The sequence below is a fragment of the Acanthopagrus latus genome, chromosome 8 (genome assembly GCF_904848185.1).
Source record: "Acanthopagrus latus isolate v.2019 chromosome 8, fAcaLat1.1, whole genome shotgun sequence".
Lineage (NCBI taxonomy): Eukaryota > Metazoa > Chordata > Actinopteri > Spariformes > Sparidae > Acanthopagrus > Acanthopagrus latus.
In genome coordinates this window covers 5,120,447-5,245,595 of record NC_051046.1, presented here as the reverse complement: position 1 = coordinate 5,245,595, position 125,149 = coordinate 5,120,447, and the positions used below count along the sequence as shown (strand labels likewise).

Below are 125,149 nucleotides of genomic sequence, written 5' to 3'. Positions count from 1 at the left end.
CGCAGAGCGAGACCTGGCATTGCAGAAAGAATGCCTGGCATTCCTCGTTCATCATGTTGATTGGAGAGATCAATTCACATTTGTGCTTTCCTTGGCTTCCCCCCCGCAGGCATATTTCAGGGCTGTGCTGTGTGGCAAGCCGTCAAGTTTACCCGTCTGCCTTAATGCAGACACTGAAATCTCCCGGTCAGTGGTGCTAACACACGGAGGCTGTTATTATTGCAGCTAAAATTTTTTAGAAACCATAAAAAATAGAGGGACATTATCAGAGCCTGAGCGAGTCCAAAACCTGAGCCGCAGTACCTGTCAGACCTTGCAGAGGGCAGTGTAGCTCTATGAAACAACCCCGGCACCACCAATGGGGAGAAAAGATTGGTTTCTCTGAATTCTATCCCTCATTAGGTTCCATGCAGTGCCTGAATTACTTGCTGCATCTATCCATTAAAGTCCCTCTTTCTGTATACTGCTCACATTAAACACAGGTACGCTGCCTCGCCGGGATGAATGCTGGGTGAAGTCTGACCTCATTTCCAGTTCCATTTTGCCATGCCTCAATTTTGCAGAGGTATCCCGTGTGTGATTGAAATGCCATATCCATACAATCCCAAAAAGTTCTTGTCTAACAAAACAACAGCAACCAAAAAAAGAAAAAAAAACAAACAATAAGAACCTGACAGACTGGACGGGGCATTCTTTGTATGCTTTTGTTGGCTCTATTTGTGTTCACATCACATTGTTGGGACCGCGGGCACATTCAGCACAACGCTGGCAAATCGGGGCGATGCATTCGGAATCCAAATCTCCAGATATTCGCCTGCTAATGTTATGACAGCTTGTTAACTTATTCATTCTGCGGAAGGGCTATGGAAGCTGACAGAGCGAGCTCAAGTTCATGTCTCCAGGCTCTACCCTTGTCCACTTGGCTCCCTGCTTTGTCAAGGAGATTTAATTTGTCATGAAGAGCAATCATCTGTGGGGTGAAAGTGCAACAAGTGCACTGACCTTTTTCGCTGGCCTTTGCCACCGAGCTGTCTTTAACCTCTGACCTCGCGCTCAACCCCTGTGTGATGGTCCCACTCCGTCGGATGAGCAACTTCTTTATTTGAATGTCATTTCTCTTTCGTAAACAGACAAATCTCATCTTACAAGTCCTGGCCATATACGGCACCACAAGCCTCTCCATGCATTTGGGCGTCTTCTGTCTCCCTCTCGTTGAATGCTTCAGATAACAGCTGGGCTCCTCCATAAAGTAAACTCCAGCTGATGCATTGAGATTTTAATTGTAGCGAGTTATTTAGCTGGCAGTCCTCCTTCAGGAGAGGGAACAAAAGGCCTGCCTGTCGTCCCTCTTTGCCTCCCTCGCAGTTGATAATCAATTGAGGGACAGCGCTGCCAGCTATTGACTGAGGAGAGATGAATGACACTGCTCCCAGAGGGTCCATTTGAATTTTGACAGGCAGGATTCAGAAGTCCTAGCCCTCCTTTGATGGTGCCAGGAAGAAGGCTTTTCACTGCCACACTCAAGGTAATACCAAGTGCTGATACAGGGCTCTGAGAGGGCTGAAATACATTAAGCTGCAGACTGCTGGAGATCATGTGCAGGCAGTTTCAATCACTGCATGCTACATTCATCGAATGCGACTTCTGCGGCCGTATTGTATCCTTTCTACAAGGGAGCTGGATCGATTATGAATTGAACTCGCAGTCGCGCATGGAACGAACGTCAAAACAGGGAGAAGTGACTCTCACCTGGCCACCGGTGGGATGCAAACACATCCCCCCATGCAGCTGTCATTCTGTCCTCTCTCCCGCGTGCATGTGCTCCAACCTCTCCTCTCATGTGACAATGCGAGTCAGCTTCAAACGTCTTCTGCCTTCAACACACACACACACAAGCCTTTTTCTCTCCTTTCTAATGCAGCTCGACCTTCGCCAAAATCAGGATGAAAGCTTTATAAAGCGCATGTTTCTGCATAGGCCGCGCAACGTTTGTCTTAATAAACGGCGCCGACTGGAGTCACGCGTTTGCATATCGGCTTCAATCGGCAGCCCCCGCTCCCCTGTGTGCCTGATGTTCTGTGTTGGCTCTCAAGTGAGGATCTTGTTAATGCTGCAGCAAGCTGGAGACTGGCAGATACACCTGCTTGTCATGGATGATCACCCTATTCTGGGCAAACAAACTAAGCTGCCTGTAGACCCAGTAGTCAAGCAATATTACATATTAATAAGACTCTACAGCATGGAATCCTAGTTGGGATTAAAATTATTTTTTTTCCCCTCACTAAGTACACAGCAGGAGACTGTCTGTCAAGTTCAAATCACAGACTTAAAAATATTGCTGGTATATACCTACTTATCCCTGCCTCTGCAGCTTAATCTTCTTTATCTTTCAGTGGCTGTTATGTTCTTTGTACTGTATATTACATTTAATGACATGTGAGTGTTGCTGGAGTATGTTGATGTTGAGCAATTCAGCAGAATTATCACCTTTCTTTTCACATCAGGCAGGTGTGGAGGTGTGGCCTAACATTTGCTCTACTTTAAGCTCTGTGTTAGTCTCCACCAACTCCAGAGGGAAACATCTGTCTCTTTAGCCGCTATTCACTAGCTAAACGCTAACGTGTAGATTCAACTGAAACAGTAGAATTACGTCCCATACGATGATTTAAATGTTTATAATAAGCTCTGTAGAGACTGTAGAGGGCAGCTGCAGAGCGACGTGATAATTATCTGTGGACACGTTTCACATTATAAGTAGTCATTTCCATATCCATTGTTGATACAAAAGAAACATGATTTGCAGCATGGAGGTTAGGAGAAGATTGTGGTCATGGCAAGTCAATTGTATTTGTGAAGTAAGGTCAGGACACCACTCGATAGCCACGCCGTGAAGCTAACATTACTCTAAATGGGAACGTAATTTACAAAATAATCAACATGCTGAATTGAAAAATGTTTAAGACCATTAACTTATTAGGAAACTGTTTCCTGCGAAAAAAAAAAATCAAGTGAGAAGAAGGGTCATTTTGTCATAATCATACGCATAATTCGACTTACTTTAAATCAGTGGAGTCGCCTCCTTCTGGCGGTTAGAGAGAATGCAGGCGTTTCCACGATGGCTTCACTTTTCAGACCCAGAGGCTTTAAGATTGTGTTAACATTATCAAGTTCATATTTCTGCAAACCACTGGACTGCACACATTAACAAGTTACATGTTTAATATAGACTTTTTAACAATACGTATCATATCATGCTCACGTGATATGTTTGTGACCAGACTTTCAGATTAGGAGGTGGGATGGGGATTTTCACATTGGAAGGGTGACACTATTGGATGCTTTAAGATGACCTCAGGACAATACTCAGCCATGTTAATAACAGGAAGTCAGGGCATCTGTTGTCATGTTTACACGTGGAAACAAGGTGTGCAAAATCTAAACGTCAGGCATACAGAACTATTAACTTACTTTACTAACTTACTGACTTACTTACTAACTTCACTAACTAACTTACTCACTAACTTAACCTTAATTACTTCTAAATTCTGCGAATGTACCAATGGAAAACAATATGTCCGAGCTCAGAGGTTTCTGGGTCACCTTCACTGAACTACACCAAGTTGAAAGCAACACATCCTCCCATCGGAGATCCTGCTGATCCTAATGGGACGTCTGCACCCAAGAGATGATCCCGAAGAAAACACGCTGGAGTTTAATTACCGGGGGAGTCGATGAACAAATTTAATTAAGCATAAACAACAAGCAGCCGCACTGTTGTCCTCTTCGCCCCACATCTGATATGGACTTGGCAAAAGAAACACTTACTGTTTTGCGGGGTAACCCTTAAATCACTCGCTATTTGCCAGATGGCTGCAGCCACCTACGAGAAGTAATTAGTTTAAATACTCCTCTTAGTTAAAATGGATTCCTGTTGTTTCAGTGTGGCGCCCTACCCTCCTGGAGAGAAGTAACGTTTAACATCTTGAGTCCAAGTGCGCTATACCAAGAGCATCCGACCCTGAAAGGAATGCACGTCTTTCAGAAACCGCTTCACTTGAATGCCTCACGCTGGGTTTGTATCTATCTGTTATTGAGTGTAAATAGAAAGCAGGAGGAGGAGGAGGAGGCGTGAAGAGAAAGCATGAGAAAGAAGTCAGACTTAAGCCATCAGACAGATGTGTATGTCCTTCCAACGTATCTGTAGACGGGGTCAATGTCAAAAAGGACACTCTGTTCCACACACAATGACCGAGCGCGTCTTCACAATGAGGAGGGGGTTACATTCAGCGCCGTCGTGACACAAAGACGTGCACTGCTGAAAATGAATGAGAGAACCTTTATACTCAGCTTTTCAACCTCACCATGGGAATCATGTTCAGAGGCCTTAAAGATGACACACACACACACACACACACACACACACACACACACACACACACACACACACTTTCTGTCATGACTCCTGTTTGTGTTGTACCTTGTTTCTCGTTTCTGGTTTTTGGGTTTTGATTCATGTCTTTTTTTTGTCTTGTGTTCTGTGTTTTGTTTTTCCATGTCTTGTGTCTCATGTCTTGATTTTTCCATGCCCTCATGTGTCCTTTAAGTTCTCCTGTGTTCTCCCCTCTGGCTCCCTCTGTCTGTTGTCTTGTTCCCTCCTGGTCTGTTCCTCTGTGCTCCTCCCCCTCGTTATCTCACCTGGCTTCCTTCCTCCTCTCTCCTCACCTGTTCCTCGTCATGTCATTAGTGTCTGAGTATTTAGTCTCTGGTTTCCCCTCACTCCTTGTCCAGTCATTGTATTCTGTTTGCTGTTTTCTGTTAGCTGTTCCTTGCTCCATGTTCCATGCTCCTGTCCATGTCCATGTTCCTGCCCTGGTTTGGTATGTTTTGGTTTCAAGATTTTCATGTTTGATTTGTACTTTGCCTTTTTCTTTTGCACTTTGACGAACTGCTTTATGTTGCTACTTTGTTTGGATGTTCACACACACACACACACACACTTTCTCTCTCTTAGGCTAAATCAAATAAACACCTGAGATGGTGTGTACCTGACAAGGATTTCTCTTTCTCATGTTTAAAATCTGATCATCCAGCCATCCCTCTGTTGGCTGCTTCACCAGTAACATGACACTAGTTTCTTGACAAGGAAGGGGAAACAAAAAAAACTAATACTAACACAATCCCAGAAAGGTGATCAAATTTCTCCTTTCCGAACTGCAGGTTCTTTATCTTTGACAGCTATCAAGTGTCTGCACCTTGCTCTCTCGACTTGAGAACGTAATTTATGGATTAATGATTAACATTCATGATTTGTGATTTATCGGCTGATTGATTGGGGTGAAAAATCCACCATTTAGTGTTAGAAAGAGCAGAGGAAGGCAGGCGAGGAAGATCACAGCGACGGCATGAAGTTCAAGATGATTTCAGCGTACACTGATTAGATGTATGAAAGCTGTACGTTCTGTCAAAATAGACAAAAGTAGAGATGATACGGTCTTTATTAGACAGTAAACATTTACACACTGGTTTAATTTTTTTGTTTTAAGAAAATGTTTGGTTTAATAAAAAAGATTTCAACATCAATAGTCTTTTATCCATTTCCTCCCGCCCTCCAAAAACACTGAAATAACATCTGATGTTTAACCCACAACACACACAGAGGGAGGCGATGTTAGCCGAGATGCCTCGAGGAGGAAGGATGACTTACCGTCAGCCGACAACAGGGCTGTGAGGTAGAGGAGAAGAAGGACGTGATGGCCTGAGAAAATGGCTGGTATCGACCCTAATGTGTGATATATATGGTGCTGATCAAACAACTGGATGAGGTGGTGGGATGAATAAGTTTTTGCTTTTCTTGTTTTTTTTTGTAGTTCTTTAAGGGCCTGAAGGCGCGAGCCAGGCTGATCTGAAGCCAAGTGTGGTGTTAAAACCCAGCTGTGTTGAGTCTGAGTGTCTGTACTCCAGTCAGTGATAACAGTTTGTCATTTACTTAATGCCGGTGTGGGAGTGGCACACACACACACACACACACACACTTTGCCTGGGTAATAGTGCTTATCCAGCATATGTAATTGCGAGCTTCAACCAAATTTCTCCAGGTGATCGTAATTGGTTTTGTCACTTGTGAGCGATAGCTGACTAATGCTCTCCCGTCAGCGCTGACAGTGTCACTCTTACCTGCTCCGAGACGCGTTGCTGTGCTTAGCATCGCACAAACAACACTCAGAAGGCAAAGATACCAAAGCTAAAGGTCTCCCATGTATTTTCAAAGGAAACAATATCTTAGTATGCATATTTTTCCCTGAAGCGATGTGTGTCCTCTGCTTGTTGTTTTTGTGACAGTTTGTGAAAATGTGAGAGGCGTAATCATGCTGCAGTGTGCTATTTTTTTTCAAGGTTGAGTGAGTAAGAATTCAGTGCTGCTGCCAGACACTTTAGTTCCAAATCCCCAAAACTCAGTCAAACTAAACCATTTTGGATATACAAGGTCTACACTCCTTTTTACAGCCAATGCACTGTCCTTGCTTTTATCTCCAATGCAAGAGGCAAATAGCCATTAATCATAGCCCAGAGTATCTTCCTGCATTGCATTATACTGAATTTGCTGCAGGGAGCATGCATGCATGAAATAGCTTTTAAGCTCACAGTATGTCATGTTACAGTGTGTCGGGTGAACACATGTTGAAACGTAGATTTAGACACGCAGGCAGACGGACTAATTGACGTGAAAAAGCGAAAAACATTATGTACTACAGTATATCCAAGGAATCAAAACAAATGGCAACAAATCCAAAGAGCCAGAAATAAAGATATGAGGGTATGTTGAACACAGGAATGGTCGCAGCAGTCCATTACTGCACACAGCCCAAGACGCTAATTTTTGTCATGATCCATTTCAAGGGAAATAATTACGCAGCTAATGCAATTTAATCTCTGCCCTTGCGTCCTCCACTGAGAAGGAGGCACATGCCAGCCAACACGAAGTTGGAGCTCTTGCCTCATTACATGCAAAGCGCGTCACTTTAATTGGGTTAGAGGAACAGGAACAGGGAGCTGAACCTCGAAGCAAAGAATTTGGAGACTATTTTGTATCCGAAGCAGCCGGGCTCACTGGTGGATTACCTTTTAAAGAAGAAAATATGTTGTTCTGAGCTCCTGAGCTGTGGTGAGCACCCTTCACTGTCATGGTCCCATGAGGATGAACCCAAATGACTTCTTTGATGCCTGACTTTTTGCTGCAGCCCCTACAAGGTTTGCATGTTTGGCACTGTAAGATGGATTGGTACAAATATCCATGGGCAGCCCATTCTTCCCCCCCCAACATGTCAAATACAGTAGCTTGATCAGTGGCCCAGTACTTCAAACTTTAACTCTGTGGGTCCCCCCTCGAGCCTCATTTCTAGAGACACCCCTCGAGTGTTATAACAAATGCCGGACTTCTACCTTGACAACCTCAGTTCAAGGCCACTGTGTAAAAAAAAAAAAGTAAAAGCTGACTTGTTCTTAGCTTGCATGCATTTCTTTAAAGGTGAGCTATGTAAGAATTTTGGTTGAAATACAAAAGTTATCAACAGAACGTGAAGAACAGTTTGATGTTATGATGTATGATTTTGTTACAGGGACCCTCTGATGTCAGCATCACTAGCTACATGGCTAACTGAGCTAACTAGCTAACGGCAGCTACAGTTAACAGCAGTTACTCTGGTAGGTGGCCAGTTTTTAAACCCAAAACGTGATTTTTCACAACCATAAAACAACGTCGACCCTGACGTTGCATATTTAATGTTGCTTACTTGATCGCAGTGTTAAACTGATGCCACAGGGGTAAGTAAAGTTTTGTAGTTTGAAGCTTTGAGCCACCGAGCTTCTGTTGTTGACAAATTGAGAGTTAGAACTTGTCATTCACAGTTCCCAGATGGTGTATTATGAAGAATTTAAGGAGTCATTACTACCACCATGAGCTTCAGTTTTCCGGTTTTGAGCCAAACGTCTCCAACCGACAACTAGTGAATTATTTTACTTAAGTCATAGTTAGTCAAAGTAAAGATATAATATCCAAATATTACTTTGGTATTTATTTGTTTTTTTTTTACTTTGGTAAGTATTTAATATTAAATGCATGTAAGTATCAAAAGTAATAGATGTAACGTAGGTATGTATATATTCAGGTGCAATTTTCAGCATTTTTCTGATCGTGCTGTTTTTTCATCTGACTGCCAACAAAGTGAATCCATTTAAAAAATTAAAGTTATCAAATAAATGCAGTGGAGTAAAAAGTAAAGTATTTGTCTCCAAAATGTATAAAATATGGAAAAAATCAAGTAGAAGTGCCTTAAAACTGTATCTAAATATAATATTTACTACTACTTAGTTCCGTCACCTTTTTATCGTTGGGTCAAAGATTTTCATGGTCCATTTCTTTGGAGAGCTAACGACAGTCCCCTCAGCTCCAGTTGTACAATGTGTTTGGTACCTAATTGCAGATGCTAAACTGAGCTGAGCACTGTTTAACATCTCTCTGGTGGACATTGGTATTTTAATTTTGCCGTAGTGAGCATGTTAGCGTGCTGCTGATGAGATACTAACAGTGTTTACGCAGAGTCAAAAACTTCACAGTTTTAGATTTGAGCCTCCCGTTGCCGAAGCACACTCTGTGCTGATCTTCACTTCCCGACTCTAATGTTTGGGTATGATTCACTCGTCTCTTTGAAATGTATTTACTTCAAGGCTCGGTCTGTTTATCCATCCCTTCATACTCACTGCCATTTATCCATTTCAGCCTCTGATCAAAAGTGCTTCCTTTTTTGGCTCTAATATCACCCTCTAACCCCGCCATGGAAAATGAATACCATTATGCATCTTTGGAATATCATGGGTAATTGCTTTTTGAAAGCTGCCCCTATTTTCTTTCTGTTGTTGATAAACATGTAATGGGCTTATTTTTTTTTTTTTTTATAATCACGTGCCCTAAGCTGGGTGACCTTCGTCTGTAGCTTTGCATAGCTGACTACAGAGGGCAGCGAGATCCCTGTGGACCCCCCTTTAGGCCTTGAGAGTACCAGCTGCAAAGAGCTCCACCAAATCAGGCTTAGCAGGAAACAGAGCTGTGCAGATGGAGCAGATGTATCAGTTTGTGGCATTGTCTGCTCTGCCGTTTTGCATTCGTGCATATATGTACCAAGAAGATGGTGGTTAGGTTGGATAGGAGCAGCTAGCGTTGCCGGGTTGCTAATGTGATTCCCATCCCTATTTGCTACTTCTGCACGTTCATTACAACCGCAATTATACCGTTGGTGTGTATAGGAAGCATGGGTAAATGAATTAGGTGGGAGCATGCTTTTTTCGAGTGGGAGTGGATGCGGGAAAGAGGAGCAGTTGCTAAACCTTTTAATGAGGGAGAAATTTCGCTGAAGACAAGGCTCCGTTAATGGAATTTGAACTTGATTATAGGATAGCAGACACACATTCAGTCGAGTCCTTGTCCTCTGAATCCCCGGTCTATTTACAGTATTTATAATTAAGGCATTGGCAGTGTTACCGCTGCCATCTGTAGAAGCTCCAGTTTCATTATCTGACATACCGAATGATACTAATACTTTAAACTGTAGCACAGGCAATTTGTTCGGCAGAGGACACAATGCAGGAGCTGTTCAGGACGGCTCGCTATGCACCTGTTGAGCCTGAAAGTGGAGAGCTTTAAAAAGTTAAAGGGAGAAATAAAGATAGACAGAGATAGCAGGGGGGAGAGAGAGAGAGAGAGAGAGAGAGGGGCTTTTTGATTAAAATGATCTCAACTGGGAGAGGAGGCTCTTATGTGGAAGTTAATCAGCCACATGGGTGGGAGGAAAAGCAATTAATGACCTTTTTTGTTTTGAAGCTAAAAGTTAAAGCGAGGTTAAAAGTTAGCGCGTTATCGGAGTTAATTTATTTTGTCGATGGAGAGGCTCTGTGCTTTTTATTTCAGCCGAGCGGACTCATCAGTCAACGATTGCATTTCGGCCATATGGAGCATTTTTAAACGAAATGCCTTGGTTTTGCTTTACTGAGCACATACAGTTTGTTCTGATAACAGATGTACTATTAAACGAAACCTCGCTAAACAAATAACTGCATCACCATAAACTGTCACCACTGCTTTATAGAAGAGTTTGAGATTGTGTTCGGGTTTATCTCAGTGTTGTACTCCGGTATCGTACAGAACTTCTGGAGAGTTTCTTGCTCTCTCGCTGGCTGTGATGAGCTCCTCCCAACACACTGCGAGAGAGAGAGAGACAAGAGACCAATCGACTGACCATCATCTGTGGCGAAAATGCATTCTGAAGTTCAGTCAAAGTCATTTTAAAGCCGCAACAGTCTGATTTACCCAAATCGAGTAGGTATTTTGTTATGTTACGGCCATTAAAGTATGAAATTCCCTCTCTGTGCTTCCACAGACAGTGTTTCTTTTGCTGAACCGCAGCAGAACTGCAAACTTGATTTTTCTTTTCTTTTCTTTTCTTTTTTTTTTTTTTTGCTGCAACACAGCACCAGACACAAGGGAGTCACTTTGTGTTGAAAAGTACACACACACACACACACACACACACACACACACACACACACACACACACACACACACAAATGCCTATAAGATTGATGTTGCTTGAATGTTAATAAGATTTAACAATTTCATAGTTTCTTATGAGCAGCGACAGAACCTAGAACACACTGGTTCTGGGTCAGGTCTGGAATAAGACCGTTCACTGTAAATGGCTACAAGCGTGGAGGTTTAGTCCTGCTTCTTCTTTCCTTTTTTTATTGATTTAATTAAACACAAAGCCGAGGTTCAGGAATCCCACTGAACACATTTAAACAGTTGCTTCATCCTCTTATCCACATTAATGAGGTTTTGCTTTTATGAGTTCTCTGAAAGCCCGTGGCTGCAGACGGAGAAACAGACCAAGTGATACTCCCGACTATTTAATATAATCTCTATTGCATGTTTGCACGATTTGTAAGTGTGCATTTATCAAAGGTTATTTTAAGGTTTTTAAGGTTTTTTTTCCTGTGACCAGTGTAGCAAGATACATTTTGGAGAAAAGGGGGGGCGAGTAAAATCCTATTAGCAGAATTAATTGTGAGTTTTTCTGTAGGAGGACGACCAAGCGCCTGACAATAACTCTGTGTGTGTGAGTTGAGTAGAGAGGGGGAGAGAGAGAGGTGATGGTGTGAATGCTGACTGCTGTCGTATTGTAAGTGTCAATTTCCATGTTTTCCCGCAGCTGGTTCCCTTCCAGCAGAGCTATAGTGTCTCTGTCAGGATGAAATGGACTGTCACAAGCTGTTCACTGAGTCCTCACAGGTTAATTTGGGTCCAGCACAATGTCTGGGGCCATCGTACATGAGGATGCACACACTCATAAGGATGCTCCAATAAGAGGGGGGAGGGGGGATTGCATATTTCCCATTTCAGCATGTACAGGTGGATGAACACACCACTTTTTTTTTTCCCCATGCATTCGTAATAGAGTGCGCTAAAGAGGTGCCGCTGTATCACTTAGATATCCCTGAATGTGCCAGGAGTTATTGTGCAAGCACGGTGTTCATTTGTGTATTGATTTATTTCCATAACAAGCGTCTTATCTACATTAATTTCCCACCGCTGTCAATGAACAGGAACGTTTGCTTTAGCATGCGCTGTAACAGCCTCCGGAATGTGTGTGATTAATGCACGCCACTTAGCTCGGGCGCATCTACACTCGCTAGGCATGTTTTTTTTTTTTTTTTTTTGAGAGGTACAATCATGTCATTCACATTCACGTCTGCCTATATGAACACCCGCCATAATAATAATAATAATAGGTGCTTTGGGACCGCAGCGATCCATTTGAGCCTGGGTTGAAAGGTTCCATAATAAATACAGACCTGGGAAAGTTGGCAGTCTAACAAACTGGGTGTGGCGGCGGCGGCGGCGGCGGCGGCGGTGGCGGTGCAGCAGACAACGGGGGAGGAAAGAAGCACTTTTCCTACAGTGTGAGTTTGATGGCATGCATCATTGAAGATGACAAAATGTAAAAATTGTTTAGAGGACCTCATTAAATATGTATGAAACTGGGTTTTTCAAGGAGGACATAGACAGGGAAATCCATCATCTCATTGTGAAATGCAGAAATACTATTAAAGTATGAATATTTAGTATCATTTTTGCCTTGCCACTGTGCCGAGTGCTACAGACAAGAGAACACTGAAAGCATGGTTTTAATATTACATGTGACTTTCGAGCGATGTTATTTTTCTTCCTTTTGGTTTTGAATACATTAATTATGAGCGTCACAGCCTGATCTGAGGCGTCGCACTGGAGGCAGTGTCTCGTGGTGCCAAATGGCTTCTAGATTAATAGATTGTCATAATACCTTCAGTCGTGGTGCGAACACTTGAAGATACTGTGTGAGAACTCGTCAACAAACACGAGCAAATTGACATTGGAACAGAGTGGGAACAATAGTGTTTACAAGTGCTCAATTAGAGAGATTAGTCAACCTCTCCAAGGTCACCAAAACAAAGGCACGTTCGTGTAGAATAATCCCTCTAAGTCAACTATTAATTACTTCATGAATGTCTGAGGACCAAAGGGCATTGTCATGGGCCAGCGCTCATGGAAATGTCTAAAGGGTTCCTGCAAAAATTTACCAAACCTGACTCTCTGATCCTTCATAAGTCAAGACTCTGAAACCACATCCTGTTGCACCACATCATCGTTTCCTCTGCCTCCTAATTAAGACGATTTTCTCCTCATTTATTTGTCAATAAAACTGTAGAATGGTGTTCTTTACCAATCAAAGCTGCACTACAATCGCTCACGTCCGGCCTTGCAGTCACTTCTTTACAGCAGCAAGTATACATCACCTGGCTCAGTGATGCCGTGGTGGAGCGCAGCTATACTACCTCTCTGTTGTGAGCCTGCCAGCACGCTGTGTTGCTGTGAGTGGGGAGCCCACACCGCTGCGCAGCCTGGCTGTCTTTGGGTTATGTGAGCAGGTATGGGGGCGTATTTACAGAGAAGAGAGAGAAAATGAGAGATAGGAGCCACAGCCAGAGAGCTGTCCCTGAGTGATGCTGCTCTGCTCCCAGCAGCACCCTGTCAACTCCAAATGAGAAATTTCAGACATCCAGTGAGGTAGCTCTTGAAAGTGGAAATGTTTTCCCACCACTGCTGTGTCCTTTTTTTTTTTTTTTTGGACAATAACTTTAAAAGTTAGTTGGCTGACCTTCAAAGCCGAGGAGAGATAATGGATTCCATTCATCTCAAGGCATGTGTTAAGTTGATTGGTAGATGAAACAGTGTGAAAATGCATGCTGTTTCAAGATGAAATAGGCCAAGTTGGCAACCTGTCGTTTGACTTATGTGCTTTTCGCTTTGAACTGTGGCCCGTTTTCTCTTTTAAGGTTTAATAACTAACATTTGCTAATGTGTGAAGATACATGTGGGTACATCATGGATCATGGTTCAGGCGCGTGTGAGTTAATGATGTGATCACAGAGAATACCAAAGCCTCTCTGTTGATGATGTTGATTTTGTCAAAGCAGACCTCAAAGCTGGACCATGTTCACGTTGTACTGTATGTCTGTGTGAGTATCCCCTTCCAGACCGGCCACAGCGGCTGCTGCTGCCCGCCCTGTTTACACGGAGTCAGCCTTTGATAATTATCAGTAATAACAATGACGTGATTTTCCTTTAACTCTGATGAAAAAAAGTGTGAAAGCGGTAGATGGAGAGAGGAAGAGAAGGTAAAGAAAGAAACTGCTTTTCACCCGTTGTGTGCATCCTCATCATGTCTGTGACGTTAAAACTGTTGTGAAACACTGGTATGATGTCGATATGATGACGGTTTCAGGCGTATTTTTGCAGAGAATTGCACGTGTGTTGCAGTACAAGTAGGTGAGACTCTGAATCTCTAGATGATGCACCGCTGCAGCCGTGTAAGAAGACTCACGCAGCCGGTGTGGCCAGCCTATTAGTCATGGTTCACTGTCAAAGGGCTCCACAACATACGTTACACGATCGAAAGACATTAGAAATGCAATGATAAAAAGGAGAACAGCCCCCAAACCTCAGAAGAAAGTATTACAGAGAGAACGTGAAAAGCATTTGGAGTCACTGAAAATGAAATATTTGGAGAATGATCACTGAGCACGTGCAGACAAAGATTTAGGCCAACGTAATTTAACAAAAATGCACAAAATAACTGTCATCTTCAAGATCGTCCAGCCTGAGACAAGCATGGAAGAGTTGAATTAAAATAAGTAAGTAAGGGACCCAGAGAATCACTCAGACTGGCACCACCAGGATGAACAGGTGCACATGGAGCAGGAAAATGGACCACCGAAGATAAATTCCCATTAGCAAGACCAGGAACAGCGAAAAATAATTAGTCCAGCGTTGCACCACGATGCTGAGTCACTCCTGGTAATTGCACAAATCGTGGGTAGCCGAAAAAGGTAGTAAAAAAAACATGATTTTTCTCCACCGGATGTTGTCTTAGAGTGGTGGGAGACTGAAAGCTGAAGCTTCTGGAGTTTAGAAGCATCATGACACAGTTTTTGGACTTTCAGTATTAGAATCTGGGGCATTATGAGGTTCATTTTATATTTGTATCAGCCTATTTGAGACCAAAGTCACTGAAGAAGTTTTGCCCTTGACACTTCAACTCCCAATACACACAAACTGCAGCTTTATAGTCATTTAGTCTAATATGTTTTCAAAATGTTTGAATATCTAAAAAAAGGAAATTCAAGGCTTTCCCCCCAAAAAAACACACACAAAATAAATTCCCAGTGACTGTGTGGACTTCTGTCCAAAACCATCTGCCAGAATAATTGCTGGCAATGTACATTTATACAAAATGTGCAGAAACTTTACATTTCATAGCAGCTTTATGCTGGTTACGGTTCTGTTTTTCTATATTTTATGCTGATTAGGTTGAAGCACAAAATCTACTCAGGTAGGTCGAGGAAAAGATCAAGTTTTATCTTAGAATATATATTTTCTAACCACAAACGCATCTGGAGACAAACGTTTAAAGACAGTCTCCTCTGTACCTCCACCACCAAATGTAACAGTCATGACGAGAATATTTAATGTGAGTTTGATGACACCTTTTCATAGAAATGTCAAATTGGCTACGTACCAATCATACATATTAACATAAACAAATCACTGTTTTGCAGAAGCTGCCAACATCTTACCCTGGCGGCTGGGCTGCACTGCTCCTAAAGAATACTCTGTCTGCTGTACACGCCTTTGCTACTAAATGCCTCTTTGATTTGCAGCTAGAGAAGCCACACTTAAACCACACCGTAATGTAATTAAAATGATCTGTTACTCCTACTTCATCTTGGCTGCATTTCCCTGCAACGATCGTTTTTAGAGATTAGAGTCTACATTACATAAGAGTTCCCTCACTTCATCACATATAAACAATCCAGTGATTAAGAGGAGAGCCCGCTTGTTGTTAGTATGTCTTCTCTCTCTGGTTGGTTTGTGCAGTGGATGTTCTGAACTGCTCAGCAGACCATCCTCCCTGAACGGGGCTCAGCTGTCCAAATGATCGGTGACCATTAAAACAAAAACACTGACTGAAGTCCTGACTTGGCTTTTTTCAAGTCAGATGGTCTTTCATGCCTCTGGCTTGCTGTTGAGACAGGTGTTGGATATGGAAATGATTCAGCCAGGTGCTGTATTGTGGATGCTTTGAACTCCAGAATGTATTGAGTGTGGTGTCCAGTAGGTCAGGACCGGACTGTGAGCGGGTATACACTCCGACTACCAACATCTGCAGTTGCCAGCTGCCAACCATCGCCCGGCACTCTAACATTCATGGTGCAGGCTCTCAGCTGAGTGCAAAGGAGGGCAGGCTGCATGTATTGCAAACTAATTGCCTCTCTAATACATATTTGAAAATGGTAAATGTGACATTATGTTCAAGCTATTTGTCAGAGCTCTGGCAAACATACCACGCATGCTGTGCTTGTCAGGGTTCGAACATGTTACACTGCTGACAAATTAGAGAAATTGTCATGAGAATGATGCTTCCATGGTGAGAGCGAAAACTGTATTTTAATACATTAATCTACAGAAGATATCTTCTGTACTGAGAGGTGCCTTATTAAACAATAAGAGACACACATTTACAACTGTCAGGCTCAGCAAACTCACAAAATTCACCACTTTGCAGATAACACAGTCAGGATAACATCTTAGATTAAACAATGAAGAACAAAGAGTAACACAAATGACAGATATCGGTTCATCATGTTGTGGCGTTAGTCAAATCATGTACCTCTTTAGAGAATGAATGCATGATCTCTTTAACCCCGTGGTACGACCAGGTCCTAGGGGAAATGTTGGCACAACATGTAAATTACAATTACAGTTAAATCTCTTCCCATCTCCCAAGCACCACAGCTGCAAAGTCTTTTAAATGTTTTTATTTGAAGAATTTATTCGAGAAACACATCGCAGTCGGCCTTGAGAGTGGAGAGGCAGGAGGAAGGAACCGGGAGGAGCTGGCCTTTCAACTTCCTGGCTTGGAGGCAGGAACCAATCAGCTCCCTGGCCAACCTTCACTCATTCAGCCAATTAACCAATCACACACACTTACAATCTCAGGTAACACAGAGGGACATGAAAACACATACAGTAGAATTGTTTGTACGACCTCTGGGGTCGTAACACCCCGTTAGATTTTAACTTAATTATGGAGAATGAATGAGAATAATTGTGTGATGGCCCTCAAGTTGTCACAGACAAACTAAACTAAATAACTGAGAGACCCTTAATTATCTCACACAATGTTTCATCGTTGTTTGGCAAAGACACAACGCCGCAATCACTGGTAAAACTGAATGTGCCGGGCTCGTTATGCAGACACGGAAAAATTAACATGCCGCCTTCCAATTAGAGTGAGAAATTTGATAAAAGGACTTCTTCTGGCAACGAGTTAATTAGTTGATCTTTCTCAGGAGACCTCGCACCCCTGGGTGAAATTACCATGTACCATTAATTTACATTATGATTGAGATTAAATACATATTTCATAAAAAAAGAACCCACAATACAGTGGATGCACTTTCAAAAACTAATATTCCAGCATGCATAACTAACGTTGTTCGTTTTGAAGGGCGGGAATGAACAAACTCAGACCGTAAGCTCCTGTGTGTTTACCATGGCTTTGTGCAATGTCTGCATTCATCTACCTTGTGCTGTGTGTGCAAACAATGGAGAGCCTGGGAAGGATTTCATATGCTATTGAAAAGATACCTGGGGAGGCGTGCTATTGTAGGACTTTAGTAACTCTAGCTGGGCAATTCTCCACCTCGGTATGCTCTAAAATGAGATCAATAGCATTTAAACCCACGACTGCTGGGATTGGAGGACTCTCGGAGTGAAATGTCATGCATCTATAGTCCCTTTTATTAAATTCTGCATTAATGGATGGTGTTCGACCAGCGTTTATTTATTTATTTTTTTTTCCATATGGCCGGGCTATTGTCTGAGCTGCAATCACAGCTACACGTCTTTAAAATTCACGTGGCCAAACCAGCTGCAATGGATTTTGTTCGCCACAGAAACACACACAGAAAAAAAATCAGAAAGAATTGATGGTGATAAATAACATACAGCTACTAAATAAAAAGGGCCGACTGTACTCAAAGCATGTGAAATGCCTGTTTTGAAGACCACCTATTGTTTTAAATGGATGAATGCGCAAAATCATTTTAAGGCGTACATCCACCAAGTTTTGATTTGGACCCTCGAGGAGACCCAGCAACAAGACATGGCTCATGGATTTGTATAGGGCTCTATGGGCCGGCTTGGAGGGACCTAAAAGGAATATCAAAGTAAGGAGTTAAAAATAGATACATTTAGAAAATTATTGAGACTGTTTTGAATGGAGTTTTGTCCCAAAGTGTGCATTTTTAAGGCGGAAAGTGGAGATTAACCTGCTGCTCTGATGTTTTTTATAAACGCTGTACAAAAGTGTGGCTGGTGTTAAACTGGTGTTTTTGCCAATTATAGAAAAGTGGAATCATTTTCACTCTTCAGACAAAAGACAGACAAAAATCTGTAGACAATATGCTGAGTTATGACATTTGATTTAACTCTGCTTGTAGCTGCATATTTAGTTATATATAACATGCAAAGATAATACGTGGATCTGGGAGGCTCTGACCCTTTGGATGAAGTTCTTTTTTTTTTTCTTTAAATATAGATGCTTCCATAACCCACAGTGTTAAAAATAGAAGTTGAGAACTGAATTTGCCGAATTAATAAATGGTAAGGCTCTTGGCCAGGTCAGCTGTCGACCTCCAGACGATGCAGCTTATTCCACAATTCCCTGAACTCCTAATTATCCCTTAACATGGATCTACATTTTATTAGTTTCAACTTGGTATTGTGGTGGTCAGTAATTTGTTTTGAGGTTTTTATGATATGAAACACAATCATTACAACTAAACATTTCACAGATAGCTTAGATGTAGTTCTGTAGCTGTTTCCTTTCCAGCAAGGCGTCCAGAGACCCGAGGTTTCTGCTCATTGCAGGCATCGGTTCGGGCAGTTCTCTGTTGAGGCAGGCAGGTTGTTTGTGGCAAATTGATTATTGACAAGGCAACTCTAAAACACAGTTGAAAACTTTCACACGGAGTACCTGATACCAAACTGAAACCTTTTGAAAAGATCGCGAGCCTTCTGGGCTGAGCTGGCTCTCTAGCCAGGGCTGTGAATTCGCATTTCTTGACTTCAATAAAATATGAAAAGCACAACTCTTATTGTGATATTTTAATAATTCAGTGAACTGTCGCGGGGAAAGCAAAGTTATGGAGGTAGTGGGAAATGGACCACTGTGTAGTGAGTCCAGCTTCCATGCAGGGGATGAGAGTGTATGTTCTCTTGCAGAGCCTTTATAAAGGAAAAAAGAAAAGAAAAATGATAATCACAATCTTCCCCTGACTCTGATTGATTCACTATTCCCGCCCAGTGTTGTACGCGTTCACACAAGAGCTAGCTAAAAGTTCAGTTCACAATTTTGAATCCATGTTTCTTTCTTTCTTTTTAGAATCCAAGATCACAGAAGAAGCTCATAGTTACAGTGTCAATCTGTTACCACTCGACCTTGTTATCTGGTGTCAATAGTGTCGTTTGCTGTAATCAAAATATGCTGTTTACAGTATTTAATATCTCTGCATTATAGACTGTCTACTTTGCTCCCGTCACAATTCCAACAGCCGCTAGAGGCTTTTAAGTGCACTTGCTGAAACAACGCTGTTTGAAGGACAGTCTCCCTTTATCATAGCTTAGCCCCAACCACATGGCAGACATGGGTGGAAAGCAAAACACGTTTTAAAAGTTGGCATCCAGACGAAGAAGCGCCTCGACCCCATCAAATCATTTGTGCTTGTGGCGGCCTCATCCCTCTTGATAGTTTGAAGGAGGAGGGCTGCCCACAGACTTGCCCTTTTGAAGACCTCTTCTTATTATTTTCAACTGCAAGACCACACAGACAACACCTTTGAAGGGAATAAGTGTTTTTTTTTTGTCCCTGGAAACCTTTTGGAAAGGATGATGAATTTTTATAAGCAAAAAAACCCAAAAAACAATTCAGTGAACATTTAGAAAGCCTCAGAGCAACAACGCTGCTTTTAGGAGACAATCGTGCATCCAGTATTCACACTGGACACATAATCTTGACCTTTTAAGAGATCACACCTCAGAGAACACAAATAAACCACACACTGAAACAGGCTTTTTTTTTCTTCTTTTTTTTCTCTTTTCGCTTTTTAATAGTTGACTGGTAAGTTGACTGACTGAAATGCGGAACACTGAGTCAAATATCCAATCCAATAAGGGGACACATAGCTGATTATTGGGTTGATTAACACATCTTTTAATCTTGTAATGACTGAGAAATCTGCATGAATGAGGCCTCGCTTGAAATGTCGCTCCTTTTCTTTGTGCTGGTTGTTTCGTTATAGTTGGTCTTAGTACAATTATTTTGTGCATACAGAAGTGGAACTACTTCATTTGAGATGGGATTTGTAAAGGCGGCAAGCTAGCTACTTAGTCTGACAGGTTAACACAAAAAACTCACAAAAAACACATTTCATCACACCTGTTCTGCTTACTAAACACAAACATACCACCACAGGCCGTCTGAATTGAAACGTTTCCGCCACATCAACTCATCGTAAAACATACCACATTCAAACTTGACATACAAAAAATAAAACTCATCAAAACAGTCTTGGTTTGTCTTTCTAAAGTCACTGTTTCTGTCCTGTCATGTTCGTTTCCGTCTTGTATCGCCCCGCTTGTCATTTCTTCTCATCCTGATGGGAGTAAGTAGGAGCTGTAAATCGCCTCCATACTGCAGCCTGTCTTCTAACCAGCATCCATCGATGCTCAGACTCACTGGGAGGCCGGTGGCTTAAGTTCTGGTGGCTGCGATGACTCCGCCGTCATCCCAGGTCGCAGTGCAGGCAGATTCCTGTCATCTAATAGGTCCACTTAGCTCCATGGCTGACTGAGACACTTGCTAACAGCAGCTAGTTGTCACGCTGGAGCAGAGAAGGTGGACTGATGACTCAACACTGACCAAACTGCTGGACTTAAATACAAACTTAACTACTGAACGGAAGAGGTGAGGGTAGAGAAACAATGGGAACAGGACCGGCCTAACAAAGCTAATGCAGGGCAGGTGTGGAGGGAAAAGTAAGCTGGGAAGCAGCACAGGAACACAAGGGAAATGGAGCAGAAGACACCAGAAAACACATAAAACACAAATAAAAGGAATGAGGAATGGCAGCACCATGTAACTAGCTGCTATAGCCAAAAGATTCCTTCAGTGAATGGTAGCAATTTCAGTAAAATGAGAAGTAGTTACGCTGCCTCTATAGATTTGAAGCTACCTTCAACTTGTGGTCGAGTCATACAAATTACACCTTTAAAGTGAAATCACAACACAGAAAACTATTTCAGTTCGGTCTTAAGAGAGTCGCATAGATCCGTCAATACTACATGCAAAACACTGATTTGTTTTCATGAGGCGGTGCAGGGGGGGGGAAAAAAAATTCATCTGTCCAATTACATCCTGTAGGTGAAACCGTCATCATCACTGACACGAGCCCTGATGGTAGCCATGATAGGCAGCCGAGGTTATTTCCTCACTTGGCAAAAAAGTTTCGCTCTCTTCTAGACTTTATGCTTTCATCAATACTCGTAATGTTATGCAATGCAGAATTCACCCATCCAGTAATCTCACACGCCCTCAGGCAGTTTGAGCTATTTACCTTGAGGACATCTATTAGAATGAGCTTATCCTTATCCAGTAAACCAGCTTTTTGCTGTGAGCAAATTGCAATGCTGTGATTGGACGCTTGATTATTTTTCTTTTTGGCTTTAATGGTGAATCCACGTTCCAGAAAGCTCCCTTGCATCTTGGAATGTAGACTGAAAAAAGAAGATGCACACATCATGTCACACATCATATTGCAGACTGTATTTCAACTTGTGTTTTTTTTTTTTTGTTTTGATACTGACAGTTTCTTCCATACAACAGATGAGAAAGAGAGAAAGGATTGAATGGGTAAATTATTGCCATGGCGACTTGCCAACTGTCAAGTGGTTATGCAACAAACCTTTAACAAACTATTGGGGGGATTCATCTTTTCGGTATATGCAACCCAGAATACTCGAATTAACGAAGATATTGTGCTATTTAAGCAGCCCAAAAAAGAAAGAAAAAAAAAAAAAATCCCATGGACCATTTTTATGAACTCCTCGTGTTCATGCTGTATATGAAGGTCTAGTTACTGGACACATACCAGTGTGCCTCATTAACCTTAAGCTCCTCATGTGAAACATCCCTCCCTCATGCACACACACAAATGTGCACACCTCTTGTAAATTTCTGGGATAGTAAAAAGGGAATGAGAGCAAAGAGCAAAGGAGAGGGAGTAAAAGAAGACTGAGTAGGCTATTACAGAGGAAAGAGTATATCCCCCGGAGGAGGCACGGGCTGAGATGGCGTAAATGAGGGAAGCGTGGCGGCCATTCCTGTAGCCTCATTACAGTAATGGAGACCCATCCGTTCTGTCAAGGCCTCCAGAAAATCTTCTGTGACACGACTGCCTTCCTTTTTTGTGCTTTTCCACATCAACAGGACAGAGGAGTGGGAGAAAGATAAAGCAGAAGGCGCTTGCTGCTGGGTTTCATGTTGCATGAGAAGATTTGTGCATTTGGAAGTCTATTAAGGTCTTGATTACGGCGTCGTATTCCCCCACCAGAGTCTGTAATGTTGTGTTTTGGTTGACTTTGTGGCCTTGGTGGGAGAACTGCGATACCGGTAGAGATGGGTCTCTGTGGTACGGAGGCTGGGGCAGAACCTACACAGGAGGAGGAGGAGGAGGAGGAGGAGCAATTTGTAGGGAGGTGTATGGATACCTGCGTGTATGTGTGTGTGTGTATACATATACATATACATATATACATACATATATATATATATATATCTCAAGTATGTAGACATGTGAAGTTATTAGCAATCGTATCGACACTGATAAGTGACCTGTTCAGGTGTTGAGCCTCACAACACGTCCTTACTGTTATGAGCATTTCCCAGCCACATTTGTTATGACAACAAAAAAAAAGAACAAGCAATATTTTTGACATCATGTTAGAACATCTCCAGCTGTGTTTGTGTCTACCAAAGCAGGTCTTTTAAGATCTTTTCCTGACCCTAACCAAGTGTTTTTTTCTTGCCTAAACCTAACCAGACCATAAACACAGCATTGTTGCAACACAGAATTAAAAACTGAACCAAAAGAAATGGAATGTTGCAAGGTTAAGGTCTATCATTTATTCTGGCTATTACATTAATATCTTCACAACAAAGAGAAAGAAGAGATTTATATGAATGGCAAAAATGAGCCTTAACAGCCCACTGGGTGATAATAAATATACCAATAAAACTTATAGTAACATCGAACAAAATCTGGTTTCTGAACACAATGTACAGCCAAAGATCGCCTGCAATACAATGAAGAAAAAGCCTGAACTTGATTATTAGGAGCCAAGATCAGATGTTAGAGTATAAGGAGCTCCAGATTCCAGTGATCTAACAATTTACATGTCGATGCTCAGATGTTACTGTGGATATGTGGTCTGTCTTATTTCTCTCTCTCTCTCTCTCTGTACATATGCAGAGGCCATCACTCATAAATACATACAGACAAGCCCTTTAATAAGCTGTTTGTATGTGAATCACTTAATAGTAACATCAGAAGAACCACAGTGTCACTAAATCACATTTCTGAGGCTGTTCAACAAGGTCAGAGTGGTGATCTTTATGCATGGCCGCTACACACGGCTGCGGCTATTTATAGCATGTAACAGTGTAATTCATTTATTCATTAATTAATTGCACGTGCACCTGCAAACTATCAGCAGCAATTAAACTGTATCTCAATCATCATCATCAAAAGTAATCAGTATTGATTTAGGTTTACAGAAAACGATCAATTGAAAACCACGAACGGGAAAATGCACATGAAAAGGTCCAGATAGAATAATCATAAAATATTTGAGTACGAAACAGGCTGCAACAACAATTCAATCTTTCATAAATATCTGTTCAAGCATGGTAAATTGCATGTTTTTCTCCATATGCATCCGTTCTACATTCGGCCACTGCGCTCTTGGTTGAAGTCTGACCGGTAAGAATCCAGAAACTCACCTGGTGTGGTGTCGAGGCCGAGCACCTTTTGCAACAAGGTGGTTCGGAATGCTTCGGCTGAGCGGCATCTGTATTGTCAGGCAGCATCCCGTGTCTTTCTCAAGGCTTGTAAACAAATGATTGCTGTGCTGTCTGGATAACTTTTCATCGTTCCCTCACAACCAAGGACAAGTTGTACAGGCCTCAGGGGGCGTGCATATCACCAGTGCACATAAGACCCAGAAGCTACCTGCAAAAAAAGTTGTTTCCTGCAGCAAAGAGAGAGAGAGAGAGAGAGAGAAAAAAAACAGAAAAAGAAAAGGAGTGCGATCTTCAGAAGACCATGGATCGCACTTATTCAGTTTCTTTGATGATAAATGCAGCTTTCAACACTCAGTTCCTTGAGTGCCACAGCTTGTGTTACCTTGTAGATTTCTCACAAAATTAGCCATGAATATAAGACCAATATTCATTCATTCTGCTGCTTACTTATCTATCCGAGTGCCACTGGGGATGTTCTGTTTCATTTCTGGACAAAGCAAGGACACCAACTCCCACTGAAGTTCCCTCTGTTTTTTTTGTTTTTTTTAGGTCTGTCTAATAAATCCGAAGCCTTTAATTCTACTTTTTCACCACGGACCGATGTATTTATAAATAACACATTATATCACTGCAGAGAAAACGTAAAGCTTGCAGGCTGATTGCGTCCCCTCCCAGCCAGTCCTCAGTTCTCCACCCAACACCTCTCCCCGATTCCTCCACGCTTGCCGTAACCATTTCCATACTGTGTTCACATTCCTTACAGCGTGGCATTATCATCAATAGTCATTTAGGAGAGGGCTGCTTTCCACACCAACGGATGCAATGAAGATTCATAGCCACCATTTCAAAAGAGTTGGGGGTGGGGGGGGGGATATACAGAATGAGAGAGAGATGGAAATTGTGCACATACACCACTGGCTTTTGGGTTACTACTGTTTGGCCTTGCATGTCCAGTGAGGTGGATGGGAAAGGCAATGGATGACAAATGCTCAGAACTGTAAATGAGTATCTAGTAATCTTTGGAAGACAGGAAGCAGCGAGCGAATAGCAAGGCTGTGCTGTAAATTCCAATGTGTCCCGTGAACAGCGATGTGAGCTACACCCCGCTGCCCTTGTGCTGTCCAATTTAGAACTTCATGTACACAGTTTTACAATAATTACGTCGGCAGATTTACCGCTTTAAATTCATGATAGTCTTTTAAAACAATTCGGCGAAAGGTGATTTACATGGCTCGAATAAAAAACGCCGGCGCCGCACTTTATTAGCTGTGGCCTTTATTACACGGAATTCAACTCTGTCCTTGTCTAACTTTTTAATGTTTGATTTGTAATAAAAAAAAACAGTAACTTGCAAAAGGAATCTTAAACACGTTGCATGGCTACAAAAGTGACATGATGCTATTTCAGCGCCATGTAACGATGCAACAAGAGCTGAAGCTAAACCCTACCAGTCCCTGGCTGAACTTCAGCCGCCTCACAAGTTGATATGAAGGTTTACGGGACAATTAAATTAAGGTCGTAGCATTGTTTTTATATTGGTGCTAGGCCAGACCGGTTCACCTTAGCCCTACACCACCGTAGGCATGAGTCGTAAAACCAGAACAGTTTTGCACTTCTGGTTCCCTCGCCTCTAAGTCGATGGGTTTTCAGGTAAATACATGCAAACCCCCACACATGAATTATAAAGTGTTTACATGTCTCGAATGGCGGCTGCTTACAAGCAAACATATGGTGGTGGCTGCTAACTGAGACCACAGAGAGGTCAGTGGGGACTTTGAAAGTCACCATGCCAACACAGAGACTCATCTACCCACAAGTCAGTCTCCACTGGCCCGTCTTACTTTCAAACTATTTCAATTCTAACTTTACAACAAGGTTATAGATCAATTCAAAGTAAAGTGTAAAAACCATATTATCATAAACTTTGCTTGTTTGCCACAGAGCTTATTTTCTGCACCAGGGTGATACTAACTTTGGGTTAGCTCCCAAAAAAGAGTCATCCCTGCAGCACTCGGAAAAGACTGTTTTCTCTCACTAACACTGCTCAAATGTTTACTATGAAATAGTTTAGTTTTTTATTTTTGATTGTTTGATTTTTATGTTTTGTATCGTTATCGTATGATACGTATAACTGAGTGGTGGTTGAAAGAATCTGGTTTGGTGTGCTGGCCAGAAATTCAGTTTCTATGTCACTCCTGATCGGGGCTTTTTAACATCTCATCACTTGCAGAATAATGTTGTTAGCGAGTTATATATGCTAACTCTTGGCCCAGGAAGGAATGCCATATTACTACTTTGCACCTCAGCTAGGCATGCTAATATTAGCAGCTTTCATTTGACAAAAAACACATTTGTTTCACTTGTGCTTCTGTATTCAGGGTTTTGGAGAGGTGATGGAATAGACTCTCTACCAAACATCCCACCTTCATGACATTTTTAACAGTTGCTCACCTGTGATTGAAAGCGTTTAGAGAACGGTCAGTTGCCTGTACAATAGAAATTTGGTACGGACCACGACATCTCTGCTTGCTAGTTTGTACAAATCATTTCTCAGACCTAAAAATCCAATATTTAATTCCTGACCCTAACCCTTAATTTTACACCTGCCACACTAATTGATAACATTTGCAACACCTGGAGGCTGCTGAATGTCGGAGGTGACGGTGCCTTTTTATCTTACCGGCAAGTTTAACATTTTAAAAATATTTCCGACCGGACCGTGCTCTTTGCAAAATGTCATATAAGTTTATGGGCAGATTAGTGTCGGGGTGCCCCGTGTGTGGGAGGAAGAGAACGCGAGAGACAGACCGACTGAAGCACACATCTACACTCGGATAAATAAAAGAGAGACTGTGTGAGTTTTATTATCGTGCGCACATGAGTGTTTGGGGAAATGAATTATGCCCAGCTTTCAACAGATGTTTTACGGCGTGGTGCTGCGTGAGTGCGCTGGACTGAGAAGCGCTTTATCATTCCGTATTTTCCATAAATGCAAATATGAGGCCCAAAAACTTCTTTTCACTTCATGCCATCCTTTTGAGGAAACTCCATTAGGGCCTGGAGGGGTTCGGGGGGAGAAGATGGAGTGACGGAGACCTCCAAGAACAAAAAAAAACTGTTGAAACCCTTTCATACTGGTGAGTCCAGTGTGAGCAGATCGACTGGTTTGAAAGGGTGGTTACGTCTTCTCCACTTTGTAAATGGACACGGCCGAAGGATACATTTGCAGGCTGCCTGATGCTTCCTGCCTCGAGAAGCAAAAAAAAGAGAAAAGAAGAGAAGAGTGAATAATCAAATGCTAAAGAGGTAATTTACTCGGGTAATGACCTTTCTCTGGTGCTGATGATTAAGGATGAGGCATGGTGATAGGCCCTGATAAGGGAAATGTGAGCCTGATTCTATGACTATGCATATCAAGAGAGAAGCACGACCACCTCCACCATCACCACGGTTTGAGAGCAGAGGGCTGGTGCTAGATGTCCCCCTCACATTCTCTCCCTTCAGCGCTAATTTATGGTCATTTTTTGGCGCGGCTGGCTTAGCATGCAGATGTAAAGATCCCCCGTAACAAGCCTGCTCCAGCCCTCTAATAAATCTATTAGCGAGCTGAACACTGTATAATGGCTTCAATTGGTGCTTTGGCTCTATGAGGTGTTGCATATCAAAGTGTTAGCTGCGGAAAATAAACCGACAGCTGACTTCCAGCCGCGACAGAGGTGGATGAAGCGTTGTACAATGTCCCCGCAATCATGTATTTAATCCGTCTGACAGGAATGGCACACCTTTGTGGGCAGCTGTGTCAATGGCCATTCAGTGTTACAATTCAAAAGCGGTCTTAATGGATTCATAAGAGTGGCCTTTTGTAATGTATGGATGTCAGAACAGATCATAGAACAATGTGAGTTTTATGTTTGGAAATGGGAGATGTGGTGTTGCAACACTGGTGGACTTTTATGGTTGCAGGGGTGCGAAGAAACACAGCAAAAGAGACCTACTGATGCCTCTGTGTGAGATAAGTCATGATAAAATGCCCTCTAGGAGGCCACAATGTGGTGAGGTGGCCTCTCTTCAGTATAAATATATGACAACCCTCTGCACGCTGGTGCCCCACCACATACAGCTGGTGCCCTTTTATAATTTCCACCCCTGCTCCTCAAACATCCCGAGTCCACCACCGTGTTGCAACACTTCCATCTGGACCAACACAGCATCCTGCTCATCTGTACAGTGCTGATACCATTCACCGCTCCACTGAGGGACTGGCAGGCTTCAACCTTTGACCGACCTGATTTGATTTTGTCAAATGTGTTCCCTCGGCCCCGCCGAGACCAGGCCAGCTGCTCGTCTCCTCCCCTACCTCTGCTCATCATGTCTGAGTCAGTGAATAAGAGACGGAGAATGGGGGAGACCGGCGTGAGAATAAAGGGAGTCGGGGGGGTTGGTGGTTGAGTAGACCGAATCTAGTCTATCACAGTGGCCCCATCTGAGAGAGATGGTTTTATCATCCCTGGCATCTCTGCGTGTGGCTGCAAATCTGGTGTAACTTTCCCAGCTTCTCCCCCTGCGCTCCCACTCATTCTCTATCACTTTGTTTTCTCTGTCTCTCCCCTCTGCTGGTGCCTGTTCTGCCAAGTCCTTGGGCAGTTTGGCTGGAATATCAATGAATCAGTCTCTATTAAGCGCTCATATATATGAAGCTGTAAGCGAAGCGAAACCACGGCGCTTGATGAGACTGATGTGGGTGAGCAGCGGCGCCTCTGGTAAGGCGCTCGCCTCTCTCCGGTTGAGATCAGCATGAGCCACTCTGGAGAGTTGGTGCTCCGACTTCATTTAGCACCGTGCAATAATTAAGAACAGCAAATTCTCAGCATGGTTCAGGTTTTTTTTTTTTTTTTACAGGAGAGATAGCCAAAGGAAAATGGATGTGATGAAGAGGAAATGGTGGTTCTCTCCAGGTGGGGGGCAAAGAAAGGAAGTGAGAGAGGGAGAGGAAGAAAGGCCGAGGGGAAAGGAGGTGGATGGGAGGCGGGTTGGGAGTCAGTGAAGTCCAGCAACACAGCCTGTGGGACTGGAACACCTCTGCGCAGCATCACATCCCATTTCACACTGAATTCTTCTCGCCGAATCGCTGAAACCTCTCGAGGCTGCCGTATATAAAACAGACATTCAGTATGATGTGTACTCATGCTGCCGGGGGGGGAAAACACCTCAAAGATTTCGAGAATAAAGTTTTAATATTTTGAGAAAAAGGTAATAAAACTTTTAAAATAAAGGCTCCTTTTTTTTCATTAAAGACACCATAATGTGAGTTATTCATGACATAATAACGGCAGTAAAATACCAAAAAGTATTGAATATTTCAAGAGCGACTTATAGTCCATGTGAGACTTGTGGGTGTATATAAATAAATAAGTAAGAGCAGCCTGTCAGTGAACACAGGCATAAGGAAATTTGCAGTCATACTTTATTAAGCTTTGGTTGCCCCGAGCAACAACAGTATATGATCTGACGTTAAAATAATTGGGCTTCGGAATTCCAAACAGTTGCATCCACCGCGGACTGATTCATCTGAATTATATCAATCGAGGATGAGTGGCTTGATATCTGCTTTGGACCGGCATGAGGTCGTTTGCTGTACTATCTGTCATAATAAATCAAACTAATGACGTGATTTCTGAGTGGCAGAACTGAGCTCACTGTAAACACGGTTTTCTCCAGACAGCTGTGTCAGAAAAAGTCCAGGGAGCAAGTTAATGGCAACAAAAAAAAGTGGCGGCCTATGAGTGGCGGCCTAAAAGTCAGAGAAGTGAGTGTGTCACTGGTGAAGTCAGAAGTGATACTGAGGTGCTGTTGAGCAAGGCCCTCAACCCATACTGCGGCATTGTGCGATGGTGTGATGTGATCAAAGTGTCACAGTGTGTTAGACCATTAATTAAACTTATGCTGGAATATCCCTTTAAGAGCTAACTACAAACAAAACTCTTCCTGTATGTATATTTTGGATTTGGTCACTCGATAAATTCATTATCGAACAAAACTCCACTGCTATGCCTCTAGAAAATGTGTGCCTTTCTAGGAAACACAGGTCTGTGTTATTTGTTAATTTTTCCTAACCATAGCAACATAGGAGCAGTGCATGCTGGGAGACAGACAGGAAGTAAATTCACCATGCGGCCATCAGCTACAGTTGTGTGAGCACAGTCATCAGTTCTTTAGCTAGCAGGCTTTTCTTGCTCTCACTTTGCTAAGGCAACGTCTGTGAGTATTATTCATCCAGTTACACAAACTTATGAAGCATTTCGAGTGTGAATATGTGATTATTGAGACTGCTGAGATGCTAATTGTGTTGCAAAGCTAAGCTAGCTCTATATTTTGCTGCCGCTAGGATAGCTAAGCTATGCTATGTACCAGATACCTGTGATGTTTGGTTTGTTTAATAACGCACACAGTTTGTTGAATTGTGTTCATAGTTTCATAAGATCCCAGTAAGCTTCATGGAAGGGTTTTTGGGAGTGTTTAAACTGAAATGGAAACTTAGCCCATGGATGTGTTTTTATGACAAGTCAGCACGTGTTTCACTCATTCCAGCACAGAAAGCACGAGTTGTAGAAATCACTGGAACTGAAGACTGCTGTGATAGACATGTTCCTTCCAGGTGGATGTAAACATTTGACTTTTGAGCTGCTAAGAAGGTGATAAAAGTAAAAAGAACTCAGTGTTGCCCCCGTGACTGAGAGTCGACAACATGGGAACACGGCGACCTCACTCGAAGTTGTCGTTTGTCCTTGAAGAACGCTGCTTTGCTTCAGTGAGTTAAGTCTTGTGCTAACTCGCTGGTGAATGAATGTCAAGGCGAAGGTACAACAGGTCCTCTTGTGCTCGTCACGTTGTGGCATCTGCTAGTTCATCTGCTGCAGCTCCTCCCACCGGCTGCATTTAGTTCGTATTAACTGCGAAGTCGTGTCTTGTAGCGTCCAATCTCATTTCATTTGTTGCGCAAATTAGCATCCACGGTCTCAGGACATGTCACTATTTTCATTAAGGCAGGAGCAGAGGCCAATGTGGTCCATAACAATGTGATAGAGGAGCATTTTGTTGTATTTTGGCCTATTGAACCCTTTTGTAGTACACTCATGTGCCAGAGGGAGTCACACCCGAGGCTCATTTTAACATTATCTACTACACTCGCGATATCCTTTTCATATTAGCCATGTTCACTTATTGTTTGTCTTCCGGATTCCTGACATAAGATGCGAATAATCCATTTTTAAAGAAATATAACTATGTTTTTCATTTCACTGCATGAAGTATGTGATGCGTGTATTCACAAGCAAGAAGCTCTCAGGCTGTCAGCCCGCAGAATTAACGCCGAAGGTATTAATAGACAAAGTTAGAGCACGTTTAAAGGAACATTTTTATTAATCTGCATAAGACTTACTGTGTGAGGATTCAAGGCTGCTCATACGGCCTCTAAATCTCTTGGCGGCGATGAGGGCGGGTGGCTGGAGGATCACAGATTTATCGATTGGCTGCTGTAGAGATGCACCTTCCCATATCCATATAAGCTATAATATTATTGAGAGCCATTAATCATCCTGACAGGAGCAAATTGCAGCTGGGCATCCTTTACTTACAACTGAAAAAGAGAAAGAAATAGCTTGGGCGGGGGTCTGAGGGGACTATTGCGTGCGTCCGAACATCCGAACGTGCAGCCGGGGCTTCACGTGGCAGCACGATCCTGTATCTGAAGTGACACAGGGTCTATCAGCTCTCTTTGATATCACGGTGCTTCAAATTTTAATCTGAACACCTCCTCCCTCATCTCCACCGCTGTCAGCTGTTTGTTGATGTGATCAAACATAATTTATAATAAATAAATGCCTGTCATCATTTATTTGCCTGGAATAATCCGGGTGTTTATTTTGGGAAAAAAAAACCCATCGCTTTGCAACTCTTTTAAGAAATGATATTAAGACAAAACTTTGGAGCATATTTATGCACGGCGCTGTGCGGCAACATCTTTTGAGGTGTTGTCAGTATTGCTAAGCTTAAAAAACTCTTAACTTTCTTTTTCCTCTCTCCCCTCTCTGTAGTACACACAGCGGATGATTTGTGTTGTTTTGCCAGCAGCACACTCTGCTCCAGATTTGTGTTTTTTTTGTTTTTTTTTCTTGTGCCTGCGCCGTGATAGAAACTACAGTGCATTACACCGATTCTTTTGTTGTACATTAAATTGAATTTTTTTCCCCACTTGTTTCAATTGACTCTTCTGACATTTAACATTTGTTTTTGATCTTGCGGCAGACTCTCGCACTTCCCGCTCGGTGATTTCTCCGAGAGATATGGATCACGGAATGTGTCTCGTCAGCGTTTTTGGGCGCGTCCTCCCCCCTTGTTCTTCAAACCAGTTTACCCAAATGCTAGTTATTGAAGGCCCTATTCGTCATTCCTGTATCTCTTCCCCTGTCTTCGGGAGGTACTGTCCAGCGTGTGATAATTTTATGCAGGGTAAACACAGAGTTTGGGCTATATATGTGAGGAAATTGGTGTGAAATCAACATATCTGCGAACACGACTCCCCCAGAGCCTTTCTGTGATCAATTATTTATGTACTGTGCAGAGCCAAGAAACTATATTTAAAGATCAACTTCTTTGCAATTCCAGTTATTTTATCTTTAAAAGGAAATGGTGTGTATTGAGTATTTATGTTGATGCTCGGGATGAATGTCAAACTAGAGATGAAAAGTGTATATATGAAAAAAGGAAAAAGAAGCCTGAGAGAGTTGTTGGGATGTGAGTTAATGTGGTGCCGTGCTGACGGAGCATGTTGAGTGTGTGCTCCTGCTGCTGAACTCCTCTCCTGCCTCCTGTCATTCAGCTGCTGCCGTTGGACCTCAGTAATCTAAAGGGATCCATCCGCGGCTCTGGAAGCCAATCAAGGATCTCCATAACTCGATTAGAGCAACCTTGCAACCAGTAGTAATAAATTAAAGAAAGTGCAGATGCAGCACTTCGTGCTACGTGTATACTGTATATGAAACTGATAAACAGCCTACAGCAGAAGATATAGAGCCATTTGGCTTGAGTTTGGGCTTTCTGTGGTGATTTTGAAGGCCTTTCTTTGAGGTTAACGACTTCCATGACTTAAAACTGCATTGATGGATTGGCTCTGTTAGCAATCCAGGGAATGTATGTAAAATCCTCCTGGACAGCTTCTCCCAGTCCAGCCCAAAGTTAATTCAAAACTGTTGTTGAAAGTTGAAGTACAGGCATTAGTGTGGGCTGTCAATGAATATTCTAAATTTGAATATATGTTAGAATATTTTTAAAAACGGAGATTCGATTGTGAAAATGAATACTCGACTGTGGAAATGTACACATCAGCGGCCGCTTCGCGAGTGGACACACAAAGTGACGGCTCAGGGACAAGTCACAGGAGTCGCACAGCATCACTCACTGCTGAAAGTCAGACGTGACAAAAAACGTGGCAGATGCTGATGGCAGAGATTAAAAAAAAAACTAAATGGCAGAAAGTTCAGAGCCCAACTCGGCAGCAGAGAGAGCGGTTTAGACTGAACCTGAAAAGCCCTGTTTGGAAATATTTCGGATTTTGGTCAGTAGACGGCAAAAATGCGGAGCCTTGAGATAAAGCTGTATGGAAGCTGTATAAGCTCCAGTTAGCTTACCGTTCCACCACTAGCAACATGAGGGCACATCTCGAAAAAGTGCACCGACTTTTTGCATATAAAATAATCAGCTGAGTTGGAAACACAGCCTATTCAGACCAACACCCATTAAACAAACAAACAAAAGGTGTATAAGATCAAATTCAGGGCTTTAAAAACTGATTTTATCATATATTTATCTGACTTTATACTACTGGATTTGGAAGCTCATTGGCTACATGACTTATCAATCGTCTGGAGGCTGGTGTGTACGTGACTCAGGAGAGAGGAAGGAAGAAGAGACAGAGTGGGTCAGCTGTCTGCACAATCACCCTCTATGGCAGGCACAGAGGCTCAAATGAGCTGTAGTAGTTTAGTTTTAGACATGTTAGTGGGTGAGTCTGGAAAACTTCACACTTGCCAGTTTGTTTGCCGATTGTACCTCACTAATTCATCTTGTAGTCATTTGCATGAATAGTGTCAGGGGAATCGAAGCTTCCTCACAGCGTAGGCCGCACAGCTTAACATTAAACACTTGAGATGTCTGTTCGAATGTGTACGAGAAACATGAATTCATGGCGATACAAAGGATTCTGTCATTGTTTCTTCTGGAGTGTACAGAATATTTTGATAATACATAACACCCCGCCTACACTGAACCACCTGCTCTTGTGTTGTCGGCGTAATCCTCGGGCTCTTCCTCTTATTTCTCCCATTTGTCTAATATTTTAAAACTAATCACGGGCGGCTCTGGTGCCATGTTTCTTAATTCATTCGCTGGACTTGTGCTTGCTGGCAAAATTCAGTAATGGCGTACTTTCCACAGCCTGCTGAAAACTTCTCCATTTGATCTTATGTAAGCCTGCAGAGTGTGTGTGTGTGTGTGTGTGTGTGTGTTTTATATGACAGCATGATAGACAACACAGGCAAACTGAAAAGACAGAATAAGACAGGTGTGTGTGTGTGTGTGTGTGTGTGTCACTCAGAAGATAAAAATAATGTGCAAATCGCAGAAGAAAATGCTTGAAGGATATTACTCCTCTCTGTGGATAAACCAGTTGCACTCTTGAACTACACGTCATGCAGTATGTGTCGTGAACACTGGGGGATATATGATGTAATATATTAAAAGACTAGAGCCCCACAAAGTGACATACATGTCTGATGTGAAGTTGGAGGGAAAAAAAACAATACAGAAGTGCAAAAGATACAGTATATTTGCTTTCCTAGAGATGGCTGCCAGAGTAAAGTACTCAGGGTTTTAATTGAAATTCCCTGCCAGCTATATCCAAATACGAACGTGGCACACTAGCATAGTGACCAATATAAACCTGGTAAACATCTCATAGTGTTGCCCCTTGTGAGAATGATGGCATGCTGATGAAAGCATTTAACTCCAGGTGGAAAAAGGAGAAGATAGTGAGCTGCTCTCAGCAGAACAACATAACTATAAACGCCAGAAGAGTTCCCGCAATAACTACAGAATCACAGGTGGAAAAAAAAGAAAACTGACTGGATGTTATGTTGTTGTTGTTTCAAGGCCCAACTTCCTGTCTGCTGCTGAATTCGGCTGAATTGACGCGGCATGCTCTGGCACCCAGTAGAAATCGAAGCCTTGAGTATCTGCAATTGAAGTGTCCAGGCGTCGGAGCTGCTATGGAGTAGATACGTGACGGAAAGGAGCCAGTGGAAATACCTGGAAGCTTCGCTGTCGTGGTGAAGATGGACCTGGTAGAATTTGAGGGTAAGTCTGCAGATGTGGTGGCAGCTAGAGGCTGTATCTGGAAACAGCTACACTCTAGCATTAGAAAATCTGAAATTTTAAACTCTTATCACTGAAATATCCACTATTGCTCATGCTCTAGGCTATAAAAACACATTTTGAATGTTGTTTTTGCAAAGCCAACCAATATACTTTTATTTTAAACTGGGAATGGACAGCTTCTCAACTTTCCTCCCTCCTACAGTAACATTTCCCCATCTTATGACTTATGGATGTTAGCAACATGGATACCAGTGTTGCCAGATCTCGCGAGAGAAACAAGCAAGTGAGTCTATGACAACGGCCCAAAACAAGCGACTTCTCTGGTCGTGGTAAAAAATAGAAAAATAAAAAAGAGATTACACTTTGGATTCAGGGTGATATTTATGTGTGTGTGCAGTTATGTATTGCGTTGTATCATTGCATTTATTGTTGTTTTTAAATGGTATGATCCTTTTTTGTTTTAGTTCCAGAACATAAGAAAAAATAAAAATATGATGTACAATACAACAGGAAGAGGAACACTTTTACAACAAGCCCAAAAAACCCACAACCCGCGACTACCAATATTTATAAGCAACTTTACAGAAAAAACAAGCCCGGGTCGCTTATAACAAGTGGAATTGGCAACTGTGATGGCAAACAAACCAAACTCAATGTGACCAACAAACCCTGATCTCAGTGCTATGAAAAGCAGAGTAAAACATCCACTTGTTTTAATAAGCAGGCAGGTTTTGTTACTTCCTCATCATCTAGTTGAAAGAATGTTGGTTTTCAATCATTTCAAACGCCACTGATGAGAGGAAACGGATTTTGACACCAGAGCTCTCCATCATCTGTTCACTCTTGTTACACCTCAGTTTCGCTCTTGTCTGATTTTCTTCTTTCTTCATTCCATATTTATTTCAGCTCTTCCACTGAGCAGTACCTGAGGATAGTGATCTGGGAAAACAATGCGTCGACCTGGCGATTGCTGTCTCGCATTCTTTGTGCTGTAATACAACCTCAGTATACAGTTTGTTATTTTTATTAGATCTACCTGTAATGAAAATGTATTTTCCAGAGCATGAAGCCATTTGTAAACGCAATTGGAGACATTTATCCTTGATTAGGGGCCAGCTGACTTCCCACAATTATCGGGGCCTTAAGAAAAATAGCACGTGTCCACAGGGACATTGACATCCATTACAGGAAATTATGAGCCAGTGGGGAGTTTGAGGACGTTAGCGCCTGGCTGCTTGTTTCCTCCACATAAGACCTCACATTTGCATTTCTATCCCATTTAAATAATTGCATTTCCTTACACTCACACTGAAGTTTTGTTTTTTTTATTTGATAGCTTTAGATTAGCCTCAATCGGAAAAAGATAATTATTCCCTTTGGTTAGGTACCTCATTTGGGCTCTCTGCTGTGATAAGATTTGTTTAAGGGTTTTTTTTTTCCTCTCCTCCTTCCCGTGACCCTAATGCACTGCCTTTCATCCTCCATTTTCCTCTCGTTCTCTGTCTACAGTTTTTTTTTCTTTTTTTTACCTTGAGTGTGGTACCTGCCCATCTCAGCCTGAAGGAGAGACGAGACTGAGAACGACGAAGTGAGAGTGGGGGAAAAAAAAAAAAAAAGAAAGAAAAGAAGAAAGATAGGCAGAGGTGGTGTCAGCAGAGAGACGGCGCTGACACTCTACGGGAAGAGTGAATAATTGAAACAGCCTCCAAAGGAAAGTGTCTAGATTTGATGGTTGGGCTGTCAGCATACAGTGAAGTAGGGACACGATGCCAAGCAACTTTACAAGCTGTTGAGGGGGTCCCTCTTCAATGAGATGGTAATAACCAGTCCTCCTAAGCCCCCCGCTCGCAAAGATAGTTTGGAGGAGAATGTCTTTGTTCCGGAGGCTTTTATTAAACTACACAGGGCTCTGTCACCGTGATGGGCCCGTGATTAAAGGATGCGCAACAACCCCGCACCTCAACTTCTGACAGTTTCTTACAGCTGAGCGGGGAGAGGTCTGGCTGGTATTTGTTTGTGCTTCGGTACAGTAGTGCGGTGTACTGTATATATTCACAGTGGTTCATGTAAGTAATAAATCAAAAAGCACAGTGGTAAACTGCATCTGGTGGCTTCAGGGTGTCGGCAGCAACGACATGTTGAGAAGTGTCGAGGGGATTCTATCCTATGTTTGAGGAGAACGCACTTTGTTTGATGTTGAAATATTGAAAGAGATTTGTAGTTTTTGGCCAATATACGCCATTTTTTGCTATAGTATTGTGAAAGTGCAGTTTGATCATAATAAAAAGATTGTTTGTCAGCAGTGAGGTCTTGTATGAGGCATATTTTGTCTTTTGAGAGAATACGTTGTGTGTCGCTAACAGAGAAAAGGATGTTCAGCTGCTTAGCTCTGCTGGAAACATTACTATACAGTATTATGTATTATCACTGAACAATGCAGTGACCTGTCATGATAATTGAGAAACAGTCACGTATTTGTTTTAATGTTCACAGTTTTCCCACAAAAATACGAGGTAAACCTGTTGAACACATCTTACGGTTCACTGCATCTGTGTTAAAGTTTTGTTTGTTTGTCGAGAAAACATTTCCTGGATGGATGATTGAGTATAAGATTAACTGAAATAACACTGGTCCAGTCTGAAACCAGTGCTGGTTACCAGATATTTGGGGTGCCATCAAGTCCCAACCGAGGAGGAACATTCAGACAGTTTCACTCATCATTTTGAAAAACTGGCTGGATGGATAATGCTGTAAGCTGTGCGTTATTAGAAAAGAAGCTTTGTTCAATCTCTGTTTTTGTTTGAAGCTATTGTCGCCAGATTCTGTACCAAACTAGTCTCTTTGTGCCAAAAACTGAAGTTTCTCTGTGTTGCTTAGCTTGATAAATTTCTGTGCTAACAGATTTTGAACTCATCCTTAACAGAACAGAACCATAGTTTAGGTGAAGTCGAACAAATAGCAGAGCCACTTCATCAACTCGATGAGATCCACTGTCACTGGAACCACCTCGTTGAGGTCGTATGCCTCTGCACACCAGTCAAGTTGTTATTCCTTACACATGAGTCTAATAGGATAAAATGGCCACCAAATTCTAATCATGTCATCTTTGAGTCATGGTGGACATTTGCAACAAATCTGAAGAAACACCTTAAATTCCTTCTTGAGATATTGAGCACATACAACCTGTAAACACGATGCGTCCGGCCTCCGTCTGTGGTCGGCACAGAGTCATAAAAATCTGTTTTCAGTTAGTGGTAATAAGTCCTCAGGACTGTAAATGGTTAAATACCTTCATTACATTACCTGGTGCTTTAAGAGAGCTTTACTAGATTTTTTGCAGCTCATTAACCCAATCACAGACCGACAGGCCCACGCACTGACGACAGTGAGCTACAACACGAGGTGCTGTCCTGAGTATTGGGAGCAATTCGGAGTTCTGGGCCCAAGCACACTTGGACGTGTGGACAAGAAGGGGGCGGGTAGGAACCACCAACTATGTGACCAGTGGACGACTTGATCTCCCTCCTGAGGCGACTGTGGTTTTTACTGTGATTATTAAAAGGCTTTTGTCGTCTGATTAATGCAGTCTTTAAAGATACGCTGTAGGTGAACAGCAAAGTGACTAAAGTACAGGATGTATATCATGTAGTAAAGCTGATATTGTCCTCTTGTACTCGTTGCAGTAACATAACCAGTATTGTAGAATGACATTACATAACATGGAGCCCATGGAGAAATGTTACACCTCCCCAAACTTGACACTCCCTGCGCAGAATATCCTGGACAGCCCTCTGCTTGCAGTTATATTTATTTGTCTCAGGTCAGCTCAGTGGTTTGTCGCTGGTGGTTAGAGTTGACGAGGTCCCGCTGCCACCAGGTAGCCGTGTGTGTGTGTGTGTGTGTGTGTGTGTGTGTGTGTGTGTGTCACAAGAAGCAGAGGTCATCTGGAGCTCAGGACTTCAGGAGTGCAGAATCGGCTGAAGGGAAGGAATTCTCTCTCAGCATGGCACCACATTAACCTCACATCCTTCAAACATTAACATCCACCCGTAATGTTCTCCCTTCCTTTCGTCAAGACCTTTTAAGCAATTTAGCCTTTAATCATCTACACTGCTGTACAAAAATGATGGATCCCCACGGGCAGATCAAGCTGAGCAGAGACAGAGAGAGAGTGAGAGAGAACATATTCCTCAGCAGTTTGATAACAAAAAAGGCTGGAGCGTGTTTAAATCCGTCTATTATTAGGACTAATTTAGGTTGTTAAAACAGATTGCTGTTGTCGAGAGGTTTCACCTTTGCATTCAGATGAGTACATCGTAGCATCACACACACACACGCGCAAACTTGCTGTAATTAGATAAAACTGTACACGAGCCAGACTTTCATGTTGGCCCAATTTGAGTCGAAAATTGGTATTTATTGTTGTCAGGAATCATGTTTCATGTGCGGTACACCAAACAATGCTCGCCTTCTTTTAATCAAAACCACACACTGAGAATTATAAAGTATAAAGTATAGAACATGGAGACGTTCTCAGTAGCATGGAAACTACAATACAAACTGTACAATGCCTCACAATACGGGAGCGACGGCTCAGCTGCCAGTTTCTAATAAACACATCTTTTCATCATGGAGGCTATAAAGTTCAGCTTTTGTTGAAAATGTTTTTCGGGAGCTTTTCACCTTTAAAAAGCAGAATGAGGAGGATTTTCCTAAAAATCCTGGTGTCTGAATCTTTAGAGCCGTGTCCCTTGATATGTATTTTTATTTGGCTGTTTTAGGACATTTGTGTTTGTCATTATATCGACTACCTCTTGAAAACCGAATGATGTTCCTTGAGAGGTAATGAATGGACTAGCTACTGTATTGCTATAAGAAAAACACAGCAGATGCTTTGAGCTCAATGCTAATGCTAATGATCATCATGCTTACAACCCAAAATGTTAATGCCAGCGTGCGTACGTTGAGCAGGTACATTATCATTCATCTTATCATCTTAGGTTAGCGAGACAGCATAGTGCAACTAACACAGGTATTACAAACACATCTTCCTCATCTCGTCATAGCCTTTCGTGTGAGACTGTGGAAAAGTACCTTGATCGTCATGTGGTTAATGTTGTGAAATGATTGCAATTATGTTTGGTTTAGGACACAAAATGACTTGGTTTGATTAAGGTTAGGGTTAAGATAAGCATGTTGAGGTAAGGGTTACTGATCTATGTTAAATAAGTTAAAATAAGTCAATGCCTGCTTTTGGTTTCACACAGGTAAAACACAGGTCAAAGTGGGTGAGAGGTGTGTTTGAGCCACCCATCTGCCCCAATCCTCTCAGACATGTGTTGCTCTTTAATCCACAGTCCAGCAGCATTAAACAACTTACACAAAATCGACCACAGGCAGAGGAGACGGGGAAGGTCTCATTTTTCATGTCACGTTACAATGTGCTCATATATGGTAAACAAAAAGTGATCAATACATTTAAACATGGAGCACCTTTTATAAAAAATAAAGAGGATCGACGATTACATTTGTGTTTCTCACAACAATCCGCTCAAAGAGTGTAGCTGAAGTTCAGAATAACTCCAGACAATTTATTACATAATCACGTTGGTTTGTATTATTTCATTAACGTCGAAATGGATTGAATCGGGAATCTGGATGGACTCAATCTATACGATGGTACCCACTACATGTTTCTATGTTTCTGCCCCGCCGTGGTTGGTTGGTACATGATGTTTCTTGTCAAGATGAACCCTTCAAGTGCTCCGGTGGGTTCTGCCCTTCTCTTTTTGTAAGTGGTAGATCACAGAGGGCGCATCCTCTACACCGGTGTGCTCGAGTGCTTGTGCGAAGTCTGCTCAGGTAATTACAGCATCTGTTAAGAGCTTTGCTGATTGTTTTTCATCTCCACATGGTCACCACTCCAGAAAACCAATTACCTAAGGGAATACTAAATCACCAAGAACGATTTGTTATTCTATCGTGAAAAGCAATAGGGGAGGGAAAAAAGAAAAAAAAAAGAGTGGGAATGTGTTCCGATTTGTTCACATGCAGGTAAAACACAGTAACAGAGAATAACACAAGGAAGAGCTGGACGCAACCAGAAGCGAAAGGAGGAGCTAATTTTTTTTTTTTTAAACAAGAATACATAAAACTATTAGGACAAAAAGAAGCAAAGCTGATCAAAACCACAATTGGACTCTGTCAGGTGGCAATGAATCACCAAGAACCGGCTACATCACACACACACTCAGAGTTGTTTCTTCTTCTGCTCCTTCCTCTTCAAAGGACATGACTCACATTTTGGGCAATCAGTGCTGAGCTGTTTTATTCATAGTACTATTAGATGAGGCAACGCAACTGGAAAATAACCCAAAGTAGGCCATGCTAGTAGACCCAGTTTCTTTTGAAAAAACACACACATGCTACTGCTATTTCCAGGCTGAGGCCTGCGTGTGCACGGTTGACTCAGATGCATGAAAAGTACAGTTATGCGTCACTTGGAGCCGCGTGGTTGCTCGCGTTGAGCAGATGCCTGTGTTGCTGGATGCTCCGGGCTGTTGTCCTCCTCTAAAGTGTCTTCCAAATGTCAGCGTTGCACGGATTCATTGCTTCAGTAAATGCGACTTGGTTGAAAACCGGATTGTTTAGATGGATAAATGGTGCGATTCACATTAACTTTTGATTAATTGTTCTCATTTATTGTGCCGACAGAACGCCGCACCTCCTCCCCTGACCTCAATCTTCGACGTCCTTTGTAACCACTGTGATGACTTTGAGTTCTATTTTCTCCTCTCTGGCTCTTCTCTTTTGCTCCTACTTCAGTGCTTTTGCGAAAAACCTATAAGCCGATTTAAGTTTCCGTTTAAAAAAAAAAAAAAAAAAACACACATTCACAATGAGAGAAGTGAAAAGCTTTATTCTCCTGGAACTGCGCCGGATTGCCTTTTATAGCAGCGCCTGAACTCTTTTTATTTCGGCAGTCCTTTAAACTACCGTGTCTAATTGCGATGGCATTTTTAATTAAAAGTCAAGGATATGTGGTTGTTTGTGAAGGGAGACTAATCTGCTCTTGCCTCCACCTCTCCCAGTGCTAGATATCTTCCATCTATCTGCCTAATGAGAAAATAGAGGAGCCGGTGCAGGACTTGTTGATATTTGCCTTTTTGCCGGGTAGACTTCTGTGAATTTACGATTAGCGACCGAGCCTCAGAGCATGCCACGCTGTAGCTCAGAGACCTTATGGATTACTAAAGATAACAATGAGCATTTTTTTTCCCCTCAGGCTTCCAATGTATAAAGTAACTGGATCCTGTAAGTGTGGCTGCATGCGCAACTCAGTATTGTATACATCTTTTAGAGTAGAGCTTTAATTTATTTGTTCTAGTTTGTTTGTAGTGATATTTTGCAGAAACAGGAGTTTGATTTATATGTTGCAAACAGTAAAAGCAGCGCATGTATGAATCACTTTTTATTTACACGTTTCTCTTTTACTCATCTGCTGCCAGGTGAGTAGCCTTTTCTGGAGCAGGAGGGTGGCATTGTGAATAGGGAGACAATTATTCAAACAGAGGACAAAGGTTCAAGCCCTTCTGCTGGCAAGCATCCGTCTTACTGAAGCGGCCGTGAGTAAAAAAAAAAGAAAAAAAAAAGGCGAATCTCTGCCAGTTTGTACCTGAGTTTCAGCTCTGACCTCCCTGCGAGAGGACAAGCAGAGTACAGGCACAATGATCAATGAAAGATCCGATTATTATTTAATTTCTGCTATTGGAAGTCAAGATTTGTCACCTTGAGTTTGTGTTTGCTTTTTTTTTTTTTTAAATCCTTGTGGGATTTTCATAATGTCACCTGAACAAAACTTTGATTTATCTCCCTCTGAGCATTTCACGGTTTAAAGCGGAAATAAATTCAGTTTAAAAAAAAAATTGTCTGAGCGAGTGCAGAGGCCAAAAATGTATGAATGCCTTTGAAAAAAGGAAACAACAACAATGCGTGTCGACTGAAGGCCATTACAGAATATGCAAAGGGAACCACATACCAGTGGAAAATGAATTCTGAAACTTCTTTAAGTGCGCTCTAAATATTTATGAAACCTGGGATATACTTCTGCGCAAAGAAGTGGCCGTACTTTGCAATGAAAAACTCAGAACTTGTAGACAGATCAGATCATTGAATGTGAAAACATCGTGTTTGTCATGCAGTGGTCAAGTTTTTGGGATGTTCATCTTCCAGAACATTTCATCTCTCAGACTAGTGAGGAGAAAAAGTCCAAAATACACATTTTAGTGTTTTTATTTTCACTTCTTTTCACTTTTCACTGTTCTGGGAGTTCAGCCTAATTTTCACATTTAAAACATTTAAGTTTCATGGTCATGTTGATTCATTAGAATCATCATCATCACCATTATTTGTGTAAGAATGGGATTTTAAAATAAATTCTTTCAGGGTCGTTTTCCCCAAAATTTTTCTCTCCATTTTGGTTGCAGTAACACCAAAGTCTTAATTTTTTAAAACTATGTTTTGGAGGTTTTTCACAGGGTGTGGGTAAAATCATGAATCATTCATAGCCTGATTAATAAAACATTTAATTCCCAAAAACATAGTGAAATCTAATTTGTTTTTAAATGGCCATATTTCTGATTTATGGAATGATAAGATAAATACAGTATTCCCTCTTTGAAATCCTTTGATGTCAATGAGATTAAACAAGAATGACTATTTGCGTGATGTTTTAGCCAACATTTAAATCTGTTCTTTTGCATATTGAAACATCAGAAAACAAAACAAAAACAAACAATTTACATAACAAATCAATTTGGGAAGTTTCCAGCTGATACTGATCTGTGAGCTGTTGGTTTAAACTGTTCAAATAGGTTCTACGGACATTTAAGCATAAAGCAAACACACACACACACTTAAACTGTGAATGTTTTAAAGCAAGAGCAAACATAATTTCTGAATCATGTGTGACTGCGACTGTTTGTCACCATGACTGGGGTGGTATCAGAGGTCCATGCTGCCCCCCCCTCGCCTCCACATTAAAAGGCCTCGACGGGGATGCGGGGCCACAGCTGGGACTCAGCAGAGAGGAGAGATTAACATTGTGCTCCACCATTCTGCTCCATGGAGAGGGCCCTGTGCCAGACCTTACAGCTGAGGAGGCATAGCCATGCCTGTGGGCCAGCTAACCCCAGAGGTGGCCCACAACCGCAGCAAAAATCCAATTGATTCCAGCTCGTGCAGCCAACAGCCAGAGACAGACCCCAGTGAGCTCCACAATGGCAGCCTTCTTGACACCTAAGGGATAATGTCACCTGAAATTCTGCGGAGCACGGAGGAGACAGCGGGTTCAGAAAAAAAAAACTCTACGAAAAGTGATGTTTTTTTTTTCTTGGTACACTATTTCAAGAACCACTGACGTGTTCATGATGGACAATTCACAGCACGAGCGTCCGTTTCCAAGTAGGAGGCTGTGATCTAGATGGAATCAAGGACAGTGGATTCCCTCGTCACACAACACAGAGCCTCACCGATCACATGTAACATTATCCGGAACAGAATGCAATATCTCTGACATACAAAAAAAAAATGCCAGTGCCAGGGGAGAACTGTAAACTGGAATTATGTGTAGTGAAGAGGAGGAAGGCTGGCGGAGAGCGACTACTGTGGCTATTCATCAGCTACAGTAGCAGCAGCTCCAGGGATGTAGCGCCACGGTTGCCCATCAGCCAGCTGTTGAGCTATAAAAGGCAGCAGGCATCATACACATAAATTCTCTGTTCCAACGCCACAGTTACACAGCACCAAGATGTCTGTTCGGAACGGACGTGTGGGGTTTGCATCACAGAACATACAGAAGTGAATAAGGCATAATTATAAAGTGTTTGCATGTAACTTCCACCGCCAATTTTCCCATATGGTATCCAAGAAGCCTTCATCCTGTTGATCTGCCAACGGGTGTTATGAAGTGACAAACATGGGCATATTTTTGGTGTAGAAACATATTACATGTATACATTTTCTAGTTGTGTTTTAATTAAAAAAAAAAAAGTGTCTAAAAAATATACTTCAAAATTGATGTCATTAAGTTAAATTTTAAGGCACTAAAAACCAAAAAACATTCCAAATTTACTGTATTTCAGGTATTATTTGATTGTACATACTAAATTGCAAAACTCGTAGTAGTTTAGTGTACCTTTAGAAAGTATAGTCATTAATGTGGTACTGGCAGTAAAAAGCTTTGTGGTCACTCAACTGGGCGGAAGGATAAACACAATTTCCCTGAACTAGAATGAAATGGGGCAGCAGAGAAATCTCAGTAGGGGCCTGAACAGACTAGAGTTTCTGGCTGGTACCTCTGTCAGGATGAGGTCTGCAGTATGGCAGATTCAGGATGCCGTTCCCCACCTGTCTTAAGCCTTCATGAAAGGGCATCGCCACACCCTGAGTGGCTGTGAGGAGAATGCCCCAAGCTGCCTCCACTCATTAATCAGGAGACACCCTCCTCACAGGTGATCTGAGTCCACTGCAATTCAGGCCAAAACACACACAAGAGAACTAAATAACATCTAGAGTGTAAATATAAGAGAAGTAGTGTCTTTAGGACTTACTGTGGACACCACACAAAAAATATAAATATCATAGAAAGTAGGAAAGCTACAAATCAAGTGAAAGATGATCTGATGATTCAGGTTTCTTTCCTCCAGTGAACGTCTGCGCCCACTGAGAGAACATACGTAAGTGGAAGTTTCATTTCAGTTTCTGACAGATGGCTGAACACACGCAGCGAGATAAAAACAAACTGGAGCTTATACAGCTTATACATTTGATGATTTTAATTACCAGAAGTAGCCCTGCAAAGTGCCTTCATATGTCTGCATCATCGCCACTCAAGGCATTATCCATGATGGAGAGACGTAATCTTTAAATTAATCTGTAAAGATGTGGGCATCATGCTGTATAGGGGGGAGGTTTAAATGTATATCATTAAAATTGTTCCTGCTTCGAAATATGGCTACGGAGCTTTACTACACCCAGCCTGGCTCTTTCTCCCTCCCTCCTCATGTTATGTTCGCCTCATAAGTTTATTCTATTGATGAATAAAAGCACAATTTTGCAACATCATCACTATTAGCCTGTGCTTGCACATAACAATAAAAATATAGAAAATACTCAGCTCTCTGAAGGCATTACATGGGAAAGAAAATGTTCAAATACTTAATGAGACACTCAAACCATTTGCTGGTTCCAGTTCGAAACTGTAAAGATCTGCAGTTTTCTTTGATTGCACTGAAAACTAATTACTCTTTGGGTTTTGGACTGTTGTCACCTCAGATTCTGGCAACTGGTGATGGTGACTGTGCTGTTCCCACTACGTGTTCTATACGTCCAGTATGTTGAAGTAGATAAACAGCCAGCCAAACTCGGGTTTCACGAGCCAAGGAAGCGAGCGCCTTGCTCCTTTATTTACAGTTTCCATTTATGACAGGTGAAAGACTTTGAGTAAAACTGTTATGAAACAAAAAGTGAGAAAATATCTCTTATTAGCATAAAACTGTTACTGAGTGGCTAAAACACAGGTGATAAGTGCTAATGTTAGCCATTAAGATAACAACAGGCGCTTATGTCATATGCAAATATGAAAGGTAAACATGCTAATGTGGTAACCAAAGGATTGAAATGCAATTGGCGTGCTAACACAGTCAAACAATAGGCTAAAACTCTTCTAGATTAGCATTAATGCTAACAAAGTCAGTTAGCTACTATCAAAATAGATATGCAAAAAATGAACTCTGTACAGAAAATACATCTAAGACACTTAAACTTGTGCTTTAAGGTGCTGACAACCAAAACTTACAGCCGTTGCTTTCGAAGGTGGTTAGGGTTGAAGTTGAAGACACACAGAAAACCTTCATCATGTTCGTCAGAGCTTTACTTGTCTACAACAACTCATCTCTATCCCATAATGCATAATGTATTTCTTACAAACCTTCAAAATAAGAGTACATCATGAAATAATGCAAAGCAGTGTAATATTATCACTTTTTTTGCTGTAAATAGTATTTTTTAATATTACATGAATTATAAACGCCCTTTTTTTAAAGAACTAAATTAAAGGGCAAACAACTTTTAGCAGAGGGCAGAATAGTGACATTTCTCTCATTTCTAAGGCTTTAAAGACTGTAAGCTTACATGAAAGGATACTTTGCAGATAAATTCATGAATAATGAATTGCAAACGTGAAAGCATGTGTAGTTTATTGGAGCACATTCACTGGAGTCATTCTGGAGAATCAACATGGTGTTTGGCAGCTGAAGACTAAAAGGAGGCTGCTGCAGTTACCTGGGAAAAAAAGAAATTCTCCTGTGGTTAAGTGGTCATGTAGTTCAGGCTTCGCTTTGAGAGCAGTGAAGTCTTAGAAGGTCTTGGGTGATGTCTCAGACTCTGACATCAAAGATGAAGGTGACCGTGGACCAGTGGGACGGGCTAACAGCTTGTTTGATGGTCAAACAGTAAATAAACCTGCCCAATATTATGACATGTAAGACTAGCTCCTGTCTCAAAAAAACAGTGAGGCAGGAAAATTGTCTTTTTTTTTCATTGCACACATGACAAAAAATTCATTTTCCAAGTTAAACGCACAGCCTTAGGTTAAGAACAGGACTTGTGCGGTGGGGATTATTTGGTTCATCAAGTCAGAAAATGGTGGACGTTTCCAGCCAAAGCCCCTCAAGTGGCAGAGGCCACATCCAAAACTGGTTATGTTCTCTCTTTGACCTTCATGACTTTAATTTGGCTCCATTACGTACACCGTGCCATCACAGCTGTGTGTGTGTGTGTGTGTGTGTGTGTGTGTGTGTGTGTGTGTGTGTGTGTGTGTGTGTGTGTGTGTGTGTGTGTGTGTGTGTGTGTGTGTGTGTGTGTGTGTGTGTGTGTGTGTGTGTGTGTGTGTGTGTGTGTGTTCTGTCTGGCACATGCTCCACCCCGTACAAATCAGCGGCAGTGTTACAGAGCACTGAGTGTGCGTTTGTGTGTGTGAGTGTCTTTGCCTGTAGGGGGTGTAGGGTACGATTCGGGGGTTGGGAGCGACATAGGGCAGCAGAGGCTGTCCTTGCCTGGACCTCCATCAGCCTATGGACGGTTGTTGCATTGAGCGAGCGGGAGGCGGGTGGTGTAAATTCTCCCGGCTCTTCCAGGCATCTGAGTCCACTCGCTGGGCCTCTTTGGCAAAGAGAGAGGGACCAGGTGTCGGCTCTCGTACAAAGGGCTTTGATGCCAGAGTGCAGCGAGATGTCTGATTTGGAAAGAACCCCTTCTGCATGACTGTGTGTGTGTGTGTATGCGTGTGTGTGTGTGTGCGTGTGTGTGTGTGCGTGCGTGCTCTTCAAGCAGCTCCTAATGTTCAAGCGCAACTTAAGTCGTTTAGTAACATCTTGTCAAGGCCGTCTTAAAGATGTTAATCTAATTGGTCTGGAGATTTATCTGACACATCGCATCGTGTCAAAAAGGGCCACTTTAATACACTTAAATCAGCTGATAATATTCATGATCTGATTCACTGAACGAAGAAGGTGTCCTCTGAGCCTTTTTTGAAAATGTATTAACAGACCTTACTCTGTTGGGGGAAAGAAGGAGAGCCGGACTCACTGGGGGATTCCTGGTGCCGTCAGACTTTATAACACTAACTCCATAACACTCAGGTAATGCGCTTTGAATTAGTATTACTGTTAAAACTGCACCTTATCCTCTCTCAAAATATGGTCTTACCTTTCCTCTTCTACCTCAGTATTTTATTTTATTCTATTTTACTGTACTACCTCTTATTTTATTTTATAGCTACTTAAGCTTTTATAGTATATAGTATTTTATTGTCTCTATATTTGCCCTTGCATTTTGATTGTACTTGTATTTGAAGACATTTTTTCCGAATGGATGCGTTCACTGTGTGCTAACCATACTACAGGTGTACCACCGGTCAAATGTGGCTGATCTTTATTATATAGTTATACAATGACTCTTGAATTTGAAGGTCTAATGGGATGGAAATTATTTTATAATGTCTGCCTCGGCAGCATAAATTCATATGGTTAACTGACAAGTGGAGGGCCAAGTGGGTATGACAGCGTTTGGCTGGCTTATGACCATATTTATCTCCACTCCTATCAATTTTGTCAAAGCGTCAATAATGGTCCATTCATCATGGTGCATTTGAATGTCTTCAAGGTGATCTGTTGCAGTCGACTAAATATATTTCAGAAGGTTGTGGTTTCTGCTTATTCCACTGGGTAAAAAATAAATCCTTCTCCGTGTTGGCTCACTGAAGGAAGCAACATTTTTTTTTTTTTTATCATGCAAAGGCCAAGGGCCATTAAGGATGTGTGCACTTAGTAGTACATCAAACCTCAGATAGCAGTGTTTGACGGGCACTTCCTCATTGCCCCTAACATGGACGACAGACTCACTCCCTAGAAAGCGAGTGAACGCCTCGCATGTCAATGAGGCCGTTTCTGTCACAGGTCAACACGATGCTGCTGAGTTCGTAATGAGGAGAAAGGTGCATCCCTTATTTGGGAATTTTGGATTGTGCTGTCAGCACCTAGGCCACCTCGCCCTTGAAAGAGGGCCTCTCATTATGGATAGTCAGGATGCAGGAGAAACACATTGAAAATTAAATATGCTTATTAAAGGTGATGGATAAATGGATTATGTTTTAATTGGTCTGTTATTATGAGTGGTTGATTGGATTGTCCTTCGCAGGCTATTGATCTTGGGGCTGAGGTTGATTAAGAAGAAGTCAGAGGGATGAGTGAACTGCAATGTGCAGGGAGAATATATATTATATCTCCAGGACAAAGTGCCCTGAAGATCAGATGGGGATAAGCATCTAAGTCGTTCTTCTAAAGTAAAGAGGGCACTTCAGTGTCAAAAACAAAAGTACTCTTTCAGAAAACAACTTCTTCCAGAGGTGTCAGTATTCTTGCTTTACTATGTGGTAATTAAATTAAGGCTGCACTAAATAACAATTCAGCGTTTACATCATGATGTGCACCACGTGCAAACGTCACATTGCAGGATGTGCAATGTCAAGCAAGGCAAACTCACTCAAACATGTCACGCGACAATGTTTTGCTGCCTAATACAAAAGGGAAACTGCAACAGTTTGACACGCTGTAATTTAGTCTGATTGAGGGATTCTTGGACCGGCTGGCTACATGCAGGCCCCTGTAGTCGTCTGCCGTAAACTGAAAATGGCTGAAATTGAATGTTTGCTAAATATTCCGTGTTTGCGATTGGTCATATACTGCAAAAAAACTCCCATTTGAAATAGGCTCATGGCTACATTTCGAAAACTTAGGCTGACTTTTTCGAGTTAACAACCAGCTTCGTGTGACCGCTTAGCATGATCGTCAGGGTTAGTGAAGCCAGATAACGCAAACATATCCAGGGTGTGTTAACTCGCTTCGTGGGCCTCGTACAGGCCTCAGGGCAGGTAGCAAACTTTTTGACTGTGGATGCAGAGCGTGCGTATCACCCGCCCGTGAAAATGCACGCGACGTGGCCACTGTCACAGATAACGTTGCCTGGAAGGAAAACGAGGCAGGAGTTCACTTACGCAAGGTGGATCCTGTTATCAGTTGCGCCTCATCCAGGTGAAAAAAAAGTTACCTTCATCATCTTCTTCGTCTGTCCCTTAGTGTAACACACATACTGGGTTTAAGAGTGTTGCCGTCCTCAGACGTGTTGAGGTCGGTTAATCATCCTCCACATCATATTTGACGATTTCTGTGGTTCTTCCAGTGTGCTTCCTCTCCACACCTGCACTGCATCACCCCAGTGTTCTTCCCAGCCCCCCTCTTGCTTCCCTGACTCATTATCTCCACCAGTGGTTCCACCTGCACCCCATCCCCTCATTAAGTTCAGTTTGTATTTAAGTCCAGTCTGTTGTTCAAGTCTTTGTCCAGTCATCTGCTCTCTTTGCCTCTTCCTGGTGTATATTTTGAAGAAATCTTATTGATTTGCCTGCCCGATTTGATCCGTGCTTGACAGAAATACAGTAATTCATACGGCACATATACAGAATTGAAAAAGCAATCTGTCAGGTAACTGCTGACGACAGCCATCAGATAAATGTAGAAAATTAGTACTTTGACCTACTTACTTTAACCGCAACTATAAAGACAAACAATCTAGTACTGATACGATCCGATCTTTTATCTCTCCACCAATAAAGAATAAACTGTATCACACACCGGACGAGTTGGTACACACGGCTCGGAAGGCAAAGGTGACATCTCACTATGACTTGAGGGTAAAGGTGTCTCTATACACATTGCCAGCATGACTCACATTTCCTGCCTCCCTGAGCACAGTCTGTCGAGGTCACACACCCGCAGAAAAAAAACCCCATTGAAACAAACCCAACAATGATGACCCGTGTGATGCTGAAACCCACGCAGACAACAGGAACTTTGGCCTTTACCTCAGCTTTTGTGGTCTGTGTGTCATATTTCCTGACAAAACAGACCCTTAGATGTATGGGAATGTTTTGACCTGCGCTTTATATCAAACACACATGTTGCTCTACCGCGAAAACTCACCGTTTCTCCGTCTTTGTTTGTTCACACTGAACCACTGCGGATCCAAAAGAGGCAAAATCATGATGTTGAGATCTGTGTTTGACCTGGTGTCCACCTGTTAATCTAAACATGTATCTGCAGATCTTTTTATAATCATATGGTATAATGTGTAGTTACTTTTACTTTATAATGTATTATTGATACATTGATTGACTACCAGAGCCACAGCGAAACTGTTCCGCCTCTGCAGTGCATGATTCCCACACTGAAAGGTGTTAACAACACACAAACCACCCCTACAAATCATCACACTTATTGGAACTTTCATCCATAAATGACATTGTTAAGCTGTTGCAGAAAAACAACAGCATCTCTATAGGTCAGAGGATAATAGTCCAGACTGTTGAATTAAATTATTTATTGGACGTTTGAACTGTTGTTTCAACGCATTGGTTCCATTTCTACCACTTTATAAAGCAATAAAACACTCCATGCAGACTGTATCGGTTGTGCTGACGATGCCTTTTAGTTATCCTCAAATCACCCTCAAACAGACACAATCTCAGTGTTGCTGCCAAAATGCAGGCGGCAGGATACATGTAGCTTAACCTAAAAACAGAAATATCCACTTCAAATTCCCAAACTGCTCGTCTCTTCAACAGAGCTCTGGGCTGCAGGTAGAGCTCTTGTCATGCTAAAAGGCATTTTACACCAGCTCAACTGAGATGAGAGCACCGAGTCAGGTTTACTCAATGATGCATGTTTATTAGATCTGGATTTTAGGGAGAGATCCTGGCCCGGCCTGGCCTGAAGGCACAGTATCTGGGCTGAACCGAGCATATTTTGATGGATCAGTATTGGTTTAAAGAAAGCAGATCAAGATCCTGTCCTTCCTTTTCATTGAATGTTGTTGTGTTTTACCAGGCAAGGCCTTAAAATAACAGCTTCAACATTATTTTGATTGTGCAGTGTCCTGTAATAGGATGAATGGTGTCTCGGTCTCAGCCACTCCACCCCATCACTTCTATCTGTGTTATGTAACTTCCGTGAGAGGGTAGGGTCACAGTGTTGCATACATAATTTAACATAATGATTTGTCTTTTGTGCTTAGTGCCTATATTATGGCTGACAAATTGTTACAGACCTGGAGATTGTGTTAACAACTGTCGAGGGCGCCAAATAAAAAGCAGTTAAAGCAGCACAATATTAAATATCACAGGACCAAGACTTGAACCCTGTGGAACTCCATATAATGTCTTGTACTCTTTAGACACTACTTGCCTCTCCTGTTATTGATTCATTGTGCTTCAGTCCAATTTACTGAATCGATCCGACAGTATTTTGTGACCCACACTCATGTCAAGAGGAAGAACTATGTCTAATAACTTCTGGCAGAACGTGCAAACTTTAATAAGAGCCGCTGGGATCAGAGGGAAGATGTCATGGGGAGATTGAGATCTGTTGTTACTCGTAACACAGGTAATCTGTGTAGTCCTTGATTAAGAATTGTTTCACAGCGTTATTCACAGAAGCTAAACATGAAAAAGGAGTCAGTAGCATTTATAATGACTGCAGGGAGGAGGTATTTGACTTCCACTTTATGTGTAAGTTGTGTGTGTCCGACTTGCTGAGTGACCAAGTTTCAATTCCCTGAGTGACTTTCATCGCTCTAGGCTGTCTCTTCAATGTGAAAAAATTATTAATGGGAGTAGACTGCCAAATCTCCTTTAAAAAAAAACAAAAAAACAACAACCCAGCAATAACAAAGTGAGCTGTGGGCAGCAAACATCGCACAGCAGTTCCTGGAATTGTTTGCTCTGTTTGCACATGACTTGAAATTTTACCAGACACTTTCTCAAAGGAACAGGTTTACAGCAATGTTCTTGCCAAGGTGAAGGACACACACAAAGAACGTGGAAGCAGAGTGAGATGACGGAACGGGGGAGGATGGAGAGCATGGAGGAGGCCATAAAACAAATCTTGCTCATTACATTGTTGCTTCCCCTCACTATAAACACAGGATTGCCATTGAGGGAACTCTTATAATTTTATTTGAGGAAGAAGAACAGCATTGGATGGGGGGAATAAAGCAGCGGAAATAGTTAAAAGCGCCCTTATCGCCCCTGTTTTCTCCGAGCCACATGGGGAAAGGCGGCACTAAATGTCACCACAGAGAAGTTCACTTTGAATTGTATGTGTGAGTCTGCTTATTAATCAGTTTATTGGTTCTGCATTTCACATCAATTTGCAAGCTAACTTTTCTGTAAAACAAGCAATTCTCAGGGTGTAGGTAGAGTGACATCAAAGTTGAGACCAAAAGTGAAGTGATTGTAAAGAAAAATCCGACTTGCTCTTTCTCTGTATATTTTTCAGCTGCAATGGCGACATGATAATAACAAATTCTGAACTGTGTCCATGTACACGACTGAAAAAAGCTTGCACTACCATCATCTCTGCTGTTGACAAGGGGCCACGGTTCTCGACTTCGATTCAGCTGTGGCCTCTGAATTAATCATCTGAGGTCCTAAAGTGGGTTTACTCTGGGCCACAGTAGTAAGTTGGCTCGAGGCTCACCTTCAGAACTGACTGTTCTAGTTGAGCAGAATTGAGACAATGGCAGTTAATCTACAACAGAGGTTCTATTTTTGTAACTTGTGGAAAATAGCTTGTGACAATTTTGGTTTTCATTTGGTCAAATATGATATGCACCACACATACGATCATGTGTCCCTCCAGTATGAATTCTACCCGGATCGCCATTCACGCTGTTTCCCCTCTCGCACTTGGCTCACTAGCCTCAGATTGTCTGGATGTTACCAGCAGGAGCTGTTTGCGTGAATGCAAATGTCAGAATCAGCCGTCCTGGACATCACTGAACTTTAACATGCCAGCTTGAGCCCAGGAATTGCCATCGTTCATTGTTCATTGGCCCAACCCTACCAGCTGCATCACGCTCTTCGCTGCTTGCCTTTATATTAATTTCCATTCTTTTGTAGCAATTACGACAACTTCTTATACATGTTGTATCGACGTCAAAGCAAAAACACTCCTCATGATGGGGTTTTTCCAATAACTGTGTGTAAGACATATAAATTATAGATTATTATAAATGAAATGAGTTTAATAAAGGTTACACCAAATTCTCTGAATGCCACACAGCTCACTGAAGACGGATCTCTTTCCAAGGCACTTATAATGATGACTGTATTTAACTTTAAACCCTTCTGCCAATAATTCTCTCCAAATCCATACATGCCATCAATGCCGCAGTGGTCTATAGGGGCTTTTGAAGTTAGTGTTGCTTGGGGATATGCAGCAGAAATTGCCCTTCAGCAAATCTAGGCTGACTGCTTTGACAAGGCGATGTTGCCACCACTGCTTTCCTCCTGCTCACAGCTTTTAATTCCACTGAGGGGAAACGGTGTCGTCTGAACAGCTTGATTTGTCAAGTAGCACAACAGAGACACAAGGCGACGGTCAGTCTCTCAGCTCGACTCGGCTGCTCCTTCCCTTTTTTCTTTTGTTTGCACACACCGACTAAAAGACAAAAGATAATGAGTATCGACATCCTTTGTGGATTGCCTGAATTTCATTGCCAAGAAAAATGGAAACAAATTGAGCCGGATTGTAAAAAAAATAAATAAAATGAAATGAAAAAAACGGCTGGAGAAAAAACAAAGGTTGCATAGTTCCATTTAGAGATGATGGAGAGGAGAATCTCCCTGAATGCTCCCTGCAGAGCCGTGTGCCGAGGCTGTATACCAGAATAACCTCCTGCCCGGTGCTCTGCTGACTATTTCATTTACAGACAGGAGGTCACAAGGGGGACATAGTTTGGCCTCTGCAAGAATTCATTACTCCAACCCCATTACCTTGAATAGGAAATGAAGTCCCCCTGAAAAAAAAAAAAAAAAAGGTGGAATTAAAAGAGCTGAGGCAAATGTGCCGGCTTCAAAAACATGATCGCATTTGGGCCGCCACAGGTTAACTCTTAACATTTTCTGAGTGGCGGCCGCGGCATCAAGGCGTGCACGATGCCAATCTGTGAGGAGGCACAATGTGTACCTTATGATGTGAGTGACTGGGGAAATTGGAATCTTTATCTCTCCCTCCCAACAACTCTCTCTCTCTCTCTTTCTCTCTCTCACCGACTGCCAGGAACAAACATGTCTGAGTTTGTTAATTAGACACAGAGAGAAAGACAGAGAGAGAGACTGTTTATCGTGGTACGGATCCATCTTTTGGCAGTCTGGCCGGGAGTTTAAACTGTTATCTTCCTTTTATGAAGGAAGATATCGTAAGATTATGATCTTAGGGATCCCGTCCTGCCAGAATAATATTGCCAGGGTGTGAAAAAAAAAAAAAAAGAAAAGAAAAGAAAAAGCCGATGCCAGTACTTCAGAGAGCATAGTTCAACTTGATCATTTTAACTCAACTTTATGGATTACTTTAAACAAGTTATTTGGTGTAAATCAAATGGAGTTTGTCATCAAGACATTTTTTTTCCAATGAGAAAAACCTCTAGGTTATTCTATGCTCATCTTTGAATAAATATATATTTGAGTTCTGATGTGACTGATGCTGTAGCAGCATCTATGCTAACATCTCTAGTAGCCACCATTGTTGCTTTTAAACCAACAGTCTCCTCTCGCTGGTTCCCACACCTGTAGTTCCTCGTAGGACGCTGATCGGTTCAAGACACTGTAGTTTGGCCACAAGTCCAAAGTTTGAAGCCTGCTGAGAAGCATTTGCCAGATATGTGACCCAGCTGCTTTTCAAAGCAGACTGTTGTAAACTACTGTAGCACATCCGAGCAGACTAAACACATTGTGTTGTGTTTGTACACAGACAGAAACATAAAAAAAGACAGTCTGTTGGTTTGTTTTGTGACTTTTTCTTCATCAGTACCTGCCTGGCTACCTATTGCAGTCAATGACTCCCTGTAAATGTGTCATTTTAACACACAAAAACAAGATACTGCATTCTGATAGCGAGTTGATGGCAGGCTGACTTCTTTAAACTTGCAGTGGACCGGGCTCGTATCCCCCCACGCTTTGAGTCTTTATGCTAAGCTGAGCTAATCGCCTCCTGGCTCCAGTTCAGAGCTTTAACACACAGACATGAGAACTCATTGTGAGAAAGTGAATTAAAAAGGCCCCGTTAAGTCGAACTTCTCCTTTTTAAATACACATGAATGAGCCACAGTGTTGCATTAGTGACTATGTTTTTTTCATTATGAATGAACACAGGCTATTTTATCTTGCATGTTGTAAAGACTCACTGTAGTGTAACATGTTATATGTAATGTGCCATACAAAATAGTCCCAAATCAATATGTTAAAAAGGACGGTGGCCAGCTGTTTAAGGAACTGTCTTTGAAATGTCCTCTTTCTTCTTAAATCTCTGACTTGACCTTTGTGACCCGTTTTTGAAGATTGATATCTTGTTCTGAATATCAAAATGTTGGCGGCTTTTGTCTTTTCAAGGCATTTGTTGTGGAATTTAATCTTTTCAGAATCAGAATCAGAATTGCTTTTACTGCCCAGTAAGTTTACACAATTGAAGAATTTGCAGTGTAAATACCGATTTGTGAGTTGGTGAAAACTGTCCAGGTTTAGCCAGTGGTGCAAAAAGTTTGACCTGGATTGTTCAAGGTCACAGCAGATACTGATAATGCAAAATAAGAGCGTCTGGTGACTACTTTCCTGAAGTCATTAAACAGTATGATCATCATATAAGGGGCCGTGTAATACATATGATCACATGCTCCCCAACAACGTCTAATTCCGTGCACCTCCAGATCAAACAGTCCTTAAAGTAGCATGTGCTGATTAGCAACCATTACATTATGTTTAATTAAGCTCTCCTTCTTTTAACCCCACCCCAATTTGTTCTCTCTCTCCCCATCTCTCTCTGTCCCCACCCTTCTCCCTGTGCTCCGGGGGTGGGAGTATGGGGTAGATGGGTGCATTAATAATGCAGTGCTGCCTGGAAACCAAACACGCTGCAGCGGAGTGCTGTGTAGAATTCTAAAGAGGTATTTGTTTGTACGCCGATGCCACCCTCCTCCCCCCCGCACCTCTTCACAGCCCTCTCGTCTCATCTCTACTCTCCCCCCCCCCCCCACACACACACACACACACACACACCCGCCTCAACATCCATCCAGCATCAGTGTACAGATCTGTTCGTTTCCCCTTTACGGATGTCTACTGTACGTACTGTGAGAGGGCTCGGGGAACAGCCGCCCTCTTGAGTTATTGCTATAATCAAGACGATGCTCTAAGTGCATCCTCTGAATTGGCTTCTTTACTACTCGTACTTTTCTTTCAGAGAGCGATGCAACAAGGACGATGTTGTGTCTCTGAAGCTGAACCTGCAATAAAAGACTTCTGTTGTGCATTCACTGTACAGCAATATGATGGGGATGGCATAAAATGTCACAAGATAGATGGAGATGTGCACAAAATGGGTGAAAAACACAGACATAGCGCTTCGATGTAAGTTTGAGTAAAGCTGTCAGTTTGGATTAGCTGCGACTGCGCCTCTACTGTACTGTTACTTGTGAGTTCAAAGGTGTCCAGGTGCATCAAGTTAAAATGTGCATGTAATCTTTTTTAATTCTTGGATCTTAAGATCTTTTGTGGGTAGACGAAATAACTCCAGTGTTTTAAACACAATCATGAACACAAAGTCAAATTCTGTGCCGGGAGTCTTTGTTCCTCACTTATTCTGGTGGGTCCCCACGCATCATGTTGTGCGTCTCTGCCAATAATGTCAGCGCTGCTGAGTTATCAGGGCACATACAGTATTTAACATAAATGGGTTTTCAGCACGAAGCGAGGTGTGATGTCTACTTCAAACTGTTCTTTGATCGTGTACTAGTGCCGCGATGAGAAGCACGTATGTACCATCAGAGGGGACAAATTCCTCCTGGATGTGAAAAGCTTAAGTGGCAGAAATCTTGTTACTGTTTGATTACATGAGACTGGGCACCAGAACGGGCGGCAGGCAAGAGGGCAACTTAATCGGGCTGAGGATTCTCTACAGACACCATGTTGGAAGTGTAGAAACCAAAGAGAACATTGACGGAGGTAACTAAGGGGGCACTCACACTAGAAAATCTGTTCTGTGCCCGAGCACGTCTGACCACTGGAGTCCAGTTTGTTTGACGAGTGTGAGCACTCAGTGCTCAAGAACACACAAAAGTCAGTAAAGTCATTCTCTCTGTGCTGTTCTCCATTGTGATGCAAACGCAATGTACATCTGACAAACTGTTAGAGACCTGGGATTTATATTCATGTTGTGTTGCACTTGTGACTCCATTATGTTGAGTTAAAACATTTGGACGTTTTAAACGTGATGTTGTCTTAAATTAATTAATAAAATTAAACTATAAAGGGAAGCTCATTAAGGTGGCTGTTCAAATTCAAATTGTTCATATCCCAGTACTGTAAGACCACTTAAATGATACATTGCATACTTCATCATTTTGTACTATCTGAATGTAAATACATACATATTCAAATAAATACACCACTGCATAGTTTTAAATGAGTATAAGAACATTACAATACACCATTATGTTCTGAGTGGAGCAAAAATATTATAGACACAATTGCTGCATTTGAAACTGTGGACCAATAAATGTATCAGAAGTTCATCAAACTGTATTATTTATTTTGGAGTGGAACTCAATCTCAGTTGTTCTGCTTGACATCACATCTTACAGTCCATTGAAATGAGGCGCTGTTGCTTAAATTCGACTTGCTCACTTCTTCACCTCCCTTGAGTGCCGGCTGGAAATACAAGCACAATTCAATTACTAATCTCCTATTGACTTTGCTCTGCAGACTGGGTTTCCAACTGGGGTTTCCAACCACCAGTTGCTGTCAGTTTGATTAATGCAGACAATGCGGCGAGATATTCTTTTTCTAATGTTTTTGTTGCTGGTTGCCCTTTGCCCCCCCAGCTTTAGCACTTCTGCACTCGCTGTTGATTTGCATATTCATAAGTTTGAGCTCTGCACCTGCTGCCACCCACAGATGAAGCTGAGCAGATTAGCGGTGCGTGACGCCCAAATTTTCTACAGTCGATTTGGACTGACTTTTACTGTGGTAATCATTGAAATTGACTCCTGGAAAGCTAAGAATTAACCACTGGAACCTGCTGTATTGTCAGCACTCAAGGGACTAATAAAGACTTCTGAACATGTTGCAGGCCGTGAATCCTTCTGCAAATACTTTTTGTCAAACGCCCAACAATGAAAACCTTAAAATTAGCGTTGAAAATAACCTTTTTATTCGGGTTACTCTCTTGTCTCTTGTACTTCCATGGAGATATCCACGCCTACATTTGCTCTAGAGATTGTTCCACGGCAGCTGGATCAATATATTCCTTGATTCCAAAATCAATGCCGTTAAAACACCCGTACGCAAAAACACCTGTACACACTGCGATGTCTGCAAAGCCTGCACTCTGACAAGCAGCCAACAAGCAGACAACTAGTCAGACAAGCTAGCGCCTCTTTTTTTTTTCTCAAAACTCGTCGGCTCTCCGGTAGTTCTGTGACCTTCACTCTCTTGATCGGCACACCCCCGCTGCTCTTCCATGACAACTTCATCCGTCTGTATAAGTCGTCAAGTGTTTCTCTCTCTGCTACATAACCGTTGTGCACTAAAGACTCAAATCGATGATGTCATTAGGTGACACGTCTTAGAATTGATTCTCCCACAATTAATTAATGATTGACCGTGTGGGCTCGTTCTACTTTAAAATCAAACGCGTAACTCACAGATATGAATCAGAAGATGCACGTTCCCCAGTAAAATCACCATACCTGCTATCGTACCCTCCAGCAGCTCTTCCATTATTCACTGTCTATAGCCCAATCTGCTGGTTGATTCATGCGTTGTGCTCTCCGGTGACGCTGCCATTACCACAGAGGCGTAGTCGAACCGAACACAGATTTACTGACAGTAAAAGCACGGCTGGATTGATCGAGGCAGGCGTCGCCCCCACTGACGGATGAGGGATGCTCATGTGAATGTGGACTCTTTTCAGGAGGCTAATCCGACATTGTGTGCTGTCAGCTATGAGAAAACTCCTCAGAACTGAGCTTCATATCAGTGGTTTTGATCACAAGAGTTGGCAAACGATTTACAGAACAAGTTTTTCTTATGCATATGATCTGCACTGTACCCAACAGCACTGCCTCCTACTACAATGGATGACAAGGAGCAACATACAATGGGATACTGAATAAAATGTTATAGGAATCTCTCTGGAGTGGGAAAAGTACTGCTGCGATGTGTTTTTGGATCCTGGTTTCTCTTGTTTCCTAAACTTAAGGCTCACGTCTGATTTCTGTAATGTAATAGAAATGTAAGGACTCCACTATAACTTGGCTAAACTCACTTCAAATGTTAGAATTTTTTGGAACCCAGAACGACCAAACAAGTGTGAAAGAACCAGCAGCGACAAAGGCTGACAGTTGCATCACCTCTGGTCACTTTTCTCTCAGCTGTAAAAGCTCGCTGTCGCTGTTTGTTCTGCGCCTGCGTGGGAGGAGACAAGTTTGCATACCACCAGGTGGAGGTGGTCTGTACCCATCATCCAAAGGGAAATTGGAAGACTCAGGTCTGTGGAAATACAAACTGTAGTTACACTAAAGCAGCATATGTCAACACCACTGTTTCAATCAATGTCGCAGATAGCTCTGGCGAACATGGCAAAAATAAGTCAAACGAAGCCAAGGAGGTGAAGTAATGGATACTACAGCAACAAGGTCGAGGGACTTTCCCTTTTATTTTCTGTTTCACTTCTTGTGCACTGATTTGCTCGGCTGAACAGCCAATCACAATTACTGCCCTTATCAACAGGCTCCGCTGCTGAAACAGAACGCCCAGTCGACTGACCTTCTGCCTGGTGTGTCGGGGTCCTCGGACACCAGGCTTACATGCAGTTACTCAAGTCTTATGGTATTATTATTTACCACTATATAAAAGGTCCAATATGTTAGAATTCCCAACTCGTCAAGTACTGACACTTTAAGATGGCGGCCAACCCGACCTACAATCCTAAAGCATCAGTTTTTGACAAGTTGGCAATGAGATCCAAAAATCCACATTCTTAAAAATGAGACCTTTTAAATCCTTTTATATAATTAGTGTATCAATTTGTACTAGTTTTAAATGTTCTTACTCTGTACTGTGTTGTTAGAGAGTGTATTTAGGATGCCTTGAAAGAAACTCTGAAGGGAGACTTGCATCGAGAAGTTATCCTCAAGTTGATGAAATAAAGCCCGTGTTGGGCAGCCGGACAGCATCCATAAATATCTCATAATAAGCCAGCGGGCCTGCATCTCATTAGGGAGGTGATGTGTCTATTGGGAGCCTGAAGGACTTGAGCTCAGAGATGTCCTGGCAGAAAGTTCAGACTGAGTCAGACGGCCTCTGTAAGGAAGACTGATCACCTGCTCTGCAGGACTTTAACTGAACAGGCAGATGCACGGTCTTTTCCTCCATCCAGGACTGCTTCCAAGACAGCACCAAATCCAAACATATCGATCGACAGGGTTACATGGCCTGTATAGTCCTAAATCTGTAAACGGACCATCACTCACTGTACGGGGCTTGGCTGCGGCGGTGGCACTGACTGACACGTATTTTCTTGTGTTGTTTTTGAGCAGGAATCCACAATGAAGTTCAGGCAATTCATTTGGTCAGCAGTGGAAAAAAAAAAACTACTCAAAGACTGTGAAGCCACACAAAGTGTAATTAAAACAGGACAGAACTGCATCCCTCACACAATGAGTGTATTGTGACCATGACTTGACTTGCAAAATGATTGAATTAATTTCTTTTGACACAAAACAGTAAGCACACAGAGCCGGCTTTACCAAGAATATTAACCAAACTGAAAGGAAGCCATTGTTGTGGTTGCTTAGTGATTCATTGCTGTTTAATAAAGCAGCATGAAACCAGCTGATGTGTCTCTTGTATATATGTATCATTTAGAGGGTTCTTTTTGTAATAAAGACAAATGATGGTGGCATTTGTACGCTCTTTTAGTGTCTTAAAATTAATCAGTTCATTACTCAGGACTGCATGGGCTCCCATTACTGAATATGTATCACTTCTTTTAATGTACTAAAGTGATATGGCACCTTTATAAAACCACTTTAAAGGCAAGAGTGTGTCCGGATGATGCATTGAGGACTTCTTTTAGCTCGCGTGTTTGTTAAAAAGCAGACAACAAGCGTGTGGTCACATTTACTAAATCAGCTCTCCCTCAGGGACGAGCCGTAAAGTTGCACCTTCCTTTATTTTCTTATTCAATTTAAAATTTCACACCGTTCGCAATAAATGTCTTCCGAGAGTAATGTTCTTTAAAGTGTTTGTACATTATACATTCTAATGAATTCATTTGGCATAAATACTTGTCTGAAATTAATTTCACAGACGCTGTTGTGGAGAGAGGAAGAATACATTGTTGTAAGTACTATTATCTTTAATGAATTGAGGTATCTTGCTCTCTCAGCTTGCCACCGGGCCTGTTTTAAAGAGAGGACCACGTTCGCACAGCGTGTTGTTTGTGTCTCAAGTCACATATGCGCTAATATGTAACATCAATTATTGGATTTAAGCCTCACACGAGAAGATAAATTCTAATCCGCTCAAAATCAGCAGGTGTAGAACTTGATTATTACGGGAAAAAAAAACGTTCTTCCTTCTTTTGCTTTTAATATTTATAGATTATACAACGCACGGCGCTCATTTGCATCCAAAGCGAACAGACTATATATTGGAGGTCGTGCCCATCTCCGCGAGATCAGAGTAAATGTTTGACTGTCGAGTGTGGAAAATTAATTAATATTTCTTAAAGGGCTCTACGATTGTCTCGCGGTAAAATATTCAACGATAATGAAGGATGTATTGACGGTGTGTGAGACGCAGTGTGCGTCATGTGGCCTCATTTAAACACTGGTAAACAATTCAAATGGGCCGATGTGCTTCAAATGTATTCCTCTCCAAACATTCTCAATGCAAATCTAAGTGCATGCGATCGTGTATGTTCGAGCGGTTCATGTTTATGTGCGCGCCTCTTTGTTTAAAACCAGAAGGAATGATTTGCTTTGGCCTTCTTGGAACACACCGAGTGGGATTCAGATTGACTGGGTGGCATTGTCGTCCTTAACATTTCATTATCGTCACCGTGGAGGCTCACGACTGAGTTTTCCACTGGAACACACGGGCGAGTACAAATGGGTGACACACTGGACGTACTATTTATTTCAAATAATAACAGCATTCATCGTCCACACACACATCGCCTGCGTAGGTCTCGCATGTGTTTCCTTGCGCCTGTCTTTCAAATAAGAATAGCGAGTATGCTTAAATTAATCTATTCATGTACACAAGAAAAGGAAGCAGGCAGTTTTGTGCCCACTGTCGCTGCTTTCACATGTGTTTCCATTAAAGGAGCTTTCAGCTGTGGAGACAGTTTAACATGCAAGAGAGTAAAAAGGAAAAAAATTATGTTTTTTTTTGCTTTGGCTGGGATAAATACCACATGAACACATGTTATGTTTTGGCCTCAACTCCCGTAATACATCAGAGCTTCTCATAGGCAGTGGACTTGCCCAATAATTTGACTTGGAATAATAACAATTATTAAAAAAAATGGCGTGGTGTAAATGAGAGGTGAAGATGTGAAAAGTTGAGCGATCTCGGGGCCTCACTCCAGCGCTCTGTATTCACGACGCAGCGCTGGCCATCCCAAAATAAATGTCAGGCCAGTGTGAGGAATTCTTAAGTCCTGTCACATATTGATCTCTGTCTAATAGAGTTTTAAACAGGGATCCGCGGCTTCAGGCGATGCCCTTGCTATCAGGCGTGTTCCCTTTTGTGCTGAGGACATCAAACGTTCACATCATGCCGTTTTTGATGTAATAGCGGGTACTTCCTCGCAGTGACAATTCTTGCAGACTCTCACCTGTTGGTAGCAGTTGTGGCTGTAAGATTATTCTGGTGAGAGGTTCAACTTATTCGGACGACACAGTAAAACATGTACACATTTCAGGTCATATTTGCAGTTCCGGACGGATGTTGACTCAAGGCTGACTCGACTGTTTAGGACCGTAATGGATGGATGTGGTCTGGCAGCTGATTTGAGTCATCCATCCGTTTTGTGTGCATTCTACTATGTGATTGTTTGTGTAATATCTTCCTCCAGGGGCAGGGTGACACTATCAAACATCTGCTAATCTGAGTGCGGCCATGAAATGAAGCCGTGTGAAGTATTGTCAACAATTACAACCCCCCCTCCCGCCCCCTCCTCCCGCTTCTTCCTCCGAGCAGCCTACCATACAAGCACAGACATGGAGGACTTCACCGCCTTTAAATCAAAGCAAGGTCTGGAAAATTGTGCATCTTCTTTTATATAGAGCAGCAACATTACCGATGCCAAGTGGACCGTCCCTGACTGTACACTGTAAATCTCTCCCGTTATTACTTTCTGTAATCAGTCTGTCATTGCAGCTCTTTTGTGATTGTATTTCCACAGAAACCTCCCCGGTGGACTTCTAACCTTTTAGTGGTCTTTTAATATGCCAGCTCTGCCCTAACTCCTGGCAAGCTGAGTGACAGGCCTGTTTCCACTGGTGAGACTTTATAATTTGACGAAGAAAATGCCCCTCTCCTCCAGAACCAAATCCTCCAACATTTTCTCTCTGTCACATACTGTAAAGCCTTCTACTGAAATGTAAAGAAATGCAGGGATTGTATTATTCGCCAGTCTCAGGACTCACAGACCAGAAATCCAGGGTTGTACAGGGTGAAGAAGACAGGACAGCCTGTGTTGGATTTCTGTTGTTAATAGTCAGATGTGAAAGGTGTCACTCGAAATGGCGGAACTTCAGAAAACCATTTCCCAGGTCTTCAGCTTTTTTGCCTCTTTTAGCTCAAGTTTCGTTTTTTCCGCGTGGCTCAGTAATGCAACTTTGATATGCCTCGTCGAGAGCTGATGTTTATTAGCTAGAGAAGCTAAATGAAGTGACTGATCGGCAATAATAGATAAGCTTGTGTGAAAGAACAGTTTTAAATATCCAGCAGCTGAGGAGCTTCATTTTTCTCAAGTGTTGGTGGAGAAAAACCCATGAAAAGAGAGATGAATATCTGACTTCTGATTCGATTATTTGTTAATACTTTGTATTCACATATCGACTGCAGTACTATGTTTAGTTTGAGCTAATAAATTAATGTTATTGTGGTGTATTTATGATTGCACTGATTAGCCCTCTCCTGTAGTGTTTTACTGTTAAATGTTGTGGGATAGTGTAATCATCCTGTGTGTTACCCACTCACTGCCACAGGTTAAATCTTACTCATCAGCACTCATACATGAATGCACCTATGCAAAATTATACTATCAGTATATTTCAATATATACATTCAGCCAAGGACAACAAAGAAATATACATTTTTACTGTTGCAGTGTTTTTTTGATTGCTCTTCCTGCAAGATAAAAATAGACTGGAAAACATCATCATACCAGCGTTCTACCAGTTTTAATGTCTGTGATAGATGAAGTCTTACACTTCTATCCTTGCATTTCCAAAGACACATACGGTGGCAGGAGTGTTAGAGTATATTATACATTGGATACTCTTTTGCATATTCATAATGCTTCACATTCATATCATGAAGTCTTAAGTGTATGCTCACAGATACCCCAAATACAGGTATTAAGCAAGAATTCAGCTTCACTAAAGATGTAAATGTCGTGTCAGCCGTTTGCATGGCACACACACACACGCGCGCGCACACACACACACACACACACACACACACACACACACACACACACACACACACACACACACACACACACACACACACACACTGTTTCGCAAATCCTCCAGCCTTTCCTCTCATTCAAACTGCTGTGCTTGCCAGGACATGATTAGTTTTAGAAGTGAAAGTTCTCTCATTAGAGCGGTTTTCATGGTCATGTGGCGTCTGTGAAACGCTCAACATACAGGCTGGAGGTTCAGCATAGAAACTGGTGGAGCTCTATATGTCGCTCCTATAGACCATTTTCTTTCTCAGTGGGTGACCTGCCTCCCAAACTGCAGTATGAGCCGGCAGATGCCACAGAGTTTCTTACTCCTGTCACGATTTACAGTACACAACATATTTCCCTTCACATTATTTCCAAGCACAAAATGCCGCTTGCATTGTTCGAAAGATGCCACCTAAGAATACTTTCCTTTTAAAGCAATCTCTGACTGTCTTCACTTCACTTTGCAGGAGCAGCTTTTTCAGACAGAAAAAAAGAAAAAAAAAAATCCATCCTTCACTGTAAAAAGTGTTTAAGGGTGGATTAAAGGGTGGATTAAAGTGTTTAATAGAGCTACCGGTGGTGTACCTTGAATATTCTTGGCCCCATTTTTCAGGGGATATGCAGCATTTTTAAAATTCTCACAGATAAGGAGCCAGAAATAGATGAGGTGACATGATTTAGTGATGTGTACCGAACAGTTATGAAATACAGTTATTTATGGGAAAAAATGTTCACCTTAAAACTCCGACGATGGATGTGTCGTGTGGTGTCAGCCCGTTAGAATCACAGAGCGAAGCAGTCTTTATGTTTAGCACCAACATGAAATAGTAATTCGAACAGGAATGAATCGTAGAATAAGGAGGGATATCAGTTTCTTAAACAGCGGTGACCTTGAGGGCTCCCGTGTGATGCAGACATTGACCTTATTCACAGGGCGGCCATTTTCCTCTGCCATCTTGGTCAGCCTGGGAGGCTTTGATGTCTTGCGGCTTTGATCGGGGTTGCAAGTCATGATAAACTTCTGTTAACATTTCACGTTGATGAAGGTTCTCTGTCATCCAGGTCATGGTAGATTTAGGTGCTATATCGTGGGCAACTGGACTTGAATTCAGTTTCTTGAAGACGTTGCACCTCTCACATCCAAGAACCGCAGAAGCAACTTCATGAACCTGAAACAAGTCCAGTAGTCTACCACACAGCACCTAGATTGTTAACATTTCAGCTTCACGTCTCGGATACATTCATTTAAGGCAGAAACACAGTGGATCTTGGCTAATCATGCGGTAACGTTAGCTAGGTAGTGGTTGGATGCTTTTGTTGGCTAATGGGTTATCAATGCATGTATGTAGTTTTACCTCAAATTACGTCCTGACAGTCCTTCAGATTGTCACTATCCATCATCTTTTCAGTTGCGGATCGATCAGGAAGCGGTGAAATGATCCCGACTGGTCAGATCTCTCCATTTATACAACTTACAACCATGAACACAGCAGCACAGTGTCATCCAGCATTCGAGCTTCCACACCCTCTACAATCAAATTAAAACACTTCATCACAATTAACTTGTGAATGCGGTGATTATCACCAGCTGATGATACTGTACGAGTTACATGCCCTGTGCACCTTCTCCTCTGCAGATGTGTGCCATTTGCAACCACTGAGCGTTCATACATTACCTGTCATATTTGCATTTTTATGGAGGGCAGCTGCAATATTTATTTATTTTTTTTCCCCCCAGATATTTTGGCTGCTGTGGGTTGTATTTTCCGGATAGAGAAAGGGGGAAGTGGAAAAGAGGTGAAATAAAAAAGATAAGAAGGAGGATCTGCACGGAAACAACAGCGCTTAATAAAAGAAACAATTGTGAGGTTTGTTTCCTCATTTGCAGTGAGCTGCACGCGCTTGCTTCATCGTAATACACGAGTGAGACACTTAGTGGAGAGTTTAACGGAACGTCCCAGCCATTTTTTATCTCCCCGGGAAAAATTTGCAAACATCCTGCCCTTTGTAGTCCAAACACATTTTCCGTACCTCTTTCAAAGTTTTCCCTTTTTTTTTTTTTCCTTTCACATATTTAATTTTACTGTCAATCTCCTCCACTTTGCCTTGCCACTCCTTACAACTCACCACAAAGCTTATCTTCCCTCTCCTCTCCCTCAAAGCGCCTTCTATATCATCCTGCCCTTATTCTTTCTCTTCCCTTTTTTTCACTGCAGGTCCACAGAGTTGCTTCACTTCCCTTTCTTCCGTCATTCCCCCCACTTCAGCTCTTCACTCAATCCTGGAGATTGGAGTCCCCTCCTCTTGATCTCGCCGTTCCCCCCCCACTCTGTCCCCCCCCCCTGTCCTCTCCGGTCTCTTTGCAGGCCCTCCTTCAGCGGCTCTGTCTGGTGTGTCAGCCTGTGAAGCTTCTGCGCTACAGTACATCCTGTTGATAGGAAGCATCCTGTGCATCATCACTCCCAGCTGCCTGTGGGTTCAGCTGGCTCAGTCTGGCCCATCTGTGTGATCTTCTGCCAGATAACTGGGGTTTGGCTCTGCGTGATCCGTCCCTCTCCAAAGCGTTTGCCAGGAGAAAGAGGTAGGGAGGCTGGAGAAAGAAAGGTGCAGGCTGGACAGCGAGCTCTGCATTGAGTGCCCGGCCCGAGGGGGCTCTGCGGTGCTCATCCCGGCTCTCCTGGGATACCATACATTGCTCTTGTATAACAAAGGACATGGGAGCCCTATGTTTATTGAAGGATGTGTAAGGATGAGCTCCAGGTGTGACGGTGACGCAAGTATCTAATCCTGGTTGACATTTAAATGCCATGGCTACCATTGATATATGGTTTGAAGAGCCTGTGGGACATTGCTCCTATTCCAAATGTCTGCGATATATTTCGAAGCAAAATCTAATAAAAGAAACGCGGACTAAGCAGTGGGATCTACATTTTTGTCTTGCATGGTCTGACTCTCCATTGTGATTAGAAGCGACGGTGTGAATGTGGCTCAGAGGACCTCGTTGAAGGTCAGAGCTGAGAATCGCTCAGAAGATGTGTTCCAGGTGGAGGTGCCGCCGTATCGCAGCCGCATCCACGTTTGAGGCGTGAGCTTTTATTCTTGAAATAGCGACATCAGGGAGACAAACAGCTCCGACACATTTATGTGCTTAGACACTGTATGTGAAAATGTACATGTCCTCATAAAAACGGACATTTTCACTGAGTAAACAACAAAATATCATTTATTGCTTCCTACAGAAGTGGCTCCCTGTCGTGCCTTCCAGAGCCTATATGTAGTTATAATTAAAGATATATATTTTGTAACATTCCATTTAAAATGTCTTAAGGCAGAATCAGACCCGGGATTAATTAGACCAGATCCGAAATGCAGTTGACCTGAACAGCGAGTCAGCAAACACTGCAGCAGCAGCATGTATGCGTGATCAATTAACAAGGTGTAAAGTCATAGAAGCTATTTCCAAAAATATTGAATTTACCTCTAGTTTAACTGAATTGATTGAAAGTTATATTTTTATCTGCTGCACAGAAAATCAAACATTATGAGACCAACAGAGTGAAGAATTAAAGATGACAGCCATCTTCTAACCATCTAATCTGTTCATTGAATTCCAAGAAGAAATCATGTTGGAAGAAGTCGTTTACTTAAAAGCAATTTTGAATTCACTGACCTTCACTTGAGTGTTTCCATGTTCCATGTTTCCACTGAGACCTGATCAGACGGAGTATAATCTGGAGAGGGTCCGATTCAAGTCCTGAATCAGACTAAGTACTTTCAGATCAGAGAGTCGAGGGACTTTGTTTATATTTTCTCTGTAAAATCACGTCCAAATTAAGTCGATTCTCCAGGAAACTTTCAACAAAATCTTGTGCTACCGGTTATGAAAAGTATATTAAACATACGTTTGCAAGTCGGGAGTGTGAAAGATTTGCAATTTGTTGACCAGACTTCAATCCGCAGAGGTCCACAGTCCAATAACATAATCCTACCTCAGCATTTTCCTACGATAGAAAAGAGTCTGCAGCAGTCAACGATAGATCGCTGCCATCATTTTTGTTATGATCTCAACTAATACTACGAAAAACACAAAACTGATTGATTCTCAGTAAAACGTAATAAAGTCTCTGCTCGTGTCTTTCAATGATCCGACTTTTTATTTCATTATTCGCGGCTGATGCGCGTCTGAAAGCACGGTGAGCCAACAAAAGACGCGATGGTTCAGAAAACAAATTAAGAATATCTGGCCTATTAGTGTGAGGACTTAACGTAGAATTATAAACGAGAGAAGTTTTGCTTGTGATGATCCAGACAGCATATTCCAGAGGTCACCCATCGTGATCCTTAAGAGGATTTTAATTAAGCTGCATTAGCTCTACCGCACCAGAAATGATTGGGTCAAGAGTCTTTGATGTTTATGGTTAATGATCATGTGGGAAGCACACTTACTATAAGACTCTCCCTCAGGGGAAGTATTCACTGGTAAGCTTTTCACAATCGCCATGAGCTGCTCTAATTTTCTAAATGAAGCTTTGGAAAAGGAGGAAAAAAGAAAAACATCCAATAGGTTTTTTTCGCTCACTTTTGTGTCTGGCGCTTTCCTCACCATTGCGTTTTAATGGCTTCTACAACTTTGTACAAGATGTCACAATTTAATGGAACACGTTTGATGTCATGTAAGGGGGGTTTGGAGCCGGACTTTAATAAGGCTGTTAAGTGGTAATGAGACTGAACATTGCTCTGTGAGGCCATGATGACTGCTTAAACGCCGCGGTTGTGAAGGCCCCCTGTTCCCCAAGGGCGGAGACACCCAATGTTAACTGGATTACACTTTCACTTCTTCTTTGAAATAAATATAATCCTCTACAGCGGCTGCTTAATGGCCTTGTCTTTTTTTTTTTTTTTTTTTTTAACTTTTTACTTTCTCTTTTATACTCTTCCTTTTACTCTCACCTCAGTGTGGATGGAGGTAACAATAGAGGGAAACATGTTAGGGGCTTCAACTGAGAAATTAATTCACTCTTCAGTCCCTTCTGGGATTTTAGAGAAATGCTCTAAACATGCGAAGTGCAGCATTTTTCCTAATCTTACAGGTATTGATTACCACTCAAGACACAGTAGCTTCAAAGTAGTTTTATGATGAGTTTAGTGTCAGTTTAGACAAAGCATCACCCCGAAAGTCTCGTGATTTATACCGTGACAGGTCTTTCAGGATGTGAGGTGAACCTGTTACAGAAGCTGCTGTTATACAGAGACCAGATGGTACAGCTGTGAACGCAAATTAATTACAGACCGGCCGTGGTAGCTGTCGAGCCTCCTGCATTACGTCTGCCTCCCTTGACCAACCCAACTTTAATTATATCCCCTTTCCCTTTGTGTCTTGGAAAAGTGAACCCTGTGTAAAAAAGCCCAGACAGAATAGTTGGAGAGCTTAAAACGTTGTGTGCTGGTTGATTGTCCACCGAGGCACAAATTGCCGCCCTCAGTGTATTCTCAACAAACCCCAGGGCTTTGAAGAGATGAAAGAAAATAACTGAAGCCATCAGTTTAGTTCCACAGATGATAGTCCGGATTCACATTGACAGATGCAAACTCTTTGCCCTGAAATGAACTTTTGCAAAGACTCATACTTAAACATTAACATGGGCACTCCAAAGAAGAAATAAGTTCAAGCTGCAACTTTTCATTTGTTTTGGTTGAATTTGTATTTTTCTCTCTTGTCACAATGTTGTGCTTTCACTCTGGTTAGGTGTAAGCACAGGAAACACTTGGTTATAGTGAGGAAAACATCATTGTTTGGCTTAAAATACATCTTTTGGTAACCGCAAACTGTTCTGTACATGTTTTGTACATGAGCCCTCCTGGTTCTGTCACCACAAACGGACTTTGGTTGCCACAAACACGGATACGTCTCCTCAAAGATATCCAGTGGTGTCACGCTTACCTACGCCAACATGCAGACTCAAACTGCAGATGCCTGTTAAGTAGCCCCTGCGCCTGTAACACATGAAAGAATGCAGCACTGACAGATGAACAGGCAGCTGTTCGGTTAGTTTCAGCTGATCGCCCTGTAAGTAGATCCCTACGCAGTTAGCAGAAAATAGCTGATCCAGGGTCAGGGTTATTTCATGTTCAATTTGGTCTGGACTTGGAAACGAGCCATTAACATTATTCATGCAAAATTTGTCAGCTCATGTTTTCATACTTGGGGAGATGGGTTAAAAATCTTCATCATTCAAAGTTTTCTTCCTGAAAAATCAGAAACTACAGTCAGAACAGAATGTTTTTAAATTACTTTCTGGGTTAATTATCCAGATTAATGATCTTGTAGACAAAGTGATGGTTAAACCCAACGCTACATGTAACAGTTTTTTAGTACGTTATGATATTATTGACTGCTTGGTTAGGTTTAGGCACAAAAAATACTTTTAATTGGGTTAGAATAGCTACTTTCAGTCCCTTAACATGCTCACTTATGTTGATGATGCACCTTTGTTGTTTATGTACCTTAACTTACCTGTGTAGTATAACTTAAAATTCTTCTTTCCCATGTGTGACCCATCCTTCCACCCAAACCAACCCCGCGCTGCATGAAGTGATGCTGGTGGGGTGATTCCAACACCAAACTCAGAAGTGTTTGGCCTCTGACCAGGCTGCTGTATTTGACCTGTTGGGAGTGAGAACGAGCTGGCCGGTAATCTGCTGTGGTCGACTGGCAAGTCTAAAATATTAAGAAATATAAAAATAAACTGGAGGTGATCCACAACACCCCGTCTGAGTCGAGGGCAGGCAATCTCACAACATGGTTTGCCTCCATTTTTTTTCTTCTTTTTGCTATTGTTTGCAAGCGTTCACTCACCTGTCTTACGAGCCAACCATCTGCACTGGGGCTATTTTTTTTCTCACTGCCGTATTATTATTACATTTTCCCTCTCCCTCCTGATTGATAGCATCCCCCTAGACACAGAAAAACAAATATAACAAGAACAATCTTATGTTGCCCTCTCTGCACCTACAGGCAAAAGCTGCTCTGAGGCCTGACCGCATTATTCCTGCTGTTTTAAACAAAAGCCAGCGTGGCACGTAGCGAGGGGCAGCGGGGGTAACTGATGCGAAAGACACGCGCCGGCGGTAGAATGGATATTTAAGAGCAAATCATTTGTCACGAGACGTACAAATGACACGCACATTTAACCTTTAAAGCCAAAGAAAATGGAATATGTTATCAAACAACTGGTTTTTACATAACCAAATACAACATCACCGTGCTCCCTGAAGATCACCGGCACTGCCACAGTAATACACATATTATGTTTGACTAAAGGTGAGATGCTTGAGAATGAGGTGAAATCTCAATATATCCTGATGAAATGAAAGTCATCAAACGCCCCCCCCCCCACCCCTTGTGTAAAAATGAAATCAGTTGTCAAATAAATGAACTCATCACAGGGTGCAGTGAAGGAGTGGACACGACATGGCTCCTCAGTACAGTCCCTGGTCCCTCTTGAGGTCCTGATTTAGAGCCTGTTGTTTTTATTCCCATAAATACTTGGATCTGGGGAGGGCGGCGTGTTTTATAGGCGGGCTGCCTCTGTTTCCGCTTACCGGAGTTTACAGGAGGACGGGTGTCATATAAACATGGTAATATACCAGCCTCGCTCATAAGCGTTGGGAAGAAATACTTGAAGCTTTAATTCATTTTATCGCAGTATTCATTTTATCGCTGTCTTTTATCATGAACAGACAGGGGCAATAATCCGCTGTGTAAATGATTGCAGGAATGTGTGGAGTGCAAAAAAAAAAAAAAGATGAAGCGATAAGCAGATGAGGATAAGATGAAGTGGAGGGCCGGGAGAAATTTGGGAGGAATATTAGACACGACCTGCAGCTTTGTGTTGTTAGCTGAATATTTGTGCCAATAGATCCAACGAGTAGAATATGTTACCAAAAATATATATTTCATGATATAACATGGACCAAAATGTCTAGTAGTGTATATTCATATGCAGCTTAAATATGAGGAGCACTTGTGAAGATGATATTTTGAGTAGGTTCGATGAGTTATCAAAGGCAACGCCCTAAATCATGTCATCACAGACCAGCAGCCTGCAAATGGAATCCACGTTTACGAGGTTTTTCCAGTGAGACCATGTGTGACCGACAGCCCACAGGATCACCATGTAAAGTGTTACGACAGGGACTCCCAACCCTACAGGGGTCAGCAGCCCTCAGAGGCTGCAGGATAAATCAGAGAGGTTGTGAGGTGATTAAAGCAGCAATTTGTTTTGTGGCCGCTAGGGGGAAGAACTCGACAGTAAACTGAGAATATGTGTCTGACATACCGTGTCGTGGTTTAGGGTTTTGGTTGACTATCTCCTGTTTTATTTTGTAGATATATCCTCTTTACTTCCCGCTCCCCTGTGTTCCCAGTGTCTTTCCACCTGCACCTCATCCCCTCATTAGTTTAGTTTTTGTGAAAGCCTGTGTTGTTCTCTCGCTCTTTGTTGGTACGTCTGCTTCTGTCCGCTCCCTCGGTCCTTTGTGATCCCCGTGTTTCTGACCGGTTTCTCATGGGCCTCTGATTTATCCTCAGTTTTGTATTTCTCTACAGTTTTTTTTTCCTTGAGCTTTCCTTTTTGTTAGTAACTTGGATTTGGAATTGGATTTCTATTATATGCCCTTGTTGCAAACAGTGGACATTTTAGAACATTTTCTTGCATGTTTTCACATGCGTTAAGCTTGGAGCAACATTAGAATTCATTTGTAGTCGTGTTTCTGGCGATCTGTTCCACCCAGCTTTTACTTTATCCGTCTCTCTTGCAAATAAACTCTTAACCATGTTCAACAGCTAGTTTGCCGATGCACTGTTTGGGTGCTGGCTGGGCTGTATCTTGAAAACAGCAGCCGGCTATTGGTGCAGAAGGAGGCTGATAACTAAAGTCGCCGGCCAGAAAAAACAGAAACAATAAGCTGAAAGATGCTGCTGTAGTACAGCTGAGGGGAAGTGAAGAAATGGCTAATGACTCACGTTATACTCTCACATTCCTGGATTCCTTGATTATGCAAGGTGGGGTACGACGCATCAATATACTTTGTGTCCATGTTGTGCTCGTGGTCCTGCGTGGTCAAATGGTAGTGCGAGTGTGCCCTCAGTCTATTGACATTTTAAAGGGCTCTTTAATACACATATATTGATACACTGATGGCATAGGCTGCGATGTAAAGTGCTGACCTGGCCCATGATATTTCTATATTTCTATATTCCGCCATTCACACACTGATGGAACGGTCATTGGGAGCAATCTGGGGTTCACTGTCTTGTTTGAGGGCCACCACTGACCTTCTGACTGGTGGATGATCCACTCTACCTCCGGAGCCGCGCGCACTCGACAGGACAAACATTACAGTGAAATGTCACTGTGGTTGGATGGTACGCAGCTGGTAAGAAAGGGTCGCAAAGGTTGTGAATAACTGCATTACGCTTACTGAATTAGAATCCTGAAGTATTTCAGTGACGGCTTTTCAATTTTTGATATTAAACTCTCTATTCAAGAGTCGGTTTGCAGAGCTGCATGTATCTGAATATAAAAAAGAGCACACCTGGTCAGAACAACAGCTCATTAAATCACAGTGCGCCTCACAAGCCACCCAAGTCAGCAGCGGGTGCATTCTGGATGGATGTAAAAATATTTAACGCTGCAGTGATGATGTTGTTGTTTTTTTTTTTTTTTTCAATAAAGACGGATGAGCGAGCATCTCATCACTCCCGGTTAGGATGTGAGAAGACGCCACTGTCCAATAAACACAGTCCGAGGGTGTGAATTACATCTGTCCTCATTGTGAGTGTCTCATTAAGCCGCGCTCTCTTGATTGAGGGATACATGGCAGCAAATTATAGGGGAGCACTGTTTGACGAGAATGTAGCGCGCAGGACAAAAAGATAAATAATGCCAGCAACTTGAAGGTGAGGACAATCCATCAGTCCCCGGTGGAAATGAAGGCAGGTTTTTTTTTTTTTTTTTTTTTTCCACCTCACAAGAGGAGTAAAAGACAGTCCCCAGCCCAGACGAATCACACACTCCCCGGTGACACGAGGAATAACTTAAATGTTCAATCACAGCAGAACAATATATAGGCCTTAAGTGAGAGCTTCATAGTCAGCGTAACGATAAGTCTTATACTGTACAGCAGGTGACAGAGCAGAATACGTTGGCTCAGATGCCACTTTAAATGTCAAATACAGTGTCCCCTTTTTAAAGATTAATTTCGGTTTCTTTCAAAGTGAGGAGAGGAAAGAGGAAACCTGACACGTTCCCTTCTCAGTGAAGTTGGTGATAACTAGCTTCACCGGGTGATTTCTTTTTCAAATAAGCTGCGTGTCAAAACTAATGAAAGTGATTCAAGATGCCAGCGTGGCCAAAACTCCTTCAAGACAGAAGTGTCACCCGGAGATGTCGCAGATTTAAATATAGATCATGTTGAATAACGGCACAGAGACCCCATCCAGACAACGAAGTAATTGAAGTGCCGCTCAAGAACACAACAGATGAGTACATGGTGTGTGTGTTTTTTTTTAAATGACATGCAGCTTCCCCAGAGTTCATTAGTGCAGCTGTATTAGGAGGGCGGCAAACGGACCCACACATCAGAGGCGTTCAAAGACAACAGACTGCACTTAAGCCCGTTCAGCTGCTCAGCGGGAGGCGTAAAGGAAGCTGCGCTCTGTGCGGTCAAACAACAACATCAGGCACAAAGGCCTGCTCGTTGAGAGCGCGTTTTGATTTCCCGCTCCCGTCGTCCCGAGTATTCTCCCTCTCGTTCCGTGTTTTGTTGCGTCGTCGGATGTTCCATCAAAAAGTCATTATTCGGAGATATTATCTGACGTCGCACAAACACACAACCCAATTAGTGGAGGCAGTTCTGGGATCGTTTGTCAGCCCCCCCTTCCTTTTTCTTTTCTTTTTAATTCTCTCTAAAAGGAATGTTAGAGACTACTAGCCAAATAACCTTTTGGAGACCCTGCAGGGAGAATAATGTAGTCAATATCCAATGGAACATTGCTTGTGAATGCGAGATAATGAGTATTTGGAGGTTCTCTTGTGTGCTCATTTACATTGTGTTCATTTGAAAGCCTGTGGTTCAAAGTGAGAAGATAGGCACGCTAGCTTTGTAATGGGCAGTCGCCATGCTCCTACACTGTGATTGATCCTCATCGGAAGCCACATGAAAATTACAGTAATGAGCCGAGTGATCTGAATGTTAATTGGATTCCAGCTGGTGAACCTGCTTACCTGACAATTCCTCTTGGAGTTTGGACAGCAGGGCGGGATGTTCACTTCACTATCTTAAGTCTGCAGACTGACACACACCTGATGTTTCAGAGAGAATCCTACTGGAAATGCACAGCCTGCACACTGTCGTACAATGTTACCTGCCGGATGATAAAGTCACGTTAGAGAAACGTCAGACAGCTTCACTACTTCACTCATGCGAAAATCTGAAATTAAACTACAGTGAAAGGTAAGAAAAAAAGTCAGTCTAACCATTATAACCATTTAGACTAACAGGAAGAGAGCCAAAGTCAAACAGATTTGACTCATTTCATGCTTGACTGCTGAGCCCGAGCTCCCACTTTCAAAATAAATGAGAGAAATACATATTTGAAAAAAAAAAAAAACATGATGTAAGGCCTCTAAAATCTGTCAGGCAGTACTGTAAATCCATTAGCTCTCCCACGAGGGAGACATCCACTGACAGTCTCCTCTTCCTCCTCGCCCTGATAGATGCCACAATTACACATTTAGCGACAAGTCAGATCACATTTGATCAAGCTGCTCTTTGCTGTCAATTTTTTAGGCCCTGTCAGTCATTTGAATAATGTTGAGGGAGTTGATGTTGTGATAGGACGTGCCGCTCACTTTCACGCTGTTGCAGTGTGTGCATGAATCATTTCCAGGGTGAAGAATTATGACTTTTGTTTTTGTTTTTTCTTACCATTGTTTTACTATTGCGTTGAAGACAACGTGTTTGGAAAGAGATCACGGGATCACATTTCTGTTCCAGTGCTCAGTGGAGTTCATTGTGAAGTCGCATGGAGTCTACAGAGTTTTAGCTCAACATCAATAATTAATATTACACTTGCTGTGCCATTTGGCTGCTTTGATTTACTCTTTTATTCCTCTTTTTTTTTTTTCTTTACCAGTCTGCATGGTATAGGATGCAAAAAGGCACGATTCAACATAAACATTAGCTGTGAGAGTTAATCAGACTAGTGTCCAACATGTTCCCCCCTCTTCTCCATCCTCTGTTCCCAAACTCACTGGAATAAAGATCTATCTCAATCACCCGCTGAAACACACACAGGGACACGGCAAATGTCAGCAGTGAGTGTATTAATTACATTCCCACAATCAATAGAACACATTAAGTGAAGTCCAATACAGTATTTTTGACCCTTCCAGACCCTTACGAAGATAATCCACTTTCAAGGGGCCAAACATCCAAAAAAAAAAACCCCAAAAAACCCACTCCAGCAGTGCCTTCCCATCGTTCTCTCTCTTTATTCTCTGTGAGGCTCCAAGTTTACTGCAACTAAACAGTTTGACCTGTCCAGCAGGGGTCACTGTGGTCTTTAGAGAAGTCCTGCAAATCACATCCTCTAAGCTGCTGCACTTCCTCTGCTCTCAGATGACACACACAAACACACACACACACACACACACACACACACTCGCCCTCAGTGTGGCATTACGAGATGCCCCATATGAAATTACTCATAATCCAAAAAGCTAATCTGTTTTGCACTTATTGCATATATAGCTTGATATCTAATCGTCCATGAATGAATAAGAGGCACATTTACAGCCCCAGATAGTTTCCTGTGATGGTTGGTGGGGGGGAGAAGGAGGTTGGGGGCTGTAAGGTCGTCTTAGATGGTGTTGCTGGAGTAATCTCACTGGTGGTAATGAGTTAGTTGGAATGTGTTGAAGAGTGTGCGTACGGTGAAGATGCTTTCTCATGGGTTTTTTTATGCTGGAACCAGATAGAATTGACAGTCATTTCTAGTTAGAAATAGTTACACTGCACCTCACAAAGGACAAAATGCATCATTATGCATGGAATGAATGGTAGTGGTATTTTTTCAGGGCCTAATTTTCACTCATCGTGTTTTGCCTTCAAAGCGTGTCCACTGCTCTCCTATTATCTGGAGAAATTTTGATTCAAGGTAATTTTACTTGAAGCTTGCACAAAGAAAAACCATTTGGTGTGGAGCAAGACACCTGGAATAAACCCCACTGTAACTGTGAGATTCAAGGAGATTGTTCTCATCATAGTGTTAGATGAATGGCAGCGTGCTATCTTTTCAAAGCTGGGACTGTTACATTATTTGATGCTTATTGATTTGAATGTCCGCGTGTGCACGTGCGTGACACCTGCCTCAATGAGACCGCACACGCGTGGAAAGTACCGAGCGCTCTGGTTGAGCAGCAGATTATTTCCGAGCATGTGTGTGATGGAGTGTTTGGTTTTGTTTTTTATGGCCAATCTGCTGCCATATGTGTCCTGCAGAACAAGGCGTTCCACAGAGAGAGAGAGAGAGAAGAGAAGAGAGAGCCGCAGAGTGGGATGTGTGTCCGTGTCCTCAAATAGCTGTAGCCTCCACTGATAGCACTTATTAAAACACACAAGAACAAAAGCCTGGTGGGGGTAGCCACTTGTGTGTGTGTGTGTGTGTGTGTGTGTGTGTGTGTAGATTTGTTGTGCCTGTTTGTGTGTGTGTTCAAAGACGTGCATGTATTTAATGATAGAAATATCTGCACCAGGCCTCCAGACTGACTTTTTCACTGCCGCCCTACACATCTAAAGCTGCTGTAAGTTTTCTTTTTGTTTTTTTTTTTAAATATTATATTATAACAAGGGTTAAATAGCTCTATATTCTATCAGTAATAGTTTATGTAATACAGTGATAGTTATAATAGTAATAGTTCTAATGAGGAGGGACGTGGTGTTATGCATTCCCCTTCTGGTCTTGCAGGACCGGCCCTACTCCGCCTCTGATTGGTTGTTTTTATTGGTTGCGTACTCCATCTCTGATTGGTTGGCTTTGTTCTCTATGCTTGACTCATGCTTGGTTTATACGCTTTAGTTTTGCAGGTAAACACACAGCTGCTCTTGTCTGGGTCACTCATCCAGTGTCTCTGTGCTCGTAAGGTAGGCGGACACTACGCCGCTACTGTACCAACTGCAGCGAACAGGCCAGTCATGGAGATGTAGCGCTTCATTTTCATCTCAGTTCTGCCTTGTTCTCAGTGTGTATAGCTTTTAAATACCGAAAATACATCTTGTCGATTTCACCACAGACTAACCTAAGAAAAAAAACAGTGGTGAATCCACCATCGATAGTGAATTTACTGCTTCCTTTGTCAGTGATAGCAACTTTAGTAACAGCATAAAAAGACTAGCTCTGATAGATTCAGAGCTTGGAGCAGTTTGTTATTCACTGAGTGATAATTTTACATATTCATATGAAAATCCCTTTCTTCCTAGAAGAAGCTCTCTTTTTGTCCCAAACACAATTTCTGTCATCCCCAGGACAACAGAACACTAATCTCAAACCCTGTTCTACACATGGGCCTGCTGCCCATGTATAAGCAACTAATAAGCAGCTAATAAAAAGTAAATTGTCTCCAAACGCACAAATGCTGGAACAAGGTCATCCTGCCCTGTCCCCAAACATCTCCAACAACAGACATTTGGCATTAACGGCCGGTCTTTTACTGGAACAGATTAGAGGCAAATGGACTTTGACTTTTGTTTTTTTCACTGTGGGTGTTTTTGTCAAGCTGTCTGTGCCTTGGTGATCTGGGCAGTTTTTACAGAGCTGTAGATTGGGAAAACATCAGCCAACACCTCTTCGCTGATGACCTATTGTATAGGAACCTTGCCCGGGAGCCCTTTACAGCCCTGTCAGCCAGTGCTATCAGGTAGCCCTGTCAATGAGAAAGAAGTACAGCACATAGCGATAGATCCAGCAAGAAACAGACTGTGGAGGGGCAGTAAGAGGGACGGGGAAAGAAGGATGGAGGAAAAGATAGAGAACATCAAACCCAAGAAAATCAATGTGGCCTGTTCTTGTCGTGTTTCTCGGGCATGGGAATGATAAGTTAATTGGCTAACGATCCTCAAAACCTGAGCTTTTGCCTAATCCCCCGGTGCACTGCTGATCCCGGGTGAGTTAGGCTGTGAGATTTTCAACTTGACGGTTTGAGACTGACGACTCACTCAGTAACATGAAGCTACAACACATGGGTTCAAGCTTTAACATGAGAGCAGATCGGACTACATTTAGCTAATCCCACAGAAACCTGCCAGTACATAGTGAAACTGGATCATACCAGGCTTTTTTTCCAGCTAGTTTCTGTTACTGTTTTGTTTATTTTTCAGTTTAACCTACATGTACCAAACAGTACCGACAATTTTACCAAGATCACTTTTCAAGATGCGAGTAAAACAGCCTAAGAATAGTCTGAAATCAATTCATTGTCAAGTTAGATTAAGGGAATAGTCTCCAGAGAGTGATATTGCAAAACAAAAGAATAAAGAAAAACACACACAAATAAAAACTCTGCCAAGTTGGACCTTGTATTTAACAGGCAAGACTTCAATTATGTGGTTATTAGAGAGGCATTGTATTTTAACCTCGAATATCACTTAGAACACAATCAGAAAATCACTCTGGTGAAAACTGGTCTGATGTAGAAGAGAGGGGGGAAAATTAATATTTCAAATACTAATTAGCTCTATTTGCAATCAGATTCTTGTAATGTTCTTCCAGATCCAGGTGAGCGTCCAACATACTGGAGGCCTGTATTTAATTGACTGTATTCCTGGAAATTATAACCCACTTTTCTTGATTGGTCGATCACTTACTTTTCACTGAGGGTTACATGTTCAAGATGCCATCGTCACTCCGACGAGCATTTAACTCAGCATCAGGGTCTGCTTCGATGCTGACTGCCGTGCTCAAGAATAAAGAAAACCTCGGTCAAGTCTTAATAACAGCAACCTTAAAAACCCTTGCCAATCATGAAATTGAACTGCAGAAGGATCCCTTCTCTGTGGCTCTTTCGTGAGGTTTCCTTCATTTTTGTACTCTGCTACAAGGTATTTTTTCTTTCCCAGAAGGTTTTACTTATTCAGACTGAGGAACTCAGGACAAATGTAAAGCTCAATGAAGCAACATGATCGTGATTTTTGGGCGATATAAATAAAATGCACTTTACTTGAATATTTCCTGATTTGATGCAGGTTCTCTCCAACTCAGTGCCACATGTTGTGAGGTTGTTCTGATGGCTGTCAAACAACTAATAAACCTGACTTATCTTGTTACAATACATGAAAGCTTTTCTTAAAACCCAAATCAAGTATCAGTGATCTTTAAATAAAGCCTGTTCAGATGCCCAGCCCACACTGACGTATAAAGACAACAAACATACTTGGAGTCTCAGTTTTGCTGCACAAAATATGCAGTTGCTTTAACATTTATGTAATATGGGCCATCCCATGTAGCTGCATCATATTGGTGCAAATTGCACCCTTTCCCCATCATCCTCCATTTATATCAGGACCGTTAAGAAGGGGAGCTCTGCCGACACCTTCTATAAGCCTCGGGAACGGATCAGATTCTCTGAAGAGGTTGTATGTAGTGCAAGAGTGCAGAATATTTTCCCAGCTTACAGCCTGAGAGATACTATTGGTTCCAAAGTTATATTTACTATGGGATTTCAACCATCATGCCATGCAATCCTAAGGAAACATACCCTTCATTCACATTTAATTTGAAAGCTGTGTAGATTTCATGGGGCTTGGTATCAGGGGAAGCAGGGTGAGGAAGTGAGGGAGAGGAAGAAAAAGGAGGAATAAACAGAGTTGCTGCTCAGAGCTGCTGCTTTTATGCAAGTAAAGCTCTCCTTTCAAAGGTGGGTGAGGGGTCAGGAAATGCGGTGGAGGGGGTGGGAGGGTTCTTCGATAGAAGCTTCCTCGACCTTGCACGGGTTATAAAACCAAACGCCCCACAGCCCACGGCACAGAAACACCACAGCCATCACCACCCTTTCATCCCTCTGGAGACTTTCTTTCTTACAGACTCCTTCACACGTAAATCCTGAATCCTTTTTTTTTTCTTTTGCAGATTTTGTTGATTTTGTGTATTTAGTTTCCAGATGGAGGGTTTTTTTGTCACATATGGTAACAAGAAGAGTTCCAGAGGAACAACTTCGTTGATGTCATGTCATGTCATTGTCCGTAACAGCTTATCCCTTTCCATGGGGTCACGGGGTGTTGCTGCTGGAGCCAATCCCAGCCTTGTCTCAGGGCGAGGGCAGGGTGCTCCCTGGATAAGTCGCCAGCTCATCGCAGGGCCCTCACTAGTGAGCAATGTGGGGTTCAGTATCTTGCTCAAGGACACTTCGACATGCAGCTCAGCCTTGCCCGGTGCCGGGATTTGAACTAGCAACCTTTCGATCACTAGTCGACCTGCTCTACTTGCTGAGCTACAGCCGCCCCTTACGTTGATGTAAAAGGTAAAAAAAAAAAAAAAAAATCAGGCTCTTTAAAGATAAACTGGTTATATTTCAGTACTACTAGTGGTGACTGATCAAATTTGTTAGCACTTGTGATTATTTACAATGATATGACAGACGTTTTTGCTAAATGTATGTATGTTCATACTTTATTCATTCAACCAAGACAGCCATAGAAGAGACTCATTTTCGTTAATGTTGCTAAAGCTAGCTAGCTGACGTTGCAGTACTGGCAACTACCATACTGTTGATCGCTGGCAAGACACAGATACCGCGTAGTATTAACAGTGTTACACCATTTGTCAGAATTTGTACGCAGAGATAAGCAAAAGAAATCATTTTGGATCGGACAAACATAGTAAAATTATTGACTCACAATCATAATAACGTTCTTGAGGAAAATAGATACTTTTATTCTGCATCTTTCTACAAGCTAAAACGTGATTTGTCCACATGAAAATGGTGTCAATTCCTCATTGCACTAATAAGTAACACATCAGTGTTCTTGCAGTTTCTCACCATAGAAACATCAGACTAACTTCTTAAAGCAGTCAGTAGCGGCTAAGAAGTCTTTTACCCTTTAATCTTATATCCGTGGTGAATGATTCATAAGATCATCTCATAAATGTGTACGTGATAACTTTGGAACAAGTTTCCTGCAGTTGGCAAAAGCAACCGGAAATGAAAGGCCAGAACTGGAACTGTATTGAACATAAAAATATCTAACTAACAGTAAGTTTGTGAAAGCTCTAAGGTTAACCTTGAGTTTGCTGTGTATATAATGGGTCAGAATAACCATACTGTAGTGTGTTATTACCTAATTACCCAACAGTAACACACACAAATTCATTTCTTCTTGATAAGTGATTGTCATTATTGATGACTAGCAGGAGGGCATTCATCGTATACGTATACAGCGATTTCTAGCATACGTGACAGCAAACTTACCTGAAACTATTTGAATTCTTCTGATTCAGGCGTTTTCATGCATATTTCATGCACACATTTGCACCTGATAGAGCATTGCAGCGCATAAGCACAAAGGAAGCATGAACAGAAGTGATGTATTCACAGCGGTAGAGAAAGAAGTGAGGCAACGAGGGGGGATTGACAATGTGCGTGAACTTAATATGGTATCTTTTTCTTTTAGTGCTTCCCATTTAAAGAGGTGAGCATGGAATGAGGGAGATTAGCTGCTAGGCTTGTTCTTCCTATCAACCATAACCAGGATCCTGTTGACGTGGAGACGCACTCCCACACGGCATTAGCCAATCACAACACTTCAGGGCACATCTAAGCATGAATTTTTATCAGGCCTCTAACATAAGTCCTTTGAATTGAATAGCGTTTGTCATATCACCTCACTTCATTCGATTTATCCTCACGGGGTCACGCTGTGTTCTTCAAATATAGTGTAATGGAATGTCAAACAAACTGCATTCAAAATCAAATTGACCCTCAGAGCCAATGAGATTTCAAATCTCCACCGAGTGTCCTGAACTGTCGGTCCGAACTTGCCGAGCCGCTGCGACTGCTTAAGCAGCTCCAGAGCTCAGACTTATTTATTCGTCTGCTTATTTTTAGTAGGAAATAAAACACAGATGAGGGATGGGGCGTACAATTCTCTCCAGCACCGCTAGCAGCATAATAGCTCAAAATGATGGATTTATCCGGGCAAAGCTGTGTATCTCGGTACTATGTGTGCTAACTGACTAGAGCGAGCATGTGAGCTGCACAGCATGTGTGTTTGTGATCGTAAGCGAGTGTCAGTGTGTGCACCAACATCTGCAAAAAGGAAAATGCTATCATTGTTCTCCCCCCCCCTCAGGACGCAGGTATCACATTCTTTTTGTGCTTGCAAGCAAATGGGAGCCTAAAGACCTGCTTTCAATGCTCCAGTGTAAATTAGGCACATTTAAAATTATACATGGAATTCAACAATTCAGAACACCCCTGTTATAAACAAACATTATATAAAGGATCAGTAACACACTGTAATGTAGCTATATCCACAACATGTACATACAATATTTTCACCAAATATAACTTACATTAATGTCCTTTCAATAAGCATTAATAATAGGACATAAGGGCCTTTTAAGTCCTTATAATGCTTATTAACATTATTATATGACTATATACGTGTTTAGCAATAGTACGATAAACATGTATTGTATTGTCAGACTTCAAGACATTTATAAGTGCTAAAATAGAGCAGAACTGTATATAATAGAGTGCCGCAGGAATGAGTCCTAATACCAGAAAATAAGTTTGCATTTTTGCACTTCTGGTTCCCTTGTGTTGAAGTCGATGGGTTTTAAGAATGGGTTTCTGTTTAAATGCTGCATTAAAGATTGTAATGTTTTATTCCATGATGTAAAAATATATCAGTAAATAAAGTCTTTAAAAAGGTGCATGCTAACAAGCGGCTAAAAGCGACTACAGAAGTTGTTTTGGATGTTGAACGGAATGTCTTTACAGGCAGACTTCAGTTGGAAAAGTGAGTTGGGAAATATTCCAACTCACTTTTCCGAGTTTGATCAATCCATGGCAAATTGTGCATACTATGGTGTAAAGTCATGCGATCACAGTTTGTTGATTAACTTCTGCGAATTTAATTTACGCCTCAAAAACAAGAACAAAAAGCCGGTGTTCATCTGTGAAGATTTTCATAAACTCGTGTTTACCACTGAGTTTATTTTCATAGGCTTTTTGCAGAGGGATCTGGAGTGATGCTAACTTCAGGGTTGGCCTAAATTACAGATTTGTTGTGTTATTCATTATGTCACAGCTATTGTTGTTTTATTAAGGCTAATAATTCCATTATATGCACCGATTGCTACATAGGTGTATGCAAAGTGTAAGATATAGCTTGAAACAACTGACAGCTCTTTATTAACCTCCCTGACATCTGTTCAGCAGCAGTCGCACAGGGTGTTCGGTGCGTAGGTGTGGATCCAACATGACAATCACATTATCCTGCCAGCCATGTGACACCCTTATTGACAGATCATGGGAAGTGAAAACAATAATGGTAACAGATCTGTGCATTGTTTGACAGAGCTGTGTGTGTGTGTGTGTGTGTGTTTGCATCAGGTTGGTAGTCACATTTTTTTCTTACATAGTACAAAGAATAAATTATTTGGGATCATTCCCGTGATTGATTGCACACCACTGTTCCTGTTGTGATGCTACGTAACACATTAGATGTATGAGCGCACCTCTCTTCAACATAAGCTAAATGGACAAGAGGAAAGGTTGCAGTGCGGGAACAAGTGCAATTTAATAATGGACTTTATCCGCTCGCGCAGTATACATTTACACAGGGGACCTGTGTCTCTTACCGCCTCCCATAATAATATAATAATAACCACAGTCTGCCGCAGATAAAGCACTGCATCTGTGAAACAGCAGGGTTACTGAGCACACAACGCAGAGCACCATTACAAACGGACTGCTGCACAGTGGGGCCTATCTTATACACCTGGGTGACCAGATAAGACCGAGAATAAGGGGGTGGGGGTTAACCCATCAACCAGTGGAAATACTGCGCAGGGTTCAGTGAATCAGGGTGGTAGTAAGGGAGTGATACAGAACAGGCGATAGATCTGCAGGGTGGAGATGGAGGGTAAATTAAGAAGGAACATAAAGCGTGAGTAGTGTTTTGATGTGTCCATGATTATGATTTTTTTTCTCTGTCTATAATTGTTTCTGGCTGTTAACTCCTGTGTCTTTCAAGGGTCAATAAGCCCATGCAGGCAGCGAGCGGGAGAGAAAAAAAGAGACAAAAAGATGAGAGGAGAGAGGTGGAACGCGCAGTAAATCCTCTCCTCTCTTCATCCTCTTACAAACTCCAGGTTTGCACTTGTGCGCGAAGCTTTATTCCACAGCTCTCGCCGCTGTTTGTTGAAAACAACTGGTTCAATTCAGTGTTGGCGGAGAAATGCATCCAATGTCAATGACACTTCACACTAGAGAGCTGATATGTTCCAGGTGGAGCAGAAACACAGCGGAATACTGAGGCAAGTTACACTACTATGGTACAACTACAATTACGAAATTAATCCAGCGTGATTTTAGTGGCTTTTAATAACCTCAGGGAAATGTCAGTTCCATCGTCCTTCCAGAGAATTTAAGATTTAAAGGCGTTATTTTAACATTCAGCCATCTCCACCTGCAATAGCATTCATTAGCTAGCTTATGTTTGTGCAGTACATGTAGATCTCAGCCAATTTTATGAAACATGGATACAAAAAAACCAAAACGATCATTTTGGACCGCGACAACATTTCTTTAGATGACTGAGTCACAATCATAAATTGTCAATTCAGTCAAGGACAAGAGGTTTTATTTTGCACCTTTCTACAAGCTCTGCGAATGTGTTATAAAAAAAAAAAAAAGAAAAGAAAAAAGATGTTATCAGTTTGACCTTTTTCGATGCAGCTCCTTCATTTTCGACACATTTACAACAATAATTGATCCACTGCAGAGCTCAGGGAGCTTTAAAAACAGACTTTGTGTTACACTTCATGAGGTCAGTTTTGTATCCACACCAGTAGTCGATTTCAAATCTGACACGAATGCCATATTTTTTCATAATAGTGTAACAATGCATGTGCATGCAGATTGGCATTTTGGCAGCATTATAGATGCATTTTTAAAAACAATGTTATAATCAGTGAATACTAGGCAGTAAAAACAGAGGAGGAAGGATAAGGAGTGAAAATAAAAAAAATTCTAGTATTCCATTCATGCATTTGAATCTAGTTTAACAAGTATTGCTGTTGTATTTATTCAGTTGAGGTTTCACCTTTAATTGTGATGTGAGTACATCCTGTTTGACTCCATTAACATATTTACTCATGTATTGTACTCACACTCATGTTTCATTGCATTTCTCCCGTGCTTAATTTCTTTGTTGCCACCTAGTTCATCATTACACTCTTCCCTCCTCTTGTGCCCCTCGAATTACAGTTCTTTTCCATCAATTACACCCTGCCTCCAGAATGTTGGCATATTGCTTTTACGAGCTCGTTAGGTGGACAATGTTGCACTTAGTGTCAGCTCATTATGGGGAAAATTTAGAACTGTAAACACATTGTTTGTGTGTCTAATCAGAGTCAATGGCGAGCGCGGGATGATGAGCAGATTTTCTGGATAAATGAGCAGACAGGAGAGTTGGTCAGTAATGAATCCTTTTATGGTCATGTGGGAGGAGGAGGAGGAGGAGGTGAGGGAGGAGGAGGTGAGGGAGGAGGTGAGCACCAAACAGTGGGGTAAGAAAACAAACCAGACACACACAACACAAGACAGATGTGGGCTTAAAGGAGACGTATTGTGCTCGTTTTCAGGTGCATAATTTTATTTTGGGTTACTGCGTCAGTTGTCTCATCCTTTCCAGGGCTGCAGCGCTGTATTGCGCCTCTGTGTGAGATGCTCTGTCTTAGCACCTGTCTCTTTAAGACCCCCCCCCCCCCCCGCCCCCAAATGCCTAGTCTCATCTGATTGGTCAGCTAACACATGCCTGAGCCAGCCCCACTCACTGTGACAATGGTCGTGTTTTTAGCTTCACTTTCATCATGAATATAGGCATACGTCATGCAAACGTGTGCATAAACAATCTAAGGCATTTTTGAATGACTAGTAACCTTTTATCATCCGGCTGAAGGTGGAAGTTGCTGTAATGCAGTTGCATAATGCATTTCTGAAGATTGAAACAATCACAGGTATTAATTTACTCCTGGTAGTTTATAGTTTTCTGTGGTATTTGATAGAATTCTATGTTTTCCTCTGTCCGCACATATTTTCTTATTGGCGAATCTACACAGGTGTTCATGCACTGACACAGAAACAGAACTCTTTCACTACCCTCCATTTCTATAAATCTTTCAGACACTTCAAACTTTCTGTCTCCTTAAAACTTTGGCAACGCACTGACACTTTCAGTCCTCACGGGGTCCATGCACAATTTAAAGTTTGCTCCAACTGAGTTCAATCTGTAGTCCTGTGAAAGAGCAACAGAAACACTTGTGTAATGTTTAATATGGTATAAAATAGAAATACTCTATATATGCCGAAGTTGTAGAATAGTGAAGAAATCTAAAATAGATTTTCCAACTGCTTTAATAGAGTCTTGGTAGAGATTATTGGCACGGACAGCTTTATACCTCAGCCATGCGTTTTTAGGTGCACTAGCTTATGCACACGCTCGTTGACTACCGCCATGTGGTTTCCTCCTGGCTGCTTGACTGATTTGAGCGGCTGTAGCTCTGTTTCAGAGGTGAGCCAGCCTTCAGATTGTGTCACTTGTCAATCAACACCAGAGACACTAGTTCCCATGGTAACCGTGGTCAGGCCAATGATTGCTCACAGCGTCTTTTTAAAAACACAGTGAATTATCAATGTCACATATTCTCGGTTGGCCTGAAATGGCGCCTGTTGGTCTTCATGACGTTTTTGACTCGTCCTGATCAGGCAGTTAAATCAATAAATGAATAAGACGAAGAAAAAGAAAGGAATGTCAGCTTGGATTACAATAAATCAAATGAAACCTTCATAATCATTAACACCTGAAAAAAATCATCCTCTATGTGACACTGTGAGGATTTTTTTCTTTTTTTTTTTTTTTTAAAGAGCAGCTGCTCTGACAAAACGAACGGGATCATTTTTAGCAAAAAGCCCTCGAGAAATAAACACCTGTCAATCGAAACACATCAGCGGTACCTGTTGGGGAGATTATTACAGCTCCCCTGTCGGATGCCAATCTCTGAATGCCTCTCACGTCTCATCAATGATTTAGAACGACCTGGTTCACTTGTTCTGCTCCTTTCATCTGGGATGAGACACGACGCACAAGAAGGAGAGACGGAGGGTGTGAGCGAGTGAATCGTGTACAGTAAAGGAGGATGAGTGAAGTACTGAAGGAGACGGAGTTTATGAGGTAGTCAGTCTGCTGCGCCAGACTGATCTTAGTAAATGAGGAAAATAATGCCGGTTTGTTTTTCTTCTTCGAGGTTCAGACACGTACCGTACCTTGGCTCTTATTTTCTTTCTTTCTTTCTTTCTTTCTTTCTTTCTTTCTTTCTTTCTTTCTTTCTTTCTTTCTTTCTTTCTTTCTCTGTCACCCTCACTCCCACTTTCTCTCTCTCCCCTCTCCCTCACTGTCTCTATCCCTCTCTCCCTATCTCTCTCTCTAGCTCTGCTGACAAAGAGAGAACTAAAAAGTGCCAACCCTGTTCTCTCTAAGCTTGAACTCTGTGTGCAGGCGGAATATAGAGTTTAGCTTTTATTTTCTGTGTGACTTTTTGTTCAATGAGATTTGGAGAAGGTGACTTTTATCCCTTAGGGAAGGGGAAAAAAGGGAAAAAAAAGAGGATGCTCTTATGCACTCATACAGAGTGCAGCAATTGGTTGACTGAGAGCAATAAAAAAGGGTGGAAAAATAAAATGAAAAGCGATTGCATAGGGACCCATTTGCTTAGTAACTGCTATCTTTGTGTTTGACTCCTGGACTGCTTACTGGGACGAAAGCAGGCACAGGATATAATGAAATACAAAGATGTATTATGGGATATAAGTAATGGAGCAATGCACCCAGATATTTCAAGGCTTACTCTCTGTGTTTAATTTCCTCTTCAGAGAATGAAATGACCCACAGTATTAACCTCCGAGGGGAGAGTGAAGATGCTTTTTGTTAAACCCTTAAAAGGGAGAATAATCATTGTAGGACTGCGCAGTCACCGAGGACGCGGCTTTGCACTGAACTCTGGGATACTTGTCCTCCTTGTAGTGGTCCGGTATGAGTTCTGCACATCAAGGTGCGAGCCAAGTGCTCGCTTCTCTCCTTTTTGGCAGCGCTGATCAAAACCCTCACGTCCGGCATGTCTGACAGGAACACCACATCCATTTCTAATGAGTCCAGCGGGGACGCCATCCTGAGAGGTTGCCTGTGAGTCTGCCCTCAGGGTCACGGCGAGATGGGGCGCAGGGATGCTTTAAAATTGTGATTAGCCCCTCGGGTCAAAGAGAGGTTGATCTGCAGTGCACCTTGAGGTCCGGCTCAATATACTACTCCCAAGTGAGAGTCCCGTTCTCCTTCATTTCCCCTTTCCGCCGTCCACGTGAGCACAATCACTCTGATTTCATCTTCCTCTTTGCGCTCCCCGTACTCGTCTGCTCGAGAAGAAATTGGCATCAAATATTCACATCTGTTACTTCCGTCTGTGGTTTTGAAGTGAAGAAATCCAATAAACGCTAAACAGTGTGCTGATATTTAAATTCGACCGAATAACAGTGTGCATTAAACATTTCTTGATACCCGCTCGATATGAGCATCAGCTGATTTCTGGAAACCGGTTTTGCGCAGCGGGAGTAATGTGTATTTTGCCCCCCGTTTTTTTGAGGTGCAGTCACGCTAACACACAAACACTGTGGACAGAAGCAGTTTACAGTGACCAGGAACTCAGGAAACCAGGAAAAGTCAGTTCTATATTAAAGAAGAAGTAATCTACTCATTTTCAGGGTTCATCATTTGTTTTTTGGTTACTACTTGAATATGTTTACATGCTTCACTGCTCAACAGACACATCTGTTTTCTCATCCTATCCAGTCCTGCAGCACTGTACTCCCCCTCCCGTCTCTTTAAGGCCCCTCCTCCAGCTTCTCCATTTGCAAAGTGGCCATGGTATAAGAGCGATAATGCACACTGAGATGTCCTCATGTAGAAGATAATGACCTCTTGTGTGGGCATCATATGCTTCAGATTGGGATAAGACACTCCTATGTCCATTATTTAATATCTTTATATAACACATGGATCTCCTTATGTTTTCTCCACTTCTGGGTGTCTCTCGCTCTAACTTTACGTTTCTTTGTTCTGATCCTACAAAGTCTCTCTAGGCCTTTTAGGATCCTCACACTACACCGCAAAGATGTTTCTCAGTAGTGAAATAATGAAGTCGCCATTAGAGATACGTGCTTATGCAGTATTTGCAGAATTTCTTGGATGCATATTTGGTTACTTCAAAGGGGCACTATGGAGTATTGGAGAAGGAATTCAACAATATTAAAGAGGTAATAATACGTGTTTTTTCCAAAACTGAATAAACAAGCTGTTTTCAGGGAAAAATAAGGTCCCAGGAACACTGTTTGAAGCTAGAAAGGTGGCAGGGTCCACCTTATGTAAACAAAGTAAAACAGTATGAAACTGTGTTGTCCTTTAAAGTCAGTTTGTTTATTCAGTCATGAAAACAAAAAGACTTTGTGCACCTTTAATGTATGTTTTCTGTGCCTCCAAGGTTTCAGGTTGAATTGAATGCAGTTGTGGATGGTGCAGGTAGATGCACACATGTGAACAACTGTCCTGATTCAGACTCTGTACTGAGTGTGCAGGAGGTAAAGAGCCCTCCCTCCCGCGTCTGCTCTGAGGAGGCCGCTCAGCCCGCTGCACTAACAACAGTCACATTAAATTACAAAGCAGCACGCTCCGTGTTAACAGATGCCTCTGATAGGTCCTTGTCAAGATTATCCATGCTGCTCCGAGGCTGACTGTGTTTTTTTGGGCTGGTGAGGAGTGAAGTTAACAAATGACAAAACAGGCACAGCCAATCAAGGTTCTGGCCCCCTGATAGGGCGCCGCGCAGACACGTCCTCCAGCTAGAGCCCTATGATGCATCTCCCTGACTGTTTTCTGTTAACTCGGCTCTTTCAAGGCCATCCATTCTACCGGGCTGCCTCATGTCGCAGCAAAGTCTTCCAAGTCAGCCCCACCCTCCCCCTCCATTTTCTGCTGTGCGCTGGTACACTGTTATTGTTACGTCTTTAATATGAAGCTACAGGGAAATAGCCGTTTACTTAACAGAGCAAAAACTCTACGTTTCACCTGTCCCTGCCACATCACTGGAGATGTCGTCCAGGAAAGAGAGATGAGCCAGTTCATTGTCCTGCGTTCGCGATTCTGTCTTGATTACATGTGAGACGACTTCTCAGCACATGGTCGAGCACATCTCGGATGCTGACCAGCCACTTTCCTCTCCACAGTGATTCCCTTTTTTATTGCCCATTCACCAACCTCTGGCAATGAAGATTGCAGGACTGCAAGATGGTGTGTATCCCGGCCCATTCAGCGGCTGTCAGGCCACTTTATCATTCCGATGGTTTGGTCAAGAGTAGACGGGCGGACTCTAAATGCTTTCCTCTCTGACCAGATAACTAGACTAGAGATGAAAAGACAGAGGTTTCCGAAGACAGAAATACTGTATTTTGCAGAGATGAAAACCGTTCAGTGAAGACAGTGTGAGGTGAGGATGTTTTTGCGAGTATCAATATCATCCATCATCGACTTGCTTTTTTTCCTCCCCGCGCTGTTCAGCTGGAGTCTCAGCATTCAGCAGCTGTTGCATCCAATCTAGGAAACTCCAGTGTCCAGATCTTTTTATTTCCATTCAGTCATGCAGGAGAGATGTACAGAGAAGAGTGTTGAACTCCCTCCGGCTGAAACATGGTGTTTTAACTAAGAGAAACACATAAAGCATCAAATGACCGTGTCCCTGCAGACCTCAGGTTACTACACCACCTGGCCTTTTTATTTCTTTTAATGTTCACTCAGGTCACTGTGCCATTATCTCAAGAGGCACTAAAAGGAAGTAAACAGCTCACTTGAGATGAAGAGTAAGCACTTAAATATAGTTTAAATCTCTTTATTTAATGTATATACTCTACTTTCTGCCCTATTTTGTCAAATCTACCTACTTGCAGATGGTTTTTAACATCAATGTATATTTTCTGAGCACATATTGTTATCAAGTAGCTTTAAGACCGTTGCTGTAAATATCGATTTATTCTCTGTGTGACCTGCAATGTGTACATTATAGCACAATCACCTAAAGCAGAGAACTGTGCACCTCATCAGATGCTCTCACAGCCACGGACAATATTTCTTCAGTCTGACTGATGTCATTCTGACATGAGATTCCAACTTTACCGTTTACAGGGACACAAAAAAGGTGATCCAGTAAAGACTTGTGTTTACATTCCCCGAGTATTTAATCAGAATGTAACTCTTTTGACCTACGTAAAGTGGTTCTGTCTGCTGTGAAGCATCTAACCTGCTGGAAACACACCAGAAGAAGATTTTTTTTTCCAACTGTATTGAGAATATTCAGGTCATTCATACATTTAATGCATCTGTCAAAACACTTTTCACGTTAATGTTTATTGAAGATGCTGTCAAGATTGAACTTAAAACCAGTATCGCTGCTGTCCTCTTGAATAGGAAGGAGCATCAGAAGTGTTATCCCCAAACCATCTTCACTCTCCATTTAGATCATCTATAAATCTGTCTGGATCAGAACCGCTCCTGTTGTTTTGTCTTTTAGCCTCGTAAACCTGCCTCAAACTTCTCCAAACAAACGGTTCCTGAGTTGGTCAGTGGTTCGGTAGATTTTGGCTTTGTTCAGCTTTTCAAAAGCTTGTTTGAACCACTCGTTGTTTCAAGCCTTTCAACCATCTAAAAAAAAAACTAACCTCCGACACCTCTTTCAAGCCCTAGCAACCCACACGAAGGTGTTTGGGTCAACGACCCATGAGTGGCCCTAACAACTCTGAAAACTCAGAGCACACACCTGTCCTTAATGACTCTGTGAGGACTGAGTCTCCCACACAGAGTTTAAAACCCAGCAACTCCCCTCTAGTTAGCTGGAACTGAAGAAGCCTCTAGGATGAGAGATGAAATATCTTCAAGGAACTGACATACGTGTAGTTTCCTACGACACAGCAACTAGTATCACCTGTGATGTTACCCCCACATGGGACGAGCATGCACAGAAGAACACATTTATTCCAACTAGGGAGAAACAATCAGAATAAGCGTTCACATGGTTAATAATTTCCTATTGATCGGAATATCAAAATAGTACAACACCCCTCTAGATCTGATCGAAAATTCCTCCAGATCAGGCCGGTTCAGATCAGTTTCTTCAGGCTGTTGCACCGATTATCAGGTGTTTGCATGTAGACGTAGATGCTGTTCTCACACTGCATCAGCTTTCAAACTGCAGAATTTTAATAATGATCAATTCACCATCTGTTTATTAATGCTGTGTAAAAAAATAAACTTAAACTCACTGACTTATTTGACTCCTCACTCGTCTCCATGTTCTTGTTCTCAGTGCTGTAAAACACGACTTGACATTTTGCCCCCCCCTTGAGGAAAAACAAACAACGCATACAATGAATATGAAAGTGCCACAGTGGAAAACTGAACCGCAGAGCTCTGAGGAACTCATCTGGAAGTCCTCGCATAAAGTCGTGGACATTATAAACGATAATAATTCTGGGGTTCTTTGTCGCTTTAGATCCCGCATTCATTTTTAACAAGGCATTAATGAACAGATTGTAAAGCTTTCATCATGGCACCTTCACAAGGAGGCTTTTTTTCCTTTCCATGTGGCAGGTCATATCAGCCTTTCTCACTAAAAGGTGCATTTTACAAACGTAATAGAAGAAGCGGTACGTGTTTGCAGAATGTTAGCGATACTGGCAGAATAATGATGCACCAATAATGCCTAACACGAACCCTTTTTGTATACAGAAATGATCCATCTCAGTATTCCCCTGAATAAAAGAATAAGTGAGAGAATTTGAGTTGCTTATAAGATCAAAGAGCAGCAGCAAAACAAGATGCTGAAGGGAGGCGTGTGTGTGTGTGTGTGTGTGTGTGTGTGTGCGGCGATTCTTGGGGGGGCACACAGTGTAATTTAAATGATTTGGCAGTAAGAATGATATCGCACAAATTCAAATGAAGATCACAGGCTTGTAAAGATACTTGAATTTTCACTGAAGTTCAAGAAGTTTCTGGATTTTGTTTGATGTTCAGATTTTTTTTTTTTTTCCGACTCCCGTAGAACTTTGCTCACTCTTTCATGCTCAAGGGACTTCAGGCCCTAAAAAAAAAATTGTAAAAAAAATTGAGCAGTTTATCGTCTGCACCCTTCAACTTGCGTTTGAATATTAAGACTGGCTTACAGAACTGTTGTTTCTTTTTCCATGACCTTGTACCAACACAGCATTTATTACGCAGGATTATCTAATGTTCAGATGTCCAAATCTTTTCCTCATCACGTCCCACTGGATCATCTAATCTCAACAGGATATACTGAACTTTAAATCGTGGAGACATTATTTCGAATCACTGCTTCATTCATTGTTACTTAACAAAAGTGAATCCTCCCCACAATGGATCAAAGAATACAGTTGATTTTAAACAATGAATTAAACCAATCACAGTGTGGAAAGCATTTCTTTGGTCTGTTCATCAAGGCCGTCCAAAAAAAACAAAAAAGAAAGCCAATAATGCTAAAACAAAGCAATGCAGACAATACATACGGTCCCGGTTGAAGTAAAAAGCCCATATTATTACTCAGCAGGTGCAGCTGTTTCCAATCGTGCAGCTGACTCATTGAGGCTTTTATGCAAATGAAGGCAGCATTGTCTTTTCATCTCGTCCACCAGATGGAGGATCAGGTTGAAAGGAAAATAAACTTTTGCAGGTGTATTAAAATCAAAGCAGGTTTAATAAAATGCATAATGTGACAGTAAATCAAAAGCTTTGCCCGTACCTGTTTTATCTTTTTATATTCTAAGTTACACTGATGCCTGTTTTATTATCCAAAATATAACTTTAATGTTTGGTGGTTTCAGTTGCTGCATTTATGATTTTTAATGACAGTGCTGGAAATTGTATATACAAATAAATGTGGAGTTTTTTTTTACTTGAGACTGCAACAAATGATTATTATCATCTGCTAAATATTTTCTTTATCAATCAATGAGTCACTGAGTTTGTAAAATGTCAGAAAATAGTGAAAAATACACTAACCAAGCCATTAGACTTGGGCTTGTGTTGCTGTGCATGATTTGAATATAAAGAGCGCTATGCTAATTAATTTTCTTCAGATGGACTAATTGGTTGACCCAATCTGTGCTTTGCGCCCTAGCCTGTGCATGGCTGCCCCTGCGGTTTGTTGACATGTTGCTCATTAACCCAAACCAAGGACTGTATCATAACAATGTGTGTTTACAAATTATAAGTGAACAAAAAAAAATGTGAACTAGACATTTGTTCTGATGGTGTTTAGATTTTTTGTTTTTTGCAATAATTCATATCAACAGAAACAGGTGGACGGATGCTGAAAGCGAGTCATCTAGGCCACACAAACGCACCTAAATGACATATTGATATAAAGCCTATCGCTTTATATCAATATGTCATTTACGTTGGAGGCTAATTTAAATCATCATTAACTTGTTTATCTCCAAAGAGTGCTCAGTATTGTTTTATTAGTCCTGCCTTTTTGGTTCAGTGGCAGAGTTGAGGATGAGTTCACGCTGATATTTTTGAAATACTGAATATTGCGTCATCAGCATAGAAGCAGATGTTCATTTTTCACTCTCTTGGTGTATATTTTGAGCAAAATGTCAAAATTAAAAGTCAGAGTCAGGTCTGTCAATTCTGCACAAGGATGATCATAGTGTGTACCCTTTTGAAATATTAGACCATGCTTCCAAGTGGTCTGGATGACTTACTTCTTAATTTGACGTCCTGAGATTTACCTGTTTTTTTTTTTGCCAGTTCCCACAGTGGCATTTTTTTGATAATTTCTTGAAGTGTGAAGAAACATTCAGCTAAAACATACTGTTGTATTCATACTCTTATACTGTTTCCATTGTGTATATATGCACATCGATGATATATAAACTTCCTGTTATGATCTTTTAAAAGAAATGTTTATATTCAGTGCCGTGGATTTGTTGGTCCAGGTATGTTTGATGAGATTTTGAGGGATGTCCTGATTGGGCCATCCACAACCCTACTCAAGACAACCCCCCTCATTGTCTTGTACGATAACTTGATGAAGGTCTAAGTATCAAAAAGTCATCAATAAACATAATTGCGTGATGTGGACAGTGAGCGGAAGTCTTCTTCCTGATTTTGTCGGCCTTCGGTCTTCTCCTACGCACCCGGCAACCTTAAGGTGTGCAAAAGCTGAACTTTGTAAACTTAGAAGTCAAAAATGCAATTTTCTGCTCAGCAGCAGCAAAGTGGCTTAATAGTTCACGTAAAGTAAACTTATAACATGCAGACTAATAAACTGCAGATATATAGCACTTTACATGACATTGTTTGCTGCATTTCAGAACAGACAATGCAGCAACACATAAAATATTCATTAACACTTTCATATAAAAGGAAACATTTAGGAAGGGATTTAAGACACTAATGATGTCAATAGGACAAGTCAGTTTATCTTGTATATAATTTGGAAAAAGGCCATTTGAAGCTTTAAAAGTGATCATTACACTTCTGAAATCAATATGGAACATAAGGGGCAGCCAGAGTTTGCTAGCACAGCGCTAATGTGTTCATATGTCATAGCGCCTGTTAAATTTTGGGTAGCAGCGTGTTGCATCCACTGGAGGTAGGCTGCTCTGACTGATACTGGCCTGAAGCGCATTACAGTAGGGCATTAAAAAAGAGGCAGTAGAGGCCATTTTAAGCAACAACCAGCCGCATGGCACCTCCTCACATCCCTGGGGAACAGAAGTGAGTCGGAGTGATAGGTTTCTCTTCCACCTGTAACCTCCGAACCCTCACTCATAAGCAACGAAAAAAGCAGGAGAACACATTTGCTGCTTTTCATTCACATCAAGGGACCACGGCACAGCTTGCATCAGGCCCGTATACTGTATCAAATCAGGGCATCTTTCTCTCTCTCTCTGCAAGCTCCATCTGTCACTGAGGCATGCCACTGTGTGCATGACCCTGGCCATGTGGGTGAGCTTTGGTGAGACTGTTATGAGTTCTCAGGCCTAAAGCCATGGAGATAGGAGGAGTGGAAGACCTTGGCACAAGAGCCCTCATGGCTGACAGAGAGCAAAGAGAAACAGATGCCGGGGAAATCTCCATGTCATCTTGGATATTTCATTCCCTCAGACCTCCAGTGTGGTAATACAAAGCAATCATGATTTAATGAATGAGAGTAAAGAGAGATGCAGTCCTCTGTAGGCATTAGATAATGGCTTGAATTAAACGTGAAGGTTGGAAAATCAAGGACAACATGTGTTTGATAGCAGTGTAACTGGAAGTGTTTTTCACTGGTTAGCTTAACAGTCCAGCTTAAGTGTTGTGGAAGAATCACTGATGTTATTCAAACAAGAACGTGCATATTAAAAGATTTTACAGACCTTTCTAAAATCCTCCACCAAGGGTTTTTTCTTTCATGTCAAGGACAGGAAACACACCATGGACCCACAAATCTTGGTCCCTGGGTCCCCCATCTGACAAGAACTTAGCTTTTAAATGTGTTTTTCCTCAAAGTGTATGAAACCCATGACTAAACTAGTCATACATTCTGTCATTGTGTTACTTATAGATGAAGGTAATTATAATATATATATTATTAATATTCCCATTTTTGCTGCGGACAACCTTTAACCACCTCAAAGATGCCTGGGGGTCCCAAGACGCCACTTTGACAACCACTGGTCTAGAGCACGGCAACTCTAATGTGGTTAATCTTAGAGTTATGGCAAACTTGGGGGTCGAGCCTATTAGAAACTGGAAAATCTTCTAGGGTGCACCCACGCTACAATAAACACAAGAGACTAAGATGAAGTATTTCCCCACGTTTTAAAAGAAATGCTCAATTCCATGTTGACGCTGGCCAGAGGCAATGGAACGCAAATTTATAATCCACCCACATACACGATACACTTTTCATCATTTTCTGTACATGCACAGCACGTTCTCGTAATACGAGATGTGTTCCAGCATGTTCCAACAAGTTACGGGTACGGGTACAAGGTACGGTTAGGTCAGGGTTATGGTCAGACACTCAAGACTTGTTTGCTACAGTTCCAGTACGACACTGAGGAACACTGTGGATGTTGTTTTTTAAATGTGTTCAATATATAATAATTACACAGATAAGTACACATCAGTACACAGACGAATTCAATCAAGGTATGTCTACGCAGACAAACATAAACATAACGTTCAAGTCAGATTACAGATTCAAGCCATGCCAAAGCAGTAACAGCAGCCATAGGAGTGCGTGCATATTGGATAAAAGTATACAGCATGCATATAGTGAGCACATATTTCAGCCATTATGTCGTGTTTGCCCTGTATAATATATTCTGTAGGAAGTATAGTCATTTTTTGGATTTTCATGAAGTGACAGAAATGCTGTCATCTGCATTTGCTTTGCTTTTCCTTGATGTGCTGAAAATGAGCCCCCCCCCCAAAAAAAAACACAGAACATATCAAACTGTAGAATTTGTGTACCACCAGCACACCCCTGATGTTTATCTATCGGAATTTCATCCGCAGTCGGCACCGACCCCCTGGATTTGCTTGTCAGGTCTGGATGCCCACAGGAAGACTTTGATAAGCTGGCCCCACACAGTAATGCTGAATCAACAGAAAGCTAAAGTATATCTTCAGGCCTGCTGAATTGGTAATCATGAAGTTGTAACAAGACCTCATTTTGATCTTATAGCGCCATATTGGAGAGCACTGTCCCCCTTGTGTGTTGGCTTCTATTAAACTGCAGATTTTTTAGATTTCATCTCTGGCCTGGAGTTAACAAGAAAGCACAGCGGGGGGGTTTAGACCACCATCTTCTTCTCCTGTGATCTCTATTTCCCTATTTAAGGGGTTTCGGCACTTTGCCAGTAAAAGTGTGTTGTATACTGAAAAACTCTGTGTGTCGTAGGAAAATAATGACACCAGAAGGCTGCAGTGAGGGGAGGCTAAAAAGCATCGACTCTTTATGACTTTGATGTGCCGAGAGGGGGGGAAAAAAAACAACAAAAACTTTTTCTCAAGTAAGAATGTCTTTTACATCTCTGCAGACGTGATTACAGAGCTATGGGTTCCTTTTGCTTTCTGTCTGTCTTTTTAAATTAGAATAATGAATGTGCACGTTTGGAGTTTGGCTTTTATTGCAAATTAATTGCGGTCTCGAAAGTCCCGCACTGCAAAATGTTTTGTTTTTCTGCAACTGCTCGCTGACCCGGTCCGATCTCGGTTGCACTCGGTTGGAATTATTTTTTTGAAGTTTACGTGTTTTTATCTTGGAATTAGATTTGCCTCGTATTTTATATTTTATGAATACATGCACGACAGAATATGCTGTTTGTTATCTAGACTCATAAATTAACATTTCTTTTTTTTAAGCTCTGCGTGTGATATTTAGCCCATTTCTTTTTAATTGGATAACATTTTTTTTAAAGGGTTTGAGTTATGTTCCTATTGAAATACAGCCCATCATGTTAGCCTTTTAACTGAGACCATTAGTCATTTAAGTGCCGCAGACTGAAAATTAGGGCCCTGAGCTTGCAGTCTTACAGGACTGTCAGTTCACTGGTGGGTCAGCGTATTCCTCAGCACATCCCGCAGGTCACTGACCTCACTTTGTTTTCAGCAAACGCAAACTTTCTTTGTGAGCACGTATGAGCAAAGGTCTTCTCCGTGTTGTGAGGTGAAGAATGTAGCTATTTCTACATCAGACTGCTCTTTTAAAATGCACAGTTTCCTGCTGCTGCATTGCATCTGGCGGATTTACTGCTGACCTTCGTCGTGTGTGTGTGTGTGTGTGTGTGTGTGTGTGTGTGAACAATCAATGAGAACGTGACCTTTTCTGGAGGGGTTATGTTGAAGGGCTACTTACAACGAGCACATTATTTTAATTTGCAAAATCACAGAGGCAAACTTGAATGTGGATTACTCGCATTTGACATGCCGGGGTTGTGAGAGAAATGGCATGTAATGAATCAATACACAGGTTAAGTTAATACTTCTGCTGCTCTAATCCGAAGTGAGTAACAAGACATCGGTCAAGTTCAGAGTTCATCTTAATATGATGCAAATGTTCAATAGAGCACAAGCAGAAGAACAAATAAAGACATGCCGTCGTAAACCTTTCGACTGTGGAGCTTTTTAAAGTCGGATCACTTTTCTTGATTTCTTCCATCGCGGGCTGCCGGCTGCCCACACGATTAACCGAGTCAGCGACCCTCTGCCACTCATCGGTTTTTCTCGCCGTTTGAAATGCCACTGCTCAGGCCTCCAAACAATATCACAGTGTTTTTCTTATTTCAGGTTCATTCCACTATGGTTTTAATTTCACAGTCACTGAAATCCGTTTTAAGGGTCTTTCTCCGTCTAGCCATGGTCGGATTTTCCTTTTTAATACAATCATAATAAACTTGGAAATGCGTATGGCTATAAATTAGTTAATTATGGGTGTTTGAATAAAATCACTCCCCGCCATGTGTTGACTAATGACTCTGTCACTAATGTCTCCATCTGAGGATCCCTCTCTCTACTGTCTCAGTTAACTTCTCCTGTTTAAACGTTTTCGCCACTGCTAAAGATGTCCTGCTTCAGACGGGGGTCATTTCTTGCCCCTGCACTTCACGCTGCCCCATCAGACTGCCTGTCCTTGGCTTCTATTTCCGGTGGCTTCAGTGCTGCACAGCTGACTGCTGGAGCTTTAGAGTCCGCCTGTCAGTTTTGAATCCTTCCCAGTCTCACCTTTGAACAAAGTAATTCCTTTGCTGGAATAAATATACGAGGATATCTTCAGAAGAGGCCAAACCTCCAGTACAAAGGGGGACCACACTTCCAATTTTTCAATAAGCTCTCTGTCTGACATTTGTTCGGATTTGAATCACATCACCTTTGTTAACATTTGTTCTGACTTTGTCCACCGTAGGTTGTACATCTGCCATCTGTCAAAACCAAGTCTGCAGTCTGAAGTCAGCTCTGGATTGAATCATCACTTCAGTGTTTCAATTTTTTGTTAAAACTGTATGAGAAAAACTGTTCACACAACTTTGTTTGAAGTTGAGTTATGGTCTATTCTACTGAGAGGTGTTTCAAGGTGAAGTCTTTATTGGATTTAAGTTTGCCGATATGTGCCTTTTTTGGAAAATGGCAGAAAATATATTCATTAAAAGCATTTCAAACTATTGTGTGACCTATAAAATATGAACTTACTCTGTGCAATAATGGGATTTTGTCTCTATTGTGAAGACATGAGCAGCGTTTTCTTTTTTTTTTTTCTTTTGTCTTTCTCTCAAACCCCAAACACTTTCTCAAAGCGCTCCCGACTGGTGACCGAGATTGCTGTCTGAAATCAATATTGGCTGCTGAAAGATAAATCTAGGGTACGCTGCTTTTGACGCTGGTGATAATACGGGTAAACCGCCACTTGGATTAATAAAAAGAATGGTTATTAATGAGAAAGTATAGACACATAAAGTGAAAATCTCGAAAATTGCAACTTAGGCTATTTTTGTGAATGTATATGAGTCAAACCTTCATGTAAAAGCATAATTACAACGAAAGAGCCACTTTTAAGATTTACCGTATTTTCGTTTTCGGCTCAAACTCATTTTCAATGGGAGTGCATGGGGCACTTTTAAGCTAGCGTCAGAATTGCTATTTTTAAAACACTAAGAAGGCTCGACACAACATGAAACTTTGCTCGTAGTATCACCAGGGTCTCTACACATAAACACGAGCATTGAGAACATTGTTTGTGTGCACAGAGTTTACAAAAAAAAAAGGTTTTTGAACAGCTCATGTTAGCAGTAGCTTCCTCCTCTAGCCGTCGTCATGGCAGCCCAGACGTACTCGGGGATCAACACGTCTGGGTAAAGTGTATGTGGTTCAGTTGAGCTACATGTAGAGACCCTGGTGATACTACGAGCAAAGGTTCACGTCATGTCGAGCCTTTGTTTTTGTCTGTCAAAAGACTCTCATTTCACAGCCACTATTATCCCTCTACACCTCAGATCCTGAGCCAATTAATTAACACTTAGTATGACCAGGTATGAGCTTATATGTCCACTCTAGAACCCACTCTCTCCTGAGATACTTAGATGGCTGTCATTGGATGACTGAAGCATTATGTATGTAACCCATGAGATTTCAAATATATAGTTCATATATCAGTTTTCTAAGGCTTGAAATTATGCAAGCTTATGTAGTTTCATGTGTTTTGCCGCTCGTACAGGCTGGTTTTCCACCTACGCACTTATTTTTGATGATTCTACATGCATAAAGTTAGTGTTAATGGGGAAAAAAAATCTGTTACACTCAAGCAGGCACATTTTGAGGTCACCACATATCATTTTCTTGCCAGCTGCTGCCTGGATATTCCCTGGGAAAGATGTGTATGAAGTGTTCATTTTCAGTTATATTGTCAACAAATATGACCTCATAGATCCAGCTAATATGGATGGTTACAGTTCATCTGCAGGCTTAATTTTTTTGCATTAAAAAGCAGGCAAGAAAAACAAATATATAATTCAATGTGTTTGAAACTCCTTTAGATTAATGGCAAAAGCACTTACAGAGTTGGCAGCCTGGAACCTTTAAAAAGAGCCCAAACTAATGCCTGTAGTCCAAATGGTTCAACAACAGCGTTCAATTTACTTTGGACCAGACGGGGACGGGCGTTTAGAATCATTTTACATACATTTGTAGAGCTAATTATACAAATTGGCAATGTAAGATAAAAACTACCCCCCACCCTTAGTTCAAAACATGTTTTATTTTTTTTCCCTCAAAATCATTTGACGACCCCTGGAAATGATCTCGCGACCACCTTGGGGTTGAAGACCTACGTCGAGACCACTGTCGTAGAAAACAGCCGTCCTGATTAAACTTAAATGTTTGCCTTCCATCTCTCCCTCACTGTATGCACTTAGTTTCACACAAAGCTGTAGCAGGCGTAGTCGTCCTCTCATCTTCACACGACACCTTCGGCACCACTTAGATGTGTTGATAATTACTGTCTCATACTGTAAGTGTGAAATAGAGCACCCTGCCATACAGTAATCACGACCTCTGCGGTATATGGTGCTAAACTGTAGTAAACTGGGCTGCTGGGGAAACACATCTAAATATATCTTTCAAGTATGTTCTGTCAGCCATGAACTCAACAGGAATGTAGTAGTACATTTACAGGTACAAAGACACATGCATTAAGGTCCAGAACATCTCTAGCGTAGCCGACTGAGGAGAATGTGAACTTCCTGCTCTTAGATTAATGCACAGCCCTACTTTGCTAACGGTGATGTCAATACGAAACCTCCGGCTTGGCAGTTATTATTCTAACATCGAAAGAAATCGTGAAGCTCCTCTCCGTCCTCATAAATATTTGGATGGAAGTTTTACCTCTCAGTTTCCTCGAAATGATAGATCCACTGAAAGAAAAAAAAAAAGTTGTTTCACCTGATTCTGAATAAGCATCCACCACGGCTCACTGTTTGATCATTGTGCTTTTTTAAGAAAAAAAGAAAAAAGAAAAAAAAAAAAGGATAAGCTCTCGTAGTGGAGAGAATCACACCAGCAGAGTTTAGAGCATTCTAAAAGTGCCTTATATCCACGGGAAGAGGCCCTGCTTAGACATGAAATTGACTCCTGCTGTTTGCAACTTCTTCCACTCAGCTGGAGTCCTTCAATCTAAAGAGCCTGGGGTTTCCAAAGCCCTCTCTCCCTCCAACTGCATCGTAAACAAACAGCAGACTGCCCCGAGAACGGTGATGCCAGCAGAAATGCAAAAATGTATTCAAAACAGCGGCCATTTGCATCGGCTTTTGAAGTAAATTCAACGTGATGGCGTACAAAATATGTTTTTTTTTTTTTTTTTTTTCCATTTAGTAAATGAACAAAACACAGCACAGCATTTTGCATTTAAATCAAAAAGCAAAAGGGCTCGGTCAGGACTTTCTGATAGCTGTTAGCATTTAGCTAGCGCCGGTTACTAAACGCTCCAGCCTGCTGATGAAAACTTAAAATCAAAGCGCTTAACGATCACTTTGGCATCGTGAACGCATCCATTTCAACGCGGCTTTATCAATAATTCATGGCGCAGCTTTGCTTTTGATTCGGTTTAGCATCAATAAACATAACGTTGGCTAAAATGGACATTTTGCCAGAATATCTATTAGTAGCCAATCCGGTTGATTCAGCGGATGCTTTAATGAGGCGGAGTGGATGGAAATGTAAACAGTTAAATGCCCCAGTATGCAGATTTTAGGCATCAAAAAACACTTTGACTGGAAATAACTAAGTGCAAAACCTAGCAGCTGCTTTTAGTAACTCAGGAGTGGTATCACAGAGATTTATGTGAAGAAATGGTTCACTTTAATAGGCATTCACCCTGTATTACAATGAGCTGCGTAGACAAGCTTTGTACCTCTGCTTCTCAGAAACAGAAGCTTAGACAGAATTTAAGCTTTTGCCAGAATCTCTTCACTACCGTTTCATTTCAAAGATGGATCGAGTTGTCTGGGTTTTCCCCCATTTTGTCCTCCTAAACCGGCAGTGAACTTCTCTTCAACTCTTTTCCTCAAATTCATGCATTTTGTTTTGGAACGTGCAACAAATAAATCAGAGTTTCTCCGGAGGAGCGCTCTAATGATTTATTTAGTTAATCACGTTCACTTGTAAATGAGTGCCAAATTAGGAATAAAGGCACATCAATACTGATGTTTTATTATTTACAAAAAAACTGCTTTTGATTGTCAGTGCTTTTAATTGAGAATGTCCACAATCCTCTCTGACTAATCTGTTTTGATCCATCACATGTGCACTCGCGCTCGTGTTGTTTGAGCTCCACCGAAAGTGAAAATGAATGAATTTATTCACGACGGTTGCATCCGTCTCTGCTTTTGTGTCGCTCCATTTTTCAACTTCAGCTCTGCTTTGTTGTTCCCCTTTTCTTTTCTTTTTTTTTTTTTGAGAGCTCCGCTGCTTTTTCGCAATTAAGGCGCAGCGCAATCAGTCAGTCTCTGTCAGCTTGGAACAGGAAAGGAAAGCAAAAGTGTATGAAAGCGGTGCAGCCGGGGCGACAACAAACGGGTTAGTGATGCATCTGCTGTATGACAACCGTGTTGCAGGAAACACTTTGCTTGGGTCAGCCCATTGAGGTCAACCATCCGATATGAAGCCAGTTTGTTACAAAGCACAACAAAAGGTGCTGTGTGATTCCACTCAGCCCAAACCACAGAATCACAGTTTCGTTCTGTAACCTTTTTGCCTCTGCTGGAGGACGCAACCCTTTTAATGGAACACACAAACAAGCTTCTCACACACCACGTTTGACCGAGAGTTCAAAACAAACTGTAAAGAAAAACAGAGTATGGTTGGGGATTAGCTGCTGCGTTCACTCTGTTTGTATTATTCATGATAATGACTGTGCTCTTTACAGACCACGTTTAGGCAAGAAGCGCTCGCAGCAACTGAGGGTTTAATTCTCTCAGACACTTCACACGCAGTAATCAAGATGATTAAACAGACAAACATGCCACAAGTGCAAAGACTTCACAGTAACACCAATAAATATTTTCTGTTTGTGTCTTGCGATGAGATTCCTTTAGTTTAGGGCGCAGGCGGTTTAAAAAAGCATGCGACTGAACAGATGCGCCTGTCTGGCTGCTTATTTTAGTTCCTCACAGCGGATGTTTTCCCCATCTCTCTCCTTCCAGGGCTTCACGCCATTGATCTAAAAATCTAGCATACATAAGCATATGTAAGGCAAACTTCTACGTTTGAAGATTCGGGAGATGGAAAGCGGTGAATGGGAATAAAAAAAAAAAAAAAAAGAACCCTAACCCCACATTACGTTGTGAGACTGAAACGTAAGACTCTTGAAATCCAGGAATTTCACGTGTCTTGTGAAGTTCTTTAAGATTCAGAGTCAGATGGCGAGATGAGATGAGACGACATGACGAATCACTTCACTTTAGAGATCATAAAACAGCTGTTTTTGTATTTCATGTAACTGTTTGGACACATCCTCATCTCGTTCTCATTCATCCATTATTCATCACTAATACGCCACTCATAAGAAGAAATTAAAGAACCTTTGGCTACTTCCTGTCCTTGCTGCGAGTCATAAAAAGAATGAGAATTAAAAAGTTATGCAATTATCCAGATTGAACATATATTATTGTGGAGTCTTTTCTGCCCTCGTGCAGAAGAAGCCTGACTTGAATTCTCATCAACATGTGCACCACTCGCAGTATCTCCGCAACAGACACTGACCGGGCTCGCTGTGAGGCAGAAGCAGCTGTGTCTTATAATGCGGTTTGCATTCTCTGTTCCCCATTAAATCCATTCCTCGGGACAGACTTCAACTTGTGACCCCTCTATTAGCCCTCGTGCACCCGGCCTGGTGATTAGAGGAACATTAGGAAATTAAAGGCAAATTGCATTACCAGAGAAACAGACGGAAGGTGCTGCTGAGGACCCAACATGCTGATGCTCGGACTTTCCATCCTTTCATCAGCCGGCGTATGATGCTAAATGTCACCCCCAGGTAGCAATTTCTCAGGTGGCGCCTTCTGATAAAGGATAGGGCCTATTAGCTGTGTCCAGAGTGTTTTAGTCTTGAAGTGTGGTGGACAGACCATAATGTTATTTCAACCCTCACGCTATTCAGTAATTTTAATTAAATGGGAATAATTTCACAACAGGCAAAAACTGTAAACAAACTCCCTGGGTGTTCCTCAACTGTGACTATTCTAAACTGTGGCGATGCAGCCGAAGAAAATGTCACAAAATATAAATCGTGTACCACCTTTTGTCTGAAAAATATATTTTGAGGCTCTTGATATTAAGGAACCACACACTAGTTGCCTCTTAACATGCACATTAGCAGGATTTTGGCTTTATATTATTCTATAAAACACGTCTTAATGCTTTATAAGCACAGTTAGGCCATTAACGAAGAGGTTTCCCTCGTGAACATTCAACTTAATGCTGTTAGAATCTCACTTTAGAGTCAGAAAGACTTTAAATTAAAACTGTGCTATTACATAAGAATAGACCAGATTTTAAAGTTTTAATACGCTAGAATGAATATTCAATGTTATAAGGCCCAGGCTGAACATAACTTTGATAGCCCAGTAGAATATAGAATATACAATATAGAATGCAGAGTCATGATAATAGATAGAGGCTAATAAAGACTTAAGATTTATAAAGATTGTACTCATAATGACTATTACAGAGCAAGTATGCCACTTATAAACATGCAAATAAGCAACTAGTTCATTGTTAACGTGTGTTCCCTCATAAACTGTGACCATGCATTATTATCTCATCTCATCTCTGTGCACCATCCAAGATTCAGCGGATGAGACGAAATATAAAGACGCAGGCTTCAGTGAGGAAAGTCAAATGATTCATCTCTCTCAGCCTCGTGTCCTTTCCACCTTGACCTTTTGCATACACTATGAACTGCTACATCTGATACACATAAACATGCTATGGTGCATCTTACATGCACATCACGCTGTGTTCTTAATTCAGTGGTGGTTTTAAGTTAATGAGAGAAAATTGATGCAATATGACCATAAAAAACAATTTAAGACACACCGTGCGTGGTACACAGTATTAAATGGTAAGAGCTGCACTACATTTTAACCACTGTCATGAATTAGGGAATAAAAGCACCTACAAGTTTAACCCACATCATTTATTCCCAATTCTCATCCCCAGTTGTCCATTCCCGCTCTGAGACATATTAATATTTTAAATGTTGCCCTGGTAGAGTTAGGTCTCGTTGCTCATCCTCGGATGACAAAGGCGCGGTAATGAAAGGTGGCCTTTGAGCCACCAAGGTAAGAGCCTGTATCACATGCACGCATACTGAACGAGAGGATGCTTTTTATAAATGATTTAACATGGGCGTACCCATGGCAGGGTTTCATTAATTCAAACAAACGATCTCCATCGAGCTGCTGTACTGCATGTATTCCTCTGCCTCACTGTTCTCTTCAAAATGGGGTTACTGCTTACTCACCCCCCCCACCAGACTCACGGGGAACAGAATATCTTAAGTTGTATAGTTCTGTGCTTTTATATTTCACAGGAACTAATAAATATGTATTTTTTTGTAGTCTCGCTCTTGGCCGGTGCTCGGTGCCTGGAGATAGGGGAGTTGCGCTGGTGCTTTGACAGTGTGACAGGTTTAGTGCTGGAGGATTGTCAGATGTCTCTCTTGCCAAATATTGTCCTCAGTATATACTCGCAGATTTCCCCTGAGCCCACGTCTTCACAAATACAAGGCGGCACAGGAGCATCACCAAGGTGACATTTAGAAACAAATGCCAGGGATTAATACAATTACGGCTTCCATTGTCATGTGTCTACACATATAAATATATATAAATATCTATATATATATATATAAATATATATATATACATATACTGTATATATATGGAAAAATAAGACTTAGATTAATTTCCTTTACACAAAAAGGGAGAAAAATAAAACAAAGCAAACAGAGATTGCAGAGGGTGGATTCAGGAATGAACTTCTCTGTAGTCTGGTGGTATGGCAGTGGATATTTCTGTATCTTTTGCCAGATGGCAGCAGGGTGATCAGCCTGTTGCTGCGGTGGGTGTTGCCTTTTAATAACCTTTGTGCTCTGTGCAGGCATCTCACTTCACAGATGTCACTCTTGCTCAGTCGATGGGTACCAGTGGTGTTCTAGACACCAGCTGGAGAACCTTCCTGTTCTGGGCCGTGCACGAACCATGCCAGCTTGCAGTGTTTCAAGTCAGGATGCTTTCTATTGCTGTCTTGTCAAAAAAACTGACAAGAATCTGGCTCTGAAATGTAGCCGTCTTGAGTTTCCATAAAAAAGTAGAGCCTCATCATTGTCTGCATACCTCACCAGAGCATTCTCTCAGTGTCTGGGAGTGCAGTCATGGGTGCACAGCGTGAACAGGGGGAGGCTGAGCAAACAGCCCTGGGGAGTTAAAGTGTTGAGCACTAAAGTAGGGGAGGTGTGACTGCCAGTCTGAAGTGGCTGGGCTCTGTTCGTGAGGAAGTTCAATATCAAATGTGTTTAGAGTATTTAAAGCAGTTGCTTGAAATATGTTCTGTATTCGTCAAAAACTGCCAAGTAAAGACCTCAAATCGAGTTAAGGTATTACATAAAGCAAATGTCAGTCCTCCATATTTCAGTTTGATCAAACCTACATTGATTGGATATGACCTAGAACTATGTTTAAATGTGCAATATGTATTTTGACTACTTGCATAAATTACATGAATGCATGACATAGTTTTACGGGCCTAGTGAACAGTTGCCTTTGTACACATCCAGCAGAAATACAGCAACGGTGGTGTTCATTTCTGATCACATATGTACAGTATGTGGACATTTTTCTGTCTTTTCACTTTATTTCAATCTCCACCAAGCTCGCCATATGTTAAAATTTTCAACAAAACATTGTCTGTATGCTGTTTAATGTTGAGCACCCAATTTACAGTCAAAAGCATATTTGGTGAAATACGTTTACATGATGTTCAAATTTAAACTTTTAAAGTCCATGAACACGTGTCAGTCTGATTAAAATCAAAGTGAATACAATTTCTCAAATTCGGACTAACACGCCAATATAATGTGGATAGAAGTCGATTTACTCTTTCATGTATAATCCTTGGTTGGACCTGGACTGGCCTCGGCGTTCTTTGCATGCACGACAATCCTCCATTGACCCGGAAGTCGTCTGTGGCATAAATCCATTGCAGGATTCTGGGAAAAACCAAGGTATTAATGCTATATATATATATATATATATATATATATATATATATATATATATATATATATATATATATATATATATATATATATATATATATATATATATATATATATATATATATATATATATATATATATATATATATAATGTAATGTAAAGCCTTGAAATAGACATCCATGATTTCACCATTTGCCTTCTTAACTTGTTTGGTATGTGATGTAATGTGTCAACCGGATGAAGGTCCTGTAGCAACTAGCTGAAACAGTGCATATCGCCACCTACCATAGTAGAGTCGGACATACTTCTGTCAATAAATGGATTCTGGTGCTTGTATACTGGAACAATGGCAGTAGTCCAATTAAATGGCCTAATCACGCCATGGCCGTAGCTCCACTTCAGTGCACATGGAAATGTACTGAGTGGGGTGACTGCACCACACAGTCCTCTGGTGGATCTCTCCCACACTTAGGTTGACTTTCATACTAAAATCTCTCTTAGCAGTCTCTCTCTCACTGTCATCCAGAGGAAAGAAGATCTGAGTTGATATAAAATGTTGATACACTCATCTGGGCCAGCTTCAGTTATTGCCTTGTGCTCAAAGCAGCATGCTTAACGAGCAGGAGCAGCATGGCATTTTTTTTTGCCCTGGGTTTTGCTTCCCAGGCTGTACAGTCAGGATGGCCTACTTTACTGGGGAAGATTTTTTTTTTTTTTCCACTTTTTTGGGTTGTACACATAGAATACCTGCAGAATGACTCAGGGCTGAAAAAATGTACTGTCAGCTTCATTTCTTGGTTAAAAAACACATTGAATTTATTTATATATGTATACATAATATATATTTAACGTTACACGTAATTCTTTTTGACGTTAATAAAGAAGCCAGAATTTAACACCAGCCAAAAATAACATAGTTTGCCATCACAAAGCTCTTTGCAGTGAAACACATGGAGTAGACATCAGAAAGTCCCAGTTAAAATATAGAAAACTGAACATTCTTAAATTAGAATACAGGTTTAGCATTTATCGTGTTTGGTTCTTGTGTCCAACAAAACCAAACTGAAGATATAAAAGAGGATAAAAATGTTTTCAGCTACTTCACATTACAGGCACTTTGTAATGCAAGCATTGATGAATGGAGCTTTAATGTCACAGGATGGTTGCGTGAACCGTCTTGTCTATTGTCCTTATCAATGTTACAGGAATACTGCAGTTCATGTGAACTTACTGTATATATGGTAGGAATACATTTTCTGCTAAAAAACACACACTTCCTGCCAACAAGTGCACTGTAAGCATTATGGACAGTGAGCCTCAAATATCAGCGAGCATTACACCTCCTATTTGAAAAACAAAGCGGATGTTCCAACTGTGTGAGCATGCTTTAGTGGTTTCGGGGCTCCAGGTGTACATGGTGCCAAGCATAATACGGCAGTGCACAATAGGGAATCTTATGCATTCGTTCAAGTGCATGCTCCATATTTATCTCAATATCTTATGTGACAATAGTGGGGGGACAAGTGTCCTATTTCCATAAAACCAAAGGAAAGGAAATGGAGAAACCTGAGTGGGAAGTGGTATTGAATTGAAAGAGGAGATTCTGGGTTTAAGTTGGCAGTGTGATTGCAGTCACACACATGCACCGACTGTATATTTAACCTTTTTTGCAGCTCCACGAGTGCATTAAAAAAGTACATTACACTAGTTCCATATGGGAACGAATAAAAGGAATGGCAGGTTAAAGAGACGCAGTCAGAATTGTAACTTTCTTTTTTTACCCTCTGGAATATGTTTCTCATATTTCGAGTGAAGCGGATTGTCTCCCACAGCTACAGGCGATGCTCATAACTTCTGCAGTAAAAGATGAAGTCATTCTATATCACAGCCGTTGCAGAGGATACAGACTCAAACTCCCACTCTGAGTGTGGTACTTACCTCTCAAAAAGCTCCTATTGACGGACCGTCAACCGCGAGCGGCACTGCCATTTTGTCACTGTGTGTACGTTACTAAATAATCACTTTGCTTTGATGCGACGCGGGAAGAGAACTGAAGCAAGACATGTTTTGAAGGCAGCAATTTATATCCATCTTTTGAACTTTCAAAGGCACACTCAGACTTTTTTTGCTTTTGTTTTCTCTCTTCTGATGCCCGTTCATCAACCCGTTTTTTTTAATTTTATTTTTTTATAATCTCTGGTGAGACCAGAAGGACAGGCTTTGATAATGATGATTGACCCAGTATGTGGGTTTCTAGCAGCCAAGTTCTCATAGATAATTCTTCCCCTCTCTCTCTCTCTGTTTCGTGATTAGGTAGCTGGCTTGTGGCAACCCGAATAGTGCCCAGAAATTTGATTGTGCTAACGCGATTGGGGTGAGGTCGGGGGCTGCAAAGACCCATGGTAATCATCACACAGGGATAAGCGATGGCTTCAAAGTAAATCAAACTGAAAAGACATCTTCTCTCCTTAACGTGTCCCTGCCGTGATTTGAAGCCATTTTATGGGGTTTTAAGACACATCACAGGAAGCTGTTTACTGCTCTCCCTCCGTTTCTCCCTCTTTCTCTCATCCTCCTGTGCATGTATACGTTTGTGTGTCCTCACTCAGGTCAGGAGTTTTGCCACCGAAGGCATTCACATTTTCAGCATTTTTCCCAGCGCATATTCTAGTGCACAGGGCCATGTATTAAAGTATTAAGTCTCTGTATCTGTCCTGGAGAACCATCTAATAGCCAATTTCATGCAAGAATGATGAAGACAAAAGTGGAGGGTTATTAGTGGAAAGGAGAATAGTTTGGTGTCACACCTCAGGGAACTTTGATAAGAAGTGAACAGGGATAACTATGGGCAGTGGCAGAGCTGCACGACAGCGGCATGGGCTCCTTGTGTATTGGTGATAAAGTAAACAAACCCACAACAAGGCAGAGGCATGTCTCTCAGATTAATACACGCACACGCCACACAAAGAAAAAAAGGATTGACAGTCCTATTTGTGTCGGAGCTTACCCACGCCGGGCTACGGACCGGTTTGACATTTCAAATGTTTACATCAAAGCATAAAGCACCGTGCCTGCCTGGATGACTGGTACACCCATTAGCCTCTTTACATATGTCAACATTCCCAGGAAGAGCACGCAGAACAAAGCGAAACACTGTTGAGGGTACTTACAAAGGAGGTTCTTCTTCAAAGAAGACAAATGAAAGAAAAAAAAGGAGAATAAGCATTTAACAAGTGAGAGCCACTTAATAAAAGCTTTTCAATTTTCCACCGAGAGAAATGCTTTGTGTCTCCTCCCCCACCTCGGAACTATTTGATGTCTGTCTGATAGTGAAAAAGCTATCTTTTGGACCGTATTGTTAACTTGGCACACAATGCATCTATCCAGATCTGATCACAATGCTTTTGTGACTGCACCCCAAATGTATCTAGTATGTATTGGGGGAAAATGTCAGTGATATAGCTGTGGACCATTTTGGGACTGTGGCCCCTTCACAAAGAGTGGGCCTTGTATCACAGCAGGGACATTAGTCTAATGCCTATCATCTCTCAGTGTTGTGTGTGTGGTACACAGTGGTGATAAACAATCTGAGGCAACAGCTGATGTATTGGCAAATGTTTGTGTAGACAGGATCAGATGCCTAGAATCGCTGCCCAATGTCCTTTTTTTGCTAGCCGTTTTTATACTGGGCAGCAAGCTGCCAATCTGGCTGTCCTTTTGTGGCTAGGTCCACAAATTTAGACAGAGGGCGATATATTGGGGGCCTGTTTTGGTCCACCAGTATGACGCCTCGGAGGGTACACCTCCATTGCTATATAAACCCAAGTCGTCAATGTGCCGGCAATTGCGTGAGATGGACGGAGGTGTCGATGACGTGCATTGTTGTGCAACCCAGAGCCAGGAGTTTTAAAACCAGGAAACAGTGGTGGCTATTTTGAAAGGAAGGAATATTATACCTCCCTTTTAGATAGACAAGGCAGCAGATTGCAGCCTTTACCTGGCTGCAAATGTGGCACATTTTCTATGTCAAAGAGCTACTGACTCAAGTAGGATTGGTGTTGAACTCAGCAACAGTCTTCCAATGGCTGAATAAAAAAACATTAGAGCCAACCACAGCTTTGAGCCTTCCTGTTCTGAATCTTGCGCGAACCATGCCAGTTTGTTATATTTCCTCCTTCTCTGTAATAGTTGACCCTAATCTTGCTCTGGAATCTAGCCTTACTGTGTTTACATAGGAAGTAGAGACTTTTCTGTGCCTTTTTTTAACCAGGGTGGTGATCTGTGATGACCAAAATAGGTTCTTGGTGATGGTGATCCCAAGGAACCTATAACACATGACGTGGCACACATACACACAGACTCACAAGGTGTCTTGGCTCATGAAAGTAAGGATAGAGAAAAAAACAAAAAAACATTATAATATCATATCATATCAAATGCTGATGTGCTGCTCTTCATACAGACACGTGTAGCCTGTAGCTAAGCATCCTTAGTTGATTAGAGGTGTTGATTTTATATTGTGTCTGTTTGCTTCACTTTATGGCTTTGAAATACAGCAGGTAAAATATATATTGCAATAATTGCACTTCTTTGTCCAAGAGTGTGTCTTTAGCTGGGGCATAATCATAACTGTTCGAAGCCATTGTGTTGTGGTCCAAAGGCAAATGCGTCTTTGACCTCTTTGAAGATTTAACACAAAAGGGATGATGAAGGACAATGAAATACAATCACAACTGGTCAATTGAGATGTGTTTGATTCACACTGTGGTGCCCCGTATTAAAGGCAATCTGCTTCAAGCTGATCAATCTGACCACAGGACAGAAAGTCTGAACAAGGCCTTAAATGTCCCTTATTGTTCCAACTGATGTGAGTGCATTGGTGCACTGATATAAAGAGCAGATGAAGGGGGGGGCTGAGGTTTCCATCTCAATCGCTTCTCTGAAATGAAGACCTGTTCTTTTTATCTTTTCAGAAGGCAGTAGTCCCATGATCAATGCAACACAATGCTGCACTTTAAAGGGCTCTTTCTGAGGAGGATTAAAGCCAAAAATGAGTACTTGAATGGCCAGACTCATTCTTTGATCCATGAAAATCTGGAGACACAGAGTAAACATCACACGAGGTGAAATTCATCCTACATAGCTGTTATGAGGGAGTTTTTATTAGCATCCCAGCAATTGTGTTTGTATTCAGATAACATCAGCAGTGGGCGGGGTTCGGACTCCGTGTGTGTCTTTGACATCCCTGTTGTAAGGCCTTGCTCTGCAATCATCAAACAAGAATAATGCAATATACCCTGAAAGTCACAAGCCATGTTTGCAACTACAAAAAAATAAATCAATACATGAATTAAACAGAAATACACACAAAGGACAAATCCCATCATTGCTGTAACACTGTTGGCGTGATAACCTAAAGCTGGGTGAAACTGCACAGTTTAATACAAACAAACACTAATTGAAAATATTGTATAACTAGTCTTTTATGGCATCAAAATATTGCAGGTAAATCAAAACAAAATCAAAGGTGGAAGCAGCCCTGTGCACGCTGATGCGCCGGTTCAACAGGCCTCTGAATTTTCATGAGTTCTGGACCCTGCTCAGAGGAGTTCAGTGTCACTTCCTGTGTTCACTATGTGGCACTTGAGAACAGGCACCCTATCATGACAATTTCATGCTGATCAAATGTTGTCTCTAAAGGCACACTTCCTGTCGCCTGTCCGTGGTGCACTGACCGCAACACCCATTTAGCTCGTAGATGTGTCCGGGCTGGGGCGCTTTTATGTTTCAAATATGTGAAATTTGGGGAAGATCTGGTCATTTACACAGTTACAGAAACTTCCTGTTTCATGGCAAATAAAACGTTAACAGCAACAGCTTTCGATGAAAACTCACTATTTTCATCATATAACATCGTCAAGGTTTTTTGGCTCTCCAGATCATATTTGAGATGGATCTGGTCAGGAAGTTAGGAGGAGGGATTTGATTTGTTGGCATGTAAATGTGTTAAAGCTGAGACTGTTACCAATGTATGAAGTTTGAGGTTCAACCTTGCACTGTGGAGTTACAGCAATTTCTTGCATCACTGGAATACACTTACCATTTAATAAAAACTACATTTTCTAGTAACTTAACTAACTTCATTGTCTCAAGATGGACAACTTCCTGTTGGGTTTAGGTCATGGCACTGAACATTTTTCTTTTTTTCTAGATCAAGGTGTGATACACATACCACATACCAAACTAGCAGCCGGGACTTTCGATCTTTCCATCATGCATGATGTGACTGTGCAAAGTCTTATGAGCTTACAGCCATGTTTAAAATGTGATATAAATTTGTTATGAATAATAATATTAATAACAATATATTTCTCTAAAGTGAAGGAAGACATGGTTGCCAATATTGTACAGTCACTCTGTGATTTGTTGCACATTTTTTCCATCCTGAAAGTATGTGTTTATATTACTTTTGGGCAACAGGAAGGTCATTTACATTTACAATGTAACTGTTATTTAACAGTCGGGCCACACGACAGATTGCTGCTACCGACTGCTGTTTCAGACACCCTGCTGATGCAGCTGCTTGACCAAAGTACGTTTTCATTATATTTAAGGCGGGCAGTAATTACCACATTAGGAGTGCCTGCAACTGTCAACATGTTTTGTTCCCAGATTATCAAAAGCACACGCAGCTTCAGTAAAGAGTGACAAAGCTCGAAAGGTCTATTGTTGTGATCGCATCATTCAGCGAAGAGATGTTCTGAGATGTGTACCGAGGGTAGAGGATACTGTTTTAAAATTCGACGGAGTAGTACAGTCAGGTAGGTCCGTGTTCTGTCTGGGTGCCAGGAAGGTGAAGAGTCAAGTGAGAGTGTAACACTGACCAGGGCCAGGGCAGGAAATTAGGAGTCAAGCAGCAGTGGTGGAGAGGGATGCACTTGCTGGTCTAAAGGGCAGGAGTGAGCTCTTTTTCACCTTTGTAGGCCAACAATGTTGCATTTTATATGATTAGAGTCCAAAATACCCGAACCAAAGTACATTTCTCTGCAGAAGCCTTAAAGCCATTGTTGTTTAGCCTTTTTATATTACATTCATCTCACACACATATAGAATTACAAGACTTTGGAGATCTTTTACATCTCAGCTATGGGTAAACAAGAAAACATATATAACCACAGCACAGTTAACTGCCGCATGCAACCAACCCTGTTTTGTATAGAGTGAGTGGGCAACTCTCAGTTGTACAAAGAACAGCGTGAAATGCAGCTGCTGTCTGTCTGAGAGAGAGTTGACAGGATTTCAGAGCGTGGAGAATGGAAATAAGAAGTGCCATTGGAAGTGGTTGGTTCCTTCCTGGAGGAGTTATTGGTGTCTTCTGTCCGCCTCTGATTACCTTGCCAGCCCAATTTCCACAACCCCATGTCTATTCACTCCCAATTTTATTTACATGGATCTTTTGGGGGCAATTTCTCTACGATTTGGTAAAACAATTTGGGTGTGAACAAGTAAACTGTTCCTAGGCAGTAGAGAACAGAAGATACACCAAATTGTACATTATCCCTGCATATTTGTTGCATTATTCATTAAGCAGTTGTGTGGTGGTGAAAAACACCACAATATACATTAAAGATACTTCTGCATTCAAATGTGTAAAAATTACTAGTTACTTGCTTTTTAGAGACTTTGTTGTGTTATCTATTTATCCCAAACCCCAAGAAATCTGTAATTCTGTACAAGGTAATGGTGTGTTTAATTTGGTCGCCTGCCTATAATTTCCAATGTGAATCCCAAAATACGTCAGCGTAACCTGCATCAAACTTCAGATCTAGTGACAGATCATTGGTTGTTAAAAGTCAGCTCCCATGATCCCACGCTACATCACGGTATCGTCCAACTACCTCTTTTGTTTTCATCGTTTTGAGTGAGAGACCCCCTCGCAGCAGAAACTGCATACCCTGCAACAAAGGTCCAATTTGATTTTGAGTGTCATTCCTGACTCGACAAATACCGACTCGAACCGATCAACCCAGATGCGTCGGGAATGAGACGCAATAATCAACTGCCCTACAGATTGGACCCTTAAAGCTGCCAAGTTATAAACTGTTGTGTCAAGTCTGATCTCAAATAAGTACACCACAACTGTTTTGACAGCTGAGGTTAAATTTGCAGCAAATTATGCGTTGCGTGAAGGTTTAGAATAGTTGACAGCCTGGATATAAAGAGAGTGAGTGGGATGCCTCTGACTTCACGTTGATATGTGTTTGTGCACGTCTGTTAAATTCCTGATATCCTTCAGGAAATAGCTCCTTTCCTCCATGAAAGGTGCAGTAAAAAAAAAAAACAGGACACAAGCAGAAGACCTGTGCCGGCTGGTGTGGGATGTGTCTTTACTGTTTTCACACTAACCTTTGCACGGGAGAGAGAGGGCCCTTACTCTCAATTATTTTCATGAATTTTTCATCTCTCACATAAGCAGCACACTTCAAACAGCTAAAAAAGCACCACTAGAACTATACAGCCCACAGGCAACCATCAGCCGTCAAACAACCTCTGCGCTCTGCGTACATCTGTCTTAAAGCAGTGAATGCAGATCACCAGAGGAAGAGGAGGATGGCAGGGTCACTTCAAGGAGGAAGCAGATCGTGTAGAAATACTGATTGCCGTTAATTCCAAAACCTCGCGTCTGTGATCAGCATCATTTTGTTAAAAAGCTGTGACACTCCAACCGCTAATGATTTGAACCAATAAGAAAAGTAAAAAAAAAAAAAGAACAAGATCAAATTAGATCATTAGCTGTTGGGTGGGTGTTGAAAATGATATGATCTCATCTTTCAGTGACAGCTGCTGAGCGCTCTGTTAATCATTTATGTCGTTCTTTCGAGTGTTTTGTTCCCCCTCGCCTTGAACTGACGTCCGTTTTCCCCCTTTAGGCATGAAGACATCGGGGAGGCGCTCTGGCTTCGGGTAAGAAAACAATTTCTGTTTAATTTGTGGTTTAAAGACTGCTGGAGAGGGTCAAACTAGCCTCCTAGGGATTCTTCTCATGCGGCTTTAACAGATGAAGGCGGCCATATGTTTTTCCTCTCTGTCAGCACTTGACAGAATCCCCTCAGAGAATGTTGTTAACAACAGGTGAAGGGAGGCCCTGGGGGATTAGCCTTATTGGCACAACAGGATGATCAATTTGACCGCGTCATTAGCATGTGGGTCTGCTCTCTGGTTTGTGTAACCCTTATATTCAGTGGAGAAAAAGTCTGACACGTGCTCTTACGATGCCATGCAGCTTTCAGTATTAGAGCTCTGTTTGTGTTAATATCATCTGTTCTATGAAACTTAATATCCTGTAGAATTGTTTCTGGGTTAGCAACACCTGTGGTTAACCTCCTAATGGCAAGAATAAGGTAGATAAGAGGTATTGCCTATAAAAATAAGTCCAATGTTCCATTCGAAATGACACAAGTGAGGGCAGCAAACACAACCAGAAATGCTGCCAAGAATGAGCAAAGGTTTTTTTTTTTTTTTTATAAGGAAACTTAAGACAGTCGGCCTTACAAAGCGTGTGTAAAATGACCAATCAGTTAGGAAAACTACCACATGAGAATTACAGAATCAAAACGCACATTTAATTGTTACATAAATAGGGTTTGATTAATTAAAACTTCGGTTTAATCACGTTTCTTTGACAAAATTAGATGAAAGGATCACTACCACTCTGATGTCAAGCAGCTAGCCAGCCAAAAGGAAAATCTACCCACACAAGCACCTCTAAATGGAAACTGGCAACTCACCCTGCCACCCAGGGGAGCGGTTATTTTACGGGGGACCAGATGCAGCCGTTCCCATAATTTAACAGCAAAGATGAGACTTATGTGTTCACCATATAAAACAACCTGACATGTAATTAGTAAAATGCAACGGTAGGCTGACATCATATTGAGTTGTGTCAATCTTCTCAACTCTGTCTCGGAAAAAAACAAGACAAAACATGAGGCTGATTTGCAAATGGTCAGGCAGCGTGGCAGCGAATGGTGAGCTAAGGACACAATGTGAAAACTAAGTTCAGCCACAACAGAAGAAGACTTTGGTGTGTTTCTGATGATTTATTGTGCACCAACATGGTGCCTGAGTGGGCGGAGTACTTCAATGCAGCATGCTGCTGTTCAAAGTGAACTAGCTTATAGGCTTTAAACACACGCTGCTGCCTGCTGCTCATTTCTGGCTGACAGGTTACTGCCGTCTCCCGCTCTTGACTCAGTGCACAGTGACCGCTGAGGAAAAAAAGCCTCTACATAGATGAAAACAAGATGTTGCTGCTCATTTGTGCCTGCCAAGAGACTGGTCGGCTGAGAGATTGTCAATGACAGCGCTGCAGTCATACGTAAAAAAAAAAAAAATTCAAATATTGTTCTTTTGAATATCCACAGTGTCTGTTTTACTCTTTATTGAAAAGTCTGAAATTACTGCACTTCAGTACAACGTATAGATTGCTTCCTTAACATCAAGACTGATTCACTTCTTTATTTCACCTGTTGGCTAAACTGTCAATTTACAGCAAGATGTGTGTGACTGTGCGTGCCTGGGTGAATTAAATTTAACTGCATCCAAACTATTTTTTCTGAAAGCACGTCAGCCACGAGGGCCTCCGGGCAAAAGTTCAGTTGCATCACATACACAGCCCCTGCAACTGTACCGTGTGACAGTGTGTGACACACTGCTCCTAGCTGGGGCAACAGCATGACTAACAGGAGCCGGAATATTATAATCCGCACCAAAAGTCCAGAAAGACTCTTCTAGTTTTCTGCAATGACATATTTTATGTAGTTACTTCACAGTTTTTCAAAGGTGACACGGGTACATTTTTGGTAGAGGTGTTCCATGGTGTTAAATTACATCCCTGAATTAAAAACAAGTGTCCTTTTTTTGACAGATATACCTGCCTTAATTTCACTTTAAGCATCAGGATGATTGCTTGATATTTCCCTGAATGTACAGCCAAAAGACATAACGGCTTCTTGACATGCACTGTATCAGTCCAGTATCAATGCTACTGTGTCAATATTAATCAGTGTTGAGTGCAGCAGTTCGATGCACCATGTCAGTGAATTATCAAGGATGTCATGTCATTACTCAAAGCTGTTGATGTCACAATATGATCTTAGCCTACACCTTGCCAAGCAGAGTGACAGTGAACCTCTTTTTTATCATCATCATGTATTTCATATCATCATATATGCAAGTGATGTAGACATGATTATTCCTAAACATGATTATACTGTTTAGACCATATCAACGTGCTGATACAGGCCACGGGGGACCCGGGGACTCTCTGAGGTCACATGCTGAATGAGTGTCAGGCATCAGCTTGACTTTGTGGCGTTGCGATCAGATGTGCAGATAGGTAGGCCCTCGAGAGAGCCGGTGCTAATTGGCCTGGTGGTGAGCTCTAAGGTCAATTGTGGGCCAGGTCTCTGGGTCATCAGGGAGCCTGGTGCCAAAGGCAGAACTGTGCTCCCTGGGGGGAGGGAGGGTCTCTGGTTTCCATTGCACTCCTCCGGACATCAGTGAAGTATTGATCCGTGGAGGAATGCAACCTTTTTTGAGCATCGGGGTCTTAGAGAAGACTGCCAGAGGAAAAAAAAAAAAACACAAAACAAATATTGTTATGGCTAAAAGGCCCTCTTTTTAAAAATAAGTGTGTATATTTACCGTCTTGTAAGACACTGATTCCATTAGGAAACAGGACTGTTGACCACTTGGGGAATGGGATAATCCTTGTTCACTGTGTCAAGTCCTCATCCTTCATCCCTTTTAAACAAACAACACACTTCATCCTCTGATTCAAAAAACAATTTGAGCATCCATACAAGACCAATATTCTTTTTTATTAAATGACAGATTCTTAAAAAATCTTTGTGACAGCTGAAATATTTGTGTACTTTTTAGAAAGGCTATATAAAACAAGATAGATAGGATAGGACAGGGTGAGTTGAAATGGCTTTACCCTAACTACATTTCCACATCTCCACTCTTCTTAAGGTTTCGGTTTCATGCCGCAGGGGCAAATGTGATGAATAAAATCAGATCTTTGCTTACCTTTTGGGACTGAGGGACCAATACACCCAAGCCGTTTTATATTACGCCCCAAAAGCTGCGGAAGGACGGGGGCCCCTGAGAGTTAAACAAATCAATAAGGATAAATGCTGGTGAAATGTCTGAACTGCCCGGTATATTATAGGACAGAGACCGTGCGTGTGGCTTTTACCAGCAGTCAGTTTAAAAACAAGATGAA

The 125,149-nt window shown here is 41.8% G+C and overlaps 1 long non-coding RNA gene across 6 annotated transcripts; it reads left to right on the top strand.

Annotated features, from left to right (window-relative positions):
• The first annotated feature begins 29,910 nt into the window (after window positions 1–29,910).
• LOC119024613 lies at window positions 29,911–104,254 on the top strand. 6 transcript variants are annotated; one of them, XR_005076523.1, is made up of 6 exons: window positions 29,911–30,047; window positions 34,995–35,198; window positions 63,259–63,291; window positions 65,033–65,211; window positions 65,363–65,459; window positions 68,857–69,557. It is a non-coding gene; the product is annotated as an uncharacterized LOC119024613 (long non-coding RNA). The 6 variants fall into 6 exon arrangements; XR_005076525.1 differs by lacking the exon at window positions 65,363–65,459; XR_005076522.1 differs by lacking the exon at window positions 68,857–69,557 and having other exon boundaries at window positions 65,363–66,039.
• Window positions 104,255–125,149: the final 20,895 nt, after the last annotated feature.